We start from the raw sequence: 144,179 nt of genomic DNA, 5'->3' as shown, positions 1-144,179 counted from the left end.
GCATCATTTCTTTCTCTCTTGCTTGTAACACGTAGGGAGGAGCACACTTGGCTTTCAGAAATCATAAATGGTATACAAAATTTATAACATTTTCTCTGGGCCTTAAATGATCAAACAACTAGAGAGGCGTAGAAGGAAGTAATTGAGGTATATGAAACGATGGGTGGGACTGTGTGCAGAACTGGAAATAGGGGAAGTGAAAAATGAGGCTGATAAGAAGACATTGAGCCAGATCTTAAAGGGTGTTTTATACCATATACAAAAAATTGAACTTTATGTATAAGAACCACTATGTCCTAAGAGATGTACAAAAACCATTTTGTAAACAGTTGATTAATTGACCTCATGGTGGTCCCTTTGCATTTCTATTGACTAGTAATTTTCCAGCTTTTACTCTCCCAAGCATGCTTCTTTAAGAGGCATCAATTTCTATGCTTCTATGATTTTTTACGTCTTTCTGTATCTGAATGTGACAGGACTGAAGAATTGCTCATCTTATGCATGCTAAGTAAGTTCTTCCCTCATTCCTGGATAACTGGGAAACTATACACACACACAAAGGAGACACAGAGAGCTCAGTAGAAAGCAAAAGCCAAGGGACACTTGACAACTGGCTAAGCTCTGAATGCACTCGCCAGTTGCCACACAAATGGATCAGCAGAGTGTAGAAGCCTTTCGGGCTCGGAGTGTTTGAAAACAAACACCGTCCAAATCACTGGCTGACTACTAAGTCATGAAGGTACAAAAGTAAACCCTAGGAGGTTAGGCTGAAGGAAATAAAAATTGCAATAAAAATGTCAGCAGACATACTACCAGCTGCATACTGCGGAAAAGACAAAATGTGTAGTTCAAGTCCAGGAGAGATACAAATGAACAAAAACTCTCAAAATCCATGGTTACTACAACATCCTCATATTAGTTAAAATGTCTAGTTTCCAAAAAGAAGAAGAAGAAGAAGGTATGCAAAGAAGCAGAAAAGTAAAAAAGTAATCAGTGGAAACTGACAGGGAGCCCAAATGCTGGATTTATCACAAAAAAGACCAAAGCAACTATTATAAAGAAGTACAAATAATTTTAAAAATATATTGTGACAATGTTATATATGTATATATAATATACACTCTCAGCAATTGAGGCAATCAATATAAATATAAACTATTTTTAAAAATAAGATTCTAGAATTGAAAAATGCCACACTACATTTTTTTTTTAAATTATTAGATGGACTCAACAGCAGATCTCAGATGTCAGAAGGAAGCATCAGTGAGCTCAAAATAGAGCTATAGAAATTGTTCAGTCTGTACTACAGAGTAAAAAAAAAAGAAAAAAAAACAGGAAAAAAGAACAGAATCTCAAAGACCTTTGGATAACATCAAGCATATAAAAGGAACCCAAAAAGAGAGGACAGATTGAATGATTCTGAAAAATATTTGTAGAAATAATGGCCAAAAACTCAAATTTTACGAAAAACAAATATATATAGATTCAAGAAGCACAAATAATCCTAAGTAAGAAAAAGACAAAGGTACCTGTACCTAGGCAAAGGGGAAATCTTAAACAGTAGAAGAAAAAAATGGATAAGACATTCTCTTTCTTTGTCTAGGTATGGATATCTTTGTGACACAGTTTAGATTCAAAGACTCTAAAGTAAACAGTGAAGGATGGAAAAGGGTAATAATGCAAACAGAAACTATATGGCAAATGGACTGTATATACTTTAGAAAAGATTTCTTTAGACCAAGTGGACATGTCATATATTTAACAATTGTAAATGGGTAACAGCTAAAAACAGCCACAAAATAGATAAAGCAAAAACTGACAGAATGAAAGGAAGAATAGACAAACAGTTGTAGAGATTTTAATAATTCTCTCAAAGTAATTGATAAAGCAAGCAGACAGAAAATTAATAAAGATAAAGATGACATGAACAGAACCACCAGCAAATTGATATATAGAGGACTCTCTATTCAAATAGCAGAATAGATGCTTTTTTCAATGACATGGAGCCTTCTCTAGTAGTGACCATATACTGGTATATAAGGCAAGTTTCAATAAATTAAAAATGATTGAAATCAAACAAACTATGTTCACTGATTTCAATGGAATCAAATTGTGAATCATCAAAGGAAAAAAATTTGAAAAATCTCCAACATTTGGAAATTAAGAAACACACTTTTAAGTAACCGTGAGTCAAGGAAGAAATTACAAATAAAACCAGAAAATACACTGAACTGAATATGAAAACATAACATGTCAAAATTTATGGAATGCAGCTAAGGCAATGCTTAGATAGCATTATATGCTTCTATTAAAGAGGAAGAAAGATCTAAAATCTATAATGTAAGTTTTTATTGTAAGACCCTAGAAAAAGTAGAGCAAATCAGATCTATAGTAAATATATAGAAGAAAATAATAAAGATCAGAGCAGAAATAAATGAAATAGATAACAAGGATACAATAGAAAAAACAATAAAACCAAAAGTAGACTTTTTAAAGCAATCCATAAAATCTATAAGCTTTCAGCTAGACTGACAAAGAAAAAAAAAGAGAAGATGAAAATTACCTAAACCAAAAATGAAACTCAACAGAAATTAAAAGGAATAGTACAAACAACTTCATAACAATAAAACTGTCTCAAAAAGAAAAAGAAAATATGAAAATTATCAAATAAATGAAATTTTATTAAGAACTTTCCACAGAGAAAATCCTAGACCCAGAACACTTTACTGTTGGAGTCTATCAAACATTACAATAGAAACAACATTAGTCATATAGGAATTCTTTCATAAAGTAGCAGAGGAGGGACCATTTCCCAAACCATATTGTAAAGCCAGCTTTATCCTAATAGTAAAGCCACATCACAAGAAAACTACAGACTAATATCTCTCATAAACATAGGCATAAAAATTCTTAATAGAACATCAGTAAACAGAATCCAGCAATGAATAGAAAAGATTATGCATCAAACCAAATAGAGTGTCTCAGGCAAGTAAAATTGCTTTAACATTAAAAAAGTCAATTAGTGAAATATGTTATATTAATAGAATAAAGGATAATATTCATGTAATCATTTCAGTAGATACTGAAAAAGCAGTTGACAAAATCCAACACCTTGTCATGAAAGAAACGCCAATAAACTAGGACTAAAATGGAATGAACTTAATTTGATGAACAATATTTACAAAATACCTATAGCTAACATGATACTTAATGGTGAAAGACTAAATATTTTCACCATAAAATCCATAGGTTTATAAAAAGGAAAGAAGGAAGAAAAAAAAAGAAAAATACAAAGGAAAAAAGAAAGAAGTCCTTTAAGTTTAAGCTAATGCTGTTCCTTAAAATAGAGATGGATAAGGAAGTTTGGGAGGGAGAAAAACTATCATCTTTACAACCGAAAGTTCTGTATTGATGCTCTAGGAAAGAGCATGGTAGATCTGAAGGGGAAAAGTGTAAGTGATGGGTAAATGATCCTAAGAAATTCTTATATGCATGTTCATTCTTTTCCATGTGGAGACCTGACTCCATGTTTGTTTGCATGTGTATGGTCAGTATTATAATGAGAAACTATACCAATTCTGTGCTTTCATATTTTGGCTGGTATATTTATACTGGAAAATGTTCAACATTGTTATTGATCCTATTGCATTAGCATCTACTCATACTAAGGAAGTAAACCTTCTCATCTGAGTTTCAGCTTTGATGAAGGATGTATTTGAATTTGTTTTGGAAGAGGCTAAGACCACCTGATCTATCCCATAGGAAGGGTTATTGGGTCTCTTGTAACAGGTATTATTGGAATCTAACCCTGAGAAGGGTTACTGGTGTAAGACCAACCTTTTAATCGGGGTGCTGAGTGATGAAATAGTCCAGCAGCACTCATGCCCCCTGACACTGAATAGGGGACAAGGCCAGCACCATGATAGCTGGAATCTAAATTCACAGTGAGCTGCTTGAACTGGAGAACTAGTCATAAACAGAAATAACTTAGGCGGGTGCTTTGCTGGACAGGTGAATACTAGCACAAATACAAAATGCAGCAGAAATGTTGGAGGGTTCCTGTACCTAAAACTTAAACATGGTTACGCAGCATGTCAAGTAAGGATTCTCTCTCATATTTTTGCTCATTGGAACACTGAAGTTATCCTTAACTCATCTCTAAATTTTAGCTCCAGTCCTATGGCTAAAAACCACTACATCAGCCATTACTTTTTAAAACTTTATCTATTTGAGAGATCTGGGGGACTTCACTGGTGGTCCAGTGGTTAAGAATCTGCCCTCCAATGCAGGGGACACAGATCCCATCTCTGGCTGGGGAACTAAGATCCCATATGCTGTGGAGCATCTAAGCACACCTGCCCCAACCAGAGAGAAGCCCAGGCACCACAGCAAAAGATCCCACGTGCTGCAACTAAAACCCAATGCAGACAAATAAATATTTAGAAAGAGAGAGAGAGACCTGTACAGTGGTAATAATGCAGGCTAACATTTACTGAGTACTTACAATGTACCAGGCCCCGTTCTATGTGCTTCACAGGTATTAATTAACTGTCACAATAGCCATAGAAGTAGTTGCTATTATTTCTCTCCATATTCCAGATGGGAAACTAAGGCACAAAGTGGATTAATAATTTGCCAATAGTTGACTAGCTAGTTAAGTATCAAAGCTAGTATGCAAATCCCATGGCCTGCTTCCAGAGCCTGCGTGCTTGACCCCTGTGTAATCAGCCTCTAGAAGCTCAGTTTGGTGTGAAAACTAGGACTCCCAAACTGCTTATTCAAGGGTTTTACATCTTTGCAGAAAAGAAATTTAGATGTAGGAAAAACTTCTCTTTCCTTGCTGGTGAGCAGGACTCTGTGTGTGTGTGTGTGTGTGTGTGTGTGTGTGTGTCAGATCCAGTAAGCGTACTTGCAGGAAGCGGGCAGGTCTGTGATGAGTTGAGAGTTTGGTAAAAATTGGTGGAAATGGTAGCTGAATTGTAGTGTTTGGGTTCAAAATACATCATTTTATCTGCTTGGCAGCTGAGCTGAAAACAGGAGGCCATCCTCAAATAAGAAATCGGATTGTCCAAAAGAGGGTGTGTATTTTCAAACAGAAATAGAGAAAGGGTCTGCTTCTCACCGTTTGAGGAAGACAAAGCTCTAGGGGGCAGTGGCCACCTAAGCCTTATGAGAGAAGCCCAGATGCTGACTTGGTGTAAAATGAAGAAATTGTGCTGTATCACACCCAAAGGTGAACCCAGTCCTAACTTCCCACTTGAGACAAACCAAGCAGAAAGGACAGGATTAGAGCCAAAGTAGGATTTCCAAGGTCAGAGCCATAAACATGACCTGCAGTGCTAGAGCTAATTCCAAATGAAGGTTAGGGGCAGAATCTTTGCAATTCAGAGAGTTGGGGGGGGGGGGGGATTTCCCGCCCCTGCCGCCACCCCCCCCCCACCCCTGCCTCTGAATTTAACTTAGAAAGACAGAGAAGCAAAGCAAAACTGGGCCTAAAATTCTGGGATTTGTATGAAGGAAAATCAGTTGAGCCCAAGCTGGAACTGACAGTCAGAGAGCTGATCCCAGAGAACAGACACAGAGGCAAGCCAGAGGAACCAGAAATCCTTCCCCAGATTCCACCAGAGATCATTTGTTTCAAAGGAACGTGGGGCCAGAAATCCGAGGAGCTCAGTCTAGCCTCCACCCTATCAGGCCAGATAGTGACGAGGCCAGGAAAAAGAGCTGGAGCTGGGTAAGCTCCACAAACCGTGCCAATCTAACCAGGCTGTAGCTGAACCTTGGTGAGATTAGGATACCAAAAAATCTGGGTTTTGTAAACCTATCCATTTCTCTGCCCTCACACTGGCTTTCCTTTCCTTCAGTTCTTCCCCCTCAAATTCCAACAAAGTCTCAGCTGAGCCCAGAGACAAACTGATCTCTTACACCTGAATCAGGATAAATGAAATACTGCAAAGGCAGCAGAGACTGGGAATCAGAGGCAAAGAGAAAAGTAAGAAAGTAGGATGTGGAAGAGTCCTAAACAGTAGATTCTTACCTCCTCCTTAGGGATTTTTGCCTTATCTTTATGTTTTTCCTTGAAGCTTGTGCTTGCACAATGACCCTGGGTAAGAGGTGAAAGAGGCTTTGTGACTTCTCATTGTCAGGGCCAGAGGAACAAATAAAGGATTGCCTCCATGGAATTGTGGAATGTTTATTATCCTAAAGAAAAGCATTTAACTTCGCTCACAGGGAAATCCTGTCATCTTATCTTAGAACTTCCTCTGAAATAAGTAGTTTTCAGTGCCCTTATTTTATCTTTTCCAGCTTTATTGAGCTCTAACTGACAATGTTGTCAGCTACAATAGGATGATTTGATATAAGTGTAAGAACTGACTCATTGGAAAAGACCCTGATGCTGGGAAAGATTGAAGGCAGGAGGAGAAGGGGACGACAGAGGATGAGATGGTTGGATGGCATCACTGACTCGATGGACATGAGTATGATTAAGCTCTGGGTGTTGGTGATGGACAGGGAAGCCTGGCGTGCTACAGTCCATGGGGTCGCAACGAGTCGGACACAACTGAGCAACTGAACTGAACTGAACTGATGTTGTGACTACAATAAAGTTAGTACCTTAACACAAGAGAAAAGCAGGATAGGAAGGTTTGGTGACCTACCTGTGGGCACCCATCCATGGACAGTGGCTAGGTTTAAAGGAAACCTCCACAGCTGCTCAGGTCAAAAATGATCATGAAACTAAACCCTCTCCCCTGATCCCAGCACATTTCTGCCCTGTCCCTTCTTCCTCCTTCCTCCCCAGAGAGCAAGATCTGGGAGGCCATGGTCTCAAGCAGAGCATGAAGGCTTAACCCCAGAGATGAGAAATGGAACTCACTGACAAATATTGTTGTGATCTCTTGGTATGTTGAAAAACTTCAAGGAAGCCAGGAAAAGGTCAGGCAACCCCAGCTTGCCTTCTAGTTTACCCTGTCTTGCTGACAGAGAGTGCCTATTACCCTTACAGGACACACAGCTGCTTTCATGATTCTGAAATTGCCCAGAATGTGAAAGACTTTTTAAAAAATTTATTTCTAGTTTAAAAAACAAACAAACCTTTTTCTCCTTTGTGTTATAATTTATACATTTTCTTCTTAATCTCGTCTATAAGAGCTAAACAAAGAAAATGTGACATTAACAGAAATCCACTATCATTTTCTGTAACCAATATGTAAATATTTTCCAATCCTACTTCCTTTTTTACTTTTTTTTAGCCATGCCACACAGTATGTAGGATCTTAGTTCCCTGACCCGGGATTGAACTCATGCATGCTATGTGGAAGTTCAGAGTCCTAACCACTGGATCACCAGGGAATTCCCGACTTTTCCCTTTTCACCTTCTATTTCTGATGCTCGCTTTTCAAAAATAGCTTTCCAAAGTGAATTTAGGAACTGAATGCAAGTTTTATGTCTGTCTATTTTCATTGTCCATTGCAGTCTAGTCTGTCACATACTCATAGGGCTTCCCAGGTGGCTCAGTGGTAAAGAATCCACCTGCCAATGCAGGAGACTCAAGTTTGATCCCAGGTCGGGAAGATCCCTTGGAGAAGGAAATGGCAACCCACTCCAGTATTCTTGCCTGGAAAATCCCATGGATGGAGGATTCTAGAGAGCTGCAGTCCATGGGGTCGGAAAAGAGTCAGACATGACTTAAGGACCAAATAACAACAACAAAGCATGTTATATACTCATGCACCCAAACCAAAAGTAAACACATTTATAAGTTTACCTAGAATAATATCTGAGCTAATGTCATCACTGTTTTATAAATGCACAGTTCAGTTCAGTTCAGTCAATCAGTCGTGTCCGACTCTTTGTGACCCCATGAATCACAGCACGCCAGGCCTCCCTGTCCAGCACAAACTCCCAGAGTTTACTCAAACTCATGCCCATCGAGTCGGTGATGCCATCCAGCCACCTCATCCTCTGTCGTCCCCTTCTCCTCCTGCCCCCAATCCCTCCCAGCATCAGGGTCTTTTCCAATGCACAGTTAGAGATTTGTAAAAATGCAGTTTAGCAGGTTCAAGAGTCTAATTTACAAAACATACCCTGTATTTCTCAAAAGGGCAGAACTGTAGGATTTTGTGCTTGAAATAGTAAAAAGAAATTTCAAAAAAGAACTTAATGAAATTGGGTCCCTTTTTGCTTTAAAGTTTTATAATTTTGTAACACTGTCACTAATTCTGTGTGCTGAGTTTGTTATCTTACATTTTACCAAACAGACAATAGAAACAATTTAAACAATAGAAAAGTCTTATTTTAGTGAGATCTAAAATGATCCATTGTCAAATGAAAGAGTGGAAAAAATGTCTCTACCAAAGATAAATGTAGCTGATTTTATAATTTTTCCTAAGGCAATATGGTTTTACACATTTTCTCTGTTTACAGTTTACCAATCACATGTGAACCTTGCAAATACTATTAAATGTATGTTTATTAAACAAATGAATTGTTGTTTCAGACAAGTAGAGAGATTCTAAGCCTCAGACTTTTGATAAATGGCAGAAGCTGTCATAACTGCAGAGGACCAGTCTGTCGGGAACTGGCCACGATAACACAGAGAACAATGAAGGTCCATGATCTCACCATTCCCAGAAGAATGGCTTGGCATCTAGCCAGGTGTATAATAGGTCTATTTTAGTGTTTATCATACAAACCGATGGATTTTTCCAAGGAATATTAAACTTGGTGTGGCTCTTTTCTTTCTTATTTTAAAAAGAGGATTTCCTGTCAATCTGTCTAGAAGTTATGATAATATCTTTGTATATTTTCATAAAATGGTACATCATGCACCTGTGATAAGAAACAATGGGACTTTGGTATCAGCTTTTTGATTCTGAGTGTTTGAGGAATTTTATTTTGAATGCTTCTCTCTAGACTCTTGTTAGAGCCTCTCTTGTTAGTTTCCATCAAGGCTGACTAAATGTACCTGATCTAAATCCCTTAAAATACGTGCTTTGTGATGCCCCATTGCAATAAATAAGGGGAGTCACACTGCCTGTAATGCAGCCAGGTCTGCACTCAGTCAAGAGGAGAGCAAAGCAAAAACAGCACTGCTACTCACACATCACCTGCAGTGTGTAACTCTAGGGACACATGTGTGTTTTTGAAACCAAATATCTGTATTTATCAGCACATTGCAGTAATTGCTGCATAATTAACTTTCCTCATTGTTGCAACATATGGAACTAAAATTTAAATTTAAGATTGTGAAAAGAAAACTTCAGCTTCAAGTCACTTAATGTTCTATTTATTATTGAAGCTGCCATAAAGAAGTCAAAATTTTGGTTTTTAATATTAATGAGAAAATTCCTCATTTTAAAAATTGGATATACTATAAATCCATTAACAATAAACTGTGGAAAATTCTAAAGAGATGGGAATACCAGACCACCTTACCTGCCCCCTGAGAAATCTGTATGCAGCTCAAGAAGCAACAGTTAGAACTGAACATGGCACAACAGACTGGTTCCAAATTGGGGAAGGAGTATTTCAAGGCTGTATATTGTCACCCTGCTTATTCAACTTATATGAAGAGTACATCATGCAAAATGCCGAACTGAATGAAATACGAGCTGGAATCAAGATTGCTGGGAGAAATATCAATAACCTCAGATATGCAGACACCACCCTTATGTCAGAAAGTGAAGAAGAACTAAAGAGCCTCTTGAAGAAAGTGAAAGAGGAGAGTGAAAAAGTTGGCTTAAAGCTCAACATTCAGAAAACTAAGATCATGGCATCTGGTCCCATCACTTCATGGCAAATAGATGGGGAAACAATGGAAATGGTGACAGACTTTAATTTTTGGGGCTCCAAAATCTCTGTGGATGGTGACTGCAGCCATGCAATTAAAAGACGCTTGCTCCTTGGGAGAAAAGCTATGACCAACCTAGACAGCATATTAAAAAGCAGAGACATTACTTTTCCGACAAAGGTCCATATGGTCAAAGCTATGGTTTTTCCGCTAGTCATGTATGGATGTGAGAGTTGGACCATAAAGAAAGTTGAGTGCCAAAAAATTGATGCTTTTGAACTGTGGTGTTGGAGAAGACTCTTGAGAGTCCCTTGGACTGCAAGGAGATCCAACCAGTCCATCCTAAAGGAAATGAGTCCTGAGTATTCATTGGAAGGACTGATTCTGAAGCTGAAACTCCAATACTTTGGCCACCTGATGCGAAGAACTGACTCATTGGAAAAGACCCTGATGCTGGGAAAGATTGAGGGCAGGAGGAGAAGGGGATGACAGAGGATGAGATGATTGGATGGCATCACCGACTTGATGGACATGATTTTGAGTAAGATCCGGGAGTTGGTGATGGACAGGGAAGCCTGGCATGCTGCAGTCCATGGGGTCACAAAAAGTTGGACACGACTGAGTGACTGAACTGAACTGAACTGATAAAGCCATTGCAAATTTTGTAAATAATATTAAAACATTACTCACTCTTATATTTGGTACAAAATTTAAAATTATTTTAAAATAATTGCTAACACTTCAAATAATGCTCACAATGTTTAAAAATCCAACATCCATTAACAAAACTCTCAGCAAAGTATGAATAGGAAGGAACTCCCTCAATCTTATAAAGGGCAACTATGAAAAACCTAGAGTTAACATCATATTTCACGGTAAAGATTGAATGACTTTCCCCTAACATTGGGAGTGAGGCAAAAATTATCTATTCTTGCTACTCCTCTTCAAGATTGTATTGAAGGTCTTAGACTGTGCAATAAACCAAAAACAAGAAATAAAAGGAAAGAAAGAAATAAAGCTGTCTTTATTTGCAGACAACACGACCTCCTATAGGAAATCCTACAGAATTACAAAAAAGCTACTAGAACTAATTATTGAGTTTAATGTTGCAGAATACAAGACCAATATAAAAATCAATTATATTTCTAAATTCTAATGAAGATCTTAACTTGAAATTCAATCTCAACTTGAAATTTGCAAAAGCAATACCATTTATAATAGCATCAAAAAATATTTAGGAATAAATTTGACAATACATGTTAAGATCGATACATCGAAAACCATGAAACATTTTTGAGACTAAAATTAATGGAGACATGCAGTATGTTTCTAAAGTGGAAGACTCAGTATTTTTAAAATATCGATTGTTTCCAAGTTGATCTATAGATTCAGTGAAATTCCAATCAAAGTATTAGAATTATATTTTTATATAGTAATTCAAAACTGATTCTAAAATTTTTAAGAAAACATAACACATCTGAAATAGTTAAAACAATTTTTAAAACAAAGAATAAAGTTCACAGATATATACTACCTGGTTCCAAAATTACTATAAATCTACAGTAATAGAATTTGTGAGGAATTCTCATAAAATAGATATTTAGATTGTAATGATCTAAATGTAATGATACATAGAGTCCATAAATAGATTTGACTGGTTTTCCAGAGAGGTACTAAGGCAATTTAATGAAAAAGGGAAAATCTTTTCAATAAATAGTACTAGAAAAATAACCTCCCAAATGAACTTCTAAACTTTCACATCATATGCAAAAATTAACTCTGAATGTATCATAGACCTAAATATAAAAGTTAAAACTGTAATAGATCTAGAAGAAACCTTAAGAGGAAAATCTTAATGATGTTTAGTTTATTAAAGAGTTCTTAAATATGACACAAAAAGTATGAATGATAAAAGAAAAAAATAGTAAATGTAAAAGTAAAAATTAGTAAATTTCATCAAAATAAAAAGCATTTGCTCTTTAGACATTGCTATGAGATGGCTGGATGGCATCACCGACTCAGTGGACATGGGTTTGGGTAGACTCCAGGAGTTGGTGATGGACAGGGAGGCCTGGCATGCTGCGGTCCATGGGGTCGCAAAGAGTCCGACAAGACTGAGCGACTGAACTGAACTGAACAACTGATGAAAATGAAACAGCAGGCCACAAAGTGGGAGAAAATCTTTGCCAAACTTTTATCATGCAAGGGACTTTATTTAGAATTGTAAAATAGCTCTTATAAACCAATCAGAAGGCAACCTTTGTTAAAAATGGGCAAAATATGGCTCCCCTGGTGGTCCATTGGTTAAGAATCCACTCGACAAGGCAAGGGACACAGGTTCAATTCCAGCTCCGGGAAGATTTCACAACTATGCTCGTGGGGCGCGACTATTGAACCAGGACTCTAGAACCCAGCAGCCAAAACTACTGAGGTCACGCACCACACCTACTGAGGCCCAAGTGCCTAGAGCCTAGGCTCCACAAGAAGAGAAGCCACGGCCGGGAGAAGCCCGCACACTGCAAAGAAGAGTAGTCCCGCTCGCCGTAACTAGAGAAAGCCTTCCGGCAGCAACAAAGACCCACCGCAGCCAAAATTCAATAAATAAATCTTAAAAAAAAAGAAAAAGTTCCAGGTCTGCAGAAAGCACTGTTCAAATAAAACTACCTTGCGTTGTGCGTGCGTGCTAAGTCACTTCAGTCGTGTCTGACTTTGCGACCCTATGGACTGTCGCCCGCCAGGTTCCTCTCTCCATGGGATTTCGCAGGCAAGAATACTGGCGCGAGTTGCCATACCCTTCGTCATGGGATCTTCCAGACCCAGGGATTGAACTTGAACCTGCTGTGGCTCCTGCATTGCACGTGGCTTCTTTACTGCTGAGCCACCAGGGAAGCCCGAAAACTACTTTACCTATCAAAAAAAAAAAGAGCAAAATAATTGAACAAACACTTTAGCAAAGTAGATATATGGGTGACAAGCACATGAAAAGCTCATCATGAATCATTAGAGAAATACGAATTAAAATCATAATGCAATATCACTATACAACCACTAAAAAGCTTAAAATTTAAAAATTAAAAAACTGACTATATCAAGTGTTAGTGAAAATATAGAGCAAGTATAATTTTCACACATTGGGGGTGGAAATATAAAGTGGTACACCACTTTGAAACCAGTTTGGCAATTTCTTAAAAAGTTATACATAAACCTATAATTTGACCCAACCATTCCACTCCTGAGTATTTACTCAAGAGAAAAAACTATATTCCACATAAGACTTATACACAAATGTTTATGGCAGCTTTAGCTGTAATAGCTCCAAACTGGAAATAACTCAAATGTTCATCAACAATTGAAAAACAAATTACAACACATCCATACAATGAAATACTATTCAACAATGAAAAGCAACAAACCATTGATACATGCAATAGCTTAAATAAATCTTAAAATAATTATTCTAAAGTGAAAGAAACATGACCAAAAAGAAAAAAGACACTCTGAATGATTCCATTTATATAAACTTCTAGGAAATGCAAGCTAACCTGTAACAACAAAAATCAGATCCAGCGGTTGCCTGGGCCTGGGTTGGGAAAAGGGAGGAATGGATGAAAAAAGGACACATGAAACTTTTGCAGATGGTGTGCATTCATTACCTGGATGGTGGTGATGGTGATGGATTGTGAGACCAAAAATGTCAAAACTCATCAAATTTAAATTTTAAATGAGTGCAATTTACTGTATGGAAAGTATAGCTCAATAAAGCTGGGAGGGAAACGCTTTTTAAATATTGCTCTTTTTACTCCTTTGTCTGTGACTTATGTAATGTTAGTGATCCAAGCACATGTGCTTGACACAACATTTCAAAATTTATACTTAGAGTATACTTGTTGTGCTTAGATTATTAAGCTAAAGTTATATCTCAGTGTCTAAATGTGGTTTAATAATACATTACTATTAAAAGTTACTTTTAAAATAGAGAAAATAGAGAAAAAATATGAAATATATTTCTGAACACTCAGAAATAACAGCTGGCATTTTTATTTTCAGATTTCTCATGCATAGACAAAAATAATAGTTTTTAAATTGGGGATTATGTGGTATGTAATGTTTTGTATCTTTATTTTAATTTAATATTACATTGAATTTTCCAAAATGCAATTTTTCTATTGTATAATAAATATTATGATGTTACATTATTCATTGTATGGATATGCCATAGTTTATTTAACTTTTCTTGTATAAAGACATAAGGATATTTACATTGTTCTCAAGTTTGCACTAGCATATATAATGCTGTGTTGAATGTCTTTGTATGTGTGTGTATTAAACCATGTCCTTATTTTTTAATATGGATTCTTAGAAATGGATTACTAATCAAATAGTATGAATGTTTTTAGGTCTCCCAATCCATGGTGCCAAACTATTTTTCAGGAATATTGTACCAAGTTACATTCCACTGGAACTATGTAAAAGTATATGAAAGAGCCAATCTTACAATATTCTCCAAAGTACTGAATATTATAGAGCTTTTAAATTTTAACACCATACCTCCCTACCCATTGTCTAAGGAAAAGGAATTTCCTTCAAGGAAATTATTATTTTGATATGACATCCTATTCAAAAGACACAAGTCGGCTTTGCAGAAAAGTAAAAACCAAAGCATTATATTTATATGTTGACACAGTAGTGTCAAATTCATTAATATTGTACTACATTGTAATAAATATATATATACATATATATGTATATATATAAAGCTTCTGATTTTGATATCAGTTCAGTTCAGTTCAGTTGCTCAGTCATGTCCGACTCTTTGCCACCCCATGGACTGCAGGACATCAGGCTTCCTTGGCCATCACCAACTCCTGGAGCTTACTCAAACTCATGTCCATCGAGTTGGTGATGCCATCCAACCATCTCATCCTCTGTCGTCCCCTTCTCCTCCTGCCTTCAATCTTTTCCAGCATCACGGTCTTTTCCAGTGAGTCAGTTCTCCGCATCAGGTGGCCAGAGTATTGGAGTTTCAGCTTCAGAATCAGTTCTTCCAGTGAATATTTAGGACTGATCTCCTTTATGATGGATTGGTTGGATCTCCTTGCAGTCCAAGGGACTCTCAAGAGTCTTCTCCAACACCACAGCTCAAAAGCATCAATTCTTTGGCACTCAACTTTCTTTATGGTCCAACTCTCACATCCATACATGACTGCTGGAAAAACTATAGCTTGACTATACAGACCTTTGCTGGCAAAGTAATGTCTCTGCCTTTTAGTATGCTGTCTAGTTTGGTCGTAGCTTTTCTTCCAAGGAGCAAGCGTCTTTTAATTTCATGGCTGTAGTCACCATCTGCAGTGATTTTGGAGCCCCCCGAAATAAAGTCTGTCACCATTTCCATTGTTTCCCCATCTATTCACCATGAAGTGATGGGACCAGATGCCATGATCTTGGTTTTCTGAATGTTGAGCTTTAAGCCAACTTTTTCACTCTCCTCTTTCACTTTCATCAAGACAATCTTTAGCTCTTCTTTGCTATCTGCCGTGAGGATGGTGTTATCTGCATATCTGAGGTTATTGATATTTCCCCCTGGCAATCTTGATTCCAGCTTGTGCTTCATCCAGCCCAGCATTTCATATGATGTACTCTGCATATAAGTTACATAAGCAGGGTGACAATATATAGCGTTGACGTATTCCTGTCTTGATTTGGAACCAGTCTGTTCCACATCCAGTTCTAACTGTTGCTTCTTGAGCTGCATACAGATTTCTCAGGGGGCAGGTAAGGTGGTCTGATATTCCCATCTCTTGAAGAATTTTCCAGTTTGTTGCGACCCACACAGTCAAAGGCTTTGGTGTAGTCAATTAAGCAGATGTTTTTCTGGAACTCTCTTGCTTTTTTGATGATCCAACAAATGTTGGCAATGATCTCTGGTTCCTCTGCCTTTTCTAAATCCAACTTGAACATCTGGAAGTTCACAGTTCATGTACTGTTGAAGCCTGGCTTGGAGAATTTTGATCATTATTTTGCTAGTGTGTGAGATGAGTGTAATTGTGTGGTAGTTTGAACATTCTTTGGCTTGCCTTTCTTTGGGATTGGAATGAAAACTGACCTTTTCCAGTCCTGTGGCCACTGCTGAGTTTTCCAAATTTGTTGGCATAAAGAGTGCAGCACTTTCACAGCATCATCTTTTAGGATTTGAAATAGCTCAACTGGAATTCCATCACCTCCACTAGCTTTGTTTGTAGTGATGCTTCCTAAGGCCCACTTAACTTCACATTCCAGGATGTCTGGCTCTAGTTGAGTGATCACACCATCAGGGTTATCTGGGCCTTTAAGATCTTTTTTGTACAGTTCTTCCGTGTATTGTCGCCACCTCTTCTTAATATCTTCTGCTTCTGTTAGGTCCATATCATTTCTGTCCTTTATTGTGCCCACCTTTGCATGAAATGTTCCCTTGGTATCTCTAATTGTCTTGAAGAGATCTCTAGTCTTTCCCATTCTATTGTTTTCCTCTATTTCTTTGCGTTGATCACTGAGGAATTCTTTCTTATCTCTCCTTGCTATTCTTTGGAACTCTGCATTCAAATGGGTATATCTTTCCTTTTCTCCTTTGCCTTTAGCTTCTCTTCTATTTTCAGCTCTTTGATTCTGATATACAAACAAGTAAAATTTAAGGCATACTTTGTGAAATTATAAATTTATGTTCCTTTTATGTTTTATTATTTTCCAGCAAAAAATTGTCATTTGGCAAGAAGTGACAATAACTTAGCTACAGATATCAAGTATAAATTTTATAGACTATGAATAGTTAAAAACATGAAAAGTCATCCTAGGGTCTACAATCAAGCTGTATTTCCTAGATCTAGATATATATACTGTAATTTCACAGTTTTTTTACCTGTTAAATCAGGAAAAAATTAAGACACAAATCAAGTGCTAGGCCTTTTTCACTTCTGTGTATTCTATAGAATGCTGAGTCTTTTGGGTCTTTGACAAATCTGACCTTCACCCCAGTGATTGTCCTTGCTGGTCCAGCACTCAAAAAATGGTATAACCTCAGTCTGTGGTGCTACTGGGCCAGGACCCCAAGAGAATCCAGTTTGAGCCGAGGTCCATAGGTTCAATGTCAGTTTTTGGTGGGGTATTCAGAAAGAAAAATGTTAAAGAAGCAGACAAAAAGTTACACTATTTGGGGCCAAAAAATGAATAAAGATACTACGAACGAGGTCTATAGGAACCTGCTTAGATAAATTATCTAAAATGTGATTTGAAAGTAAATAATGTGCACGTTCATTAGAAATTGCAGTATGTTATAAAGAGTGCCAAACTGATGAAGGGTGGTGTTGAAATGATAGGTGTAATTATCTTTCCCTGGCACAATTCATCGTGTTTTGCAGTGCTTTACAAAAGTTTGTGGATGAACAAACGATTGTTATCTTGGAGTCAAGAAAAAAGATAGAGAAGAAAACAACAATACAGAAGATTGATACTGTGCTCAGAACAGCCCTAGATGGTTTTCTGTGTGAAGAAGAGAAGAGATGAATGTGAAGATGAGCAGTCTGAGTTTTCTTTGAAGTTTAAGTAAGTCACACTTGAGCCTTTGTCAACTTCTTCCTCTTGTCAGTATTTCTGTTTTGTTTTTGTTTTTGTTTTTCCATACAGATTTACAGAGAGATTTGGTGGAGTGGAAAAAGTGATGCCTTCCTTAGCAAAGGAAGGAGGTCTCAGAGGCTTCAGTCCTAAGAGTAGATAAGAGATCAAGGAATTGGATGGTCTAGATCCAATTTTTACCAAAATGATGGGTCAGAGAGAAGAAGGTAGTCTTCTTATATAGTCTGATCTAGTTAGTTTACATTCTAAGAAAACACGAGTGAGCAGTATAGCTACCAAGTTTTAAGACTTATAAGTTTGAAATTTCTCTGAGATGCTATTTTAACCACTCCCCCCACCAAATGCCTTTCTTCTTTTGAAAGCTGTAAAACTCCCCAGAAACACTCTTCTGAGTCATTTTCTGGCACAGGGACAAGGAAGGGAGGAAATAAACAATTACATTGTTTTCAGAGGAAGAGGGAAGAAACCTCAGGCTGAGGAATGGGGGGTGATGCCAGAAGAAAGCTAGGGTCAGACTTGGATCATCTGGGAGCAAAGGATGAATAAGGAGCCAGGCTTGACAAGGAGACATGTCTTCAGGATTTATCACTAGCAGGAGAACTTTGCCACCAAAGGCACTGCTCGTTTCTGGGTAGGAATAGATGGGTGTATCCTACAGTGGAAAAGAAAAATCATTAGCTTTTTTTTCCACCAGATAATGACATGGTTTTTAAGATTATGAGGTTTCCTTTCCTGAAAATATCTTCTGTTAATCCCACCCTGATTTTGCAGTTTTCACATTATTTATGCCCTACCTCAGAGTAGTGTGCAAACAAGTCTAAGTGATTTCCTGAGTATATATCCTGGCCTCACTGATTACTAGCTATGTTAATACATCCGTTCATTTCCTCCTATAGAAAATTAAGAGCAAAAAAAAAAAAAAAAGAAGGAAAAAAAAAAAAAAGGATAATACCCATCATCTGGATCTGTTGTGAGAATTCAAAGAAATAGCACATACAAAACTCTGCAGACTACCTGGCTTAGAGCAGGTGGTTGCTCAATGCAACTGCTGCTGCTGCTGCGAAGTCGTTTCAGTCGTGTCCGACTCTGTGCGACCCCATAGATGGCAGCCCACCAGGCTCCTCTGTCCCTGGGATTCTCCAGGCGAGAACACTGGAGTGGGTTGCCATTGCCTTCTCCAATGCATGCATGCATGCTAAGTCACTTCAGTCGTGTCCAACTCTGCGCTACCCTATGGACAGCAGGCTCCTCTGTCCACGGGATTCTCTAGGGAAGAATACTGGTGTGGGTTGCCATTTCCTCCTCTAGCTCAATGCAACTGTTGTTACTAATTCAGTTTTATAAGTATCTCAGTTTGGGGTATATAGTACCAGTGACTCACTGACTTGTAGACCCCAATTTAGAGTGGTGTGGCAGAGAGACCACTGGATGTTTGTTGCATCAGGTGTTCCTTGAGATCTGTCAGCCTCACCCGTCTCCAGGGCTTCAGCCTCTTGTTTGGGCCCAGCTGATGCTGCAGTTCTGACTCTGACTTCATTCAGATGCCGTGTGATGTGATGGTGACGCCCCTCTTGCCCATGCACATGCCGACTGACTCCCTTGCTGAAGCTTCTCTATGGATGCTGATGATGAGACGCCGTGGGACTCACATAGCACTCAAAGCAAACAGCTGGAATTGCAAGGAGTTAATGCCTGATGGGATGAACCTCAACTGACCAGAGATAGGAACCAGTGGTTAAATTTCTCCTCCTTTCTCACTGGGCAGAATGCTCTGAGATACAGTCATTTACACTCCTCTTTGAGGCTCACTCTATAAAATCAAGTGGTTACTTGTGCTTGATACCAAGTGATGCCATTTCAATAAAGACCCTGGCATTGGCTCTGCCTCCTTCCCTGACTCACTCACCTTCTTTTCACTCGTTCTCTCCTGGTTTTCTTCTACATGGTAAATAGGAGCACATTTACTTCTGCCTCAGCTTCTGCTTTCTGGGGACCCACACTAAGACTTTTATTATATCCACTGTTACTTCTTTTATATAAGATGGTATTTTTAATTTGTAGCTAAGGACTTGGTTACCCAGAGTAAACACTATAGTATCCAAATTTTCTTGCAGCTACACTTGGTCGTTTGACTAAGTTCTGACCAATGAATACAATTATGGATATCAGTTCAGTTCAGTAGCTAAGTTGAGTACCATGGACTTGATGGACTGCACCCCATGGACTGCAGCATGCCAGGCTTCCTGTCCAACACCAACTCCAGGAGTTTGCTCAAACTCATGTCCATCGAGTCGCTGATGCCATCCAACCATCTCAACTTCTGTCGTCCCCTTCTCCTCCTGCCTTCAATCTTTCCCAGCATCAGGGTCTTTTCCATTGAGTCACCAGGTGGCCAAACTATTGGTTTCAGCTTCAGCATCAGTCCTTCCGATGAATGTTCAGATCTGATTTCCTTTAGGATTGATGTTATTATTATAATAATATATTGCATTTTAATAATACATGTTATTATGTATTATTACACACACACACACACTTTGGGAAGTGCCTTTAAAATAATGGGACCAGCTTTCTCCTTTACTTTTTCCTCCTGGTTTTAACGTAAAAATGATGGCTGGAGCTGAGGCAGCCATCTTTTGGCATGAGGTGGAAGACGCATATTGAAGGTGGTGGAACATAAAGGTCACAGGGCTGGGGCTGGTGCTCCTGAAGATTGTGCAGGTACCACACCAGCTCTAGAATGCCTACCTGGATATCATTTTTATTTTTTTTAATTAAAAAAATTTTATTTTTATATCTTTTTAAACACCAAAAGCATTTCATATTGGGGTATAGCCAATTAACAACATTGTGATAATTTCAGGTGAACAGTGAAGGGACTCAGCCATACATATATATGCATTTACAACAGAAGTTTTTATGCATATTCCCAGGCTTCTTTACTGCTATTTGTGATAAGATTGCCTGACATGTATTCTTCCTCCGTGGACACCACAGCACCCTGGAAATCCACACAGTTCTTGGGTTCTTTCACTATTTTTTTTTCCATTTATTTTTATTAGTTGGAGGCTAATTACTTTACAATATTGTGGTGGTCTTTGCCATACATTGACATGAATCAGCCATGGATTTACATGTGTTCCCCATCCCGATCCCCCCTCCTGCCTCCCTCCCCACCCGATCCCTCTGGGTCTTCCCAGTGCACCAGCCCTGAACACTTGTCTCATGCAGCCAACCTGGGCTGGCGATCTGTTTCACCCTTGATAGTATACTTGTTTCATTGCTGTTCTCTCAGATCATCCCACCCTTGCCTTCTCCCACAGAATCTAAAAGTCTGTTCTGTACATCTGTGTCTCTTTTTCTGTTTTGCATATAGGGTTATCATTACCATCTTTTTAAATTCCATATATTTGCGTTAGTATACTGTATTGATCTTTATCTTTCTGGCTTACTTCACTCTGTATGATGGGCTCCAGTTTCATCCATCTCATTAGAACTGATTCAAACGAGTTCTTTTTAATGGCTGAGTAATATTCCATGGTGTACATGTACCACAGCTTCCTTATCCATTCGCCTGCTGATGGGCATCTAGGTTGCTTCCGTGTCCTGGCAATTGTACACAGTGCTGCGATGAACATTGGGGTGTATGTTTCTCTCTCAGATCTGGTTTCCTCAGTGTGTATGCCCAGGAGTGGAATTGCTGGGTCATATGGCAGTTCTATTTCCAGTTTTTTAAGGAATCCTGGATATCATTTTTAAGAGAGAAATTTCTGTCTTTCCAAAGTCACTATTATTTTGGGCTTCTGTAAGTTTCTGCTGAGCTTAATTTTAATTGGCCAAGTAAAAAATTGGCTTTCTATGTGGATAAAATGAACAAAAAGGAAGAACAAATAGCATCAAGAACAAATAGCATTTATATGCCTTACATAGCAGCACTTGATCCAAAGGCCAATGTTTCCATCCTTACATTATACTTCCTCTCACAAATTTAGATTATGTAAGCTAGATGTCCAGTGACCTGCTCACCTTTGAGTTACCAGAATGTTGGCAGTCCAGACTAACTTAAAACAAACAAAACACTCCTCCCTCAGAAATCTAGCCTGTCAGTACTTCTCATCAGCATTAATACATGGCATTAATTACAATAGTGTTTACTATGGGTCAGGCCCTGTGCTAAGCTCTCTAGTTAGAAAACCTAAGAAATAGAATTCTATATCAGACAAAATAGACCTTAAAGTAAAGAATATTATAAGAGATAAGGAAGGACACTACATAATGATCAAGGGATCAATCCAAGAGGAAGACATAACAATTGTAAATATATATGCACCCAACACAGGTGCACCTCAATACATAAGACAAACACTAACAGATATAAAAGGAGAAATTGACAGTAACACAATAATAGTAGGAGACTTTAACACCCCACTCACACCAATGGACAGATCATCAAAACAGAAAATTAATAAGGAAACACAAGCCTTAAGTGATACATTAGATGAGATGGATCTCATTGATATCTTCAGGACATTCCATCCAAATGCAGAAGAACACACCTTCTTCTCAGGTGCACATGGAACATTCTCAAGGATAGACCACATCTTGGGTCACAAATCAGACCTCAGTAAATTTAAGAAAATTGAAATTATATCAAGCATCTTTTCCAACCACAATGCTATGAGACTAGATATCAACTACAAGTAAAAAACTGTGAAAACCACACAAACACATGGAGATTAAACAGTACATTTCTAAATAACCAACAGGTTATTGAGGAAATCAAAAGGAAAATCAAAACATTTTTAGAAACAAATGACAATGAAAACACAACTCAAAACCTATGGGATGCAGCAAAAGCAGTTCTAACAGCAATGTTTATAGCAATACAATCCTACCTCGAGAAACAAGAAAAACATCAGATAGATACCCTAACTTCACATCTAAAACAACTGGAAAAAGAAGAACAGAAAAAAACAAAATTAGTAGAAGGAAAGGAATCATACAGATCCGAGCAGAAATAAATGAAAAAGAAATGAAAGAAACAAAGTAAAGGTTAATAAAACCAAAAGCTGTTTCTTTGAGAAGATAAAATTGACAAGCCTTTAGCCAGATTCCTCAAGAGAAAAAGAGAGAAGAATCAAATCAACAAAATTAGAAAGGAAAAAGAAGAGGTTACAACAGACAATTCAGAAATACAAAGGATTATAAGAGACTATCATGAGCTATATGGTGATAAAATGGATAACCTGGACGAAATGGACAGATTCTCAGAAAAGTTCAATCTTCCAAGACTGAACCAGGGAGAAACAGAAATTATGAACAACCTAATTACAACCACTGAAATGAAGCTGTGATCTAAAATCTCCCAAAAAACAAAAGCCCAGGACCAGATGGCTTCACAGGAGAATTCTAGCAAACCTTTAGAGAAAAGCTACTGCCTATCCTTCTAAAACTCTTCCAATGCAGAAGGAACACTTCCAAATTCATTCTATGAGGCCATCATCACCCTGATACCAAAACCAAACAAAGACAAGACAAAAAAAAGAAAACTACAGGCCAATATCACTGATGAACATATGCAAAAATCTTCAACAAAATTTTAGCAAACAGAATTCAACAACATATTAGAAAGATCATACACCATGATCAAGTTGAGTATATTCCAGGGAATATGCAAGGATTCTTCAATATATGCAAATCAATCAATGTGATACACCATATTAACAAATTGAAAGATAAAAACCATTTGATAATTCCAACAGATGCAGAAAAAGCCTTTGATAAAATTCAGCACCCATTTATGATTAAAACTCTTTAAAAAATGGGCATAGAAGGAACCTAACTCAACATAGTAAAGGCCATATATGATAAGCCTACAGCAAACCTTATTCTCAATGGTGAAAAACTGTAAACATTCCCCCTAAGATCAGGAACAAGACAAAGGTGTCCACTCTAAGCACTGTTATTCAACATAGTTTTGGAAGTCCTAAGTATAGCAATCAGAGAAGAAAAAAAAAAAACAAAACAAAAGGAATCCAGATCGGAAAAGAAGAAGTAAAGCTCTCACTGTTTGCAGATGACATGATGCTGTACATAGAAAACCCTAAAGATAGTATCAGAAAATCACTAGAGCTAATCAGTGAATTTAGCAGTCAGTCACAGGATACAAAATCAATACACAGAAATCACTTGCATTCCTATATACTAACAATGAAAATTCACAAAGAGAAATCAAGGAATCAATCCCATTCACCATTGCAACAAAAAGAATAAAATATCTAGAAATAAACTTACCTAAGGAGACAAAATAACTGTATACAGACAAAATAACTGTATACAAAATAACTGTATGCAACAAAAAGAATAAAATATCTAGGAATAAACTTACCTAAGGAGACAAAATAACTGTATACTTATAAAAAAAATCAAAGACAACATAAACAGATAGAGAGATATTCTATGTTCCTAGGTAAGAAGAATCAATTCAGTGCAATCCCTATCAAATTTCCAAAGGCATTTTCCACAGAACTAGAAAAAAAATGTCACAATTCATATGGAAACACAAAGACCTCAAATAGCCAAAGCAGTGTTGAGAAAGGAGAATGGAGCTGGAGGAATCAACCTTCCTGACTTCAGGTTAAACTACAAAACTAAAGTCATCAAGACAGTATGGTCCTGGCACAAAAAAGAGAAATATAGACCAATGGAACAAGATAGACAGGCCAGAAATAAACCCATGCACCTATTGGGTACCTTATTTTTGACAAAGGAGGCAAGAATATACAGTGGGGCAAAGACGGCCTCTTCCATAAATGGTGCTGGGAAAACTGGACAGCTACATATAAAAGAATGAAATTAGAACACTTCCTAACACCATACACAAAGATAAACTCAAAATGGATTAAAGACCTAAATATATGACCAGAAAGTATAAAACTCTTAGAGGAAAACATAGGCAGAACACTTGATGACATAAATCGAAGCAAGATCCTCTATGATCCACCTCCTAGAGTAATGGAAATAGAAACAAAAGTAAACAAGTGGGACCTGATTAAACTTAAAAGCTTTTGCATAGCAGAGGAAACTATAAGCAAGGTGAAAAGACAACCCTCAGAAAGGGAGAAAATAACAGCAAATGAAACAACTGATAACGGATTAATTTCCAAAATATACAAGCAGCTCATACAACTCAATGCCAGAAAAACAAACAACCCAATCTAAAAGTGGGAAAAAGAACTAAACAGACATTTCTCCAAAGAAGACATACAGATGGCTAACAAACACACGAAAAAATGCTCAACATCTCTCATTATTAGAGAAATGCTAATCAAAAACTACAATGAGATATCACCTCACATGGGTCAGAATGGCCATCATCAAAAGTCTACAAACAATAAATGCTGAAGAGGGTGTGGAGAAAAGGGAACACTCTGCACTGTTGGTGGGAATGTAAATTAATACAGGCACTATGGAATATGGTATGGAGATTCCTTAAAAAAATAGGAATAAAATCACCATATGACCCAGCAATCCCACTCCTAGGCATATACCCTGAGGAAACCAAAACTGAAAAAGATACATGTATCCCATTATTCATTGGAGCACTATTTACAGCTAGAACATGGAAGCAACCTAGATGTCCATTGACAGATGAATGGATAAAGAAGTTGTGGTACATATACACAATGGAATATTACTCAGCCATTAAATGGAACACATTTGAGTCAGTTCTAGTGAGGTGTATGAACATAGAGCCTATTACACAGAGTGAAGTAAGTCAGAAATAGAAAAATAAATATCATATACCAATGCACACATATGGAATCTAGAAAAATGGTACTGAAGAATTTATTTTCAGGGCAGCAGTGGAGAAACAGACATAGAGAATAGACTTATGGACATGGGGAGAGGGGAGAAGGTGAGATGTAGGGAAATAGTAACATGGAAACTTACATTACCACGTGTAAAACAGATAGCCAACGGGAATTTTCTGTCTGGCTCAGGAAACTCAAACAGGGGCTCTGTATCAACCTAGAGGGTGGGATGGGGAGGGAGATGGGGGGAGGTTCAACAGGGAGGGGATGTATGTATACCTATGGCTGATTTGTGTTGAGATTTGACAGAAAACAACAACATTCTGTAAAGCAATTATCCTTCAATTTAAAAATGAATAAATTAAAAAAAAAGAATCTACCTAACTACTCAAATAATCCTATTAAAAATAACTTAAAAAAAAAGAAATATCACTCTATGAAAGAGACAGAACACTGTTCTGGGATTTTAGTTGGGAGATTTAGCAGCATCCTAGATTAAGAAAGTGGTAGGTAGCAGAGTTAGAGAGGAAGAGTGGGCTCGAATACTCTCTTAAGAGATACTAGTAGGACTTGATGACTGAGGAAATGTGGGGGTTGAATGAATTCATGATTATTCTCAGGTTTCTATGATGGATGGCTCATCAGAAGATGGTTTCACAGATTGGGGTGAACATATACAGAAGGAAGAAGAGGAGAAGAGAGAGCAGGGGGAAGAGAGAGTTTAATGAAGAAGATGATGGATTCAGCTCTGGACATGTTGAATTTCAGATATTCGTGAGTACCAAGTACAGATGCTAAGTAGGAAATAAATATATCAGCTGGAGCTCAGGGAAGACAGCTTACCTAGAGTACTTATCAAAGTATCTAGAGTACTAGATACTTTTCAAATTACCTAGAGTACTTTTCAAATTATTAATTTTATAATTATCTTCTGTAACATTGCTCCTTCCAGTAGACTGAGTTTCTTAGGGGAAAAGTAGTTTTATTAATCTTGCATTCCCAACATCTAGAACAGAGCTTGCAGCATAGCCAATGCTCAAGAGATGTTTGTTCAGTGGTTGGGCGACATATTAAATGAATGAAAGAATGAATTTCAATCAGTCAAAAAAGGGACATATTTTTTCATCTCAAGTTGAATCCCCAACATACATTCCAGTGGAAACATGATTACAAACCTCAGTTGGTTGCAAAGTACTGTGGGTCCAGGTGCATTATATTTTAATAAACTTTTGAAGACCAGCCTCAGAATTGAAGCCCCTTCCAAACCATTTCCATGGGGATGGGGAGGGGAGCGTCTTTCAAATATCAAATTAGTTTACGCCATAACTTTGAACCGAAAGGTCCTTCACTAGTTGGGAATGTCATTCTTTCATGTTTCCCCTGAAGAACTTACATAAGGCCCTGTACCTGCACTCTGGAAGCCATCGTATTTTCTCTCCACCCGAGGGTCAGCCAGAGCATTGAGTGGTCATTGACTCAACGCTTCAGCTCCACGTTGGGCACCCTCTTCTGGAATCAGGTCACTACAATGTCTGTAGAAAAAGTCTTGAGGGAGGGAACAGAGGCACTAACTCCAGAGACTAATCACTGGACCAGATCAAGGACTCCAGGGGATTTGCAGAGGGTCTAGAGTTTGTCCCCTTTCTTCACACGTAGCTATCAGTAGCAGTTAGATATTTATCAGCAATACCAACTCTGATTCAGGCAGTCCCTCCAATTTTTCTGTAATCATTACCTTATATTGTATATCAGCTGCTTGTGTAAAAAAGTATCCTTACATTCATTTACTAATTTAAATCTCATATTCTCTAAAGCAATTTATAGGACAAGTTGTTTTTTAGTTATTTTGAGTAATGATTGTTGTATCACTCTGTGTTCTCAGGATACAGAACCAACAGGATATACAGAGATATGTATGAGAGATTTTTTTCAAATGGAAATTGGCTCACATGTAATAACAGAGATAAAGAAGACCCGTGGTCTGCCACCTGCAAGCTGGAGAATCAGGAAAGCTAGTGTAACTCAACCTGAAGGCCTGGAGACCAGGGGCCTGCTGGTGAAAGGTCCAGAGTCTAAAGGCCTGAGGACCAGGAGCTCTGATGTCCAAGGGCAAGAGAAGATGCATCTCCCAGTTAAAAAGAAAGTGAGATAGAGAGAAAATTCACCCTTCTTTCACTTTTTTGTTTTCTTTGGACCCCTAGTGGATTGGATGATTCACCAACTTTGATGAGAGTGGATCTCTTCACTTAGTCTATCCAATCAAATGCCAACCTCTTCCAGAAACACTGTCACAGACACACCCAGAAATAATTTTTTACCAGCTATCTAGGCTTCAAGTTAACACATAAAATTAACCATCACAGTTACATTTCAGGAAACAAGTGGCAAAGTCACAAAGTAAACAAGTCTACATGACAGCTTTGTCATAATACAATAACTGTGCCTAGATATTGTATACCACTAGTGTTGCCAAAAACAATATTTGAGGAATGTCAATGATTTTCTTTCCACTTAATAAATGCATTGTATCGTGCTTAGAGTTGAGTACATCAAATTGAGAACAGCAGATGGGTGGTGAATAACATTAAACTCAGAGTCAGGAAACCTAGATTTTAGGCCCACAGTAACTTCGTGGGTAATTTCATTCACTCTTTCAACAAATATTTCTTGGCCACCTTATGATGTTGTGGACACTGTGGTAAGTGCTAGAGCACAAGAATAAAAAGAAGTTGGCATTGTATCTACATTAATAGACTTGTAGTCTAAAGGAGGGGCTTTCCTGGTAGCTCAGCTGGAAAGAATTTGCCTGCAATGCAGGAGACCCCAGTTTGATTCCTGGGTTGGGAAGATCCTGAGGAGAAGGGATAGACTACTCACTCCAGTATTCATGGCCTTCCTTGGTGGATCAGATGGTAAAGACTCTGCCTGCAATGCAGGAGACCTGGGTTTGATACTTGGGTTGGGAAGATCTCCTAGAGTAGGTCATGGCAACCCACCCCAATATTCTTGCCTGGAGAATCCCCCTAGACAGAGGAGCTTGGCAGGCTATGGTCCATGGGTCTCAAAGAGTTAGACATAACTGAGTGACTAAGCACAGCATAGCATAGCACAGTCTAAAGAAGAGGACAGACATCAATTTTGAAAAAATCTATCTGTTAACAATGCACCTGCTACTAAATACTACATGGAGATTTTACCAGGGTGGTAGGGTGGTCAGTACAGGCTTGATTGTGACCGAGATCTAAAAGATGTTGCTGCTGCTGCTAAGTCACATCAGTTGTGTCCGACTCTGTGCAACCCCATAGACAGCAGCCCACCAGGCTCCTCCGTCCCTGGGATTCTCTAGGCAAGAACACTGGAGTGGGTTGCCATTTCCTTCTCCAATTGATTACTTAAGAAGGCATTCTTATCTCTCCTCGCTAGTCTTTGGAACTCTGAATTCAAATGGATATATCTTTGCTTTTTTCCTTTGCCTTTCACTTCTCTTCTTTTCTCAGCTATATGTAAGGTCTCCTCAGACGACCCTTTTGCCTTTTTTGCATTTCTTTTTCTTGAGAATGGTCTTGTTCACTGCCTCCAGTACAATGTCACGAACCTCCATCCATAGTTCTTCAGGCACTCTATCAGATCGAATTCCTTGAATCTATTTGTCACTTCCATTGTAATAATCATAAGGGATTTGATTTAGGTCATACCTGAATGGCCTAATGGTTTTCCCTACTTTCTTTAATTTAAGTCTGAATTTTGCAATAAGGAGTTCATGATCTGAGCCACAGTCAGCTCCCAGTCTTGTTTTTGCTGACTGTATAGAGAGCTTCTCTGTCTTTGGCTGCAAAGAATATAATCAATCTGATTTCAGCATTGGCCATCTGTTGATGTTCCTGTGTAGAGTCGTCTCTTGTGTCCTTGGAAGAAGGTGTTTGCTATGACCAGTGTGTCCTCTTGGCAAAACTCTGTTAGCCTTTGCCCTGCTTCATTTTATACTCCAAGGTGAAACTTGCCTATTACTCCAGATACCTCTTGACTTCCTACTTTTCATCCCGGTCCCCTACGATGAAAAGGACATCTGTTTTTGGTGTTAGTTATAGAAAGTCTTGTAGGTCCTCATAGAACTGTTCAACGTCAGCTTCTTCAGCATTAGTTATTAGACATAACTTGGATTACTGTTATTTTTAATGGTTTGTCTTGGAAACAAACTGGGGTCATTCTGTCATTTTTGAGATTGAGCCCAAGTACTGCATTTTGGACTCTTTTGTTGACTATGTGGGCTACTCCATTTCTTCTAAGGGATTCTTGCCCACAGTAGTAGATATAATGATCATCTGAATTAAATTCACCCATTCCAGGCCATTTTAGTTCATTGATTCCTAAACTGTCAATGTTCACTCTTGCCATCTCCTGTTTGACCACTTCCATTTACCTTGATTCATGGACGTAACATTCCAGGTTCCTATGCAATATTGTTCTTTACAGCATCTGAATTCAGTTTCTCCACCCAACACATCCACAACTGAGCATTGTTTCGCTTTGGCTCAGCCTCTTCATTCTTTCTGGAGCTATTTCTCCACCTTCTCCAGTAGCATATGGACACCTATGAACCTGGGGAGTTCATGTTTCAGTGTCATATCTTTTTGCCTTTTCATACCATGGTGGCTCAGATGGTAAAGATTCTGCTTGCAATACAGGAGACCTGGGTTTGATCCCTGGGTTGGGATGATCTCCTGGAGGAAGGTGTGGCAACCCACTCCAGCATTCTTGCCTGGAGAGTCCCCTTGGACAGAGGAGCCTGATCGGCTATAGTCCATGGGGTTGCAAAAAGTCAGATATGACTGAGCAACTAAGTATGCACTGTTCATGGGGTTCTCAAGGCAAGAATGCTGAAGTACATCATGGGAAATGCCAGGCAGGATGAAGCACAAGCTGGAATTAAGATTGCCAGGAGAGATATCAACAACCTCGGATATGCAGATGATACCATTTTAATGGCATAAAATGAAAAGGAACTAAAGAACATCTTGATGAGGTGAAAGAGAAAAGTGAAAAAGCTGGCTTGAAACTGGACATTCAAAAAATGAAGATTTTAAACAAAAAATTAAAGAAAAAAAGAAGATCATGGCATTTGGTCCCTTCACTTCATGGCAAATAGATGTGAAAACAATGGAAGCAGTGACAGACTTTATTTTCTTGGGCTCCAAAATCACTGCAGATGGTGACTGCAACCATGAAATTAAAAGAGGTTCTCCTTGGATGAGAAGCTATGACAAACCTAGACAGCGTATTAAAAAGCAGAGACATCATTCTGCAGACAAAAGTTTGTACAAAGTTATCGTTTTTCCCCCCAGGAGTCATATATGGTTGTGAGAGTTGGACAATAAAGAAGGCTGAGCTCCAAAGAATTGATGCTTTCAAACTGTGGTGCTGGAGAAGACTTTTGAGAGGTACTTTGACAGCAAGGAGATCAAACCAGTCAGTCCTAAAGGATACCAACCCTGAATATTCATTGGAAGGACTGATGTTGCAGCTGAAACTCAAATACTTTGGCTACCTGATGTGAAGAACTGACTCATTAGAAAATACCCTGATGCTGGGAAAGACTGAAGTCAGGAAGAGAAGTGGACAACAGAGGACAAGATGGTTGGATGGTATCATTGACTTAATGGACATGAGTTCGAGCAAACTCAGAGAGAGAGTGAAGGACAGGGAAGGCTGTTGTGCTGTAGTTCATGGGGTCTCAGAGAGTCAGACACGATTTAGTGTAGCAAGGAAAATCTAACCACGTTTGAAGGTGTAATAGACCATAAACTAATGGATATTTGAGTCAAAAATTATGAAACATAATGTTAAGTGATCCCCTAAGTAAATGCTTTATGTTGTAAAATAGTTAATTCTAGAAATTACACTTTGTTATGTATACATGCATGCATGTTCAGCTGTGTTTGTCTTCTTGCAACCCTACAGACTGTAACCCACGGGAATTTTCAGGCAGGAATACTGGAGTGGGTTGTCATTTCCTCCCCCAGGAGAACTTCCCAACCCAGGGATAGAACCTGAGTCTCCTGATCTCCTGCATAGGCAGGCAGATTCTTTACCACTGTGTCACCTGAGAGTCAAATATTTTATATGTGAATCAGAGTCAAAGGTGAAGAATTTTAAAACTTGAAAACTTACAGATGGTCCATCTAATCCAGCTCCCTTGTTTAGTAGATGAGAAAGCTGAGTCTATTTAAAAAAAAAAAGAAAAAAGATGTTCCTAGAGTCTCACACAGTTAGCAGCAGGAAGCCACTGTTGATGGGATGGATGGCCATCTCACAGTAATACCAGGGAGGGAATTAGTGCTCTTTGAACTCCTCTTCTAGTTCTGAAAAACTGCAATGTCTTAAAACAATCTCTGGGACATGCCCAAAAGGTGTATGCAATGTTCTCCCTCTTTTAACATTGTTTGCAGGTAAATTACAATCTAGTCCATTTGATCTTTCAGGGTTACCTAGCAACTTGTTGGTAAGAACTAGGAATAAAGCCAAGGCTATAGATTTCCTCACTCGAACCCTTTCCACTTCATTTATTACTTACCTTTGAAATGTTATTGTTGTTTATCATGAATTAAATTGGCTTTACTACTTAACCAGAGAGGATTAAGCAATAACTTTTACCTTGTCATTGTTGAAGACTACCTGCTCATATCTCTGAGGACATTATGAAGTGTGTACTTATGTAATTTAATCTCAGATAGAGAGAGAATAAAGATATGAAAATACCTGTGGTTTCTTGACTCTTTACGTACATTGGACATCAACCCTCTATTGACTGTACTGAAATTTTATAGCTTATATCAGCAGTTAAATTTGTATGGCTTACTAGACATACAAAGAAATGATAAGATAGTTTTATTTACCTTGCCTATTTTTACTGAGGTCTATTATATTGGTGAACACATTGTGAATATGTACTTGAATGTATAAGATAGTGTGAATGGCAGGAAATACCACAGTTAAAACAGAAGACTCCCATTCGGTTTTTTTCTAGGTATAGGTTTTAAAAATAGTGACTTTGCTGAAGCTTTTTAAAATTGTGAATAAAAATTTTTGATAGAAAAAATGTTTTGGTTTGTTATGATGCTTCAGATAAACTTAATTCTAATATTGTTAAGCTCAGTTCAGTTCAGTAGTGTCCGACTCTTTGAGACCCCATGGACTGCACCAATCTAGGCCTCCCTGTTCATCACCAAGTCCCAGAGCTCGTTCAAACTCATGTACATCGAGTCTGTGATGCCATCCAACCATCTCATCCTCTGTTGTCCCCTTCTCCTCCTGCCTTCAATCTTTCCCAGCATAAGGGTCTTTTTTAATGGTCAGGTCTTTGTAACAGATGGCCAAAGTATTGGAGCTTCAACTTCAGTATCAGTTCTTCCAATGAATATTCAGGACTGATTTCCTTTAGAATTGACTGGTTTGATCTCCTTGCAGTCCAAGGAACTCTCAAGAGTCTTCTCCAACACCTCAGTTCAAAAGCATCAATTCTTTGGCGCTCAGCTTTCTTTATAGTCCCACTCTCACAGCCATACGTGATTACTGGAAAAACAATAATTTTGACTATATGAAGCTTTGTTGGCAAAGTAATGTTTCTGCTTTTTAATATGCTGTCTAGGTTGGTCATAACTTTCCTTCCAAGGAGCAGGCGTCTTTTAATTTCATGGCTGTAGTCACCATCCACAGTGATTTTGGAGCCCAAGAAAATAAAGTCTTCTTTTCATTTCCATTGTTTCCTCACCTATTTGCCATGAAGTGATGAGACTCGATGCCATGATCTTTGTCTATTGAATGTTCAGTTTAAACCAGCTCTTTCACTCTCCTCTTTCACTAACATCAAGAGGCTCTTTAGTTCCACTTCACATTTGGCCATAAGGGTGGTGTCATCTGGATACATAAGGTTATTAATATTTCTCTCCAGCAACCTGGTCCAGCATTTCGCATAATGTACTCTGCATAGAAGTTATGTAAGCAGGGTGACAATAGACAGCCTTGACGTACTCCTTTCCCAATCTGGAACTAGTCTGTTGTTCCATTGTTCCATGTCTGGTTCTAACTGTTGCTTCTTGACCTGCATACAGATTTCTCAGGAGGCAGGTAAGGTGGTCTGGTATTCCCAACTCCTAAAGAATTTTCCAGTTTGTTGTGATCCACAGTGTCAAAGACTTTAGTGTAGTCAAGGAAGCAGAAGTAGATGATTTTCTGGAATTCTCTTGCTTTTTCTATGACCTAACAGATGTTGGCACTTGGATCTCTGGTTCACTTTGTTTTCTAAATCCAACTTGAACATCTGGAAGTTCTCAGTTCACATACTGTTGAAGCCTCGCTTGGAGAATTTTGAGCATTACTTCGCTAGCGTGTGAGATGAATGTAATTGTGTAGTAGTTCGAACATTGCTTGGCCTTGCCTTTCTTTGGGATTGGAATGAAAACTGACCTTTTCCAGTCCTGTGGCTACTCCTGAGTTTTCCAAATTTGCTGGCATATTGAGGGCAGCATTTTCACAGCATCATCTTTTAGGATTTGAAATAGCTCAGCTTCACTAGCTTTGTTCATAGTGATGGTTCCTAAGGCCCACTTGACTTCACATTCCAGGATGTCTGCCTCTAGGTGAGTGATCACACCATCATGGTTATCTGGGTCATGAAGATCTTTTTTTGTATAGTTCTTCTGTGTATTCTTGCCACCTCTTCTTTTTTTTTTTTTTACATTTCAGTGGGTTTTGTCATACATTGATATGAATCAGCCGCCACCTCTTCTTAATAGCTTCTGCTTCTGTTAGCTCCATACTGTTTCTGTCTTTTATTGTGCCCATCTTTGCATGAAATGTTCCCTTGGTATCTCTAAATTTCTTGAAGAGATCTCTAGTATTTCCCATTCTATTCTTTCCCTCTATTTATTTGCATTGATCATTTAGGAAGGATTTCTATCTCTCCTTACTAGTCTTTGGAAGTCTGCACTCAGATGGATATATCTTTTCTTTTCTTTGCCTTTTGCTTCTTCTTTCTCAGCTATTTGTAAGGCCTCCCCAGACAACCACTTTGCCTTTTTGTGTTTCTTTTTCTTCAGGGTGGTTTTGAAAAAGCCTCCCAAACAACATTACGAACCTCCATCCATAGTTCTTCAGGCACTTGATCAGATCTAATCCCTTGAATCTATTTGTCACTTCCACTGTATAATCGTAAGGGATTTGATTTAGGTCATACTTGAATGGCCTAGTGGTTTTCCCTACTTTCTTCAATTTAAGTCTGAATTTTGCAATAAGGACTGTATGATCTGAACCACAGTTAGCTCCCGGGCTTGTTTTTGCAGACTGTACACAGCTTCTCCATCTTCGGCTGCAAAGAATATAATCCTTCTGATTTCAGTGTTGACCATCTGGTGATGTCCATATGTAGAGTTGTCTTTTGTGTTGTTGGAAGAGGGTGTTTGCTATGACCAGTGCGTCCTCTTGGCAAACCTGTTAGCCTTTGCCCTGCTTCATTTTGTACTCCAAGGTCAAACTTGCCTGTTACTCCAGATATCTCTTGACTTCCTACTTTTGCATTCCAGTCCCCTTTGATGAAAAGTACATCTTTTCTTGTGTTAGTTTTAGAAGGTCTTGTAGGTCTTCATGGAACAGTTCAACTTCAGCTTTTTCGGCATTAGTGGTTGGGGCACAGACTTGGATTATTGTCATATTGCATGGTTTGTCTTGGAAACGAACAGAGATTATTCTGTTGTTTTTGAGACCGAGCCCAAGTACTGCATTTTGGACTCTTTTGTTGACTATGAGGGCTACTCCATTAGCTTTTCCTTTCTTTTTTATATATATACTATGTGCTATATATAAAAGTATTTTTTACAACTATTGATAATATCAGGGTTTTTTTTTGTTTTTAGTTTATCACAAGTGTGAGTTTTCTTTTTAACACTTAAAATCTGCCATGTTGGAATTAAACCGATAAAGAAAATTTTCAATTAAGTCTTAAAAAAATTTTTTTTTCACTGCAAAAGTAGTACAGAATATAATGAAGACTAGAATAAGGGGCAGAGGGAACAGATGCTCATAGAAACACTATCCTGAGACAACTCTGTGTTTCAATTTTTCTTTTTTTCTAACACCTCATAGGCGTCTTTTTTTTAAAAAAGAAAAACATAGATGTGATCATACTGCATGATTAGTTTCATAATTTGTAGGTTTTTTTTTTTTTTACCACTTAATGCTATATATTTTAAGTTGTTACCTAAAATGCTACAAAGTATTTATTGCTACCTTTAAGACATTTAATTACCACAATTTTTATTTTTGCATCTTATAAATTGTGACACACAGTTTATGAATAAAACTTTTGCTCTATTACAGATTATTTCATTCAGCAAGAATCCCAGATATGAGATTATGGGTTACAAGGGTATGACCATTTTTATAGGTTGAATCACAGTGACAAATTTTTTCTAAACAGGTTGTTTCTGTTTACACTCCACTCAAGATGTCTCTCAGCACCTTTTTAATCTCACCAGCATTGAATATTATCCTTCATTTAAATAGTTACTAATATGATAGCTGACTGAAGTGTTACAATTTCTCCTGTTTGCTGTTGTAGGGTATAGGATAAAATCAAGGCTTTGGAATCAAATGATACTGGGTTTGGTCAGATTCCGCAACTTCCTAGCTGTGTTACAGTAAGCAAATTACTTAACTCCTTTGAGGCTCCCTATTTATCGGTTTTTAAAAACGTCAATAATATTTACCTCAAACTCAGGGTTGTTGTAATTATTTTAAAAAGACAGTTTTATAAAGCATTTCACACCAGTGCCTGTCATGTGACAAATGATAATGAATGCTTCATTTTCTGTTGCAAAAGTATGTTTGATTAGTGTACTATCTAGGAATTTACACAATAGTTTGACTATGCATGCACCTTGTTGTAGAAGTCTGAAAAATCACCCGGATAATTGTCCCACCCCAGGGAGAAGGTCAGGGAGTAATCCTACAGTTAAAAAAGGCCCACACCTGGTTCCCATCTTCGAGGACTCTGCACTCTAAAGGCCTTAGAATTAACTCTTGGGACTTTTAATTGTTCCAAGTGGTCTCAATTGTTCCACCTCAGGGAGGTCAGGGCGTAATCCTATAGTTAAAAAAAGGCCCACACCTGGTTTCCATCTTCGAGGACTCTGCACTCTAAAGGCCTTAGAATTAACTCTAGGGACTTTTAATTGTTCCAAGTAGTCTCAAAGGGCAATGGTGGAAATACGCTGAAGCTGCTAATGAAACTGATCAGAGGAGAGTTTCAGGAAAAAGCTATAGTCTCAGGGAAGACAAACAGTAAAGCAAAAAGGATACAAATTATTTGTTCTAGAAAAGTTGAGTACACTAGTGAGGTTGTATTTGAATGGGCTTCAGTGGTGGCTCAGACCCTTAAGAATCTGCCGGCAATGCAGGAGACCTTGGTTCCATCCTGGGATCAGGAAGATCCCCTGGAGGAGGGAATTGTTACCCTCCAGTATTCTTGCTTGGAGAATTCCATGGACAGAGGAGCCTGGCGGGCTATACAGTCCATGGGGTCGCAAAGAATCGGACACGACTGAGCAACTTTTTCACTTTCAAACTTTGTTAATAAAAAGTAAACTATATAAAACAGGGCAAACTAGGCTAATCTGATTTTGTGCACTTGCTATTTCCATACGCAGAGCAAGTTTTGCTCTTTGAATCCTAGAAAATACAAGAGGAATGGGAGTAGATGACGTAACATCGACCGTAAGTCTGTCTAGTCCCGACCACTAAAACGAGTGGGCTAGTCAGACCATGATCAAATGCCTAACTTTCACAAAGTCAAAGATAATCTAGGTTTGGCTGCTCTTTGCGGTCCCACTTCCATCATTTTTCTTTTACTGACTTCTTCCTTGCCTGGATAAAAATTTGCATTCTCGATTGGGTGGGGCCTAAATATTATCCCCGAAAAAGCAAGTTTTTCTGGTTGGGTAAATACTGCCAAAATAAAGTTCTTCATTGCATATATAAATCCTTCTAAGGCAGGCCTTTTTCTCTCTCCCGGTCCAGGATTTTCAAGCTTTCAACAGCCAAGCAACGCGCTCCACTCGGTTGTGTATTCCCTGGGAAAGAATTCCTCCTTGGGGGCGATGGAAACGCCCTCAGTGAATTTTCTGGCACCAGCGGGAGTTTCAAGTTTCCACCGCTCGCGGGGAGGCGGCAGGCCCACTCCCAGCTCTGGGTTTGGGCGGTTCCGCTTCCCCGGGCATCGGGCTTCACTCTAGCCCAGTCCCCCGCACGGAAGGAGTCGTCCACCCCCGTGCTCGGCCCCGTTCCCTCGGGACTGCGGAGCCGCGGCCGGGTCCTGGCGCGTCCCCGCCCCGGACGGAGACCCTCCCTCCCCCGGGCGACGCCCCGGCCGGCGAGTGGCCGCGAGCCCGAGGGGCTGGGCGGGGCTGGGCCGGGGCGGGGCGCGGGCGGCCCGGCGGCGGCCGCCGCAGCGGCGTTGGCGCTCGGGCCGCGGCGCGAGGCCGGCCGGCCGGCAGGGGGAGGCGGGGGGCGCGGGGCGCGGGGCAGCCCCGCCTCTCCCTCGAGGAGCCGCCGGGCAGCCATATTGCGGAGCTGTCTGCGGTGGCGGCGGTGCCTCTCCTCTCTGGCGTCCCGGCGCTCGCTCCACCGCCGCCTCTCTCTGTCTCTCTCCCTCTGCCGCAGCCGCGACGCCCGCCGCCGCCGCGCAGCGCCCCGGCCACTCTCGCGGCGGGAAGGAGCCGCCCGCTCCTGAGGTAAGCCGCCGGCGCGCTCCCTTCCCCCACTGCCGCTCCCGGGCTCCGCCGCAGCCGCTGAGGTGGCGGCGAGAAGTCCGGCGCCCCGTGCTGCCCGGTGGCCTCGCCGCCAGGCCCGCGGCGCCGCTCGTGCTAGCGGTCCGGCCGGCCAGGCCGCTCCCGGGGTCGCGGACGCCGCGAGGCTTGGCCAGCCTCTCGGCCGCGGCCTGAACACGCCGCCGCCAGCTGCTCCCCCCCGGGCGCGGGTCCGCCCTCAGCGTCGGCCCCGGGCTCGGTCGGGCTCCCGCCGCTCGGGCGCCGCCCCGGGCTCGGCCTGGCTCGTCCCTTCTAGGCAGTCTTGAGAATTCAGATTTAAGCTTAGGAAAAATGATATTTTTTTTTTGCTGTGGTAGGGAAGGAATTATTACCACTTCTCCCCGGTCTCCGACTTGAGAGTAAAGGTGTTGAATTACTAGAGAGCGTGAGTTCCGCCGTGGCGGCAGAGGGAGGTTGCGTGACGGGGCTCGGGGCGCGAGCTGCCCCCGGCCCCCCGCACCCGCGCGGCGGCCCTGGCGGCTCCGGCCCCGGCTGTACCTGCTGTTGAAGTTGCAGGCGCCCCCCGAGCCCAGTAACTTTCTCCGATTTTGTGTCTTAGATCCCAGTAGACAAGTTGAGTACATTGCAGTATCCTCTTCCTTTAAAGGGTTGTAAACGTAATTGTAAACGTAATTCTCAGGCTAACTTTGAAAGGGGCGGTCGGGGAAGCACTATATTATTTTAGTTTAAATAGAGCACATCACATCCTCTCCAGATGTAGCATGGTTCTTTATTCACACCGTGTATTGAGCGTTTTTTTCTTTTTTTAAAATACCGTTAAGGAGGGGGTTATTAGCGAGGTTGGAAACGTGTTGAAAGTCAGCTTCTATCAACGATATGTTTTAAAATCTACTTGAGGTTTTTGTCGAAATTTTAATGAGTTCTGTGGCAATAGACAAGCATGGTGCAAATGTAGATACCTAACATAGTAAGCATTTGTTTGATAAACGAGCGCTCGAAAATAGGCATTACAATCTATTGTTACTGAGCATACATTTTTTTTAGAGCACTAAATACTCTTTTATTTGTCGGATGGAGCTCTGAATGAACAATTGCCCCGTTCATTTGCTGGATAAATAATGGCTTAATCCATTTGCCATAACAGCATTATTAGAGTTAAGAAGAGAGACTAATATGCAGGGTTGCATTAAAATTTTTTTCACTATTACATTATTTTCACGTGTGCATTATCTTCCAAAGACTAATAATCCCCTCAAATGTGGTAAAAACGTAAAACATTTCTTTTGAAGTTAGTGGATTGTAATTCATCTGTAAAATGAATTGCACTTTGTTTCTTTTGCTTAATTACTTTTTAAAGATACATAATGGTATTAAACAATTTTTTTTTAGTGAGGGATGAATAGATACACATTGAAATTCTTTACAGTCTATTTAAATGAAACAAAATTTGTGGCTTTTAGGAATGTTGAATTCTTGCCCTTGTGGATTATACATCGTTTTGTTCACTACTGTATTCCCAAGCATGGCAGAGCGTAGGAGAGGCTCAGAACTGAAATTAATTTCAGCATGGGGAAAGTATGTTTAGTCTGTCCTTTGTTTTGGACATTTGCATTAACTGGAAATTAAATTGATATCTTTTTTCTGTGGTGGTGAGAAATGACAGATTGCTGTTCTTTCTCTTTTGCTAACACTCAGTAGTCTCAGAGAACAAGGGTTATTTCTTGATTTTTTGCTTTCTCTATTCCCAGGAGCAGAATTGGATTTTATTATTCATTTTTCTCTTTGGCAGGCGGTTGAAATGAAAGTCTTTGTGTATTTTATCTTAATTTCAGATCTGAATCTTCTAATATAATCTAGTGTAATTTTCTAGTACAGTGAAGTCTGAAATCTTCAGTTAGGATGGGAGTCAAGTTTTTTCATTTATTTTTAACTTAATTCAACTTAACATACATCATTTCAAAATGACAAATTTTAATCAATATTTCCCAAAGACCAAAGCCTAAAAAAGTGTGTCCTGTTAAGACTGTGAGGATGGTTATGTTGGTGAACATACTTGATAAAGAATAGTTAATATAATAGTATGCGATTGGTGTCAATCTGAGAAGTCAGGAAAGTCACCCTTTCTTGGATGGCTTGGACATCCTCCAGACCAGTAGCTCTTCTCAGGACCCTTGGCTTACTGGAGTCAGTGGAACTGGATTGGATTGCTGTAAATTCCACTCTTACAAGGTGATTTTAAACCTCTTGGTGTCAGAAGCCCTTCAGGGAACTTCCCTAACTTCTGAAGCAAGTATATGCTCATCTGTTGAGTGGTAGGTGGCCAGTCTGAACTCAGAGATTTCCTCAATTTCTAGCCTCTTTCAGAGGAATCCTGCTTTACTGTTTATATTAGTTCTTGGTATATTTTTCAATATTCATTTACATTGCACGTATTTTAAACCACTTTACATGATTATAAAATTAATAAATTTTATGACAAAGTTAAAAAAAAACAGATGTTAAAAGTTCTCCCCAACTTCCCAGAACACCCCCAGTCTTGTTTTTCAGAGGTAATTGCTCTTAGCCATTCCTAGTAAATAGAAAATGCCAATATTTATGGAAGGGTAAATATATACTTTATATATATCCCTTATTTGCAATTTTAAAGTCTTTAAAAGTAAGCTTATTTTGTAACAAACAATGAAAGGATGTTTGTTTATTACCATGTTGAGCATTCAGTACTTAATATTTCTTGGATTTTCATCATGTGAAATCAGAATGGAATTTCCTATAAGAAGTGTTTACGTACTGTGTAAATTTTTTTCATGATTGAAGGTGAACTCACTTTGTTTTCTTCCTAGGGTATGGTATATAACTGACACTGGAAAATATCCTTTAAAAAAGGGTTTATGATTTTGGATAGTGAAATGTCCTGATGATAGATACAGGTTTTTACCTGGAAACTGTTTGCAAAGAAAATGTGGTTCATATGATTCCCTTGTTTATTTCTTCTTTCCTTTACATAGTGAATCCAGTCTTTATCTTCTTAGAGGGTTTTTTTCAGGTTAGTATTTGTATAGGTTTTTTTTTCTTTAATATTATTCATTTTTGAGTGCATTGGGCCTTAGTTGCAGCACATGGTGTCTTTGTGCTGCATGAGGGATCTTTCCTTGGTGAGCAGGGGCTTCTGATTGAAGCACTTGGGCTCCAGAGCAAGTGAGCTCTGTAATTGTGACCTGCGGGCCTAGTTGCCCTGTGGCATGTGGGATCCTAGTTCCTTCTCCTTCTTTGGAAGGTGGACTCTTAACTGCTGGACTACCAGGGAAGTCCCTGTATAGGTGTGTTTCTTTGTTTTGTATTTTTGAATAGCCAATATGTATAGAAAATCTTGCACATTCATAGAATTTTAATTTTTTCTCCTATTGCAATATCAGTTACCTTTCAGCAGAATTCTAAAGTACATTTTATAGAGGCTAGTTATATATATCAATAAGGTCATTGGACTTTCTTTTACAATCAGGTGATCTAATATGAACAGAATGATCTAGAAACATTGTTTCTTTTCTGCTTTTCTGCATAATTTACTTATATTTGAAAATAAACAGTTTTAATTCTAGTAAAGTTGATTTATTGCAAAATGACATTCTCTTTACTGTTAAGAAGAGATCAACAAGCTACTTTGTAGACCAAATTCAGCCCACTACCTGTTTTTGTAAATAAAATTTTATTTCAACACATGATAGCTCATTGGTTTACCTGTTGTCTGTGGTTGCTGTTGTGCTACAACAGAGAGTAGTTGCAACAGAGGCTTTGTGGGCCACCAAACCTAAAAGGTTTACTTAACCTGGCCCTTTGCAGAAAAGTTTGCTGACTCCTGCTTTTAGGTATCATTCATACATTTGGACGCTTATAATCACATGCCAGATACTCTTTGCACTTGTTAAGTAAGATAATGAAACCATCATGCTTGAATGGGAATATATTCGTGCCATTTTATATACCATGAAGTGTATTTAAATGCTCTTTGTGTATATAAACTGTAATTCATATTCAGTGTAACAGCATTGTAAGCACAGTTTTTTGTGATGTGAATTCTTTTTGTTTTGTACTAAAAAAAAACTTGTGTTTCTTTAAATTAGCTAATAACCTTTTTATAACCAGAGTAATTTTTTGTAATCAGAAATCCTGGTAGTACTCAGAATGATGTGGGCATGAGTGTAATAGAGGGGACCATTGAAAGGGAGAATGGGGACTTAGGAGATCTCAGCCCCAGTTAATTGAATCCAGTCACGCCTTGACTTTTATCGAGAGTGTGGGATGGACTAAACTTTCATTAGCCATCCTTAGCAGTCTTGATATTTAAGCTGTTTCTAGATTCTAGACTGAAGGAAGCTATAAAATTCTAGTTTGGTTATTAAGCAAAGTTGGCATCCAAATCTGTGCGTTTTGGAACCTTGACTGAAAATATTCCATGGGGGTGGGGAAGAATTCTGAAAGTTCCAAAAAGTAAAACTTGAATTTGCTACATGCTGGCAAGTATTTACATAGCATTTACATTGTATTTACAATGATTTACATAGCACTTAACATTGTATTTACAGTTATTTACATAGTATTTACATTGTATTAGGTATTATAAGTAATGTAGAGATAATTTAAAGTATGTGGGAGGATGTGTATAGGTTATTTGCAGGTATAGTTTACATGTATATGTGTGCATGCGAAGTCTCTTCAGTTCAGTTCATTCACTCAGGTATGTCCATCTCTGCGACCCCATGGACTGCAGCATGCCAGGCCTCCCTGTCCATCACCAGCTCCCAGAGTTTACTCAAACTTATGTCCATTGAGTTGGTGATGCCATCCAACCATCTCATCCTCTGTTGTCCCCTTCTCCTGCGTTCAATCTTTCCCAGCATCAGGGTTTTTTCCAGTGAGTCAGTTCTTCGCAAAAAGTGGCCAAAGTATTGGAGTTTCAGCTTCAGCATCAGTCTTTCCAGGACTGATTTCCTTCAGGATGGACTGGTTGGATCTCCTTGCAGTCCAAGGGATTCTCAAGAGTCTTCTCCAACACCACAGTTCAAAAGCATCAGTTCTTCAGCACTCAGCTTTCTTTATAGTCCAATCTCACATCCATACATGACTGCTGGAAAAACCATAGCTTTGACTAGATGGACCTCTGGTTGGCAAAGAAATGTCTCTGCTTTTTAATATGCTCTCTAGGTTGGTCTTAACTTTTCTTCCAAGGAGCAAGCTTCTTTTAATTTCATTTTTATTTAATTTTTTAATTTAAATTTTAAAGTCTCTTCAGTTGTGTCCAACTCTTTGCGACCCTATGGATTGTAGCCTGCCAGGCTCCTCTGTCCATAGAATTCTCTAGGCAAGAATACTGGAATGGGTTGCCCTGCCCTCCTCCAGGGGATCTTTCCAACTCAGGGATTGAACCCGAGTCTGTTATGTCTCCTACATTGGCAGGTGGGTTCTTTACCACTAGTACCATCTGGGAAGCCCATATATGTATAAAGATGTACATGTACATGTATTTTGTATAAGGGGCTTGAACATTTTTAGATTTTGGTGTCTGCAGGAGGGTCCTGGAACCAATTCCCTGTGGGTACCAAGAGATGACTGTATACCTAAAGTGCTTACCATTTATATCTAATTACTAAGCAGCATGACAATTAACAAAAGTGAAAAAGTGAAAGTGAAGTCGCTCAGTCATGTCTGACTCTCTGCGACCCCATGGACTGTAGCCTACCAGGTTCCTCCATCCATGGGATTTTCCAGACAAGAATACTGGAGTGGGTTGTCATTTCCTTCTCCAGAAGATCTTCCCAACCCAGGGATTGAACCCCGGTCTCCTGCATTGTAGGTAGATGCTTTACTATCTGAGCCACCAGGGAAGTCTATATGACAATTACAGATATTATTAGATGTGTCAAATTAACTGGCCTTTAAATTTGATTGTCAAATGAGATTATTGAAAGAGTCTTAAGTGGGATGATAAAGGCCTGAATTTGGAAGACCTAGTTAGGGGTTTTTATTTTTCCCCCAGCATTCATGGTTGCTGTTTCTTTTTTTTTTTTTTTTTTTCTGTGTCTTTTTTTTTTTATGGTTGCTGTTTCTTGTAGCCTTTTGCTTACTAGTTCACTCATCTGAGAGGAAAATAATTGACCTTGATAATAATCAACAGAAGTTCCAGTGAATATTATGTACTTAATTTCATAACATCTGAGGCCCTACTGTGAGCCAGACACCATTCCAGTTTCTCAGAAGGGAGATCGAATATCTCAAAAGTTAGAAACTCACTAGGACTGCCAGGTAACCTTACTGACTGCATGACAAAGTACTGTCTAATTTTAAAGATATTTCAGAAACATACAGACTTTATTCTGCTTTGAAAATTAAGTTACTGTAATAGCTGGTGTTTCAAAACATGTGGAGAGGATTCCTCAGGTCAGTTTAAGACGTTTCTTTCCTGTACCTAGGAAACTTACACGAACCTGTCTTTGTTTTCACATTTTTAAACATTTACTATATGAATTTTTGATGTTTCCTTAAGTGTAAAGTGAAGAAATTGGACTGGATTTAGCTTTCTTACCTTTTAACATTTAAAATTAGTTTTTGCAAATGGTACTATGTTGTTTTTCTGCCCTCCTAGGGAACAATACAAATATAATATTTTCTCTTTTTTAAGTTTAAAAAATTCATTTAGAAAAGAACTTAAATTCAGTGTAAAACTTAGCTTTCTGCTTTATGTTTGTTTTAGGTTCTAGAAATTTGCTTTGCATTTCCAGTAATGTGTATATTGCTCAAAATGTTGAGTATTTTATTTCCTTGAACAGAAATCACTTCCTACGTAAGCAAGTACTTAATACCTTATTTAGAACTGCCTGTCTTCCTTACAGAAAATTAGTTTACAAAGGTAATTATATCAGTATTAATGTGCACTTACAGCATCTTTAGAAGTAGTCTTTTTGACCTGAAAACAAGAAAAGAGCTTTAACTTCTTGAAATGCTCTGGTCATTGGGATGAGCTTCTCTAGAATGATGTCAGAGGAAGGCAGGATAGGATAGCCAAAAGAGCACAGAGCTTGGACAAAGGACTTCTGACTTTGTCGACTGGCCTTATTACCTTGGGAAGTGACTGATTTGAATCTTCATTCGCTTAGTTAGAAGAACAAGGGATTGTGATTCTTACCTTGGTCAGAAGGAGAAAGGGCAGTTATTAGGAAGATTAGATAATGTAGGTAAAGTGGCTGAAGAGTGAACTTTCTGCAGATGATTCCATTTACTACCTTTGTCCTTGCTTTTGGCCTTATTTCTTTTTGGAGCTAAAATTCTTGTCCTCTGCTTCTCTTGGAAAGTCATGGCATTATGTAGGTAAAGTACATTATTACTGCTATTAGATTCAGTACTTAACAGAGCTAAAAAATTTAATAAACAGTTCTTTGTATATTTGAGGTTTTAATACTGTAGGTCTGTAAACTTGAATAGAGAGAAAACTTAACATCTTTACATGTTTTCTTCCATTATGAATGTGGGCAGCAGTAGCAGAGACTGTTTCCAATAGAAATTGTAGATATTTTCATGATGCATTATTGTCGCAGGTCTCAGAATGATGTTTAATACCCATCATTACTTGAAGTTTAATTATTAGATACACTGGTAGATATTTATTTAAAAATTAATAAAGCACATATATTACTGTATCATAAATTTGTGCGCTTTATATTTTGATAGTTATAGTTCAATATAATTGGCTTTTTATGTGATACTATGTATTTTATGTATCTAAAAGATACTTTTCTAGGAAGGAGTTCATAGACTTTACCAGAGGTCCCATGTTGGGGGGGAAAAGTGATTAAGAACTTTTTTGGTAAATGCCATTATTGGCATTAATTTGACTGGCAGAATTACCTTATTAATTCAGTTTATACTTTGTTATACTGCTTCTCAATCTCCCAGTAAGGTGACAGAGGAATCCTTTTGTAATTTTATGGTCTGTGGAGAGACAACATTTATATTCAGAGATGAGGTCTCAAAAGACAGAAAAAAAAAGTATAGTTATGCTTGGGGAAAAGAATATCTTAAGAATAAAATTAGGCATCCTCGTATAAATTATTGAAGCGTCATTGTAGGCCCAATATGGACAGACGTAACACCTGTTTCACCACCTGACGGGTGGGGAGAGTCCGCTGTTGTGCCATGGATTAGTAGAGCTCGAGGTGTTACGTGTGAGGCTGTTTTTTCCATTGTACAGAAGGAAAGAGGCTGTTTAGGGTCACCCTCAGAGTTAATGGACCGAAGAAGAGAAAGTTTCATGTGAATGTTTTGTCTCTGAAATGTGGCACTGTGTTTGAGTACATGTTCATGCATTTTCTGGAAATGAGATGTATATGTTGGCGGCATCTCTTAATACTGTTCGCCATGACCGCTTCATTGCTTCTGTGGGAGCCTGGGTGGAAAAGAGGTTGGGTGAGACCACTAAGAAGTTTAGAAAGAGCAGGGAAGGAGGAGTAAATTTTTTTTCAATAATTATTTATTATGAGGGTAAGGGGAGAAGTGTTTGTTTTTATTATATATCTTTGATATACAGTGGTTAAGGGATTATATGTTATCATTTTTCTAGAGAAGAAAGAAAGGCAGTGAAACAGAGTTTTCAAGATGAACCAGTTAGAGGTTTAAACCGAGGACATGTATCTAGTTACCTTGGCTTTTCATGTAACATTTTATTAAATTGTTCAGTCTGCTACTAACAGGTGCCATTTTCAAGGGGAAAAAAATGTGCTAATATAATCATAGGAGGACTGGAAATGTACTATTGAGGTTGAATAATATTATGGTAAATATTTTTTAATGATCCCTAAATTGGCTAAAATCTTAGGATTTAACTACATTTATACACAGCTTCATCCTAAAAAATTTAAGGTAGAATTCTTATGTATACCATGATAGGAATAAACTGGTATGTAGTCAAATATATTTTTTAAATTCTTATTTGATTTTTAAAATTAGTAACAGTGAAAAATAAGACTCTGGTTAGTATTAAATGCTCAGTTCTCTATATTCAAAATCCTTTGTAAGTATACCTGTTTTTTTAGTTAGTTACAATAGGTGGCTATGTATTCTGCATTTTTAACTTATCCTTATGTAAATGTTGACACAGTTTGTCCATCTTTATCATGTAATTTGAACGTTACTTTAATTGTGACTTTGATTTTAATCATTGGCTGTTATAATATCGTTGTACTGCTGAGAATATCTTAGTACCGTTTTCTTTGTTTTTGTATATTTATTTATCTGGAGTGTACTCCAAAGTAGATTTCCTGTTCAGAGAAGCTTTGTTGCTTTTGTTATATATTGACAACTTATTTTCCAGAAATATGGAGTCAGTTTATGATGCTACTTGATTTTCAAGAGAGAACACTGGTCTGAAAATATTATTTTAGAAACTTTAGAAGTCAATTATATCCTTATTTGCAGAGGCTTTTTGTTAGGCTAGTCACTTTCCACAGTTCGTACAGATCAGTTAGGCTTGTTGGAGATTTTAAAAGCTTACTTAGCATGTGTGTAAACCTGGTTTTGTATATGTTAGTCTGTGATATATTTGTTCTTTTATGTCACCAGAGTGTTCATACTAAACCTAAAACTTCAGTAGGGTTATTTTGCTTGAAAAGTGCTTTTCTAAAGAGTGTAATTTGAAGTAACTCTACTATGACAAACTTGGATAAATTATTTCTTTAGGGAAAAGGAAGCTTAATTATTTACCTTTAACTTTTTTATTAAATACAAAAATTACATTTTTTATTTACCTTTTTTAATTCCAGTATTTGATTAATATGTAACTTTAAGAAATTCTGCAAAACCTCATGTACATGATGTTTATTTACCTGCCTAGCTGACCCTATGTTTGATGAATACTCTTGCTGTAATTTGAGTGCTTTAACTTAGTTTATAGTCAGGCATGCAAGTAATGCTCACTTCTCCCCTTTGTTCTTTACCAGTGAGACCTGGCACAGGCAGGGCTCAGCAGCCATCTGGTTTAGCAAACAGCAGTGATCAGGACAGGAGCAAGCTCTCTTGAGTATCTGCTAACTTCTCTAGGGTGTGGCCATGCGGTCTGATATGGTAATAGAGTGCTAAATCAAGAGGGTAAAAATTGATCGGTTGTTCATTTTCTAAGTACTGTCTGACTCTTCGGGACCCAGTGAATTGAGTTTGCTCAGACTCACATCCATTCATTCGGTGATGCCATCCAACCATCTCATCCTTTGTTGCCGCCTTATCCTCCTGCTCTCAGTCTTTCCCAGCATCAGGGTCTTTTCCAGTGAGTGGGCTCTTTGTATCAGCTGGCCAGAGATTTCGGAGTGCTTCAGCATCAGCCTCTTCCAATGTATATTCAGGATTGATTTCCTTTAGGATTGACTGGTTTGATCTCCTTGCAGTCCATGGGATTCTCAGGAGTCTTTTCCAGCACCATAATTAGAAAGCATTAATTCTTTGGCACTCAGCCTTTTTAATGGTCCACCTCTCACATCCGTACATGACTACTGGAAAAACCATAGCTTTGACTATATGGACTTTTGTCAGCAAAGTGATGTCTCTGCTTTTTTTTTTTGTATGGATTATTTTTTTTTATTATTGTAACTAGATCTACACAATCAAAGTTGTCTTTTCACCGTCTGTTTTGTTAACATGAAATTGTAGTTATAAGCAAAAGTTGGTTGCCTAGGGAACAATAATTGTATATTCAGTTTAACAGAAATAAATATTTGTCATAAAATGCAAGATTGTTACATAGCCTTGAGCCATGCAATTTATATAAAAAATTTCAAAAGTGAAAATGGATGTTTCTGCTTTTTATTATGCTATCTAGGTTTTTCAGGGGGCTTCCTTTGTGGCTCAGCTGGTAAGGAATCCTCCTGCAGTGTGGGAGATCTGGGTTCAATCCCTGGGTTGGGAACATTCCCTGGAGAAGGGAATGGCTACCCACTCCAGTATTCTGGCCTGAAGGATTCCAAGGGGGTTGCAAAGAGTCAGACACGACTGAGTGACTTTCACTAGGTTTGTCATAGCTTTTCTTCCAAGGAGCAAACGTCTTTTAATTTCATGGCTGCAGTCACCATCCACAGTGATTTTGGAGCCCAGGAAAATAAAATCTGTCACTATTTCCATGTTTTCCCATCCTATTTGCCACGAAGTGATGGGACCAGATGCCCGTGATCTTAGTTTTTTGAATGTTGAATTTTAAGCCGGCGTTTTCACTCTCCTCTTTTACCCTCATCAGGAATTCCTTGAGTTCCTCTTCACTTCCTGTCATTAGAGTGATATCATCGCATATCTGAAGTTGCTGATATTTTTTTCCGGCAGTCTTGATTCCAGCTTGTGAGTCATCCAGCCCAGTATGTTGCATGATGTACTCTGCATAGAAGTTAAATAAGCAGGGTGACAATATACAGCCTTGACTTACTCCTTTCCCAATTTTGAACCAGTCCATTGTTGCATTTCTGGTTCTAACTGTTGCTACGTGTCCTGAATATAAGTTTCTCAGGAGGCAGGTAAGGTGGTCTGGTATTCCCATCTCTTTAAGAATTTTCCACAGTTAGTTGTGATCCATACAGTCAGAGGCTTTAGTGTAGTCAGTGAAGCAGAAGTAGATGTTTTTCTGGAATTCCCTTGCTTTTTCTATGATTCAGCAGATATTGGCAAATGGATCTCTGTTTTCTCTGCCTTTTCTCTGGTTCCTCTGCCTTTTCTAAATCCAGCTTATACATCTGAAAGTTCTTGGTTCATGGACTGTTGAAGCCTAGCTTGATGGATTTTGAGCATTACCTTGCTAGCATGTGAAATGGGCTCAGTTGTATGGTAGTTTGAAATTCTTTGGGATTGGAATGAAAATTGACTTTTTCCAGTCCTGTGGTCACTGCTGAGTTTTCCGAATTGGCTGGCATGTTGAGTGCAGCACTTTAACAGCATCATCTTTTAAGATTTGAAATAGCTCAACTGGAATTGCATCACCTCCACTAGCTTTGTTATTCATGATGCTTTCTAAGGCCCACTTCACCCTCCAGGATATCTGGCTCTAGCTAAGTGACCACTCCACTGTGGTTATCTGGGTCATTAAGATCTTTTTTTGTATAGTTCTTTGTATTCTTGCCACGTTGTCTTAATCCCTTCTGCATCTGTTAGGTCCATGCCGTTTCTGTCCTTTATTGTGCCCATCTTTGCATGAAATGTTCCCTTAGTATCTCTTAATTTTCTTGAAGAAAAGATTGATCTAGGGCAATTAAAATTTCTGGTACTGTACTCTGGTAGGAGCAAACCTGAAATAACCTCTGTAAGGTTACATAGACAGCTCAGGGCTTACAGAAATGCCACACTGAGGAGTGGGTTAGGGACGTGAGCTTTCTGACCAAAATTATAAACTCCATAAAGAAACAAGTCATAATGAATTGGAAACAAAATTTTATAGGGATATAAAATAAACATTGTAGGGATAAAAGGATTCCAAGCAAATTATAAAATAGTATAGCATTGAAAGTGTTTTTAAGAGACTAAAAGTGAATTTTTAGAAGTTTATATAATCACTTAAAATTTAATATAGTGGACAGGTAAAACATTAAGAACACCTGCAGAGAATTAGTGACTGGAGGAGTATTACACAGAAAGGTAAAGAGATGAAAAATATGAATGTGTAGGCATGGATTAGAAAACAAGACAGTCATTATGTATCTAATTAAAGAATTGCTGACTGGGAGAGACAGTGGCTAATAATTTTCCACAGTTTGAGAAAAGCATGAGTCTTCAGAATAAGAAAGCTTACCAAATCCTCAGCAAGAGAAATGGAAGCACATCTGAAGAATGTGCTCACACACACAATCTTAAAGAAAAGCAGAGAGAAAAAGCATACCTGGAATAGGTTAAATTGACAGCAGACTTTTTGTCAGTAATAGAGGCCATGAGAAAACTAGTATTTTCCAAATACTGAGAGAATAACAGTTGATTTAGAATTTTATATGCTATTGAATTATTACTGAATGAAAAAAGGAAGTATTTATTACAAAGATACAATAGTTCTAAACCTTTACTCACCTAATAACATAGTATTACTTGTTTGCTAGGTTGCTCAGTCGTGTCTGACTCTTTGAGAACCCATGGACTATAGCCCACCAGGCTCCTCTATCCGTGGGATTCTCCAGGCAAGAATGCTGGAGTGGGTTGCCATTCCCCTCTCCAGGGGATCTTCACAACCCAGGGATCAAACCCAGGTCTCCTGCATTGCAGATGGATTCATTACATTCTGAGCCACCAGGGAAGCCCAATAACATAGCTTAAAACCATATAAAAAATAAAATTAAAAAACTGGCATTTCATAAGAAGAAATTAACATCCACTATCAGTTGAGAAAATGTAATACATTTTTTCTCAATTTGATCAGCTTAAACTGAAGGGACTTCCTAGGTGGCGCTAGTGGTAAAGAGCCCGCCTGCCAATGCAGGAGACTTAAGAGACGCAGGTTGGATTCCTGGAGAATCCCGTGGACAGCCGGCGTGCTGCAGTCCGCAGGGGGGCACACGGTCGGACACGACTGGAGTGACTTAGCTTACAGACCGAACTGAAAGGAGAGAGACTGGAAACAGAACATGAAATACTTGATTCGGCTTGCTCTAACTCTTCAAATGCAAACATACATTATTTTCATTTATGTCCAGAACAATCAAAAAAGGAAACTAAGCTGACCAAGCACTAGACATAATGGAAATGAATTCTTTGACTGTAGTATATAATAAACATAGAAGTAAATAATAAAAAGACAGCACTCTGCCCCCAGGTCTCTAACCATTCTATTTGAAAATTTAAAACCTAGTAGTGAGTAGAAATTATAATTGGACACTGAAGCACTTAAACAATAATGAAAGTGGTACAGAAAAATAGTAGAGTTTTAAATATAAGATATCAAACCCAGGTCTCTTGCATCTCAGGCAGATTCTTTACTGCCTGAGCCAGGGAAGCCCATATATAGTCTTAGGTTTTTGATTTAAGGGTGTACATATAATAATTTTTTGTTTTATTATTATATAATTTGTGACTGAGGTTTATCTTTTTATGCTAGGATCAGTGTTCCTTTCTTCATCTAACAAATTTTTTTTTCTTTTTTTAATGAACTTTTTCGTCAGTTTTTTTTTTTTTTTTTTGTGAAGAAAATCATTGTTTTTTTTGTTTTTTGAATTTTCTGGCATGACTGTCACTTTTGAATTACTTTTCAAGATTGAGCAGGTAAAAGGTGCATTGTTGGAGGGAGAGAAGAATAAAAAGATAAAGGTATAATCAATAGCAAGGATTACGTTTTTTTCTATTTGCAAATGACATGACTATGTAAATAACCTGGAATTTACAAAACAGCTATTAGAACTAATAACAGAATTTAGCAAGATTGTTGGACGTAAGGTTTTATGTTTTTTAAAATTCAGTTTTATATACAAGCAGCAAAATTCAAAAAATGTAAAAATTCCATTTGTAACAGCATCAAAAACAAAATGTTTAGGAATAAGTTTTCAGAAACTGTTTAGAATCTCTACACTGAAAACCTTTAAGAAATTAAAAAGCCAAGTTAACTAAGCAAGACTAGAGATACAGATTTAGGAGTTACTAGGTTATAAATGGTGTAAAAAGTTGGTTGTGAGGCTGTTTTAAGACCTGAGATGATCTGATAGTAGAGATTAAAAAGAGGATTTAGAAGTGAAAGCTAGGACTGAAGTACAGTAAAGTTATTTAATGAAAGTGGGTGATTGTAGATAACAGAGTATCTATCATTTCCTAGTTAAGAGTTAAGCAGTAAGAGAGAGATGAGATACTTCATGCTTCTCACTGAATTTCGTACCCCATTGTATTAGGTGAGAAATTTCTCATGATGACGTTCCCTCTGTAGGGAGGTTTATTAACATGTGATCAGCTAAAATTTAGAGAAATGACTTTATTTTGATCCTTTGTTTTTATTTTAATATGAAGAATTTTCATTTTTATTAAAGTAGTATCTTAAAAGGGAGTTGATAATACATTTTTTAAATTCAAAATTAATCGTATGTTTATCAGTAGTTCATAGTGTAATGAATAAAAGTTCTTGACAGATACTACTTGTATATAGTGATTTTCAGGTAATTATATACTTCTTACAATAGGTTTTCAAATTGGAATGATAATCAATTTTTTTCCTAGACAGTTAAATGGTTAAGAATTTTAGATCTTTCGGTAGTTTTGTAGGGGGAAAACCCAATTTTGTTAGATGTTTGTAAAGAAATTTACCCTAAAATAGCATGTTTTCCCTGGATTAAGATTTAGTTCTGTTGTCTTAGTGGGTGAAGGTATAATTTAACGTTGGTTTTAAGGATAGTTCTGTACTTCAGGGAAGGCCATTCTCTTGCTGGAGAGTAGCATGCCGGTTGCTAGTGTGCAGACTAAGGCTGTTTATATCCACCTTAGGTGGAAAAGTTACTGTCAACATATGTGTCTCTACTTGGACTTTTAAATTTTCAAGCAGGAAAAATAATTTTCTTTAAAAGTTTATCTTTGTGTAGTTAACATTAATCAGTATTTCCTTTTTTGTCTTTGTCAGTGTAGAAGAAGGGTTGAAAAGTGTTCTGGAGTTGATTTCTTTAGACTCTGAATCAGTTCTCTGCTATCCGTCTCTCTACCAGTCTGGGCACAGGGGAGAACTTGACTCGGAAAGAGAGAATTTGGGCTCTTAGTAATCTTTCCTTTTACCATGTGTTATCTGTAATTAAATAAATTTTTAGTTGATAATCAGGATGCTTTTATATTTTTATATAGTATGTTGTTTGAGATGTGTGCTATTTTAAATCACCAATGTAAGTATTTTTAAAGCATGAGAAATAATAGAAGACATTGAAAATCAGAATAAAATGAGAACTCCGCGTTGTTAACATTTTAAAATGTGAGTTTAAAATTTTATTTAATCTGTACTAATTATATTGTTAAAAACATTATTATATAAAAAATAGATCAATTATGCTTTCTTTTTTTTAACAGACATAAAAGAGAATTCATAAAACTGAAGGATTTTCGAAGAGGGTGACAAAAAGAGAAGAAAAATGCCGAAACCAGTAGGTGTATTTTATTACTTTGACACCGCTTCCTTAATAAAGTATCAATGGCATCAGGTTCCTTTTGGAACAAGGCAAAATATTATGGTAGAGTTTTGGTGGGGGAAAAGGCACTGGTATTACTGTTTGTTTTAAATTTATGTGACTAAAGTAACATGTTATATGGGCCAGTGATAAAGGTTTAAGTATCTTGTATGTATTAAGATTACCATAGGTTGTGGGGTCAGACTTAGTTCTTATCCTCACCCTGCCACTTAATCTGACTGATCTTTGTTAGATTCAGTTCCTCCTGGTCTTAATTTCCTCACATGTAAAATGGAGATGTAATTAGTACGTGAGAGTCTGGTGGGGATTAGAAGATCCTAGTACATACACATTCAGTGCTCAGTAGAAAGTTACTGATTGTTAAACAGGAGAACATGATGAGAGGTCAGAAGGATTCGTGCAGAATTAGTTCTCTCATAATTCTCGCTTTGATCCTAGTGGTAACAGTGCTGACGTTACATACAGTTGTGAAAATGAGAAGTGTGAGCCACTCAGTCGTGTCTGGCTCTTTACGGCTCCAAGGGCTGTAACCTGCCAGGCTCCTCTGTCCATGGGATTCTCCAGGCAAGAACACTAGAGTGGGTAGCTATTTCCTTCTCCAGAGGATCTTCTAGACCCAGGGATCAAACCCAGGTCTCTTGCATCGCAGGCACATTCTTTACTGCCTGAGCCAGGGAAGCCAATATATAGTCTTAGGTTTTTGATTTAAGGGCGTACATATAATAATGTTTTGTTTTATTATTATATAATTTGTGACTGAGGTTTATCTTTTTATCCTAGAATCAGTGTTCCTTTCTTTATCTAACAAAAAAATTTTTTTCCTTTTTTTTAATGAACTTTTTGGCCAGTTTTTGTGTGTGTGTGTGTGTGTGTTTTTTAAGAAAATCATTGTTTTTTAGTTTTTTGAATTTTCTGGCATGAATGTCACTTTTGAATTACTTTTCAAGATTGAGCAGGTAAAAGGTGCATTGTTGGAGGGCGAGAAGAATAAAAAGATAAAAGGCATAATCAATAGAAAGCAAGGGTTACATTTTTTTCTATCTGCAGATGATTATGTAAATAACCTGGAATTTACAAAACAGCTATTGGAACTAATAACAATTTAACAAGATTGTTGGACATAAGGTTTTATGTTTTTTAAAAATCAGTTTTATATACAAGCAGCAAAATTCAAAAAATGTAAAAATTCCATTTGTAACAGCATCAAAAACATAAAATATTTAGGAATGAGTTTTCAGAAACTGTTTAAAAATATCTACACTGAAAACCTTTAAGAAATTAAAAATAACAAAGGATATAGAAGAATATACATTGGTCATAGATATTTCTAGAGAATACTGTTAGACCAGTTCTCCCCAAATGTATTGGTAGGTTGAATGTAATTCCAATCAGTTGAATCCCAGCAGTTGCATCCCTTTGGATAAAATTGAACAGCTGATTATAAAATGTTTATGGAACTACCAAAACTTATGTGGAATATTTAAAGCGATTTGGAAGAAAAACAAGGGTGGAACAGTTAGCACTTCTGGATTTCAACATTTATTTTCAAGAGACAAAAATAAGACAGTGTGGTATTGAGAAATTAGATAATAGGATCAGTGGAACAAAAATGTACCTACACATACATTCTTACTAAATATTTTTAACAAGATGTCAACACAATTCAATGGGGAAATTAAATTCTTTTCAAGAAATGATGCTGTAGCAAAGAGTTATCCATACAGAAGAATATGAATGTTGACCATTATATCACAATTTACACACATCTAATTCTAAATGGATCATAAGCATAAATTAAAAGCCCCAAACTATAAAACTTTTAGAAGAAAATAGAAGACATTTCTACAGTTGTGAGGTAGGCAAAGATTCTTTGATAATACACAGAAAGTTTGAAGCATTTAAAAAAAATGATCAAAATTAAAAAACTGCTATTTGAAAAACAGCAGAAATAAAGTGAAAAGGCAAGGCAGAATGGGAGAAAATAACTGTAGTGTAGTGTTCTTTTAGAACTCTAATAAGACAACCCAGTTTTTAAAAAGTGGGCCAAAACTTTGAGCAGATACTTCACAAAAGAAGATATATTAATAGCCAATAAACACTTGAAAAGATCCTCAGGGAAAAATAAAACTACAGTGAGAAACCACTTTATCCTTACTAGAGGGGCTAAAATTAGACTGTAAAGACCATGTCTGTAAGGATGTCTGGAACTCTTGTTTCTGGTAGGAATGTGAAATTCACAGCTACTTTGGAAAACTGTCTGAATAAGTACAGGAGGATCAAGACCATCCACAAGGAAAAGAAATGCAGAAAGGCAAAATGGTTGTCTGAGGAGGCCTTAACAAATAGCTGTGAATAGAAGAGAAGCAAAAGGCAAAGGAGAAAAGGAAAGATATTCCCATTTGAATGCAGAGTTCCAAAGAATAGCAAGGAGAGATAAGAAAGCCTTCCTCAGTGATCAGTGCAAAGAAATAGAGGGAAAGAATAGAATGGGAAAGACTAGAGAGCTCTTCAAGACAATTAGAGATATCAAGGGAACGTTCCATGCAAAAATGGGCTCAATAAAGGACAGAAATGGTATGGACCTAACAGAAGCAGAAGCTACTAAGGAAGAGGTGGCGAGAATATACAGAAGAACTGTACAAAAAAGATATTCATGACCCAGATAATCACGATGGTGTGATCACTCACCTAGATCCAGACATCCTAGAATGTGAAGTCAAGTGGGCCTTAAGCATCACTACAAATAAAGCTAGTGGAGTTGATGGAATTCTAGTTGAGCTATTTCAAATCCTAAAAGATGCTGCTGTGAAAGTGCTGCACTCAGTATGCCAGCAAATTTGGTAAACTTAGCAGTGGCCACAGGACTGGAAAAGGTCAGTTTCCATTCCAATATCAAAGAAAGGCCATGCCAAAGAATGCTCAAACTACTGCACAATTGCACTCATCTCACACTGTAGCAACGTAATGCTCAAAATTCTCCTAGCCAGGCTTCAGCAATATGTGAACCGTGAACTTCCAGATGTTCAAGCTGGATTTAGAAAAAGCAGAGGAACCGGAGATCAAATTGCCAACATTCGTCGGATCATCGAAAAAGCAAGAGAGTTCCAGAAAAATATCTACTTCTGCTTTATTGACTATGCCAAAGCCTTTGACTGGGTGGACCACAACAAACTGTGGAAAATTCTGAAAGAGATGGAAATACCAGACCACCTGACCTGTCTCTTGAGAAACCTGTATGCAGCTCAAGAAACAACAGTTAGAACTGGACGTGGAACAACAGACTGGTTCCAAATAGGAAAAGGAGTACGTCAAGTTTTTATATTGTCACCCTGCTTATTTAACTTATATGCAGAGTACATCATGAGAAACACTGGGCTGGATGACACACCACCCTTATGGCAGAAAGTGAAAAAGAACTAAGGAGCCTCTTGATGAAAGTGAAAGAGGAGAGTGAAAAAGTTGGCTTAAAACTCAACATTCAGAAAACTAAGATCATGGCATCCGGTCCCATCTCTTCATGCCAAATAGATGGGAGAAAATTGGAAATACTGACAGATTTTATTTTCTTGGGCTCCAAAATCACTGCAAATGGTGACTGCAGCCATGAAATTAAAAGATGCTTGCTCCTTGGAAGGAGTGAAAGTCGCTCATTTATGTCCAACTGTCTGCGACCCCATGGACTTAGTCCATGGAATTCTCCAGGCCAGAATATTGGAATGGGTAGCTATGACAAATCTAGATAATATGTTAAAAATCAAGGATATCACTTTGCCAACAAGAGTCCTTCTAGTCAAAAGCTGTGCTTTTTCCAGTAGTTATGTACAGATGTGAGAGTTGGACCATAAAGACGCCGAGTACTGAAGAATTGATGCTTTTGAATTGTGGTGCTGGAGAAGACTCTCTTGAGAATCCCTTTGACAGCAGGGGGGTCAAACCAGTCAATCCTAAAGGAAATCAACCCTGAGTGTTCACTGGAAGACCTGATGCTAAAGCTCCAGTACTTCAGCCACCTGATGCAAGGAACTGACTCGTTGGAAAAGACCCTGATCCTGGGAGAGATTCAGGGCAGAAGCAGGCGACAAAGGGATGAGATGGATGGATGGCATTACCAACTTAATTGTGATGAGCAAACTCCAGGAGATAGTGCAGGATGGGGAATCCTGGCATGATGCAGCCCATGGTGTTGCTCAGAGTCTGACACAATTTAGTGACTGAACAGCAATGGAATTACTCCTAGAATCAAATGAAATAGCTCTGAAGTTAGCCTTCTGGGCCTTTTTTATACAGACTTATAAGCAGGCTTTTCCGAAAAGCCTACTTGATGTTTTTTATGTTAACATCTGATAGGTTTATTGTTATATTTAAGTTAATATCTTAAAATTTTCTCAGTTTTAATTTCTAATGTGAATATTGATAGAGAACTCACGTAAAAGCTTTTTGGGAAGAGCATGAGGAGATCCTGAGACTACGAAATTGGAGAAATTCTAACCTAGGGCATTATTATTGTCTTTTTAGTTAAAGGTAATTTACTGTTCAGAGAAGCTTGGTGGGCTACAGTCCATGGGGTTGCAGAGTTGGTGAGATTAATTCAGATTCACCCACAATAATTTTCCTATCTTAAGATCAACTGATTAGTAACCTTAAGTACATCTTCAAGATCTCTTGTATCATGTAATGTTAATGTAATCATGGGAGTAAATTGAGGGGTTGGGGAAGTCATGAGGGCTGTCTTATAATTCTGCATATACACATAAGAAAATGTTCCCAGCTTCATTAGGAGTCAAGAATCTGCATATTAATAACATACTGAGATATCAGTTTATACCTACTAGATTGTTAAACATTAGCAAATCTGATAACTACTAGTGAAAATGCAGAGCAGCAGAAATTCTTATTCACTGTTGGTGGGAGTGTAAATTGATACTGTTGTGTTAGACGACAATTCAACATAACGTTGTAAAGTTGAAGGTGTGTAGTTTGTCACCCAGGGGTTCTTCCAAGTTATACTTCTAGAGAAACTCAGACACTTGTACTAGGAGACATGTACAAGAACGTTCACAGCAGTTTTGTTCTTAATAACCAAAAAATTGGAAACAATTCAATGTCAGTTGATAGGAAAATGATAAATGAATTACTCTCTAGTCACATAAAGATGAATGAATTGCAACTACTAACAAAAACATCAATGAGTCTTAGAAATATAACTGAAAAGGCAAATTATAGTTTAGCAAAATTTTTGTTTAAACTTTTTATTGAATTAGAATATACATATGCAAAAGAATATGTGTGCTGATGCATTTTCATAAAGTAAATACATATTGTAATCGTTGCCCACATCAAGGAAGACTTTATTAGCAGGTACTGTACAATTTTAGAAAGATCCCCTGGAGAAGGAACTGACAGCCTGCTCCAGTATTCTTACCTGGAAAATCCCATGGACAGAGAAGCCAGGCAGACTACATCATACAGTCTATGGGGTTGCAAGAGTCAGATATGACTTAGCAACTGAACAATAACAAAACAGCTAAAAATCAAAAACTAAATAATATTTTACCATAGATACCTACATTTGTGATAGCACAATTGTTTTAAAAAAAACTAAGAGGATCACAAACAGAAAATTTAGGTTAGTGCTTACCTATAGAGATTGGGGTCCCAGAAATTCACAAAGGAGAAATATACTGGTGACACTGCTTTGTCATTTCTAGTTTTTAAGTTGAATGGTAGATTTATGGGTGAAGGAAAAGACTTGCGTAATTCAGAGTGTTCTGGTACTGGATGTGTGGGTTTTCCCTACCAATCAGTTCCCAGGTTCTATGTGGACACCAGCTGTGTGTCCTGCAGTTTAGTATATTCTGACACAGCTACCCAGAGTTAACGCAAACCCTAGAGATTAAGGGCCCAGACCACTAGACTGCTGAAGCTAATCACCGGTAATGCATGTGACTCTCTCTTCTGGCTAACTTGGCTAAGGTTTGGAGATCCCTACAGTCCCCTCTTCAGGTTCTGTAATATGCTGTAACAGCTCACAGAACTCTGGGAAACACTTTACTGCTGTTACTGACTGGTTAATGTAAAGGAAACTGTAAAGAGTACGGATTTAGAGGACGAGGTCCAGAAGAGTCCTGAGTAGCTTCTTTCTGTCTTTGTGGAGTTTGTGATGCACCACCCTGTCAGCAAGTGGGTGCATTCTGAACTCCTTTGTTTAGGGTTTTATGGAGCTCCAGTTCATAGGCATGATTGATTAAATCATTGGACCTTGGAGATCAGTTCTCTTTCCTCACTGTTCACCCTCCTGGGTAGTTGGGATGGGTGGCTGAAAGGTTCAGTCCTCTAATGGCATGATTGGTTTCTCTGGGTACTGGCCCCCATTCTAAAGCTGTTAGGGCCCATCTAGAGTCACCCATTAGCATAAACTCTGGTATGATTGAAAGGAGCTTGTTATGAGTAACAGAAAATCCTCTCACATCTATTACTCAGGGAATTTCAAGGATTTTAGGAGCTCTGCTGGGAACCAGGATAAAGACCAAATATGTATTTATTATTATATTACCATTGTTTATTTTATTATACTTCATTGTCTATATATGTTACATATATTTTATGTGTATTAATATTTCCTAAATTATTATAAAGAAGGAGCTCTATAAGATATCTTTGATTGGAGAAAGTATTTCAGATAAAAGTACATGTGTGGAGGTACATGTGGTTTTTTAGAGTTCTAGTGTGAGTTAAAAGATAGGTTTTTACCATGTCATGGTGGATTCTAGGTGAAGATGCTGTTCTGGAATAAAAATTACTTTGGTTAAGCATGTTACATTTGTGGTCAGATATTAACCTAGGAAGGTATTTACATATAAAAATTAGAATTTGAAAAAGTCTAGCAAGTAAAAGGCAATAGATGAATGCTTTTTATAAAGAATACATTTGCAGTATAAATAAAACCTAAATATTTGATTTTTGTGTTGAAAGAAATATGGAATAGTGAATGACATTCAAAGAATTTGGAGTTGTACCTCAGTTAAATACCTGCCCTGCTTTTTAGTATCTGTGTGTTCCTGGGCAAGTGACAAAGAGTTTTTTATATAAATGAACACTTCTGTGGAAATGCACATATCTCCTGCTACTGTTGTAGAAACTAAATAAGAATGTGAAAAGCACCAGGCCTGGCACCTCTTGTATGTTAAGTATTCAATAAATCAAAAATATAAATAAAGTATCAATAAAGAAAATATTAGCTACATTGAGTTGTTTTTTAATTGCTTAAATATTTTCTCATGCCTGACATTATACTTAAGTATTTTCTTTTTTCTACTGATTATACCTTTTGTTTTTATTGCAGATCAATGTAAGAGTAACAACGATGGATGCTGAGCTGGAATTTGCCATTCAGCCCAACACAACTGGCAAACAGCTTTTTGACCAGGTATCATTCACTGCATGAAGTATGCAATTTTGACACCATGGTGTGCATGCTATTGCATACTTCTTTCTGTGTTTTTCTATACCTTTACTTAAAATGCTACAATGTAGCATTTGGAATTTTTCACAGTACTTGTTCAGATGTCTTGAACAACTGTAGGGATAGTCTTTCTTATTCCTAGATTTGAGAATGGGACTTTAAAAAAATAATTATTAGGTATTTATTAAACATCTGATATGAAAATCATTGTAATGAGGACTAAAAGGAATTCAGTGATATTTTCCGTAGTCCATGAGTGGAATAGGTGGAGATCCTAGACAGAGGGGGTAAACGAGCAATGGGCTTGTGTGCCCAGTGCACAGAAAGTCAGACTCAGCAGTGAGAGTTTGCAGTGGAATAAGCGTTTATTGCAAGGCCCCAAGCAAGGGAGTGGGGGACAAGTCTCAGATCCACTCCAACTTGGTCTTTGAGTTTAGAGGCTTTTTTTATAGAAGGGAAAGAACAAAGAAGCTGGGGTTAATCATTATGTGATACTTCTGTGACATTTCTTAATTGTAGTTCTGGTTTGGTTAGTCAGGATGTCTCTGGTTTCGTTATCCGAGGGTCTCTTAGCTTATCTTGCCCTGGAGAAGTAACCTGTGTGTTAATGATGATGTATGATGATACAAGAGCAGTTTTACTACATTATTGGTATCATCAACAATGGCAGCAGTTTTGGCCATCTGACTCTGGTTGATTAGTGTTCAGTTAGCACAGGATTAAGGTCAGAGGGGACAAGAAAGGGAGTAAAGTTGGATAGAGAGATTAATCATAAACTCGGCAGGGGAACTTGGGTTTCAAGGAGATGGCAGGAGCAAAGGCATAAGCTATAAATAGGGCCCTGATAGCAGTTTGATGTCCTAGGCTCATAATATGCTAGCCTGGAGTTAGAACATGGATGTCATGTTAAAGAACTTGAACTATTGATTTTGTCCTTTTTATCACTCTTGAGTGCGCACTTGAGCCACCCTGGGGAGTTTTAAAGAGAAAGATAAAGCAGTGTCTGGAAACCACCTCTAGAGATTCAGTTTGATTGTCTGGGACCTACTCTAAACTATTAGTACTTTTATTGAGGCTCCCCAGGTAAAGCTGTATATAATGATTTAAGTAGTCAAGTTTTATTGAGAAAAGGAGGAAAGAGATTGGTGACTAGGGGGTCAAGTGTTTAAGAAGCGAGTTGATTGCAGAAAGGAGGAGGTAGCTTTTACATGAACTTTTACAAGAACTTGTACATGAACTTATGATCAAGAGAGCAGTAGTCTGTGGTCATGCTAACTATTGACCTTAGGAAATGGGAGAGTTCCTGGTATTACAGCAATAAATAACATACTAATTACCTACTGATCCCAAATATGATGAAATAAAAATTTAAAACTCCTGGGAAGTTGTTTCTTCCCTTGACTAGCTAATAAACTTAATCTACTAATTAGATAATTAATGAGCTTGAACGCCCAGATAAAATCTTTTTGGAGATGAAAGAATTTTTTTGTTGTGAGTGAGCAATTTTTTAAGGCATCATCGTAAGCAATTGCATGCAATTTATGTTACAGGTATTTTACTTTTGTGAACTAATACTTCTGTTGATTCTTCTAGGTCTCATGTTTGTAAGTACATAAGCTATCTTACTTGAATAAAAATGTGGATGGAGTTAGCATTTACTGTACTCATAGCAAATTGAAATGTTATTTATAGTGAGCAAAATGTTTTGTGTTAGTCAAAAACAAATTAGCACATGGGCCTTTTTGGTATTGGTTAGTGAGAAATAAAATATTTGTTTTTTTTCCTAAGCAGAATTGCTTTAGTTTAGATACCAGGGAAAAGGAAACTACATATTTTATGATGCAGTAATGTGTACTAGTTGAAAAACGTGGGCTCTGGAACCACACTGCTAGAGGTAGAGTCCCAGATGTCGCTGTTTGACTTCATACAAATTACTTTCTTTGTCTCATTTTTCTCATTTGTACAGTTAGGATGATGGTAACATTATTCCTTCAGAAGGTTTTTGTCAGAATTAATTGAGACTTCAGAAGTGTAAACTATGTAGAACAGTGTTTGATACACAAACACACACATTTCATATTGTAAATGAAAAGATCTAAGTTAAAGAGTGTTGCTGTCTGTTCCAGCCTGTCTCAGCAGTTAATTCTTGTAGTCCCTGTTCTGTATCTTGGCAACTTGAGCCCAAATTCCAGATCCAAATGTGGTGTTACCTTGGCTGAAGTTGAGTATATGGGTGAGCTAGCTGTCAGGTCAAGGTCAGTAGGTTCAGAGTCAGACCAGCAGACCTAGGGGCAGGAGTTCTCTCAGATGAATTTACCTGTAGCAAAACCTCACTTCTGATTAGGATGTCAGCTTGAAGCCATCTGCCTTGTGGAGGGGCTCTGGTTGAGTTTGTGAGGTCCTTTGGTTTGCTACCTGCTGACTTTTTCTTCACTGGCCGCCTCTTCCAGTTTATGCCTATGAGGTTAGAATAGTACTACCCCTATGGGATTAGAGTAGTACTCAGCGTCATCTGTTACGATGCAAGAAAAAAATAGTAAAAATGTTTGTTTGTATTTTTATCTTTTAATTTTTTAGGATAGGCTTTCTGATGTATTAATGTGATAGCATATGTATAACTTATAAATAAATATGCATATATTGTAGTTACAATATGTTTTTACTTGTAGATGCATGATTTAAAGTTTGCTAGAAGACTTTCAGAAATAGGGAAAGATGGAGCCTGTTAAGGAATTTCACAACTGTGGTCTCTTACTTTTCTGGTGTGTGTTGTGACAGTCTGAAGTTAAGACGCTGTCCCTTGTGCCCCACTGGCAGATCCCTTTTTTACTTAGCAGCATTGTGACTCACAGAAAGCCTGGAGACAAAACTGAGGCTTGCTGCTTTGGTACTGCTCTTGACATTTCTTGTTTCTGCTACTCTGAGCTGAAATATTTTCTGTGGCTCTGTTGGGACAGCCTATCTTTTGCCAAAGTTAAATTTTCTGGGGTCTCCTTTGTCCACGTTCAAGTTTTGGTTGTTTGGCATTGATCAGCTTTTGCTATCACTGTGGGTATTTATATACCATATCATTCAGAGAATTTCTCTCTCTCTCTCTCTCTTTTTTTAATGTGGTAACCTTTCCTGACACAGCTAAATTTTTTTTTCCCACAGCTAAATTTTTTTTCTTATTTTTAATTTTTGTATGTGTCATTTCAGTGAAATTTTTTCAAGAGGGAAAGTAAACTGAAGGGTTCCATTTACCATCTTGAAACCAAAGCCCGGCATGCTTTTAGATTTTTATTTTAGAAGAAATATTTTTTATTATTATTTGTTTTAAACCAAGAATGTTTACTACTTAAGAACTAATATTGAATCTTTTTTTTTTTCCTAATATTGAATCTTTTTGTAAAGCTTTTAAAGTCCTAATAAACTCTCACCTCCCTCATTTTAAATATAGATTTAAAAATATGCTTTTGTTGGCATAATCCTGAGTGTGAGTTAATAATCCTAGCTTACCACTTTAGTTACTCTGTAGTACTCTTGGGTACCTACTACAGGCTAGTCATTCTTGGAAATGACATGAATATTAAGATGAATAAGGCAGTAATCTTTTCCTTAGTTTTAAACAGCCAAGGAGGGTAAATAGACACTCTACTAATAATAATTAATTATGATAAAATAAGTTTAAGCAGCAGCATAAAGTACTGTGGAGTTACTAAGGACCAAGTGATTAATTTTGTCTAGATGATAGGAAAGCTTCATTCACAGAAGCATGTTAGTTGAGCTGGGCCTTGCTGCTGCTGCTGCTGCTAAGTCGCTTCAGTCGTGTCCGACTCTGTGCGACCCCATAGACGGCAGCCCACCAGGCTCCCCCATCCCTGGGATTCTCCAGGCAAGAATACTGGAGTAGGTTGCCATTTCCTTCTCCAGTGCATGAAAGTGAAAAGTGAAAGTGAAGTCGCTCAGTCGTGCCCAACTCTTAGCGACCCGTGGCCTACAGCCCATCAGGCTCCTCCGTTGATGGGATTCTCCAGGCAAGAATACTGGAGTGGGTTGCCATTGCCTTCTCCGGAGTTGGGCCTTAAGGAATACATTATTTAACAGGTGGTAAAAGTACAGAAGAAAAGCAAAGAAAAATAAAAGTACAGAAGAAACATTCTAGGGAGGGGAAGAAGCGTGAGCAGAGGTATAGAAGGGTAAAATTTATGGCATGTTCCAAGAATGGTTTCTCGCTCAGTGAGAGTGGAACATAGAATATATGAGGCTGAGTGAAGGGACGTAGGAATGGAGGTGAAAGCAGCAGCTGGATAGCCTGAGGCATGGCATTTACAGGTCCTCAGAGAGTCTTCGTACCAAAATGATACTGTTTGTTTGCGCTACTTGATAGTATAATTTGGGTTGGGGGAAGGGTAAACTGAAATAGGAAAGTGGGATTAGGACAGCTCTGTGTCTTTTGCCCAGATTCTTCTTTTTATCTGTCAGGGTCATGTTGGCAGATGAGAAGGAAAAGGCACACGGAAGAGTGGATCAGATAAGGTTGAAATGACATTATGGAATTTAATAAACAAAACCTGGACTTAAATTTTTAGGAGTATTCCTTTAATGTTAAATTTAGGAAAGATCTTCACTATAATTTCCATGTGGTTTTGTTCTTCCTTTGAAGTATAGTGCCTTCTGGTTACAATGTGAGTGTTGAACTGAACTTTTTTTTTTTAAGGTGGTGAAAACAGTTGGTTTGCGTGAAGTCTGGTTTTTTGGGCTGCAGTACATGGACAGCAAGGGCTATTCTACATGGCTTAAACTAAATAAAAAGGTAAACTGTGTATGATAACATATTTAGCTAATAATTAAGTTGCTTTGAAGTTAATCTTGATCATGTAAATCAGACTGAGCGAGAAAAACTCAGAGTCTGACTGATTTTAAACCTCTTTTATAGTTATCTCTGTGAATCATTAGAGGAGTCATGTCTTTTAATTTACTAAGGTACCATCACCATAGCATCTTCAAAAACAGAAATGTTCATTTTTTTCCTATTTGAAAACTCAGTAGTAAGAAATACTATAAGGTATTGCTTAGTACTTTGATCTTAATTTAAACATCTTCACGATAAGTTGCTCTGGAGAAATTTCAATTAGGTTATTAATTAGGATCTGTGAGTTATCAGTCACATTCATAAGCATAGAATCTTTTTCTCACATTTATTACAGGTTTAAAATCTTACTTAATAGATTTAGAATCTTATGTTTTATATCCTGTTTTGTACCAGAAGAGAATATTATGTGACTATGGTCAGTTATTGTGAACCTAAGATTTTTATTGAATATACTTGAAATTACTATTACAGGTGACACAGCAAGATGTTAAAAAAGAGAATCCTTTGCAATTCAAATTTAGAGCTAAATTCTTTCCTGAAGATGTTTCTGAGGAATTAATTCAAGAAATAACCCAGAGACTTTTCTTCTTGCAAGTTAAAGAAGCTATATTAAATGATGAGATATATTGTCCACCAGAAACTGCAGTTCTTTTGGCTTCTTATGCTGTCCAAGCCAAGTATGGAGATTATAATAAAGAGATTCATAAACCAGGCTACCTGGCTAATGATAGACTCCTCCCCCAGCGGTAAGTGAAGCATGCTTTTACGCTATAGTCTCTGAAAAATCATATTTTAGAAGTTTGTAAATGGTTGTGTTTTTTGTTGGTTTTTTTTTAAGATTTTTAAGTTGCCAGTTGGGTTAGGGTATACTTTAAAAAGTTAGGACCCAGAAGCTACATAGATTTATGTACTCTGTAATTACTTAAACATTTTGTCTCTCCTCATTCTCACAGATAAGCAGTAAGTGGAGGCAGTCATAATTTGGGCTTGAGGAGGCATGACTTGCTACTTATTAGTAAAAATTCTCATGCAGGTAGACCGTTGCTTAATAAATGTTTTTTTGTTTTTTTTTTTTAATAAATGTTTTTGAAAATAGTAAGTTCCAGGCCACATTTCCTCCATAGAATTAAAATTAAATTTCTAACTTTCCAAAAGACTTTTTAAGTTTGGTTATTGGACTCTTAGTCTAGTGCTCTGTTCCCATCTGCAGTATACTACTGCCTGTTCTGAACTCGGTCTGTTCCCCAGACGCAGGAAAGCTGATCTACTGACACCCGTTTGTGGTGAAGGAAAGTACAGCATTTATTGCAGGGTACCAAACAAGGGAGTGAGAGACAAGTCTCAGATCCACTTCCACCTGATCTTTGAGTTAGGTGCTTATTGAAGGGAAAGAACAAAGAGGCTAGAATTAATCGTTGTTTCGTGACAGCTTGGGAGTCAGAAGTCTGTGGTTTAAGATTCTCTGGCTAGGTGGCCCGTGACTGGGAGGTCTGCTAAATAACCTGAGCTTGTACATCACTGATGATATCTATAATAGCAGTTTTAGTATAGTAGCAGTTAATAGTGTTATTGACAACAGCAGCTTTAGTCATCTGGCTGTTGGCTGATTGAGTGTTCAGTTAGCACAGGACTGAAGTCAGAGGGGGCAAGGAAAGGCAAAGAAGCTTTGCATGTAGAGGTTAATAAAAACTGAGTAGAACTTGCTTTCGGGAGACTCGGTTTCAATACAACAGTTATTTCAAGGTAGCATGCTGCAGGAAAGCATCATTAGCAGGCCTTGGTTTTAAATGCCGATTCTACCCTCTGCCAATTGTGTGGCCTCAGTGTCTCACTCTGCACAATGAGGGTAACAGTTCTGCTCTGTCAGCCTATGTTTATGACTACAGTTCATGAACTGTGTGCTTCACAGTCCTAATTGTAAAGTGTGATGCAACTGTTAGTTGGTAGTATTATTTATAAAATCTAGAAATTACATCAAATATTACTTTTGAACATTTCATTTCTTAATGGTAGTAGTATACACGACCCTGATGTTAGAATGTACATAGGGACTTTTCTCTAGAATCCAGAGAAATTATTACTATTTGCACAGATTCCTGAATTTTAAAATTTCTATTTAAAGGCAGAACTGCATATTATTAACCTAAAATTTAAGTTCTGTATCACTTCCTCATTTAAGCTCTTAAGTGTAATTTCTTTTTTGTAGGTACTAAATATGAAAAAATCAAAACTACTTTATGTCTATTTTTATTATTAAGTTCCTTTGGTTGTAACATTAACAATTAATTTTGGTTAGTAAATTATATTCTGTTGCTGTGTGCTTTATAGGTACCATTAAGTACAGTAGATTTAGTAATTGATCATTAAATGTTATGTACTCTTCTGCTCTTTAATTTTATAACAATAATAGTTTTAATAGTATATATTATATATTATTCACTGAAAGAAACAGGAGTATGAGATACTTGTTAGTCTGTTCATAACTATTGGTCCAACCCAAAATTCAGTGTCTCAGATTTTGTAAGCACTGAATGGAGTAATTGATTACCAGTGTAGTAGAATTGCATTTCAGATGAGTTTTTTTTCTTTTAAATTTTAAAATTACTTGTTTTTTTAAACTTTCTATTTTTGTATCAGAATATAGCTGGTTAACAGCATAGTGATAGTTTCAGGTGAACAAAGAAGGGACTCAGCCATATATATACATACATCCATTCTCTCCCAAACTCCTCTCCCATCCAGGCTGCCACGTTACATTGAGCAGAGTTCCATGTGCTGTATAGTAGGTTCTTGTTGGTTATCCATTTTAAATATAGCAGTGTATACATGTCCATCCCAAACTCCCTAATTATCCCTTCCTCCCAGCAGCCATAAGTTTGTTCTCTAGTCTGTGAGACCTAGAGAAACCCAATCTATTTAGGAAGAAGAAAGATAGCACCTGCTGCTCAAGATTTGGTTTTTAACTTTGAAGGTCCAGTCAGGTGTCCTTCAAGTTGTTAGTCTCAGGAGGATTCATTCAAGTTATCTAAGTTTAAAAGAAATCCATAGTGTCAGAATACTTAGTTTTTAGTTTAGAATGGAGGAGATACTTTCAGTCATTGATTTTATTCCATGTATGAAAGTGAAAGTTGCTCAGTCGCGTCCGACTCTTTGTGACCCCATGGACTGTCCGTGTGATTCTCCAGGCCAGAATGCTGGAGTGGGTAGCTTATCCCTTCTGCAGCGAATCTTCCTGACCCAGGAATCAAACTGGGATCTCCTGCATTTTAGGTGGATTTTTACCAACTGAACTATGAGGGAAGCCAGATTCCATGTATAGCATATAACAAACTTTTATCACTTAAGTGCCTGGGGGAAAATTAGTAATCATGTTATTTGGTGAACCTAAGTCAAACACATAAATTTAATGATTTGGATGGATGTTTATAATCCTTGTATTGAAAAACCCAGATAAGCAATCTGATCTCCCACAGTAGAGTTTAGCAGTCTGCTGGTAGGAACAGTCAGCCCCACAGATACTATCCCTCTCTCTTGAAAAGAGCTAGATATGCATGTTTTTCTGTACCAGGTTTCTGACTTGGGTATCTGGGTGGTTTGCAATAGCTTTTCAAGGTGAGAAGGAACCCATTTCAGAGAATGAAGATGTCAGTTTTGAACCTACTGACATCTCCAGTGTAAGAGCAGTTTTAGTAGAGCGTTGGGGGTTGAACCCAGATTGTGGTAGACTGGGGGCAGTGATGTGAGGTATAGAAATAAAGGACAGTAAATACAAACAGTTCCCGAAAGGAATTTGGCTGTGATAAAGAAAAAAAACTTAAGAGGAGGGGAGCATAGGTTTAAAGTGTTCTTTAAAAGATGGAAAATAATTAATTCCTTTATTCACTCTACACATTTTTGCCTCTTCTGTTTTGGCACTGGCCATAATTGGCGAGCAACATGGATGTGAGCGTTGTGTGCTTCACGCAAATGAGTATACTATCATACCTCCTTTTTCTGTGCTTTGTTTTACTGTGCACTGTAGGTACTGTGTTGTTTTTTTTTTTTTACAAATTGAAGGTTGTGGTAGCCAGCATCAAGCAAGTCTGTTAGCACTATTTTTTTTCCAGCATCTTTAGCTCACTTCATGTATCTCTATCAGGTTGGGGCTTCCTGCAATATTTCAAACCCTCCACTAGCAAAATGATTATGACATTCTGAAGGCTCAGATGGTGGTTACTTTTTTTTTTCAACAATAAAGTACTTTTAAATTTTAGTATGTACATTGTTTCTATGGACAGAATGCTGTTGCATACTTAATACAGTATAGTATAACCATAACCTCTATATGCACTAGAGAACTGAAAATTTTGTGTAACTTGCTTTGTTGAGGTGATCTGAAAATGAACCAAAAATATCTCTGAGATGTGCATGTATCTGGTAATATAGATAGGCAGGGATGGTAAATGATGAAGTGAGAAATATTTCCTGAGAAAATAGAGGAAAAAGTCATTTAAAAGGATTTCCAGGAGGCACAGTGGTAAAAAATATTCGCCTGCCAATGCAGAAGACACAAGAGACGCCGGTTCCACCCCTGGGTCAGGAAGATCCCCTGGAGAACGAAATGGCAACCCACTTGTGTTTTCTTGCCTGGGAAATCCCATGGACAGGGGAGCCTGGGGGGCTACAGTCATGGGATCGCACAGTGGGACGTGACTTAGCGTGTGCACGCACACACACTCACAAGTCGTTTAAAGGCCCAAATAGACTTAAAGCCAAGGTGAAACAGATTAGTCTTATCATGAAGAAAAGACTCCTTTTTTTTTTGGACAGAAGATTTAGCTTCCCCACCCACCTCTCAGTAATTGTTTTTTTTTTTTTTTTCTTTTTAAAATTTTTTCAAGTTTTTTATTTTTGGCTGTGCTGAGTCTTCCTTACTGTACACAGGCTTTCTGTAGTTGTGGCAAGTGGGGGCTACTCTCTAGTCGTGCATGGGTTTCTTATTGAAGTGGCTTCTCTTGTTGCAGAGGACGGGCTCTAGGGCACATGGACTCAGTAGTTGCAGGCTCTAGAGTCATTTAGAGTCAGTTTTTTTGGCAGGGGTGAGATTTAATAACCACTTTATTCCATGGAGAAGGAAATAGCAACCCACTCCAGTATTCTTGCCTGGAGAATCCCATGGACGGTGGAGCCTGGTGGGCTACAGTCTACGGGATTGCAGAGAGTCAGACACGACTGAGCAACTTCACTTTCACTTTATTCCATGAACTAGGGACTCTGGAAGGGGTTGGGGCTGGGCTGAGAGCAGAGAAGGTACAATCCTAGAGCAAGGAGGGCAGGGAGAAGGACAGAAGCCAGGAAAATATAGATGCTCTAATTTATAGACCGCATCTCACCCACATGCTACCAGTGCCCTCCCCAGCACCTTCTCACCCGATGCTGGGTGCCTCTGCTGCCCTTGGGCTAGAATTTCCCCAGCCCCCTCCCACCCCCAAAGCTCAGGGCCAAGGTCTCCAGAAAGCTCATGGCGGGGCCCTGGGGCCCTGTCTCGTCTTGGAGGCCTGAGGCGGCGGTGGCAGTCTGGTGAGGGGACCCGCGCTCCGGAATGCCTGGCTCTGGGGGCAGGGGTCCAGCCCCCGCGCAGTATGGGCTGGGCTGGGGAGGCCCTAGGGCACCGGGCATGGTGGTGAGCGCTGGACCAGGCGCTGGGGTGGCGGAGTCCAGCGGGAGGCGTGGTGCTCGGGGCCTTGGCCGACGAGTTCCGGCCAGGGCAGCCTGGGGCTCAGAGAACCGTGCAGCGCAGGGGAGAGCTGGGTGCTGGTGGCCGGCGGCCAGGCTGGCAGTGTGCGCGGAGGCCCCCAGGTGAAGCAGGCACTTGTGGGATTCGGACAAATGGCCCCTGGCTAGAGCCTCCGCATCCTGCACTGGGGACAGGGAACCCTGGGGGCTCTACCCAGCTTCCACTGTCTCAAATAGCCCACAATGACCTCCACTAGGGCTCGGTAGTTGTGGCCCACCAGCTTAATTGTCCCACAGCATGTGGATCTTCTCGTCGCAAGAATCAAACCTGCGTCCCCTGCGTTGACAGGTGGATTCTTAACCACTGGACAATGAGGGAAGTTCTCTTTTTTTTTAGTTTAATTTTTATTTTATATTGGGATATTATATTTGATTTACAGTGTGTTACTTTCAGTGTACAGCAAAGTGGTTCAGTTATACATAACGTATGTCTATTCTTTCCCATATTCATTTCCAAGTGGGAATTTTTAGATCCCTGCAAACCAGTCATGCAGATTAATAATGCAAGTACATTATGTAAAATGGAAACGAGGGAGATTTGAGATGCTTAATATAAAAAGCCAGAACATAAATCTTAGTGGCATTCAATTTAATTAACCTGTACATTCAGATTTCCTTAACATTGTCATTTCTGCAGTTGGCTGCATTGCATTACATTACATTGCCCTCAAGGCTTGCCTCTTGATGAGCACAGAGGGCAGATGGCAAGAGAGTATTAAGACAAGAAAAATGTGCAAATTTAAGTGCTGTAAAGGTGTTCGATTTAAGTGTTGAAAATAAGAATGTTTGTTCATGTTTGCTTACATTTGTAGAAGAAACACTTAAATGATACAAAAGAAACTAGTAAGTTACTTGAAGCTTGGGGGGTGGTGAAAAAAATGCTTTTTCACTTGTAAACTTACATAAAAGTATACCTGTAGAAAACAAAAATTAAATTTAGCATAAAAGCAAGTAAATACATAGAGGCAAAGAAGAATTCTGTTTTTGATTTGTTCCTCTCAAATCTTATTATTCATGAGAAAGTTACTTTCCCTGTTTTTGGTACAATATTTTATTCATTGCAAACATTTGAATTCCCATAAACTACCCATGTAACTATTTCTGAAACTTAATGTAAAATAATTTTAGGGTCATAGAGTCTTTATATTTTGAGTTAATTGTAGGTTCACACACAGCTGTAATAAAATATGGTAGTGAGGTCTGGGTCCTGTTTATCCTTCCCCAAGCCTTCCCTGATGGTAACATCTTGCATGACTTCAGTACAATATCACAACTAGGATGTTGGCGTTGATGCCATCCACTGACCCCATCAAGTTTCATCAGTGTTACTGCAGTCATTTGTGTGTATGTATGTATGTATTGGTGCAGTTTTATCATGTGTATAGCTTTGTATGACTACCACAGTTAAGGTACTGAACAATTCTAGACTTTTTAAAAGCATGTTGATTTTGAATCTGAGGGGTATTTTTATAGATTTTTTTTTTCCTTACAGTGTTTTGGAGCAACACAAACTGACAAAAGAACAGTGGGAAGAAAGAATACAGAATTGGCATGAAGAACATAGAGGAATGCTAAGGTATTGAGTGGTTATTTTCTTAAGTGTTTTTCCTCAAATTAAGGTTTTTTTTTATAACACTTTTTATTATATCAGAGTATCCCTCAAAGATTATTAGACTTATATGAATACATGTAAAGCACTAAACTTTAATCCTAAATGTTTTGTAATTTGTTTGATCTTATTTTTATATATGTTAAAATTAGCTTTATTTCAACAGGGAGGATTCTATGATGGAGTACTTGAAGATTGCACAGGATCTAGAAATGTATGGAGTCAACTATTTTGAAATAAAAAATAAGAAAGGAACTGAATTGTGGCTAGGTGTTGATGCTTTGGGTTTGAATATTTATGAACGTGATGACAAGTAAGTAAATTAGGTGCATAGTGAACTAGTCTTTATTCAGCAGTCTGTATGGCTTTAATCTTACGTGTAAAGTTCTCTTGGGGATTGATAACTCTTAACTGCTTCTCCCTTGTCCCCAAATTAAAAGATTAATTAATGTTGGATAGGTTCTCAGATAACATACCTGTTTTCTCAACATCTTGTAGTTTCAGAGTTCTACTTCTCAAGAAGTGTATTTATCAAATAGAGTGATTTCACTTCTCTTTGAAGTGTGCTTCCTGATGTCTTGTGAGTTATGTCTGGTAACTTAAAATTTGTTCTCTCATAGATGAAAAGTGATTGCTTAAATGTTTTCCTGGCCTGTAGGTTGAAATTGAAATTAACATGCATAAACAGCAACAGTGAGACAATGAATTATAGGTGTATGCATGCTCAGTCACTTCAGTCATGTCCGACTCTCTGCGACCCCATGGACCATGGCCCGCCAGGGTCCTCTGTCCATGGGGTTCTCCAGGCAAGAATACTGGAGTGGGTTGCCATTTCCTTCTCCAGTGATAAAGTATGAAGTGAGTGAAGTGAAGTCGTAATTTACTGTATTTTGTAACACTTTTTGTTTGAACATTTATGAGAATTATTTTGAATATTTTTAGACATCAATAAAGTAGAATATTGCTGTATCATGCATAGTGAACAGTGACATTTTATTTTGAAATCGACCCAGAATGTATAATATGTCAGGCTCTTAGAGAACTTTTAAATAATGATAACTGCAGTTATTTTACACCTTTCTTTTATTTACCATGTCACATGAACATCTAAGTCTATGCCAGTAATGCTTTTTTCCAAGATGTTTCTTTTTATTCTGGTCTCAGAAGTTTATTTTCATTATTTGTAGGTATCTAATAAAGTATACATTCCTAAGCAAATACAATAATTCCAAAAGAGAGTGTTTTACTGATTATACTCTCATATTTTTTCATATATTACAAAGCAAATTAAAATGCTATGTGATTCAGAAGAGAAAATTTGGAAAGTTTTGAATGAAAAGCAAAAATGACCTGAAGAGTAAATCTTGTGGATGAAATCTTTTCTTCCTTTAAAAATTTTGAAAGAGTTTCCGTTAGAGTACCTGTTAGAGGTGTGACTTCAAATAAAGATGGGGAATGTGAAAGAGGGGTGAGCTCAAGATGGGAAGGATTGGGATTGGGGATTATGGACAGTGGGGACTTTGGACTTAACTGGAACGTGTCAGTTTCTTTTTATAATGAGAATATATTCATCTTAAAGCATGCTTTTATTCTTTAAGGTTAACACCTAAAATTGGTTTTCCTTGGAGTGAAATCAGAAATATTTCATTTAATGACAAAAAATTTGTTATAAAGCCGATTGACAAAAAAGCACCTGTAAGTAAAATTCCTTTAGTTTATGTATTAACTCTTTAAATTTCTGCCACTTTGCTATGCTAGCACTTGAAGAACGACATTGTCTATTTATTGAATTGCTTCTGAGAAGTAACCCTTTTCACAGTTTTATTTTAACTGAGATTTAACTATAGGGTAGGCAGTTTTTATTAGGAGATAGTTGGAAACAATCACCATTCCTATTTTAAAAAAGCATGTTGGTGGCTAGAATTAGTGGAGGTAACCGTTCTCTAAATTAACTTGCTTAGAGAGTATTACATAATGAACTTTGGATTTTTGTAACTCAGAGCCTTGAACATAAGAAATCTTTATATTTAAATAGTTTTTTTTATTGCTCTAGTGTCAGGTATACTCTAGTATTTTAGCTCAATTATTGAAAACACAAAGATATGGAGAAAATTTCTAGGTTAAAAAGTTTAACAGAGTTGAACAAAGATCCAATTTTGAGATTAATGGCAAAGGCAAAACAAACAAAAAATCCTCCTCTGAGGTTGAAGGAATTGATGTTCATAGTTTCTTTGGAGAAGAAAAGAGAATAAATGTCATTTAATACATTGATAAGATAAGAATGTTAGCTTCTCCACAAAACCAGTAGGGAATGAAAGGGTGAGGGAACCAGTTTTGTGAAAGTATGGCATAAGGAGTGAAGAAATTCTGTGATTTCTAAACTATATGGAGTATGACATTAGAATTCATAGGAGAGGTTAAAATTTTTTTTTTTTTTTAAACATTTATTTTTATTCATTTGGCTGCATAGAGTCTTAGTTGTGGCATGTGGGATCTAGTTCCCTGACCAGGGATCGAACCCAGCCCCCCTGTATCAGGAGCGCAGAGTCTTAGCCACTGGACCACCAGGGAATTCCCGAGAGGTTAAAATTTTGTAGAGATTATTGTGGGAAGGACTATCCTTCATGAAGATTTTAAATTCAGGCTCCTTTATGTTTAGGATTTTGTTTTTTATGCACCTCGTTTGAGAATCAATAAGCGGATTTTGGCCTTATGCATGGGAAACCATGAGCTCTACATGCGAAGAAGGAAGCCTGACACTATTGAAGTACAGCAGATGAAGGCCCAGGCTAGAGAAGAGAAACATCAGAAGCAGTTGGAAAGGTACGGAGTTTATGACCTTTCTTTTTCTTAATCTTTGACTGTGCTGGGTCTTCACTGCAGCACATGGGCACGTCTCTTCTTTTGTTGTGGAACATGGGCTCAGAGCACATGGGCTCAGTAGTTGGGGCGCATGGGCTTCTTAGTTGCATCATGTGGGCCTGGCTGTCCCAAGGTACGTGGAACCCCAGTTCCCCAACCAAGTGTCAAACCTGCATCCTCTGCTTTGGAAGGTGGATTCTTAACCACTGGACCACCAGGCAAGTCCCTAGCCTTTCATTTTTAATTGATAGCAGAAGGTTATCTAAAATTTAAGAATCCTCATCAGTTTCTATAAAATACTCTAAATTTACATTTTTACATTATATTCATTTAATACCATGATACGGTTGGCCAAAAAGTTTGTCCAGGTTTTTCCATAAGGTGTTATAGAAAATGTTATTAAAATTGAACGACAGCATAAGTTATCACTATCCTCTTTTAAAGTGAGTATGTATAATTTTCAAGTTAGAAATCTTTTTGATATTTCTGAGAAAATAGCTTTTTGAGACTTCACAGATGTGCTTTTCTTGAATTGTGCTTGCTTTTTACTGACAGACTTTGGTGTGGACATAGTATGAAATTTTCAAGTTTGTTTTGTTTGTGACTTGTGTGTCTTCATTTTTCAGGGTAGGATTATGCTGAATATTTTGATTGGAAACAATGTCAGTGACGTGAAGTGAACAGTCACTATTCAGAGTTTAATAACACTAGCACTCCCTGTCAGTGACACTGATCTTTTTAACCAGGGTTCACTTAGACTTTCGAAAAAGATGTTAAATATATTAAATTAAGACTTCTGAAACATAAAAATACTGAATAAAATCCTTGTTTACCTTGGAACCACATTACTGGCTCTAGCAGTCATAATGCCCAAATCTGATTCTATATTAATTTAGACTTAATGCTTTATTTGAAAAAATTTAGAGACCAAATTAAAGTTAACATCTGTTGAGGAAATCATTGTATAATAACACAATAATCTTAAGAATAGAGTAAGTCTAAAGAAAACAAAATTGAGGACCCCTAACAGAATACATAAAAACATTTATTGTGTTGGAAATAACGTGATTTGAATCCAGTAATTAAATCAGCCCTCTACCAGAAATAGTTTTGCTACCTATATTTTTAATCATTGTATTAGATACATTTTTTTCTCTTAAATGTTTTGTGTAATTCAGATATTTTATTAATTCACATTGTTTCAGTCAAGTTGTCTGCCTTTGAGAAGTCAGATCAGTTTAGTTCAGTTGCTCAGTCATTCGGACTCTCTGCGACACCTGGGACTGCAGCATGCCAGGCCTCCCTGTCCATCACCAACATCCGGAGTTTACTCAAACTCATGTCCATTGAGTTGGTGATGTCATCCAATCATCTCGTCCTCTTGTTATCCCCTTCTCCTCATGCCTTCAGTCTTTCCCAGCATCAGGGTCTTTTCAAATGAGTCAGTTCTTCACATCAGGTGGCCAAAGTATTGGAGTTTCAGCTTCAGCATCAGCCCTTCCGATGAATATTCAGGACTGATTTCCTTTAGGATGGACTGGTTGGATCTCCTTGCAGTCCAAAGGACTCTGAAGAGTCTTTTCCAACACCACAGTTCAAAAGCATCAATTCTTTGGCACTCAGCTTTCTTTATAGTCCAACTCTCATATTCTTAGTTGACTACTGGAAAAACCATAGCCTTGACTAGATGGACCTTTGTTGACAAAGTAATGTCTCTGCTTTTTAATATGCTATCTAGGTTGATCATAGCTTTTCTTCCAAGGAGCAAGCTTCTTTTAATTTCATGGTTGCAGTCACCACCTGCAGTGATTTTGGAGCCCCCAAAAATAAAGTCTGACACTCTTTCCCCATCTATTTTGCCATGAAGTGGTGGGACCAGATGCCATGATCTTAGTTTTCTGAATGTTTAGTTTTAAGCCAACTTTTTCACTCTCCTCTTTCACTTTCATCAAGAGGCTCTTTAGTTTTTCTGCCATAAGGGTGGTGTCATCTGCATATCTGAGGTTATTTGTTTCTCTGGCAATCTTGATTCCAGCTTGTGCTTAATCCAGCCCAGTGTTTCTCATGATGTACTCTGCATTTAAAAGTTAAATAAGCAGGGTGACAATATACAGCATTGATGTACCCCTTTCCCTATGTGGAGTTAGTCTGTTGTTCCATGTCTGATTCTAACTGTTGCTTCCTGACCTGCATACACATTTTTCAAGAGAACTTAACTGCTTCATAAAATATGTTTTAAACAGACATGAAACTGTCCTGTAGTTCCTGACCCCATCATTAAAGATGCTAAGTTGAAATGTTACTTTGAGCTCTGTCATCTTTTACTGCTCTCACGTGGCTTAGGATTACATTGTAGTTTTTGATTTACTTTTAATTGAAGGATAATTACAGTATTGTGTTGGTTTCTGCTATACATCAACATGGATCAGCCATAGATATACATATGTTCCCTCCCTCTTGAACCTCCTTCCCGCCTCCCACTCCATCCCAGCCCTCTAGCTTGCAACTGGCCCCAGTGTGAGCTCCCTGAGTTACACAGCAAATTCCCCAACTGGCTGGCTGTCTTGCATATGTTAATATGTATGTTTCTGTTAATATGTATGTTTCTCTCTATTCATCCCACCCTCTCCTTCTTATGTTCATCTCACCCTCTTATATTCATCTCATTCATCTTCTTATATTCATCTCACCCTCTCCTGCTTCCACCCCCTGTGTCCATAAGTCTGTCTGTGTTTGCATCTCCATTGCTACCAGGCAAGTAGGTTCATCAGTACCATCTTTCTAGGTTCCATATATGCCTTAATATAGGATATTTGTTCTTCTCTTCTGACTTACTTCACTCTGTGTAATAGGCTTTAGATTTATTCACCTCATTAGCACTGACTCAAATGCATCCCTTTTTATGGCTGAGTAATATTCCACTGTGTACATGTACCACAGCTTCTTTATCCATTCATAGACATCTAGCTTGCTTCCATGTCTTAGCTATTATAAATAGTGCTGCAGTGTACACCAGGGTACATGTGTCTTTTTCAGTTATGGTTTTCTCAGGGTATATGCCTAGTGGTGGGATTGTTTGGTCACATGGTAGTTTTAGCCCTAGATTTTTAGGGAATCTCCTTACTACTTCCCATAGTGGCTGCATCAGTTTACATTCCACCTAACAGTGCACCAACATGTCATGTCCGTTTTCTCCACACCTCCTTCAGCTCTTACCATTTGAAGATTTTTTTGATGATGGTCATTCTGATGGGTGTAAGGTGATATTGTAGTTTTGATTTGCATTTCTCTAATAATGAGTGATCTTGAGCATCTTTTGGTGTGTTTATTAGCTAGCTGTATGTCTTCTTTAGAGAAATGTCTGTTTAGGTCTTTTGCCCACTAAGTCCAACGACTTAGTTGTTTGCTTTCCTATTATTGAGTTGCGTAAGCTGTTTATATATTTTGGAAATTAATCCTTTGTCAGTGGTTTAATTTGCTATTATTTTCTCCCATTTTGAAGGTTGTCTTTTCACCTTGTTTATAGTTTCTTTTGCTGTGCAAAAGCTTTTAAGTTTAATTAGGTCTTACTTGTTCATATTTGTTTTCCTTTCTATTATTCTAGGAGGAGACTCAGAGGATCTTCCTGTAATTTATATAATAAAGTGTTCTGCCTATGTTTTCCACTTAAGAGTTTTACAGTTTCTGGTCTTACATTTAGGTCTTTAGTCCAGTTTGAGCTAATCTTTGTCTATCATGTTAGGAAGTGTTCTGGTTTCATTCTTTCACATGTAGCTGTCCAGTTTTCCTAGCACCACTTACTGGAGAGACTTCCCTTGCCTCAGTGTATTCTTGCTCCTGTGTCAAAGATAAGGGTTTATCGCTGGCCTTTCTGTCTTGTTTCACTGGTGTATATTTCTGTTTTTGTGCCAGTACCATACTTCCTTGATGATTGTAGCTTTGTAGTATACTCTGAAGTCAGGAACGTTAATTCCTCCAGCTCCATTTTTCTTTCTTGAAATTGCTTTGGCTGTTTGGGGTCTTTTGTGTTTCCATACAAATTGTGAGGTTTTTTTGGTTCTAGTTGTGTGAAAAATGCCATTGGTGATTTGATAGGGTTCATATTGAATCTGTAGATTGCATTTGCTGGTTTAGTCATTTTCACAGTATTGATTCTTCCAGTTCCCGGGGGGCGGGGAATGGAATATCTCTCCATCCGTTTATGTTGTCTTTGTTTTCTTCTTCATCAGTGTCTTATGTTTTCTACATGTAGCTCTTTGTTTCCTTAAGTTGATTTATTCCTATGTATTGCATTCTTTTTGTTGCAGTGATAAATGGGATTCATTCTTTAATTTCTCTTTCTGACTTTTTGTTGTTAGTGTATAGAAATGCAAGTAGTTTTTGTGTATTGATTTGGTATCCTGTGATTAGCTGTAGTAATTTTCTGATGGTATTTTTAGGGTTTTCTATGTATAGTATCATGTCATCTGCAAACAGTGAGAGTTTTACTACTTCTTTCCAGTCTGGATTCTTTTTGTTTTGTTTAACTCTGATTGTCATAGCTAGGAATTCCAAAATTATGTTGAATAATAGTGGCGAGAATGGGCACTCTTATCTTGTTTCTGATATTAGAGGGGATGCTTTCAGGTTTTCACCATTGAGAATAATATTTGCTGTGGGTTTATCGTTTTTGGCCTTTATTATGTTAAAGTAGGTTCCTTCTATGCCTATTTTTTTTTTTTAAGAGTTTTATCATAAATGGGTACTGAATTTTTTTCAAAAGCTTTTTCTCCATCTGTTAAGATGATCTTACGGTTTTTATCTCTCAGTTTGTTAATGTGGTATATATCACATTGATAGATTTGCATATATTGAAGAGTCCTTGCATCCCTGGGGTCATGGTGTGTGATCTTTTTTTCTTTTTCCCCAAATAAGTTTCGCATATTCATTACTGAGCCTCATAGACTGCTAGTGAGGAAACAAGAAACATAGGAGCCAAGCATTCCATCTCTCCCATAAGTTTAGACAGTTGTGATGTTCCGGCGGTGATTTGGCTGGTTAATAGGCAGATAGTCTTAACACACAGCATGTATTCCACTTTATATGTGACACTTCTTATAGACCCAGCTTGGTTTTTCTCCAATGTCTTCTCTTGGAATTGTCCCTGATCTTACTACTTTTCATTCAAATCCATTGAGGAATGGGACGATTCTGCTTTTGTTTTGGCCAGGAATCGCTTGACCCTGAAAGTTTTGTGAGAAGACATCATGAGAAGCAAACTCAACCACACATAGGATGGCGGAGAAAAGAAAACAGCATGTGTGATCTTTTTAATGTGTTGTTTAATTCTGTTTGCTAGAATTTTCTTGAGGATTTCTCTGTCTCTGTTCATCAGTGATATTGGCCTGTAATTTTCTTTTTGGTGATGTCTTTTTCTGATTTTGGTATCAGGGTGATGGTGGCCTCGTAAAATGAGTTTGGAAGTATTCTTTCCTCTGCAATTTTTTGAAAAAGTTTCAGAAGGATAGGCCCTAGCTCTTCTCCAAATGTTTAATAGATTTCACCTGTGAAGCCATCTGGCCCTGAACTTTTGTTTGTAGGAGATTTTTGATCAGTTTTGATTTTAGTGCTTATAATTGCCTTGTTCATAGTTTCTATTTTTTCCTGGTTCAGTCTTGGAAGATTGAACTTTTCTAAGAATCTGTCCATTTCTTCCAGGTTGTTCATTTTATTGGCATATAGTTTCTTATAGTAGTCTTGTATGATTCTTTGTATTTCTGCATTGTCTGTTGTAACCTGTCCTTTTTCATTTCTAATTTAGTTAATTTTTCTCCCTTTTTTCTTGAGTCTGGCTAATGGTGTGTGTTTGTTTATCTCCTTGAAGAATCAGCTTTTAGTTTTATTACTCTTTACTATTATTTCCTTAATTTCTTTTTCATTTATTTCTGCTCTGATCTTGATGATTTCTTTCCTTCTACTCATTTTGGGGTTTTATTCTCCTTTTTCAGTTGTTTTGGGTGTAAAGTTAGTTGCTGAGTTGATGTTTTTGTTTCTTGAGATAGGACTGTATTGCTATAAACTTCCCTCTTAGCATCACATAGGTTTTTGGTTGTTGTGTTTTCATTGTCATTTGTTTCCAGGAATGGTTGATTTCTCATCATCAGTAACCTGTTCATTTTTAAGACATGTATTGTTTAGTCTCCGTGTATGTGTGTTTTACAGTTGTTTTTTTTTTTTCCCCTGTAATTGATATCTAGTCTCATATTCTTGTGGTCAGAAAAGATGCTTGATATGATTTCCATTTTTTTTTAATTTACTGAGAATTGATTTGTGACCTGAGATGTGGTCTATCCTGGAAAATGTTCCATCTGCACTTGAGAGGAAAGCGTATTCCTTTGCATTTGGATTGAATGTCCTAAAGATATCAACTAGGTTCATATGGCCTAATGTGGCATTTAAGGCTTGTGTTTCTTTAATTTTCTGTTTTGATGAACTGTTCATTGGTGTAAATGGGGTATTAAAACCTGTACTGTTGTGTTACTGTCAGTTTCTCCTTTTATGTCTGCTTTTTTTTGCCTTACGTATTGAGGGGCTCCTATGTTGGGTGCATAAATGTTTGTCATTGTTATGTCTTCTTGGATTGATCATTATGTAGTGTGTTTCCTTATCTCTCATATATTTTTTTTAAGGTCTCTTTTGTCTGACAGGATTGCTACTCTGACTTTCTTTTGATTTCCACTTTGCATGGAATGTCTTTTTCCATCTTTTCACTTTCAGTCTATGTGTGTCTCTGGGTCTGAAGTGGGTCTCTTGTAGATAGCATATGTATGGGTCATGTTTTTGTATCCAGTTAGTCAGTCTGTGTCTTTTGGTTGGAGCATTTAATCCATTTACATTTAAGGTAATTATTGATATGTATGTTCCTGTTGGAATTTTCTTTATTGCTTTGGGCTTCTTTTCGTGGGTCTTTTCTTTGTCTTTGTTTCCTTCCCGTGGACGTCACTTTAACTTTGTCTGTAATGCTGGTTTTGTGCTAAATTCTCTTAACTTTTGCTTCTCTGAAAGGTGTTAATTTTTCCGTCAAATATGAATGAGATTCTTGCCAGGTAGAGTAATCTTGGTTGTAGATTTTTCCCTTTTAGTACTTTAAATATATCCTGCCATTCTCTTCTGGCCTACAAGTTTCCTCCTGAAAGATCGTTAATTGAATGGAGTTTCCCTTGTATGTTGCTTGTTGCTTTTCCCTTGCTGCTTTTAATAAATAGTCTTTCTTTGTGTTTAATCTTGATTAGTTTGACTAGTACGTGTCTCAGTGTGTATCTCCTTGGGTGTATACTATATGGGACTCTGCGCTTCTTGGACTTCATTGTTTTCTTTCTCATGTTGGGGAAATTTTCAGATATAGTACCTTCAAATATTTTCTCAGACCCTTTCTTTTTCTTTTCTAGTACTGGGACACCTATAATCCAAATGTTGGTGTGTTTGATATTGCCTGAGAAGTTTATGAGACTATCCTCAATTCTTTTCATTCTTTTCATCCTTTAGTCTGCTCTTCAGAAGTTATTTCCACCATTCCATTCTTCTGCTTCAGTTATTCTGGTATTGATTGCTTCTAGAGTATTTTTGCTTCCCTAGTGGCTCAGGTGGTAAAGAGCTTGCCTGCAATGTGGGAGAGATCTGGGTTCAATCCCTGGGTTGGGAAGATCCCCTGGAGAAGGGAATAATAACCCACTTCCGTATTCATGCCTACAGAATTCCATGGACAGAAGAGTTTGGCGGGCCACAGTCTGTGGGGTCACAAAGAATCAGACATGACTGAGCTACTAACACAGAATATGTTAAATTTCATTATGTGTTGTATGTCTCTGTTTATTCTTTATTTCTTCTAGGTCCCTGTTAAATGTGTTAATTGATCCTTGCATTTTGTTCATTCTGTTTTTGAGTTTTTGGATCATCTCTGTTATCATTACTCTGAATTCTTTTTCAGATGGTTTGCCTATTTCCTCTTCGTTTATTTGGTCTTGTGAGTTTCTGTCTTGTTCCTTCATTTGTGCAGTATTTCTCTGTCTTCATTTTTATTTTAACTAACTGTGTTTGAGGCCGCCTTTTCCCAGGCTTTCAGGTTGTATTCCTTCTCCCTTTTGGTTTCTGCCCTCAGTGGGTAAGATTTGTCCAGTGGTTTGTGTAGGCTTTGTGTTCTGGTGAAAGGAGGTGAGGGTTTTTTCCCTTCTGATGGGCTTGGCTGTGTGAGGTGGTATATTTTGGGGTGTCTGGTAATCCTGTCTGCTGATTGGTTGGGTTTATGGTTTAGTCTTGTTTGTTGTTTGGGTGAGGGGTCCTGCATGGGTTTATGATTTTGTCTTGTTCGTTGTTTGGGTGACGTGTCCTGCACTGAGGTGCTGCCGGCCGTTGGGTGATGCTGGATCTTTTAACACAGTTAACAACCCCGTGATTCCTTATTGGATTCCATGAAAGGCTGCAACCTTTCATTAGTGAGTATGTATTGCCTGCTTTCTATACAGGAGAAATTCATTGACTCTTTATTTCATTTGAACACCTGAAGGTTGTTTTATGTTAGTCCAGCCACATGGGGATTGATGGTCTTTCAGAAGTGGCATGCCAAGTCTTTGTTTATTCCCTGCTTTATAGGTCAGGGAGAGAGAAGTGACAACTGTGTATGTGGAAACAATTTTGGTCAACCCCAATGTAGACATACTTGGGGGAGTGCCCAGAGGTGTGCTGCTGGAGTCTCTTGGGCAGGAACAGTAGTTGGGAAGAGGCAGCAGGACGCCTCTTTCCCTGCAATACTTTGGCATATGTAGCTATATCCTCCTGCATAACTCTCATAACTTTTCTTTAATAGTGAAAATGATGTTCTTTTCCATGGGTTATTGGTCCTTGTAGTCTGTGTTCTTAAGTTACTTGCATCCAAATCAAACTGAGTTTACAATTTAGAGTCAGATACCTACATACCACTTGTAGGTTAGCTGTGGGATAGTCTGTGTCACAGCTGACTGCCTGTATGACTGGGACTGAGCTGATGTCATACCAAAGAATACAGGCTTTGGAATTAGATAAATCTGGGTTTGAGTTCTAGTACTTGTTGAACAAGTTAACTTCTTACCCACTATTCTCTTACCTTACTGTGAAAATAATACTCCTTTCAAGAGTTTTTGTGAGAAATAATAATGTCAGTATAGAAACTTTTAGCAGAGTACCTAATACCTAATTAAGTAGTAGCAATAAAGAATTTTTAATATTACTAGTACATAGTTTGAATAGAAGTTGAATATAGGTTGCTTTTTAGTCTTCATTTTAAGAAAAATGTAATTGGTGCCATCTGATACTCTTTAAAAAGCAATATATTCTAATATGGAGCTTCTCAGGTGGCTCAGTGGTAAGGAATCTTGACCTGCATACAGGTTTCTCAGGAGGCAGGTGAGGTAGTCTGGTATTTTTTTTTTTCTGTCTCTTTAAGAATTTTCCACAGTTTGTTGTGATCCACACAATCAAAGGCTTTAGTGTAGTCAATGAAGTGTAAATAGATGTTTTTCTGGAATTCTCTTGCTTTTTCTATGATCCAGCTAATGTTGGCAATTTGATATCTGGTTCCTCTGCCTTTTCTAAATCCAGCTTCAACATCTGAAAGTTCTCAGTTCACATAGTGTTGAAGCCTAGCTTGAAGAATTTTGAGCATTACTTTGCTAATGTGTGAAATGAGTGCAATTGTGTCGCAGTTTGAACATTCTTTGACACTGCCTCTCTTTTGGATTGGAAAAGACTGACCTTTTTCAGTCCTGTGACTGCTGAGTTTTCCAAATTTGCTGGCATACTTAGTGCAGCACTTTAAGAGCATTATTTTTTAGGATTTGAAAAGGCTCAACTGGAATTCTATCACCTCCACTAGCTTTGGTCATAGTGATGCTTCCTAAGGCCCACTTGACTTCACACTCCAGGGGAATTCTGGCTCTAGGTGAATGATAACTCCGTCGTAGTTATCTGGGTTGTGAAGATCTTTTTTGTATAGTTCTTCTGTGTATTCTTGTCACCTCTTCTTAAAATCTTCTGCTTCGGTTAGGTTCACACTGTTCCTGTCCTTTATTGTGCCCATCTTTGCATGAAATGTTCCCTTGATATATCTAATTTTCTTGAAAAGATCTCTCTAGTCTTTCTCATTCTATTGTTTTCTTTTGTTTCTTTGCATTGATTACTTAGCAAGTCTCTCTTATCTTTCCTTGATATTTTTTGGAACTCTGCATTCAGATGGGTATCTCTTTCCTTTTCTCCTTTGCCTTTCACTTCTTTTCTCAGGTACTTGTAAGGCCGCCTCAGACAACCATTTTGCCTTTTGTATTTCTTTTTCTTGCAGATGGTTTTGATGACCACCCCCTATACCACGTTATGAACCTCTGTCTATAGTTCTTCAGGCATTCTGTCTCTCAGATCTAATCCTTTGAATCTATTTGTCACTTGCACTATGTAATCATAGGGGATTTGTTTAGGTCATACCTGAATGGCCTAGTGGTTTTCCCTACAAAAAGAAACTGGGTATCACTACGAAACGTGGAGAGCCAGAGTCATTTGTATTAATTGAACGGGGTATTAGTTGATGATGGCTGTAGGCAGGTCAGAATTCTTGTGAGATGAGAAATACAAGCCTTGTAAGAGTGCAGCATAGTAAACTTTACAAAACACTTTAAATATCATAATCAAGTTAAATATTGGCTATACATTTATTTCATTTTTCAGTATAAAGACTAAAATTCCTCCCCCCAACTTGCTTGTTGTTATCTTCAGTCTTTTTTTCTAGCTTCCATGTCTCCTTTACCTCCATCCTTGAGGAAGAACAAATGAAACATCAATAGGGAAAAGGTAAACAGCACCAGTGCCTACCTCCAGGAGGGGCCATCTATGTTCCAGAGCAGGACTGGAAAGGTTCTGAGTTTGTAGAATATTATTGTAGCCTTTGGTCTGGAGATCTGGTGAGATGTAAATAGTCATGAAATGTCTCAGGGCCTCAGTGTCTCAAGGCAGAAGCTAACTGTCTTGGAGACTCTGGCAACGCTGGATTTGACTCAGCAGGGACTGAGGAGTGATGTGGGCAGCCTATTCAACATCTTAGAGTAGCAGGCAGCCTGGCATGGAAAAAGTAGCTAACGCATATATATGGAATTTAGAAAGATGGTATCGATAACCCTATATGCAAAACAGAAAAAGAGACACAGATGTACAGAACAGACTTTTGGACTCTGTGGGAGAAGGCGAGGGTGGGATGTTTTGATAGAACAGCATTGAAGCATGTATATTATCAAGGGTGAAACAGATCACCAGCCCAGGTTGGATGCATGAGACAAGTGTTCAGGGCTGGTGCACTGGGAAGACCCAGAGGGATCGGGTTGAGAGGGAGGCGGGAGGGGGGATCGGTATGGGGAACACATGTAAATCCATGGCTGATTCATGTCAATGTATGGCAAAAACCACTACAATATTGTAAAGTAATTAGCCTCCAACTAATAAAAATAAATGGAAAAAAAAATAAGAGTGGGAAAAAAAAGTAGCTCTTGACCATACTAGCAATTACTTGAGAAGTACTGTGCTCTTGATGTCACAGACAAGCCTGCTTTTTCAGCTTTCTAAAGAATACAGGAAGGGCAGCAGTATCTGTGGGGCCCCTAGGCCCTTGTTTTTCTCAAGGAAATTGGGATGCTCAAACTTTCCTAAACCTGTGTGACCCCTGACTCCCAGAGCAGTGCGGGCTGTTTACCTGTATATACTCTGTTGATTGAGATAGGATGAAAGGTGAATGTGCTAAAAGTGAGTCCAAGTCTTGGCGGAAGAGGGCCGCTTAGTTATTCAATCTTTTCTTCTGGCTGTTGAGAAAGTACCTTGTAGGGAAGTTTAGAACAATTGGGAGTTCCCCTCTCATGAATGAACCGTAGGCCATAGATTATTAAATGCTGTGAGGATCCATTAAAACCAGTTGGGAAGATATGGCCACCCTTAAACTTAATGCATAGGCCTCCTTTTCTTGCTGATTTATTATAACTCTCCCTGTTTGCCCCAGAGCTGGAGTCTCTCTTCATATTGAAAGGAGATAGGTACTAGGAGCTGCAGGAAGAAATAGGTAATAAAACTTTGCTGATAAGCTTATCAGAGATTGCAAGTTGAGAAACTACATGGTTTGGGCTTGAAATTCAGAATTGACATCAAATGGCAGCTATGTCTTTTATAAATATTTAGGTATATTTAGATAAGTTTTAGATGAAAGCATAATTGATGTTTTTTTAACTAAAAAGAGAAAGTTATTCCCATTGAAGTAGACAATATCTGATAATTAAATCTTATTCATCATTGTATTTCTGGCCCTCACCATAGAGTCTTATCCACAGTAAGCCCTTGGTAGATGTTTGATAAATGAATTTGGCTATATTTAGGCCCATGGCAGATACATCTAAATGACAAAAGCGCCCATTCCCACCAAACTCTCAGGAGGATCTTTGTAGATAGCATTAGATGCATATTATCATTTTAAGGGATTTGTCAAAGGAGATAAAACTGAGTTGTCATCTTGTACCCAAGTTTCAGTTGATACTACCTTAGAAATTAAACTTGTATTAATTGTTAATGGTTGAAATTTTTTGCCCTTCCATGTTAATTTGCTGTTTAAAGTGAAACAGTCTTTTGCACTCCCTTCAAACCTTTGCTGTTTCTGCCAGTGGGTGGTTCTTGCTAATCTAAAGAAGGCATGTTCTTGGGTATGCAACTGTGCAGTTACCCTGGTTTTGTGCTCACATATAATTTATCGTCGAGTTCATTTTAAATGGTCGCTGACATTAGTTTTTCTGACCTCACAATAAAAGATATATTTTAATCCAGTGTGTATATATGTAACAGTGTTGTAGTCCTATATTCTTAACTATATGATTTTTTAATACATCTAAATTTAATGATACTTAAAATATTGATATGCTGTCATTTCTTCTTAGTTGATTCACAGTTACTACTTAGGTTTCATGTATATATTTTCATATATTAATTTGTAACAACACAATGTAATTCCTTTTAAGGGCTCAATTAGAGAATGAAAAGAAGAAAAGAGAAATAGCAGAAAAGGAAAAGGAAAGAATAGAACGTGAAAAGGAAGAGCTAATGGAACGTCTGAGACAAATTGAAGAACAGACAATGAAAGCCCAGAAAGGTAGAAGTTTCTTTTTGATATTGGATTCAAAATTGTTGCTCTGTCATCAGTAATATAGTATTTCTTAATACTATTAAATCTTTTTTTAAATTTTTTAATTGGAGGAAAATTGCTTTACAGTGCTGTACAACTACATGAGTCAGCCATAATTGTACGTGTGTCCCCTCCCCTTCCGTCACCCCACCCCTCCAGGTCATCACAGAGCGCCAGGCTGAGCTCCCTGTCTTATCTCGCAGCCTCCCGCAAGCTATGTATTTGACTCATGATGGTGTATATATGCTGACGCTACTTTCTCTGTCTGCCCCACCCTCTCTTTCCCCCAGTGTGTCCACAAGTCCATTCTCTACATCCGTTGTCTCCATTCCTTCCCTGCAGATAGGTTCGTCTGTGCCGTTCTAGATTCTACATACAGTGCAAATTATTATGCCATGTTTGGTTTCCTCTTTCTGACCTGATTAATTCTGTATAACAGACTTTAGGCTCATCCACATCACTACAACTGGTTCAAATTTGTTCCTTTTTATGGATGACTGATATTCTTTTGTTTTTATGTACCACAGCTTGTTTATCCATTTATCTGTTGATGAACATCTGGGTTACTTCCATTTCTTATATAGACCTAATTCCATTTAATTGCCAATTTAATACTTAGTGGAATTAAATCATAAACCTTTTTAAGGTACATTCATGTATACAACCCTTATATATTTGTTTTTCATTTGAGCACTCAAATAGTTTTACGTGTACTTTTATTATACATTACAAATGACTGTATGTGTTAATTTTTTCCTTTGGACTGTCCAGGGTTACATACACAAAAATACATTTTCAATGCTTTCTGGCATTTAAACAAAATCACTTTATGGATATTTAAGTACTTTAAGGCATCTAGGTAATTTAAGGCATTTTAAGCTATTCTGACTGTTTAAACTCTTCTAGATCTCAGTCTCTAGGTTCAGTATATTAAAAAATACACAACACATAGCCATGTTTTGTTTGCTTTTGATAACACATTTGGAAGAACTTACTTCCTAGACAGTAGGTAACCAAAATGTTACATTAATGCTTTATTATTTTAATGTCGTCATTATTTGGCTGTGGCAGGTCTTAGCTGTGACGATGCAGGATCTTCACTGTGTTATGTGGAATCCTTTTTCTGTGGTGCATAGACTCTCTAGTTGTGTTACATGGCATGTGGGATCTTAGTTCCCCGACCAGGGATTAAACTGGCATTCCCTGAGTTGCAATTCAGACTCTTAATCACTGGACCACCTGGGAAGTCCCAACTACAATGTATATTTAGAAAGGCTACATTTATATTTAGCAAGTGTGGTTTATATAAAGTAACTCTTCAGTCAGTTCAGTCGCTCAGTCATGTCTGACTCTTTGCGACCCTGTGAACCGCAGCATGCCAGGCCTCCCTGTCCATCACCAGCTCCCGGAGTTTACTCAAACTTACCTCCATTGAGTTGGTGATGCCATCCAACCATCTCATCCTCTGTCGTCCCCTTCTCCTCCTGCCTTCAATCTTTCCCAGCATCACGGTCTTTTCAAATAAGTCAGCTCCTCGTATCAGGTGGCCAGAGTATTGGAGTTTCAGCTTCAACATCAGTCCTTCCAATGAACACCCAGGACTGATCTCCCTTAGGATGGACTGGTTGGATCTCCTTGTAGTCCAAGGGACTCCCAAGAGTCTTCTCCAACACCACAGTTCAAAAGCATCAATTCTTCTGTGCTCAGCTTTCTTTATAGTCCAATTCTCACATCCATACATGACTATTGGAAAAACCATAGCCTTGGCTAGACGGACATTTGTTGAAAAAGTAATGTCTCTGCTTTTTAATATGCTGTCTAGGTTGGTCATAACTTTCCTTCCAAGGAGTAAGCGTCTTTAATTTCATGGCTGCAGTCACCATCTGCAGTGATTTTGGAGCCCCCAAAATAAAGTCGGCCACTGTTCCCACTATTTCCCCGTCTATTTGCCATGAAATGATGGGACCGGATGCCTTGATCTTAGTTTTCTGAATGTTGAGCTTTAAGCCAACTTTTTCACTCTCCTCTTTCACTTTCATTAAGAGACTCTCTAGTTCTTCACTTTCTGCTGTAAGGGTAGTGTCATCTGCATATCTGAGGTTATTGATATTTCTCCCGACAACCTTGATTCCAGCTTGTGCTTCTTCCAGCCTGGCGTTTCTCATGATGTACTCTGCATATAAGTTAAATAAGCAGGGTGACAATATATAGCCTTGACGTACTAGAATAGACAAGATACTGAGCAAAATAAAATGCTGTTCTCCTTCTTAAGAATTAGTACCTGCTTTCCTGATGACCAGTAGAATCAGACATTCAGTTCTGTTGAAAATTGCTGTTAGTCTTATTTAAGGCTTTATTTTTGCTCCTTGCTGGTGGTAGGCCGATGCTCTTGAGCAGTGGGTAGAATAATTTGCCAGATGGGTAGCTGGAGGAGGAAGTCACAAAGATTGTTGTAAATGCACAAATTGATGATCCCAATTGTAAGATGATTGGAAATAATATTTCTAAGAGAAGAAATAGATTTTAAAAAGCCCTGGGTTTTTCTCTGACTCATGAGGAACCTTACTTCTCAGAGCTGTAGGAGACCTAGCAACTGTTTAGTTTGAAATCCTGAGATAGTAAAGAGACTTGTTTGCAGTCCATAGCCCAAGGGTAAAACTTGTTTCCTGAATTCCGACTTGATGCTGCTTCTACCACTCTGGGCTTCCCTGGTGGCTCAGCTGGTAAAGAATCCTCCTGCACTGTGGGAGACCTGGCTTCCATCTCTGGGTTGGGAAGATCCCTTGGAGAAGGGAATGGCTACCCACTCCAGTATTCTGGCCTGAAGAAGTCCATCGGGTCACAAAGAGCTGGACACGACTGCACGAGTTTCACACACACTACCACTCTAGGTGGTTTTTCATCAGTTAAAGCAGATATTCAGGAAGTGCCAACTGTGTGCAGGATTGTAGACAGACAGATATGCAGCGTTCATGGGAGTGAAGCCTGTGTGCTTGACAGAAGTGAGATGGATACATACAAATTTTGTTAAAGTTAGATAACATGTGCTAAGTGGTATGTGAAGAGTATAAGCAATATTTATATTAGAGGAAGAATCTTGAAGAAAAAAAGCTAGAATGTACTAAAGTGTTTTTTATAAAAGGAAAATTTAAAGAAATTTATGATACTGCTTTGATTTTAAAGAGAAGACTGAAGGATAGCAGCTTTTCATTTATAATACCTTTTCTGAGAGAATAGCTATTTACTAAATCTTTCAATCTCATTTATTTAGATGTGTGATAAAAATATTACTGATTTACATACAGACAGCTACTTAAATAAGTGAGCACTAAAGAATATAAGGAAGATAGAATGCAAGAAAAAATATAGAGCATTCTTGTCAAGACAGTTTCAAATCAGTCATCCCAAGGTGAAGGACATCCAGTTTTGCTTGTTTTTTTTTTTTCCCCCTAATCATAAAGCTTTTCCAGGCTGTCTAAAACTCTCCATCAGTTGTCTTGTAATTTATGCTAAATTCTCATTTGAATGATAAATAGCTCTAACCATTTCTAAATCATAGTATTTAGTAGATAAACCAGTAATTTTTGTTTGAAAAGAAACATATTTTATTACTCTCATTTTCTTAAAAATTTGATATTGATGGTATTATTTGAAATTTGAAATGTCACAAATAATTAAACAGAACCGTGCTAACAGTTTGCATTGCCATATTCATTATTGTTAAATTACTTAGCTTCCTTTGTCATTCTTTTAACTATTTTTCAGATACATTGGTGACTGTATTTGAGATATAAGACAGTCAAACTTGAATTTAGTTTCTGTTCTAAAAAAATACCAAATATCAAAATGAATTTCCATCTTCACAAAAACAAAGCACAGGAAAGAGTTAGGGGTATAGTAATTTCATTCTGGATACTTCTTGTCATAATGACCCATATAACCATGATGGTGTCATCAGTCACCTGGAGCCAGCGTGTGAAGTCCACTCATCCTTGAGTGCGAAGTCAAGTGGGCCTTAAGAAACATCACTATGAACAAAGCTAGTGGAGGTGATGGAATTCCAGCTGAGCTATTTCAGATCCTAAAAGATGATGCTGTACTGAATAGGCCAGCAAATTTGGAAAACTCAGCAGTGGCCACAGGACTGGAAAAGGTCAGTTTTCATTCCATTGCAAAAGAAAGGCAGTGCCAAAGAATGTTCATACTACCACACAATTGCACCACTCATTTCACATGCTAGCAAAGTAAGGCTCAAAATTCTTCAAGCTAGGCTTCAACAGTATGTGAACTGAGGACTTCCAGATGTTTGAGCTAGATTTTGAAAAGGCAGAGGAACCAGAGATCAAATTGCCAACATCCATTGGATCATTGAAAAAGCAAGAGAATTCCAGAAAAGCATCTACTTCATTGACGACACTAAAGCCTTTGACTGTGTGGATCACAATAAACTGTGGAAAATACTTCAAGAGATGGGAATACCAGACCACCTTACCTGCCTTCTGAGAAACCTATATGCAGATCAAGAAGCAACAGTTAGAACCAAACATAGAACCATGGACTAGTTCCAAATTGGGAAAGGAGTACATCAGGGCTGTATATTGTCACCCTGCTTATTTAACTTCTGTGCAGAGTACATCACGAGAAACGCTGGGCTGGATGAAGCACAAGCTGGAATCAAGATTGCCGGGAGAAATACCAATAACCTCAGATATGCAGATGACACTACCCTTATGGCAGACAGCGAAGTGGAACTAGAGTTTCTTGATGAAGGTGAAAGAGGAGAGTGAAAAAGGTGGCTGAAAACTCAGTGTTCAAAAAACAAAGATCATGGCATCTGGTCCCATCACTTCATGTCAAATAGATGGGAAAACAATGGAAATAGTGACAGACTCTTTTATTTTTGGGCTCCAAAGTCACTGCAGATGGTGACTGCAGCCGTGAAATTAAAAGATGCTTGCTCCTTGGAAGAAAAGTTTTGACCAACCTAGATGGCATATTAAAAAAACAGACATTACTTTGCAGACAAAGGTCAGTCTAGTCAAAGCTGTGGTTTTTCCAGTAGTCATATATGGATGTGAGAGTTAGACACTAAAGAAGGCTGAGTGCCAAAGAATTGATGTTTTTGAACTATGATGTTGGAGAAGACTCTTGAGAGTCCTTTGGACTACACCGAGATCCAACCAGTCCATCCTAAAGGAAATCAGCCCTGGGTGTTCATTGGAAGGACTGATGGTGAAGCTGATGCTCTAATACTTGGCCACCTGATGCAAAGGGCTGACTCCTAGAGAAGACCCTGATGCTGGGAGAGATTGACGGCAGGAGGAGTAGGGGACAACAGAGAGATGGTTGGCTGACATCATTGACTCAATGGACATGAGTTTGAGCAAGCTCCAGGAGTTGGTGATGGACAGAGAAGCCTGGAGGGGTACAGTTCATGGGGTCACAAAGACCTGGACACGACGGAGCCACTGAACAGCAACGACAACTTGTTAAGCACCAGTGCTGTTCTAGGCCGCTTCCTAGCTGTTGGGGATGTAGTATTGAACATGTAGGATCCCTACACTCATGTAGCTTACTATTGAGGAAAGACAGAGTAATGAATGTAACAGATAATAAAAACCGTTTTATACAGTTCTAAGTACTGTGAAGGAGATAAGCAGGGTAAGTGATAAAAGTAATAATTCTGAGTAGGAGGGGGTTTATGTATGCATTGTTTACAAATAGAAGTCAAGCTTTAATTCAGATATTAATTTACAGTATGACCATAAGCAAGTCACTTTTAACTTCTAAATTTCCTTAGGTTCCTAACTTCTAAAATGGAAGTAAATAATCTAATTTTGTTTACTGAGGTTTTTTGAAATGTAGCTATAGTAAAAATTTTTTGTTGAAATTTTTTCATAAGTGTAGTAATGTGCATACCTCTTATTAGATGTAAGGCTCAGTAAATTTTTATAAAATGAATTTATTTTTGTAACTACTCAAAACAAGATAGAGAACATTACCTGCCCTCAGGGAACCCCATCTTGTGTCTCTTGCCAGTCAGTTTTTCATCCCAAATGTGAGATATCTTTCCGATTTATATCATCATATAGTTTAGTCTTATTTTTTTTCTAGCTGTGTTGAGATACAATCTACATACCACACAACCATTTGAAGTGTATGATGTGATAGATTTTGGTATTATTCACAAGAGTTACGCAGCTGTCACCAAGATTTTGGAACAGTTTCATCCCTCCTAAAAGAAGTCCCATACCTGTTAGCAGTCACTCCCATTTATTCCCAGTTCTCCGTGCTTCCCCACCCCTCATACCTGGGCAGTTACTAATTTTTTATCTCTATAGACTTCTGTTGTGGGCATTTCACATAAATGTAGTCATGCAAAACATGGTCTGTTGTGACTTGCGCTGAACATAATGTTTCCAAGTTTCATCCTGTCTTAGCATCTTTGAGGGACTTTATTGCTAAATAATATTCTATGCACATGATGCCACATTTTACTTTTTCATCAGTTGTTGAACTTTTGGGTTGTTGCTACCCTTTGACTGTTCTGAATATGCTGCTGTGAACATTTGTGTTACAAGTTACTGTGTATTCATACGTGTTCACTTCTTTTTGCTGTAAGCCTGAGAGTGGAATTGCTGGGCCATATGTTTAACTTTTTGAGGATCTGCCCATCTGATTTCTGAAACAACTGTTTGCCGTTTAACATTCCTGCCAGCGAGACATGTTTTCTCCACATCCTCACCAGCACTTGACAGTGTTTGTCTTTCGAATTATAGTCATTATAAATGGCAATGAAGTGGTGTCTCATTGTGGTTTTGACTTGTGTTTTCCTGATGGCTAATGAGAGGGATTGGGGGCAGGAGGATGAGATGGCTGGATGGCATCACCACTCGATGGACATGAGTTTGAGTAAACTCCAGTAGTTGGTGATGGACAGGGAGGCCTGGCATGCTGTGATTCATGGGGTTGCAAGGAGTCGGACACGACTGAGTGACTGAACTGAACTGAACTGAATGGCTAATGATGTTGAGCATCTTTCCATATCCTTATTGGCCCTTTGTATCTCTTTGGAGAAATGTATTTTCAAATTTTCTCTGCATTTTTCAGTCAAGTCTTTTTGTTGTTGAGGTATAAGACCTTTTTTTTTAAAACATTAATTAGTTTATTTATTTTACTTCACAACATTGTATTGATTTTGCCATACATTGACTTGAATCCACTGTGGGTGTTCATGTGTTCCCCATCCTGAACCCCCTCCCACATCCCTCCCCATCCCATCCCTTGGGTCATAATATAGCAGTGGTACATACACACAATGGAATATTACTCAGCTGTTAAAAAGGATACATTTGAATCCGTTCTAATGAGGTGGATGAAACTGGAGCCTATTATACAGAGTGAAGTAAGCCAGAAAGAAAAACACCAATACAGTATACTAACTAACGCATATATATGGAATTTAGAAAGATGGTAATGATAACCCTGTGTGCAAGACAGCAAGAGACACAGATGTATTGAACAGTCTTTGGGACTCTGTGGGAGAGGGCGAGGGCAGGATGATTTGGGAGAATGGCATTGATTGAATCATGTAAATTATCATATGTGAAACGAATCGCCAGTCCAGGTTCGATGCATGATACAGGGTGCTCAGGGCTGGTGCGCTGGTATAAGACTTTTTAAAAATTTGTGTATAAATCTCGTATCATATATCACATATATAATATGCAAATATTTTCTCCTGTGGGTGATCTTTTCACTTTGTTGGTGGTATTCCTTGATTTTAAATTTGGATGAAGTCCAATTTATTATTTTTTTGGGGCTTTTGTTACTTGTGTTTTTGTCATAATCCCTTAGAATCATCTTGCCTGTGTTTGAACTACATAGAAGTTCATGTGTACTTATTTTTGGCTTCTTTTTGCTCAGACTTATGCAGATAGCTGTATTTTTTTTTTAGTTTTTTTTTTTTTTTTACATAATTGTGTAATATTCTACTGCACGTATTTACATGTTTACCCATTCTCCTGGTGATAGACATTGGGCATATTTCCTGTTTGGAGCTATTATAAAATCAGGCTGCTATGAGCATTCTTGAAAATAGTAGTTGGTGTACTTATCTACTGACTTGTTGAATGTACACACCTGGAGCTGTGAGTGGAATTGCAGGATCACAGCTGTATAGAGCTATTGGAGATATTGCCATCAGTTTCCCTAAAGTGGTTGTATCAATTTTCATTCCTCCCAGTGCTCTACATCTTCATCATTACATCTACCACTCATTATTGTCGGGATTTCTTTTTTGTTTGTTTAGCCATTCTGTGAATACAGTTAGTACAATGCATTTCTTTGATGACTGATGACTTTGAGCACCTTAGCAAATCCTTATAGCTCTCTCTCTGAAGTGCCTTTTCACTTGTTTTGCCCATTCAAAAAAAATACTGGATTTTCTTCTTTTTCCTGTTGATCCTATTGATCATGTAAAGGAAATCTTTACATGTATTTTTAAAAAAAATCTCTCCATGGTTTACCTTTTTACTCTCTTAATGGTTGGTGTCTTTTAATGAAAAGATAGCCAACTTTAAGCTCCATTTATCACTCTTTTTCCTTATGAATGTATTATTCTTTACTACCTTCTAGAAACTTTGTTTTATCTTTCACATTTTGGTCCATAGTCCATATATGTGACTTTTGTAAGGATCAAGGTTTATTTTTTACCCATATGTATTTCTTACTGACCCAGATCCATTTATTGCTAAGACTTTGTACCATACATAGCATTACCTTTGTCACAAATCCAGAAGTCTGTATGTATGAATCTATTTCTAGACTTTGTTCCACCTACTAGTTTGCCTGTTGTATTGCCAGTGCCACAGAGTTAATTTACTAGGTGTATCTGAAAAGATTTTTAACTGATGGGTCTCATAAATATGTCATAAGTATACAATAAAATGGTAGGAGGCATGTTTCAAAGACAAGGTGACTCTTGGGCTGCCGTGTTACTTTATTTATTTTTTTTACTTTAATACTGATTTTATTCAATTCTCTTGTAAAATAATATAAAGTACAATTTAAGTAAAATTTTTTTTATTCCCAATTGGGTACATTTCTTTTTTTTTTTTTTCATTAATTTTTATTAGTTTGAGGCTAATTACTTTACAGTATTGTAGTGGTTTTTGTCATACATTGACATGAATCAGCCATGGTTTTACATATATTCCCCATCCCGATCCCCCCTCCCACCTCCTTCTCAACCCGATCCCTCTGGGTCTTCCCAGTGCACCAGGCCCGAGCACTTGTCTCATGCATCCAACCTGGGCTGGTGATCTGTTTCACCCTAGATAATATACATGTTTCGATGCTGATCTCTCGAAACATCCCACCCTCGCCTTCTCCCACAGAGTCCAAAAGTCTGTTCTGTACATCTGTGTCTCTTTTTCTGTTTTGCATATAGGGTTATCATTACCATCTTTCTAAATTCCATATATATGTGTTAGTATACTGTAATGGTCTTTATCTTTCTGGCTTCCTTCACTCTGTATAATGGGCTCCAGTTTCATCCATCTCATTAGAACTGATTCAAATGAATTCTTTTTTTTTTTTTAATGGCTGAGTAATATTCCATGGTTTATATGTACCACAGCTTCCTTATCCATTCGTCTGTGGATGGGCATCTGGGTTGCTTCCATGTCCTGGAATATTCCATGGTGTATATGTACCACAGCTTCCTTATCCATTCGTCTCTGGATGGGCATCTAGGTTGCTTCCATGTCCTGGCTATTATCTTTTATCTTTAATCTTTTATGGTATTAGTTGTTAATGGTTATATGTTATATACTTTTAAAATACTGAAGTTGAGAAATGGAACATATTAATTACTTGAAAAACTTAGTAGAGAGCCATTTAGTTTATAAGAAGACATCTGATGTCTACAGAAGAGTTTAATATCTGCTAAGACTAGGCTCTTCCGTTTAAATCTGAATATGCTGCTGTTTCACAGAGTAAACCCTCTCCTCCCACAGTATTGTGAGGTGATGCACTTCCTGGTTCATTCCTGGATTGGAAGTTTTCTCTTTGTTTGGTATATAACTATTCCTTTCCTGCAGTCTTTTGTGGCTTCATATTCTAGTTATTCACAATACTTTTTGAATAGAGAGCTCCTGGAGAAGATACTCTGGAAATGGAAAATCCAGGAGAGGAAGTTCAGCTTCTTTTTTCTCCTTTAATGCATGATTCTAGTGTGTGGCTCACTGTTTTGCTAAAATAAAATTAGCAGTGTGTTTAGTCTCTGTCAAAGAGCTAAGCGTTTTAGCTGGTTGTCTTTGTGAAGTGATTGTAGATGGTGAGCCTAAAGGTAAAGGTGGTGTGGAGTTTCTAGAAGGTAGTAAAGGAAAGACTGTGTTCATAGCCATAAGAAAAAGATTGATAAATTGAACTTTTATAGTTACAAATGGGACTCTAGCCCTTGGTGTCTTTGCAGAGGGTTTTTTGGACTTCTGAAAATCCATTTCTGCATTATTGCCAGTGTTCGTCTGGCTTTTGATTCTTTCCTCATGCTTTGCTTTTTTTCCAGTTCTCCTAGATGAGCAGTATCAGTCATAGTTCTTTTAATAACCTTGCTTGTTAACTCCAGTGTCTGGCTAATTTATGGGCCTGTTCTGTAGTCTGTTTTCCCTTTTTGGGGTGGAAGAGGGGATTTTAAAGGGCCTTATTTGGTCCTCTCTGGTATGCCTGGTAGTTTTGATTAGATGCACGGCACTGTATGTAAAAAAGCTATAGAGACTTTATTTTATTTTATTTTTCATTTATTTTTATTAGGCTATAGAGACTTTAGATGGTGTTATTTTCCTTCAGGGCTGGTGGGGGTGGGGGGCGAGTGTAACTCAGTTGTGTCTGACTCTTTGCAACCCCATGGACCATAGCCCATCAGGCTCCTCCATGGGATTCTCCAGGCAAGAATACTGGAGTGGGTTGCCATTCCCTTCTCCAGAGGATCTTCTCAATCCATGGATTGAACCCGGGTTTCCTGCACTGCTGGCAAATTCTTTACCATCTGAGCCACCAGGAAAGGCTTACATTTTCTTTTAGAGAGGATTTAATTTTTTAGAGAGGATTTTTATTTTGACAGGCAGAGTATGTGCAGATCACCTTGATGGAGTTGTGCTGGGTTTCAGGCTTTGCTAAGGTTGGTCTCTTTCTGGTTTTCCCTTACTGCTAGTCTGTAGCCACTTGGGAGCGTCATCTGAAAGACTTGAGTATTTATTGGGACAGTTCTATCATCTTGAAAGGGCCTCGAATCCAGCCTTTGATTCGCAAACTGCAAGAGGTTGTTAATCTCTCGGATGAGCTCTTTGCGCTCTGACAGCTACTTTTTGCTTGTTTCTGTAGCATCTGAGCTCATTTGTGTACATTTTAGGAGTTGGCAAATATCCTGAGGGGAAATAACGCATAGATTTTGAGACTTTTCTATTTATTTCTTTTCAGGATCTTGTCCTTTCAAATCTTGGATGCTTTGGCAGTTCCAGAGTCTAGATCTCTGTTTTCTTAGCTTGATAGAATATTGCAGGCTCTGCCTTTATTCCGCTCTGCTAGGACTATTATATACCATTTTTTGTATATAAAATAAGCAAGTACATGATATACACACAAAGATATGATTTTCTCTCCACTTCTTTCTTAAACTAATTGCACCTTGCTGTTTTCAATTAACATAACATTGAAAGTCCATACGTATTCAAAGGTATCTTCCTTATTTTTTACAATAACACAGTACTCCATTGCTTAGATGTAGTACAGATACTTTAAAGTTGCTTTTTCATCAGGTAATTTATGATCATATTCTTTTTCTGTGATTTCTAAGAATTTTAATAATAGGACTTTTATTTGCTTTTGTTTTATAATATCTATTAGTTCTTTCTCCACTGTAAAAATGAACTATTGCCCTAGACTGGAAAGAGGAAGAGAAAAAATCTATAATTATTCTGAGGTTTTTTTTTTATTAATATATTTTTTACTTATAACTGTTCCAATTTTATAGTTTCCAATCTTTGCCCTTGGGAGTAACATTAGAGATCATTTGGCTTGTAAAGTCTTAGACTTGTCAAAATCAAGTGGTACTTGTACTCAAACCTGATTGAGAAGGAGAAACTTTCACAAATTTTATTAGCTTGAACTTAGAATAACTTTCCTGGTCTACTCCTGATTTAGCTTCCATAACCATCTACATCAGTATGCTGTGTACTGTTAGTGAGAGTAGATTTGAAGTTTTCAGTGTATTTCTCAACATTTAAAAAATTAGACTTATGTACGTATTTCTTAATATACCACAAAGCAATCATTGCTTTATCTACTGTTCCTCAAATTAATACTTACTACAAAAAAAAAAAAAACACTGATAGACAATAAAGAATACTGGGAAATCTTTATTTTGAAATTTAACTTTGTAACTCAGACTTATTTTTCTTTATTGTATCATAGTACAGAAAGAATTTTTATTATGAGAGAAAGCTTTGTTTTCATTTGTAAACTTTTCTTATTAGTTGTTTGCTTTTTTAGAAGAAGGATAAAGCCATGAACTTTGTGAGCTTTATTTTATATGTCAGTAAACCAGATAGAATATTCTAAGAAGAGTTAGATGGGTTAGCTAGCTCTGATGTCTAAGTTTTAGAAGACAAATAGTAAAATGAATTAATTGTAGAATTTAGCTTCAGTAACATCCTTTGTTACATACATTTCATCTTTATAGCCAAATAGCCACATAGAATTTTTCACTTTATCTAGAGTTTAAAGTCATTTTTCTTCCCAATCTTCTCAAACCCTCCCAAGTCGTAACTGTAGTTACTTTACTTAGTTCTGACCAAAAACAGCAAACTTAAGAACAGTAAGGTGATTTGTATGTGACAGTTAGATTTCAAATCTTTTGACACATAGATTTTTAGGTTTTCCCCTTCTCTGAAGTATACAGAATGGGAGAGTCATCCTTTGTAGGACATTGCACCCACCTTCATAGACGACATTCTCTTGTCTTCTGTCGCAGATGTCTTTGCTACTTAACACAGATTGTCAGAATTAATATTTAAAAGTAGTACTTTCAAACTGATTTAAACTGTTTTGGCTTTATGCTAGTAATATTTTCCTTTCTCACTCAGCTCATAAGAATAAGAGAATTAACTTTATGATCTGTATACTTAAGGATTAAAATTCATCTCATTCATCACCAAATACTATTTTCTTCCTGCTTGAGGAATGGATGTGTACTAATAATTCAGATTTTTCAGTAATTCATAAAATCCACATCAAAATTTCTGTTTGAGTCAGTATTGTTTTCAGTCTTAATTTCTTGGGTTTACTTATCTAATACTTAGTTTAGATAAGTAAAAATTTCCACAAGTTTTAAAGTGTGGTATTTTATAGATTTTTGAAATAGATGGCAGCTTGTTTGGTCAAAACTCTGGAGAGGGAACTTCCTTGTTGGTCCAGTGGTAAAGAATCTGCCTTCCAGTGTAGGGGACATGGGTTCGATCCCTGGTCAGGGAACTAAGATCCCACATGCCACGAGGCAGCTGAACCTGGACGCCCCAACTAGAGAGCCTGAGCACCGCGACTCCTGAGCCCAAGTCCTGTAGCGCTCCTGTGCTGCAACTCAAGTAAGCCCACACGCCACAACGAGCACCCAGCATGAACGAAGTAAAAACTTTAAAAAGAGCAGTATATCTCTTCTCAAAGTGTGGAGAGAGCATTTGTTTTTTTGAATTTTCATTGAAGTGTAATTGATTTACAATGTTGTGTTAATTTTAGGTGTACTGCAAAGTGAGTCAGTTAGACATATATCCCCTCCTTTTTTTTTTAAGACCCTTAACGTATGGTCCATTACACAGTATTGAATCGAGTACCCTGTGCTATACACACAGCAAGTTCTTATTATCTGTTTTACATATAGTAGTGTGTATATGTCAGTCCAAATACCGCCCCCAGCCCTTAGCCCCTAGTAACCGTAAGTTTGTTTTCTCCATCTGTGACTTGACTTCTGTTTTGTAAATATGTTCATTTGTACCCTTTTGTTTAGATTCCACATATAAGCAATATCATATGATATGTTTTTCTCTGACTTACTTCACTCAGTCTGACAATCTCTGGTCCATCTATATTGCTGCAAATGGCATCATTTTGTTCTTTTTATGGCTGAGTAATACTTCATTGTATATATGTACCACATCTTCTCTATCCATTCCTTTGTCTGTGGACATTTAGGTTTCTTCCATGTCTTGGCTGTTGTAAATAGTGCTGCAGCGAACATTGGGGTGCATATATATTTTTAAATTATGGTTTTCTCTGGGTATATGCCCAGGAGTGGGATTTCTGGGTCATATGATAGTTGTAATTTTGGTTTTTTGAGGAACTTCCATACTGTTCTCCATAGGAGCTGTACCAGTTTTTACATTCCCACAAACAGTGTAGGAGGGTTCTCTTTTGGAGAGAGTATTTTTTAAAAATAAAGGATATGTTTCTAGAGTTATAACTTGAGTTATAAAGAATTTTCATTTCTTTGCATTTTTGGAGTGTAAATAGAGTTTTAAAATGTATTAGGCCTTTTTCAAGTTAACATACGGGTGTATGTTCATTTAATGATGTGCTGTTTTTAAAAAACTGTACAGATTATATTCCTTGCTACTGTTTTAGCTTCTTTTCATAATGAGAAAATTAGAATTAATCATTGTTTTGGGGAATACATATATTTGACAGAATTGGAAGAACAGACTCGAAAAGCTCTAGAATTGGACCAGGAACGAAGACGAGCAAAAGAAGAAGCAGAAAGGCTTGAAAAGGAGCGTCGAGCTGCTGAAGAGGCCAAGTCTGCTCTAGCGAAACAGGCTGCCGACCAGATGAAGAATCAGGAGCAGCTGGTAAGGGAACCTGGATTCTATTAGGGAAAAAGAAAAATTGAGACAAAAGCATGGATAAAATCAGTCCCACAGTTTCAGACTATATATTCTCTGAACACAAATGCATCCTTCCATGCTTAGTGGCTCAGTCGTGTCCAGCTCTTTGTGACCCTTTGGACGATAACCTGCCAGGCTCCTCTGTCCATGGGATTCTCCAGGCAGGAATACTGGAGTGGGTTGCCATCTCCTCCTCCAGGGGATCTTCCCGACCCAGGGATCAAACTGGCGCATCCCCTGTGTCTCCTGCATAGGTGGACTCCTTCACCACTGAGCCACCTGGGAAGCCCTCTGAACACAAAGGTGTTGGTTAAATGTGTTTTCAGCTCTCCTCACTATGGTATGTCTGCACTCACTGCAAAAACATACCTTTGTGAAAGTCATTCAGTCGTGTCCGACTCTTTGTGACCTCGTGGACTATCCAGGCCATGGAATTCTCCAGGCCAGAATACTGGAGTTGGTAGCCGTTCCTTTCTCCAGGGAATCTTCCCAGCCCCAGGATTGAACCCAGGTCTCCTTCATTGCAGGTAGATTCTTTACCAGCTGAGCCACCAGGGAAGCTGAAACGAGAACTCCTAAAATACATGCAAATAACTTTTTATTTGCATGTATTTTAAAAGCAGTAAGTAGAATAACAAAGAAACATGAAAACCGTTTTCTGTATTCAGACAGAGGAATACCTGTCATCATAAAGGTAGTACCAGTGTAAAAATAGACAGTTTGGAGGTTTCAGTATTTATTTACTGTAATAAATAAATGATCAATATTGTGTAGCCACTGCCAGAAGTGTGTTGTACCCAAAATCAGCAGTAAAAATTTTGTTTGCCAGTGAGGACTAGTAAAATAAGAAAACAAGTTCAGATAATGGAAACTGAAAAAAAAAACAAAAAAACTTCTGTAAAATTAGGCATATTATACTTTCTTTAAAGCAAACCAGAGATACAAGTAACTTAATGACAAAGTTTGGAAATGAGCCTAAAATGTTTATTTCTTCTTTTAAAAAGAAACCTAGAAATAAAACCATAAAAGCTACATAGAGCCTGTAGCTAACAAAGGATACTGATCCACTTAGATTTTGTATAAGCTACTGGTGTGTTTTGCTTTAGACAAATTGCCATTATATATATTCTAAATTTTATAAGATGATCATAGGCTGACTATAAGATGGGTCATGATTGGATTTTTTTGTGTGTATTTAGTGGACCTGCAAATGATGGGTATGCATGACACCTAGAAGAATTGGGATTTAAATATTGGTTTAGGTGTTTCCTTGCTCTATGTCTTTGGGTCTTTCTGAGTCTCAGATCCCTCCCTTTGAAAAAATGGAGTAAAATCACCTAATTAAGGAGTCAAATGAGATTATTTGACAAAGTGCTGTAAAAAGCATTATGTAAACAATTTTTTTTTTCCTTGTTAGCAAATATTTTATTGATGAAAGTTAAAAAGTAGCTCCTAGGTTCTTGCTATAAAAACAGGAGTAACTTTGTGTACATAGAATAATAAAAAAAAGCTCACTTTGTTTCCTTATGAGCTTATAATACAAATAAGATATTTATGATCTTAAAGAAATAGTTCCTTTTTTTTTTTTTTTTTTTTTTAAACAGAAGGCTCTATGAGAAACATATAAAAAGAGTCCATGTGGGAATTCCCTGGCAATCCAGTGGTTAGGACTTTACACTTCCCCTGCAGGGGCCATGGGTTCTGTCTTTGGTGGGGAAACTAAAATCTGAAAAGCCACATGACGTGTCCAAAAAAGGAAAAACAGTTCATGTATATTAAAGCTTTTTTAACTTAAATTATCGAAACTCTATTATGTTTCTTAATATTGGTAATTGTCTCATTTTTTTAGGCAGCAGAACTTGCCGAATTCACTGCCAAGATTGCACTTCTCGAGGAAGCCAAGAAGAAAAAGGAAGAGGAAGCTACTGAGTGGCAACACAAAGTAATCATTTGTTCATCACTATCGTTTACCGAACACTTATTTTGTACCCAGCATTTGCTGAATTTATAGAGATTAAGATACAGTCATGATTTAGAGGGGAAGAGATACCACTGTATGAATGTGTACGTACTGTATTTTAATATTAATCTAGTGATTAAAGCTAACAACTACTTTGGGAACACAGAAGTGTTAGATTCTGTAGGAATGAGGCAGGTGTTGGGGACACCCACCCTTAAAAGTTTAAGCTGGCTCTTGAATGACATTCAGTTTGGGGGTAGAAAAGATGGGAACTGAGGAGGTAGTCACTCCAGATTGTAGGAATTGAATGAGCATAGGAAAAGTCTGATTTTAGAAACTTTGAGAGTCGAGGCTAGAAAGTTTGAGAGGTCATTAAGCTGTGAAAGGCTTTAAGTAAAGGCCCTGCTCAAAGGAAAGATGTTGGGAAGTATCTGTAGACTTTGGACTCTAAGATTTCAAAACAGCAATCAGAATGATGGATGGATTAGGATAGTAGGCAGGATTGCTTATGAGCTAATGACTCACTAAGGATGTGACATTGACAAAAGAGGGACAGGAATTGTTGAAGGACAGTTTTTGACAGATTCAAAGGGGCGTGGCAACCAAGTGATTGGCTGTAAAGTTGAATTAGAAGAATGTAATCAAATGATACTGAGATTTCTAGTTCCAGTACGTGAAACCACTGTTGTCTGAAATGGCAAAAAAGTGAGAAATTAGGCTTTACTTGGAAGGGTGGGGAATATAGGATAGGAGAATTTAATTCAGACTTTAAACTTTTAAATGAAACTATAATAATAATTTTTACACTCAAAGGTATATAATTCTGTGACTTTTCTACAACAACATGTACTTATTAGCTAAAATGGTTTTCTTTCACTCTTAAATTTTCTTTGTAGCACTTTGGATTTCATAGGGGAGTTTTTTATATTGAGAGTTACGTATATATGTACATGTTGTTGTTTAGTCGCTAAGTCGTGTCGGACTCTTCTGTGACCCCATGGACGGTAGCCCTCCAGGCTCCTCTGTCTGTGGGATTTCCCAGGCCAGAATACTGGAGTGGGTTGCTGTTTCCTTCTTTAGGGGATCTTCCAGACTCAGGGATCAAACTCGCGTCTCCTGCATTGGCAGGCGACATGGGAAGCCCATATATGTACGTAGAACTCCACAAGAGTGAAAGCATTGTTAACTTATTTGTTAACACTTCCTTTGTTAGAATTGTATAGATTCCTCTTAGGAATGATTTATGAACTTCAGGGACACATAAACTTATAGAAATAATGTATCACAGAAACACATCTTGTGAATTACAGAATTTAGAAAATGCACGTAAAAGAAAAACCACATTCCCACAAACTAGGATCAGTACTTTAACATCGCAGTGCATATCCTTCCAGGATCTTCTCCTATGTGCACATGGGTGTTGCTGTTATTCAGTCACCGAGTTGTGCCCCGATGCTTTGTGACCCCATTGACTGCAGCATGCCAGGCTCCTCTGCTCCCCTGTCTCCAGGAATTTGCTTCAGTTCATGTTCATTGAGTCAGTGATGCTATCTAACCCTCTCATCCTGTGCTGCCCCCTTCTCCTTCTGCCCTTGGTCTTTCCCAGCATCATGGTCTTTCCAGTGAGTTGGCTATTCCCATCAGGTGCCCAGAATATTGTAGTTTCAGCATCAGTCCTTACAGTGAATATTTAGGTTTGATCTCCTTGCTGGACTTTGAAGAGTCTTCTCCAGCACCACAATTCAAAAGCATCAGTTCTAAAGCTCTCAACCTTCTTTATGGTTCAACTCTCACATCCGTATATGACTACTGGAAAAACCATAACTGACTACACAGACCTTTGTTGGCGGAGTGATATCTCTGTTTTTTAATACGCTGTCTAGGTTTCTCATAGCTCTCCTTCCAAGAAGCTAAGCGTCTTAATTTCATGGCTGCAGTCACCATCCCCAGGGATTTTGGAGCCCAAGAAAATAAAATCTGTCTCTGCTTCCACTTTTTCACCTTCTATTTGTCATGAACTGATGGAACTGGATGCCATGATCTTAAGTTTTTTGAATGTTGAGTTTTAAGCCAGCTTTTTCACTCTCCTCTTTCACCCTCATTATGAGGCTCTTTAGTTCCTCTTCACTTTCTGCCATTAGACTGGTGTCATCTGCATATCTGAGGTTGTTGATATTTCTCTGGCAATCTTGATTCCGGCTTGTGATTCATCCAGCCTGGCATTTCACATGATATGCGCTGCATACAAGCTAAAATAAGCAGGGTGACAGTATATGGCCTTGTACTCCTTTCCCAATTTTGAACCAATCTTTTGTTCCATGTCTGGTTCTAACTGTTGCTTCTTGTCCTGTATACAGGTTTCTCAGACAGGTAAGGTGATCTGGTATTCCCATCTCTAAGAATTTTTCACAGTTTGTTATGATCCACACAATCAAAGGCTTTAGTGTAGTCGGTGAAACAGAAGTAGATATTTTTCTGGAATTCTCTTGCTTTCTCCATGATCCAATTAATGTTGGCAATTTGATCTCTAGTCCCTCTGCCTTTTTGAAACCCAGCTTGTACATCTGGAAGTTCTTGGTTCATGTACTACTGAAGCCTCGCTTGAAGGATTTTGAGCATTACTTTGCTAGCATGTGTAATGAGTGCAGTTGTGTGGTAGTTCGTACATTCTTTGGCATTGCCTTTCTTTGGGATTGTAATGAAGACTGACCTTTTCCAGTCCTGTGGCCACTGCTGAATTTTCCAAATTTGCTGACATATTGAGTGCATGTATATGTATACATGTACATTGGTATCACTGAAGAATTGATGCTTTTGAACTCTGATGCTTTTGAACTGTCATGCTGGAGAAGACTCTTGAGAGTCCATTGGACAGCAAGGATATCAAGCCAGTCAATCTTAGAGGAAGTCAACCCTGAATATTCACTGGAAGGACTGATGCTGAAGCTGAAGCTCCAGTACTTTGGCCACCTGATGTGAAGAGCCAGTTCATTGGAAAAGACCCAGAATGCATGGAAAGATTGGAGGCAGGAGAAAAGGGTGACAGAGGATGAGATGGTTGGATGGTATCACCAATGCAATGGACATGAACTTGGGCAAACTGCGGGAGATAGTGAGGGACAGGGAAACCTGGCGTGCTGCAGCCCATGGAGTTGCAAAGAGTCGGACATGACTTGGTGACTGAACAGCAACAATACATTTGTATGTCCAGAGTGAGCTCATTCTGTACATACTGTTTCATTTTAGTCAGTTTTCATCTCATCTTAGACTATATTCAAAAGTTTTTCATTTAGATATAATTGACATATAATGTATTTTCAGGTGTATAATATGGTTCGGTATTTGTATCTGTTGTGAAATGATCATCATGGTAAGTCTTGTTAACATCCATCATCATATAGCTACAGAAATTTTCATCTTGTAATGTAAACTTTTAAGATTTGCTTTCTTAGCAACCTTGAAATATATATATTATTAACTATAGTGCATATTAGTCCATGTAATACTGTATATTATATCCCCATGACTCATTTATTTTTTACATGGGAGTTTGTACTTTTTAATTCCCTTTTCCCATTCCTCTTCCACTTTTGTTTCTGGTAACCATTGGTCTGTTCTCTGTATCCATAAGCTCAGTTTTTTTGTTTGTTCTTTGATTTTTTAGATTCCACATTTAAGTGAGATCATGTGGTAATTTGATTTTTTCTGTCTGACTTGTATTACTTGGCATAATACCCTCAAGGTCCATCTGTGTTGTTGCAAATGGCAATATTTTCTTTTTTTATAGCTGAATAATATTCCACTGTATATGTGTACTGGATGGAAATCCAAAATCTTAATATTTGAACATATTGTATTTATATTTATACTTCCATTGTATGGGGACTTCCCTGGTGGCTCAGCAATAAACAGTCTGCCCACAATGCAGGAGACCTGGGTTCAGTCCTTGGGTCAGGAATTTCCCCTGGAGAAGGAAATGGCAACCCACTCCAGTAATTCTTGCATGGACACTCCTACAGACAGAGGAGTCTCGCAAGCTACAGTCCATGGGGTTGCAAAGAGCCAGACACAACTTAGTGATGAAAGAACAACAATACAATATACATATACTGCCTTTTCTTTATCTGTTCATCTACTGATGGACACTTAGGTTTCTTCCATATCTTGGCTGTTGTGTAAATAATGCTGCAGTGAACATATTGGGGGGATGTATATTTCTTCTCGAGTTAGCATTTTGTTCCTGTGGATAAATACTGAGAAGTAGAATAGCTGGATTATATATAGTAGTCTGTTTTTAAATTTTTTAAGGGATCTTCATACTCTTTTCCACAGTGGCTACACCAGTTTACATTCCCAGTGAAGGTGATCAAGTGTTCCCTTTTTTCCACATCCTTACCAACACTTGTTATTTTTTGTCTTTTTGATAATAGCCATTCTTACAGGTATGATGTGTTATCTCATTGTGGTTTTGATTTGCATTTCCCTGATGATTAATGATGTTGAGTATCTTTCCATGGGCCTGTTGGCCATCTCTGTCTTCTTTATAAAAAATGTCTATTCATATCATTTGCTTGTTTTTAAAAAATACTATTGGGGTTGGTTTTTTTTTTTTTTTTTTCTGTTGAGCTGTATGAATTCTTCACATATTTTGGGTATTAACACCTTATCAGACCTATCATTCACATATATTTTCTCCCATTTTGTATCATGCCTCTTCATATTCTTGATATATATATGTACATATATATATATATTTTGCTTTGCAAAAAAGCCTTTTGGTTTAAAGTCGTCTCACTTGTTTGTTTTTGTTTGTATTGCTTTAGCTTTTCGTGTCAAATCTAAAAATTTACTACAAAGACCTATATCAAGGCACTTACTGTCTATATTTTCTTGAAAAGTTTTATGGTTTCAGGTCCTATGTTCAAATCTTTTGATCCATGTTGGGTTGATTTTTCTCTGTGGTGTGTACCATAGGTGTCCAGTTTCATCCTTCTGCATGTGTCTGTCTAGTTTGCCTTCTCCAATCTGTATTCTTAACTGCTTTGTTGTAAGTTAATTAACCATATATGCGTGGGTATATTTCTGAGCACACAGTATTCAGAATTGACCCAAAAAAGTCTATTATAGCTAGTTTGCCAAGCCAGTGTCCAAAGTAGGACTTTGCCTTGCATTTGTTTGCTCTGTCTCTTTTAGTAGGACAGTTCTTCTTTTTGTGATACTGATTTATTAAAAGGATCCACAGATTATCCCTCCTTCTGTATTTTTCTAGTTTCCTTATGGTGTCATTCAGCTTTTCTTTTTTCCTTCAGTATTCTTGTAAGCTGAAAGATAAATCTAAAACCTTGAAGGATTCAAGTTAAAAGTTTCTGGCTATGATGTCTCATAAGTGAAACTTTCATATAATTTATTATCCAAACTGGAACACTTTTTGAGAGTGAAAGGGAGTGTTAATAATTACATCAGGACTTTTCCAGGCAACTCAGCATGATATAATCACTCAGATAATTGGTGATGTTTGATATTTCCTGTTGTATTATATCAGAGGACACTTAATATCTGATTAGCCCCCCATTAGTTATTTTAATTGATTTTGGGATTAGAATAATAACAGTCTTATTCTTTCCATGTCTGATTATATTTTATCATTGCTAAAATGTAATCTATCACATGTGGATTTCTTTGTCATTATATCTATATCCGTTTCTCATCAACCATTTGTACAACAATTTTAGCAGCAATTGATAATCCTTGCTAGAATTAATAGTTTTATTAGGGTTTGCACAGTGGTGTCTTTAATTCTGAAAATAAACTTCTGTCAGTGGGGCTTGTTTTTATTATCTTGACATACAGAAAGAAAGGATGACTTTTAATTACTGGTTTTCAAAGTAAGTTGCTGATAAGCTTATTTTTATGTTTAGGCTTTTGCAGCCCAGGAAGACTTGGAAAAGACCAAAGAAGAGTTAAAGACTGTGATGTCTGCCCCGCCTCCGCCTCCACCACCACCAGTCATTCCTCCAACTGAAAATGAACATGACGAGCATGATGAGAATAACGCCGAGGCTAGCGCTGAATTATCAAATGATGGGGTAATGAACCATAGAAGTGAGGAGGAACGTGTGACAGAAACACAGAAAAATGAACGTGTTAAAAAGCAACTTCAGGTATTTAAATTTGCAGTTTGTATGCACATTTAAATATAGTTTGCATTTCCCCCATTTGTTAAGACAAACTTACTAAAAAGGAATACTTGATCTTTGGAAACCTTTAGCTCTAGCTGGCCTTGTGATTGGTTTGTAAGTACTTGGCCTACAGGCATATTATTTTTTCCGTTGTATGTCCTTGTTACCAGATGTTTGTTAGCCTTGTGTAGAGATCTTAATTAGTAAGTTATTATTTAATTATAGCTTTTAACTATAGTTAATTATAGTTAAAAAGTAGAACATAATGTTAATACTGTGTTTAAGAAACAAATTTTGTTTTTAAACAGTATACATATAAAGCAATGATAATTTAATAGACTACCTGTAAGACATTACAGAATCTAAATTTTTTGTTCGGATTTTGTAATGGCAAAAGATCAGCTTATTAAATGTACATAATTAGGTCAAAATAGTAAATTTTAGTAGTATTATACCTGTTGGAGAACTTACTAAAATAAGTTCTCTAATTTTTAAATTGTGAAATCTTTAAATATTAATAAGGAAAATGAGGTGATAGTAGTACTAATATCCTTTTGGAGAAAGTTTCTCTCGTGGTATAGATTTTAGATCTTATGGTAATACCAACCATAATGGCTACATTGAACCTTTCTAAGTCATTTCAAGTATTAGATGATAAGGTTAAGGAAATTTAAAATAACACACAAATCATCATAGTTGCAGAGTATAGAAATGAAAGGTCATGGGTATTCCTCTCTAAGCACTACCTCTCACCATTACTAAAAGTACAACAAACTTAAACAATTTAAAGAAAAAGATTTCACAGTGGAAATTTTAATGTAGTACGAAGTCAAAGATGTGTTATACATGTATTTTTGTCTTTAAACCTTTTCCATAGATTTTTTTTTTTAATCTAAGAAAATAATAGTAGTCATACTCTTTATTTTTTAAACAGGCATTAAGTTCAGAATTAGCCCAAGCCAGAGATGAAACCAAGAAAACACAAAATGATGTTCTTCATGCTGAGAATGTTAAAGCAGGCCGTGATAAGTACAAGACTCTGCGACAGATTCGGCAAGGCAATACAAAGCAACGTATTGATGAGTTTGAAGCAATGTGAGAGCTGTTATTTTGCATACATGTTCTTCATAAGCTGAACCACCAACAGAGAAAAGCAGGCCTTTGTGGATGTGATGGAATGCATCCCACCTTGCCAAAGCACTTACACCAGTCTGACTGTGGTGGCTAAAAGACATTTAAGGGGAGCTTTTCAACATTAAGGCAGTGTGATACCATGCTTGATTTTCTTTTTCTTTTGGGCCAGGGAATGAAGAACAGTGCTCCATCACCTCCTTTTTCACATTTTTCATTTTCCGTTTTTTTTTTTTTCTGTTGAAGATTAACACTAATTATCATGTCTGACAAATGTGTGTGTATGATTTAAGCACTTTGTTCATTTTACAGGATGATGGTGACTTAATGAGTGTTTAGGTAGAGCGCTCTTTCCTTCTCCTTCCGTATTTTAGCTGCATGTATTTCCACATTCTCTCTCATTCACGTTTTCTCAGTGTGTACTTTTCATACCTTAATATGCCCTCTAACCATAGCACTGCATGTTTTAATCATTGGCAGTGATTAAAATAAGCATAGGTGAAAAGTCTTTGATTATTGTGTAGAAGATGGCTATGAATCATGAAAAGGATTAGAGAGTTTAATAGTGTAGTGTACAGCTTGTGGTTAATTTTTTAAATCTCAATTTAAAATATTATTGGATTTTTTAAAATTACAGTCCTCTTTGACAGAGCTGGATTGATTAGTGTTTCATCTCCTGTCATCCTTTGGTTTTCTTTGCCCACTGATTTCACAAAGGTATAGACAGCAGGTAGTAAGTGGTTCCCTAGGAAAGTTTATTGATGAAACACTACTGCAAATAACAGTTGTCTTTGAAAGATTTCATAGATTGATTTAGAAAAACAGATATTTAATAAAAGAAATTATGCATTTGTTGGTAATTGATTGTCATCATTAAAAAAAAAACCCTGGACCTTTCTGGAAGGGCAGTGTATGAAAACATCAGTCCCAAGGAGGGGACAGTAATACTACCTCACTACTATACCTGCAGTGACTGGTCATTCAAACATAGTGAAATGTGTAAGCTATATGTTTTATAATACATAGAGATACTTTCCATCATAAAGGAATATTTTTGAGATTTCTTTTCCTTCGGAATATCTTAAGAGTGCTAAATTTTAACTGCCTTTTTGTTGAACTGAACTGTGGGACTCTGATTTGTATTAACATTGTAAGCTCTCACTGGTATACTATCTTCTGGAAGGGTGTTGTATATCTGAGGAAGTGTGTATGTGTGTGTGAATGTGTGAGAGAGAGGTTGCTTTTGTAGCATACGACGAATGTCTGTACCTTCATTCTTGATGTAATTATTACATAATCATTTTAGCATATTTGGTTTCTAAATCATTGTGCTTATTTTTTTCAGTCTCTAAAGATACTTAAATTTGGTTAGTTAATTGTATTTTAGAAATTATAATTTTAGGTTATATTAATTTCATTTATGTTTTACGAAGAAATCTTTCCAGTTTAAAAGATGTTGAATATTCACATGTTCTAACATTTTCTTTACTGTAAAACACCTAGATTTGGAGATAAGGAAAGCCTTGTTTTCTCTGTGTGGTTCAGCTACTTTCCATCTGGTATTATGCGTTCAAATTTACATTTAGCTATTAAAATTGCCATTTTGTTAGACATTTTTCATGCACAATAGATTTAAGTTGTGTCTGAAAGTATCTCTTGTGCTTTTTTGATTTTGCTGACTTTAAAAGGATTAATCTGGGCAGACATTATGAAGAGGAAAGGTTGCATTTAATATATTTTTTGGATTGAGTAGGACAAAAGATAACTGGTTAACCTTGAAGTGACTGTTATACAGTGGTTGTGCACATCCTTCAAAACACTGTGGAAGAGGATGCTTCTTGCAGCACATGAGAGGAATAGATGGTGAGCCCTGCTATTCATGGTTTAAAGCATGTGTTCACTTCAAAGCATTAAACAGTTGCCATAATAGGTGAAAATTTGGATTTCTATTGGATTTTTATTAATTTGCTTCATTTTGAATTGTGTGCACTACCATTCCTACTTCAGTTTGATATCAGTGTTGAAAAATTACCAGTTATATTTGCTGTTTATAATCTATTTGTAGATTAGGATTAAAATGGATTTAATCCATTTTTAAAGCTGTGTGAATTTTTCTAAACAGGAACAACTATTTGCAGTATGGGTTTTCATTAAACCAATTATAACTTTTATTATTAGCAGTTGAGAAGCACATGTTCATATAGCAATGTAAAAATATATTAATGAGTATTTGGTAAATTCCAACAGGCTTTTCCCATGAGCATAATTTTGTGTTGTACAATTAAGTTACATTACATCTATAATTTTGGATAACATTCATTGATTAACAATAAAGTGACAAAAGCTCATGCCTTCACAGTTCACTGTTGTTATTTAACATGGATTTCTTATATACATTTCCTGAAAATTATAATCTCTAATAGATCTGTAAATTATTATATTTTTAAAATGAGAAGTGAATAGGAAAAAGTTTAAAATCCTCATACATTTACTCTTTCCCCAAAATTATATATCTCTTTTGGTATGGAAGTAATAGTGATTGTTAATTTTCTGGAGAAGTTAAATTATTAAAAATCAGCCCTCTTCCTAATAGAATATCATATAAGATTTCTAGTCATTGCTCTTATTGTATAGTGGATGTTTAGTTTTCCTAAGGAAGAAATAATTTCATTGTCATTGATTAATCTCACTGTTAAAATGTTAATTTTTTTTAAAGAGCTATATACTAAGTGCTTCTTAAAAATCATAAAGATTATTCCTAAAGAAACAAGTGATAAATCTATTCTAAGAAAAATAAAAGCCAGGTGTCTTCTCAGTTTGTAATAATATTTGTCACTTTATTATTTCTACTCTCAAAAACAGGTAGTGATCTCTTTATTCTGATCCTGTTAGAAAAGAAAAGAAAGGGGAATTTTGTGTTACAGGATTTTGCTTTTTAACTGAGTAGAGTTTTTCTCTTAGAACTAGAATTAGCACTTAGGAAGTTATCTTAGACTGATTAGAACTCACTCCTGGTTATCATTAGAAAAGAGTTCCAATGTTATGATTAAAAATACCATTACTTTCTGTCTCAGCTCTTGTAACCTGTTGATTGGTGATATTTTAGAATTGAAGATAAAAAGATTTTTTAGGTCCCAAAGCATCCCATTTTAAGTATGCATGCATAATGAAAGTAATTAGTCTTTTTGAAATCTAAAACTTGAAAGTATAGGGATTATTGCCTTTAGCATTAATTTACTGATTAGTAAACCAGGGCTCAGATATCTGTCTGTCATAACGGGAAACATTAAATATGGAACTACACTGCTAGTTCTCTCTTGTTTGTTTGTTCTAAATAAATAGAACTTTAGCTGTTCTTATTCTGTACTTTATTCTTTTTTTTTTTTTAACTAGAAGATAATCTGTTAAATATTCCAGTGTGTTTAACATGTAGAATGACAGATACTCCACTACATTTTAAAAGCACTGTGGATTCAGCAGATAGCATAACTTCATAAACCATCAAGGCAATATGACTCCTCACGTAATTACACTGTTAGCAAGGAAAAATTGGCCTACCATATATTAAAGCCTGTCACCTTCTCATCCCTGGCTTTTCCAATTAATTTTAACTCCCCTTGTTTCCTAGTGGACCTATTTCTTAATGTCTCCATCTTAAGAGATTTTAAAAGCTGCCATTTTCCCTCTGGAAAGATGATGACTTCTTTCTTTGCTGCCTCAATATTTCAACCTCCCTTAAACTGTGATAACAAAAGTTTTCTGATTTGAGGTTACATATGCTGCTTTAGGGGATTCCCTGATAGCTCAGTTGGTAAGGAATCTGCCTGCAATTCAGGAGACCCCAGTTCGATCCCTGGGTCAGGAAGATCTGCTGGAGAAGGGATAGGTTACCCACTTTAGTATTCTTGGGCTTGCCTTGTGGCTCAGCTGGTAAAGAATCCGCTGGCAATGCGGGAGACCTGCGTTCGATACCTGGGTTGGGAAGATCCCCTGGAGAAGGGAATAGCTACCCACTCCAGTATTCTGATCTGGAGAATTCCATGGACTATATAGTTCATGGGGTTGCAAAGAGTCAGACAGAACTGAGTGACTTTCACTTTCATGCTGCCTTAGGAGTTGAAATATTCTTTATTTTTTCTTACAGAATTTTAGGGTTAAAGATTATGACTAGGATAATTACCCTATGGCATGTCTTTCAATTCAAGCTTATGTTTGGCTATGGAGTTCCCTAGCTACTAAACAGTTCCAGGTTCTTAAATGCCCTTCATCTAGCGATGAACTGAGGCAACTTCGCACACATACACATTTAGCCAATACACTTTTATTCAGTATGTTGTTATATTCTAGGATATAGAAGTATGATTAGAATGACTGTGACACATTGTTTTGGACTATCTTGAAGTGTGAAACCTCAAATATTTATCTTATCTCTTGGATCATTTGCAATAATCTGTTATAATACTAAATTTCTTTTAAGATGGCAACACCATTTTATTGATTCATGGTATTTGTATGCCCAGATTCCTCCATGCTTATATCTAGTCAGTTGCTTCCATTCTTGTAGTTTATTACTGTTTTAATTGTTCAGTTTTATTTAATGAACATTTTTAAAATTTAGGTTTGCTTTGATAATCATGCATGTCATTGAGTTTGCTTCTAAAAGTAGTTGACTGGTGGTGTTTATCTTTAATTAAGTCTATATAGCCAAATGTCCATTTTCTTAGTGGTAACATGGGATCAGAATTTCTGAGATTTATGTAATAATCCTTGGGGAAATTCCTTTTGATAAAATATGGATTTATTGTATCAAAGCCTTCTAGTACTGTATTATAATGTATGCCATTACATCTCATTTGTGACTTAAAAAGATGTTTTATATTATAGACCTAAAAATGCATGAATGTCTTAGACTCATAGGGCAACACTGCCTCCTTCCTCTCTTTCCTTTTGTTTATACTTTAAAATGTATGTAATTCAGATGTAGCATTTTAGTTTTATATGCCATCATTCTATTTATGTAATTATTTGCTTTTAAATTTTAGCTAATTTGGATAAAGAGATACACTGTGTGATGAAGGAGACTCCTGCAACATAAAGAAGAGCAATAGAGGAAAATAAGCAGCTGGTAGAGAATAATAATATACAGTACAGTTTAAGTATGGTTGTTCTCGGATAAATGACTTAATTTTCATTTTATAGGTCAAATTTTAAACACTGATCAATATTTAAAGATACTCTAAAAAAAATAAAGTGCTTAATTTAAAAAGTTTTTCTAACTTTATAAAAAGACTCATTTTATACCCAATTGACAACCAGTCAGTACATAGCAATTAGTAATCTGTGTTCAATACTGAGAAGGTTAGTAGAGTTAGATTTCAGCTGAATCTTCATTACTTTATTGTATTAAAATATAAGATTTACCATTTTAACCATTTTCAAGTGTTTGGTGACACTAAGGGTATTCACATTGTTGTGTAACCACACATCACCACTATCCCATCTCCAGAGCTTTTCATCAGCCCTACCAGACTCTCTGTACCCATTAAATACTAACTGCCCATTCCTCCCTTTTCCCAGTGTCTGGTGATCATTATCCTAATTTCTGTGTTTCTTAATTTGACAGTTCTAGGTACCTCATATACGTGAACTGAATCCTGTATTTATCCTTTTGTATCTAAATTATTTCACCTAGCATATTTTTAAGGTTCATCTGTTAGACATATCAAAGTTTTACTCTTTTTCAAGGCTAAGTAATATTCCATTGTACACATATACCACATTTCCCTTATCCATTCATTAGTTAATGGACATTTGGATTATTTCTGCATTTTGACTACTGTGAACAGTGCTGCTTTGTACATTAGTGTACAAATATCCGTTTGAGTTCCTGCTTTCAGTTCTTGAGTATATACCCAGGAATGTAATTGCTGAATCATGTGGTAATTCTGTGTTTCATTTCTTGCCAATACTGTCTTTCTCAGCAGCTACACTATTTTCTATTCCCACTGGCAATGCGTAAGAGTTCCAGTTTCTCCACATCCTCAACCAGCAATTGTTATTTTATTTTATTTGGCCACTCTGTTTGCAGAATCTTAGTTTCCCAACCAGGGATTGAATCCCAGGCCACAGCAGTGAAAGTGCTGAGTTCTAACCACTGGACAGCCAGGGAAATCCCTTTCATGTTGCTTTTGCTAATAGCAATCCAAGTGGATGAAGTGGTGTCTCATTTTGATTTTGATTTTAATTTCCTTATGATGCATCTCTCTCTGGTGTTGAACATCTTTTCTTATGCTTATGGACTATTTGTATCTTGTTTGCTGAAATGTATATTCATGTTTTTACCATTTTATACTTGTTGAATTGTAGAAGTTCTTCATATGTTGTGGATGTTAGCCTATTACCAGATATATGAGTGCAGATATTTTCCCATTCTGTGAGTTGCCTTTTTATTCTATCAGTAGTGTTCTTTGATGCACAAGCATTTTTAATTTTGATGAAATTTAATTTGTTTATTTTTCTTTTGTTGTCTGTGCTTTAGTCTTGTGTTTTTTTTTTTAAGAGGAAAAAACACATTTTCATGAAGGAACTATTAATGAGACAGAAGAGAGATTACGTAGAGTGGTCAAAGTCTAGAGAGATTGAAAAGTAGACTGTTTCAACTGGAATAGAAAACGTAATTTCCTGTGTACTGACTTCAGGATGGTAAAGCCTAGGGAAGGTTGAGTCAGGAATTAAAGGGCGCTTTAATCCTCTGCTGAGGTGGTTTAGTTTGATTTGAAGACATCTGGTGCCTTTGGGAATGCAGTGACAGAAGGGAATAATAACTGAACTTTGCTCCAAAGGAAATTCATGCTGCTCTATACAATGGACTAGAAAGGGCTGTAGTGTAATTAGCCTGCAGAAAGGCTGTGGTCATGGAAATGGTATTACTACCTTCTGAGTGTTTAAAGGAAACATTTAGATGTAATTTGCTCTCATGTTTGCTATATGTGGTAATGTTTTTCCTTCTGCTTGTTTTCCAAATAACGTCTTTTGAAGACAGTTAAGACCTCCATTTTATCCATGAGCTTTTAAGAATGGGTTCTTTAGTGGGACGAAAAGAGAGCTGGAAATTAAGAACACCCAAGAACAAATAGACTAGATTCTGAGTTCTTATTACAGGTTGTTGTACTCTATTACGCTCTAGTTTTATAAGCGGTTTCATGGTTCCGAATCAGAATGCCTGTTTTGGAGCATGTCACTGGGATCAGATACAGACGTTTAGATTCCAGACTCATTGTTTCATTGGAATGTATTGACCAAATGTTAATATCTGTGTACTTTTGAATTATTAAGAATTGTTTATAGTTGAAAAACACTGCAAAGTGTGCTTAGAGCAGTTCTATCAGTATCCTTCCTGCTTGCTGATGACTCTTAATAATGTAGTGACTGGAAGAAACTTGAAGGTTTTTTCAAATAGGTTTTAAGGGGTCGGGGAAAAAGTTCTTTCAGATAATGATGAAGGGAGTATATATATCAAAACAACTCAATGAAGATTATCTCAATATACATACATAATTTTCACTGTGACAACTTTGAACAAATTAATTTGGAAATTTCTGAAGGTTTTTTAAAGTTGAGAATCATTTGATTATGCTCATCAACTTTTTTTTTTTTGATTCATGTGCTTAAGCCCAAATGATATGTTTTTTTCCCCTTATTTTTGCTTATTTCCCCCAGACAATTTTAATATACTTCTCAATTTTTAGGCCATAAAATTTTGAATGTAAGTGTATGATCTTTTGGTAATCTGAGTTATAGATGGATGGTTCCCCCCCACTAACTTTAAAATATGTTGATTTATCATTGGTATATAGATTAAATGTAGAAGTTTGCAGCTTTTTAATTTGTTTTAAGAGTACTATCAAGACAAAATATATGTAAAAAGAAATCAATCTGATGAATATGTTTGCTTTCTTTTAAATTATTTCATTAATAATTTGCAAGTGTACTACATGATCACACATTTTAGTTTCTTAGGACTTTCACTTTGATTAATTTTCTAAAAAATTTAAAAATTAAAAAAAATAGTTGAAAAATATTTCTGTTGATGGGGGCAAAATCAAACAAATCACTTTTATTTAGCAGTTTATTTGTATTCTTAAAATACATTGAGAATATCTTCATTGTGTAAAAACCAGTACCAAACAGTATAAAACCTGAATTAGAACCCAGAATCTCACCATGTGTATCATTTACAGTTTAATGTGCTGGGCCACATTATATTTCAGTATACTTGATGTTTTAAGAATATAATGAATTGAGGGGGGCCATAGGCTATATCAAAGGCTTTTCATCAAAATGTATAGAAGATACATCCAGTGGAAAAGTAATTTCATTTTTAGCGCAGATTGTTGACATTAACGTTTTGGGAATATTCTCAAGCATTAGGAAGACTGGAAGCCAGTATGTCTTCTATAGATTACTGATGTGATGTACAGAAGTAGGAAAATGTTCTCCACTACCTATTTTTGAGCCATTATGTGTTAGTTCTTAGGCATTAGAAATTTTAAGAGGTTTTCAGTTTAATGGTATTATGAAAGGAAAGGTGAATGGGAAACTAGGAGGCATAGATTTTCTTCCATTAAGTAATGAGATTAATACATACATGCATATGCATTCACAGAGGCAGTCATTCTTCCAGTGATTTACAGAGCAGTTGCTATTTCTGCAAAGCCCTGGTAGAGTTATGAGACATAGATTTGACCCTGTGAATGTGTCAAGGAAATTGTAGTTAGGCACTTGAGACACAAACTCAAATTAAGGTATAGAAATTAAAGTAGTAAAAAATCAGAAGAAAAATTGAGATAAAATGTTCAGGAGTTAAAATGAGAGGTTATTATGATTAGTATACAAAGAAGCGTGATATTGACTTGATTAATGAGACTGGGAAAATTTTCCTTCATTTGTAAAATTCAAGCTACTGGGGAGCATCAGAGTTACAAATTAATCACTGAGTAGGCTTCCTAATAACTTGATTCTCTGCCACTAAGTAATTTCATTTTCTTTAATATCAATGTATCTGGTTTTCTTATAATAGAGTTTACTGAATAATAATGGTTTTATGTTAGAATAGCCAGTATTGAAATATAATGTTCAAGTTTTCTTATAGCCCTTTTGCTAATTACTTGTTTAACTTTACACTAAGTTTACCATTTTTTTTACTATAAATTATTTTTTTACTTTAAGTAAATATCAGGATATCCATTATCCCAAACAGTACAGGTAGAATTTCCTTCTCAGACAGTGGTTAATTGTTTGTGTTGATTTTTGTAAATATCCATATATGTCAACAGTTTGTATCACAGCTAAGCTTCAGAAAACTGGAGGTATTGAAGGATTTTTTTTTCTTTTGGTTACTTTTTTTGGAGATTATTTTAACCATTAAAATAATTATTGCCATATTCCCTCTCATTTTTATTAAAAGAATTTTGAGCTATATATAAAGAAATTTTCAAAAACTAGAAAAGTAGCTATTAAGTTATAGCTATTAAAGGCATACATTTTTCATTGTCTTTATTATCACGTGTTGAAGTTGCCTTTTTAAAGGTGCTGTAGGTCATATTTAACTACTTTATGACTAAGTCTCATTTTTTTAAGAACTTGGTTAAATCATTAAAATTTAAAAAAATATGTAACCATGAAACTGAAGTCAGTAGGTAGAAATAAAGTAATACAGAAAAGTTAAGCTTACTTCCCTCTGTCCTATAATCTTGCCGCTCTCCCCAAAGTTAGCTGTTGGGTTGGCCAGAAAGTTCAGATTTTTCCATGAGATGTTACGGAAAAACCCGAATGAACTTTCCGCCAACCCAGTATCTTTTTCCAGCTCATGCCTCCTGGAAATTACCTATACATACAGAAGCTTGCATATGTTGTATACTTCTTGTTGTTTACATAAGGTATAGCATTCTGTATACATAGTTTGCACTTCTTTCACTGAATGGTGTATTTTTTAAAACATTACATAGAAGTACAAAAATACCACAGTATTTAATTATGTGGATGCCCCTTAACTTATGAACATTTATATTTTTACTAATACTTTGCTTTATAAACAGTATTGCCATGTATCCTTGTACAAATACTGCTTGCATTTTATCCTGTTTAAGATACTGTGTCATAGTGTGAATAAGGTAAGTTTGTATAAGATTTAGATATTCCTAAAATACAGGAAGTTTTTTTGGTTTTCTCAAATGATGTAAGTGCACTTTTTACATTTAAAAAATGTAAATAGTAATATGTGCTTATAGAAGCACCTTTGTAATAAAAGTAGACACTTCATAAATTGGATTTCTGTATTTCAGGTTTAAAAGGTGAGATGGCTGTAATGGTGTTTTCACTATTGAGGGCCAAAGGGTAAAAGATCTGCCAGTATATAAAACTCCTCTGACTTCTTCAAATTTTGTAATCAGAAAATGTTATTTAAAGAAAAAAGCAAATCAGTAGGGTAGGATTTTCTAAAGGTACTTTGGTAGCTTTTTGGTTTTTAATTTCCTTTGAGTGCCACCATTTCCTCAGTGTAGAGTTTTCATTTGCTTACTTTTATTAAAATGAAAAAATGGCAAGGTCAGATAATTGCAAACTCTTAATGACACAAAGCTTCCCTGTTGGTTCAGATGGTAAAGCGTCTGCCTGCTGTGCGGGAGACCTGGGTTCGATCCCTGGGTTGGGAAGATCCACTGGAGAAGGAGATGGTAACCCACTGCAGTACTCTTGCCTGGAAAATTCCATGGACTGAGAAGCCTGGTGGGCTACAGTCCATGGGGTCGCAAAGAGTCGGACATGACTGAGCGACTTCACTCACACTCACTCTCACTCAATGATACAAAGCACTTGACCTTGACACCAAGCAGAGGCAAAAGTATTTCATAGAATATCAAAGTTTTCTTTGGTTTTTAAGGAGGTAGATCAACTTAATTCATCCTATTATTTATGTGATCTTCCTTTCTGACTTTAGGAGAATGTCCTTTGATTTCAGACTTTACTTTTCAGGTTAAATATTGCTCTTGTACCTATAGACTTTTGGTTAAGTGATTTTCTTGGACCCCAAATATTTTGGGGGGATACAGCCTAGATTAGTTTCAACGTGCAAATGATGTTTCATGTTAATTAGAAGAAACAGTGATGTTAGTGGTTTGCAGTCTGCCTCTCTTCCTACTCGCTTAGAGTCACAGTAAATACTAAGCTAATGTACCAGAGAGGATCATAAAGTCTAGGTCCTCAATCTGTAGTAGTTGACATCTTTCTATTGCTCTTCCAGGTGCTGAGTTCTGTTTTTGGGTAGGTTTCAGGCATGCTCAGAAATGCTCAGTCAAGTCAACGTATAGGACTTCATAGCCCATGGTTATCTCCTTTCTAGGGGTGCAGGATCCTTTCCCAGATTCTCTGTGACTTTTTCAGGAGCGGTTTTGTTTTTTACAATAGATACATAGATCCAGATGTTATCAGTCCAGATCAGGTTAGATAAACAGGCAGTCTGCTTGGCACTTAAAGAGTGTCTGAGATAGATAGATTGAAGCAGCACGGTGTAGTGAATTTTGTCAGGGTTTGTATTATGGCCTGGCCACTTTCTAGATAGGTGACGTTCAGAAGCCACTCAGCCATTTTGGGCCTCAGTTTCTCCATCTGGTAAATGGGAGTACCATTGACTATGAGCATTGACTGTAATAATACACATGGAATATTTTGTTTACAGACTGGCGTATTATAGGCATTTATTATGTCATTTTTGTTTTTCATAATATTTTTTGTTCGTCTGTCAGTGTTGTATTAGTATTTGTACCTCCCTCAGTCCTATGGGTTCTATTTTTTCTGTCTTCTGTTTGCCTTTTAAGGACTTTGTGATTCTCTTTAGAAGGTATTGCTCGGCATATGTTTATTGAAGTCTGTAGAGATAAAATAGGTTGTCCTGAACATGAAGAGTTTGTGGTCTGCTGCTAGAAAATAATGTGCGTGTTTGAGTAAGTGAGGTTTAGGGAACCTCAACCTCTAAGTGTTGGAGTGTACCAGGGCCCAGACGTGCCCTGTCTACAGTACTTGGCTGTCTTAGTGACCTCATCCAGTGTTGTTGCTTGAGATACCATCTGTATGCTAAAAACAAATCTCTAGCCAAAACCCTCTCCCTTGTACTCCAGATGTGCATGTCTGTTTACCTGATAGTTCCACTTTGATATCTAATAGGCATCTCAAACTTGTTACATCAAACTAAATTCGAGGTCTTCCTCCTCCTCCCACCCACTCATTTCTGCCTCAGCCTTCCGCTTCTCCCACCCTCCTTTCGATGGATCTGGCCCAAACCTTGACTGTAATGTGATTCTTCTTTTCCTCTCTCAATCCACACCTAATCCAATCACCAACCTGTTGGCCCAACATTCAAAAATACATTAAAAAAATAACCATTCATACACCCTCCACAGCTGTCACCCCATCCCACAGACGGATTGCTTGTAGTGTTGTTGCCTTCTGATGGGTTTTCTGGCGTCCTCTCTTGCTCTTGTACAGTCTGTGAAGATGGTAGCCTTAGAAAGGTAAGTCAGATATTGTCACTTATGCCCAAATAACCCCCAGACCTTTTCCACCTTCAGTAAAAGCTATATCCGTCTCAGTGGCCATTCAGAGCCCAAGATCCGATCGCTTGTCACTCTCCCCTGTTCTCACTGAGTTGAGGTCAGCTGGCTTCGTTGTTACCCTCTAAGCTAGCCAGTGCTGCTGTTGACCTCAGTCCAGAATGGCCTTTTCCCCAGATATTTTTACGATGTGCTTCCTCACCACTTCCAGGATTTTGCTTCAGTGTCACCTCAGTGTGGCCTTCCCTTTACCACCTTATTTAAAACTGCACTTTGCCCCAGTATTCCCTACCTATGTCTTTTAACTGCTTTTCTATGTAGCACTTCCTACCCAATGTACTATACATATATTTTTATATTTCAATGTATATGTGTATTTTTATTAAATGAATGGGGTGGGTGAATTCTGGGAGCTTAGAAGGAAGGCATCTAATCTTGGTGGAAGGCTCGCTGGAGGAGATGATTCCTAAGCCAAGTCTTTCAGGATGAGTCAGTCGGTGGTTGGGGGTGAGAGGCAAAGCTAGGAGGGCCATCCAGATAGCAGGAACTTATGTGTGCAAAAACCTCTAGACAAGGGGTATGCTGGAACTACCTATTCAGTCGCTAGTTTCTGTCCGACTGTGACCCCATGGACTGTGGATGTCCAGTGGTATTCTCAAGGCTGGTTCACACATGGGTTAAGGGAAAAAGTGTACCTTAAGAGTAATTTCCAATGCTAAAACCAGGGACATCAGCTATGTAAGCAGAGGCTGATGAAGTCTGAGACTAAAGCCAGCTCTAGAGTTGAGCAGGGGCTAGACAGTAGAGCTGCCTTGGGCTGTGGGTTAGGAAAGTCCACTTGGGTTACTTCTAGGGACCTGAGGACAGGTTAAGATGGCTTTTATGTATGTTCTGGAGCTACTAAGGAACTTGTGTGGAGGAGCCCTTGCATTTATTCACCCGAATATTTTAGCACCTGGTACCTTCCAGGTACTATGTACTAATCACTGGGAATATAATAGTGAAAAAGACTAGATCCTTATCAATGGACTTACTTTCTGTGGTAAAACATGAAACACACATGCAGAATAATTTAAAAGTTTTAAATTGTATTAGATTGAATCATGTAAAATTGACGATGTTCAACCATCTTTCACCTTTAAAAGCAACAAATCTATATTAATATTTTGAACAAGGGAGTGAGTTGGGGAAAAAATGATAATTAGGGTAGGAAGGTCGGAAAAAGTCTCTGAGAGGAAGTGGCATATAAAAAAAAGATTTTAAAGTAAATCAGGACAGCAAAGGTAAATGCCCAGAAGGATCAAATGAGCACACTGGGCCTGATGGGGAATCCATGCCTGTCCAGAGAGGGCTCAGCTCCTCAAAGCAGTACCCTCAGTGCTGCTGTCCCTTCTGATTCTCCAGGATAAGCCTGCAAACACCTTTTTTAAAAAGTGTCCAAAGAATAATGCTTTAAACATATAAGTAGAAATGTAATGTTATGTGAAATCTCCCAAAGTTTGCATGTCATTTATTTCAAAACATTTAGAAAACATTTTGCAAGCCAAACAATGCGTCTGTTCTCCAGAAGTGGCCCACTGCACACTGCTTTATAAGCTTTGCTTTAAAGTATTACAAGGGCGGGGTGGGGGGGGGGGGGAGAAAAGCACGTGCAAAGAACTTGAGGCAAGAAAGGGCGTCAACTGGTTCAAGGAACAGGAAAGAGGGCAGTATGTCCAGAGCTAAGTGAGCCTGAGGGAGGTTATCTGTGCGATGAAGTTGGAAAGGAGCCAGATCGCAAGGAGCCCACAGAAGCACAGGGCAGAAGTGGAGGGACAGACGTGCAAATTTAGTGTGTGCCAGACAAGTGTGCACCTTGGGACCATGTGCCTGGAGGGAGGGACACCCTTTTCTAATCTGTACAAGGATGCCATAAATGCTGCAGGCGTCCTTGAAGGTAGGTGCGTGATCCCATTTCAGACTTCAGTAACCTGCTCCCCTGGTGGCTCAGACAGTAAAGAACCCACAGGAAACCCAGGTTTGATCCCTGGGTTGGGAAGATCCCCTGGAGAAGGGAATGGCAACCCACTCCAGTATTCCTGGAGAATTACAGGGACAGGGGAGCCTGGCGGGCTACAGTCCATGGGGTCCCAGAGAGTCGGACGAGATTGAGCGACTAACACAAAGCTTGCCCAAAGGCCACTGTAATGGCAGAGTGTGCCTTGGGTTTGGGTTTCTTTGAATTGAAAGTCGCCCTCCCGCTGTTGTTTAAAACTATGAAAGGTTAAGTTTCCAATCGAGACATTTTCACATGACTGTCCTTTGGAGGATTTTCCTGTCTGCATAACTTAAAGGTAAAGAAGAATGCTCTAAATATTATACTGAATACAGAGTAACACTGACCTGGAGACCAAACCCCATCAAATTAGAGACCAGACTTATTCCACTTCTCATGTGGGCTAGTAACGCCAACCTGTGAAGAGCTTAGTGCTCTTGTTTTCAAGAAAAGGTGAGTATGGCTTAAGGATTTTAAGTTTAAATACGTGATTTGTTCTTGTGAGGGTAAGAAAACATCCTTTTATTGAGTGTTAAAACCCTCAAAATCAAATGGGTCTACGCTCAAGGGATCTTAGAAATCTGGTGGAAAATAAAATTTGAGATGAAGGTGGTTATGGCTAGAAACAGGCCATTTCAGCTAGTTGACAGATGTTAAATAAAATATATTTCTGGAATTTGGTGAGCAGGACTTCAGTAACAAGTGAACTTGGTCTAAAAAAACTTCAAGAGACTGAGGATCAGATTGCCTAGAGAGTTTCAGCCAAAGAGGAGCCGTGGAGGAGGGCGGCTGCAGTGTGAGGCCCGAGAAACAAGTCTCTGCAGCCTTGAGAGGAGTTCACACTTTAAGTGAGCCACCTGAGGAAATGCCTGCGGAGATTTCTAAACTAATTTCCAGAGCTAAAGGTGATGGAATATTTCATTAAAATTCACCAGTCGTTTTTTTTGGTCACTTAGAATATTTGAAGACAGAGAAAGCATAATTAAAAACATTCTTCAGATGCTGTGTGTGGGTTATTTGCTTTACCTTGTCGATAAAAAATGGATCTGATTTAACTTTCCTAAGAATTCTTTCAAACTATTAGATTTTTTGCCTGTGGAATTAAAAGGGAAATTGCACTTTTCGGAGAAAAATCACTAGAATTGTATTTCGCTTTGAGGTTAGTAGACTGTAATTACTAAAAAAAGTAGGAGTTAAACTTTCTGTAAAGATATTAAATATTTTCAGGTCCAGATGTTAAATATTTTCTTTCTTTCTTTTTTTTTTTTTTTTAATATTTTCAGCTTCTTGTGCCAGATAGTTTCTGTCGCATCTCACAGCCCCACTGTTCTGGCAGGAGAGCAGCCATAGGTATATGTGAGTGAAGGAGCCTGGCTGCTTTCCAGTAAAACTTCATTCACAGACACTGAAATCCAACCTTCTTATAATTTTATGTGTTATGAAATCATCTTCTTTTGGCTTTTAAATCATGGTCTCAACAAAAAAAATTGATGAGCTGGACGGTCCTTGAGCCATAGTTTGCTGACCCCGTATTAAAGGATTTAAAAAACCATTCCATTCTTCTAAGGGCCAGTGATGTGGCTTTTGCAGCTGTCTAGATTGTTTATTTCATGGTAGAGGGGTTTTATTTTGTAATAAGAGCTTTCCTTATAAATTTGAAAAATTTTCAGCAAGGATTCTCAAACTGGGCACATCAGAATCAGCTGCAGACTTTGTTAAGATGCCAATTTGCAGGGCTCCTCCCTCCCAAAGTTTCTGATTCAGCAGGTTTATGTGGGGCCCAGGAACTTGGATCTTTAACCAGGAGGCTGATGCTGCTGTTCTGGGACCGTACTTTGAGAATCACTTCTTTAGAATGAGGGTGTGCGACCCTGTGGGAATAACACGGTTACTGCTTTTCTCAGTGTCCTCAGAGTAGCTGTTGACTTCTTTACCTAGAGGGTTTGAGACCTTCGAGTTCTAACGATTAAAAGACCAAAGATAATTGGAACCAAATTTATAACTCCCTATTATTGTATTTTCTTTCATAGATTTCTGAAAGTTTTAAACATATACAAACAAGAGAGTGCTTTTCAACAGGTTTAAGAAAAGGAATGTGCCTAGGAGAAATATGAACAAAGAAATATATTATTTATATATAGTATATTTTCTTACATAGTATTATACTATTAGTATAATACTACTATACATAGTAAATATATATATATATAATACTCAGGCATCAGGTTTTAAAATAGTATATTGCCAGTCACTTTGGCATTCTGTATTCCTCCCCTATCACATCACCCTTTTCTTCGATTTTAACTGTTTGTATCTACAAGTAATATCTTCTTTTGCATGCATAGGAACTTTACCTAATTTTGATTGCACACACACATCTGTTTTGATGAACATAGCTGTGTTCATTCATTTTCACTGCTCTGAAGGTGTCTGTCTCATGACTGCGCTACAATTTTTCCACTCCCCTGAGGATGCCCACTTGGATTGTTTCTAGTATTTTTTATTTTACAAAAAATATAGCCTGAAATCTTCTTGAACACATTTCCTAGTAATGTGAGCAACAATATCTGCACCTAGGGAGGGGAATTGATCAGTTACAGGGGCATCTTCAACTTTTCTATGTAAGCATCAACTTGTGATCCAAAGGAAGAATATATCCACATTGACTTGAGCACACTTGATATCACCAGATTTTTAACTTTTTGCCTGTTTGAAAGGTTTAAAATGTGCATTTAGTTTGCATTTTCTTGATTACTAATATAGTTCAGAATTTTTCTTAAATTTATGGACCTTTCATGTCTCCTTTGAAATGACTTTTTTTGCCTGTTTTCTTTTAAAGTTTCTCCACCTTGTTTTGATAATAAAATTCTGACTAGTTTTGACTCTTTCTTATTATTCTACATAAATTTTAGAATTAGTTTAAATACTATGGGGGAAAAAAACCTTTTGATGGAAACATACTAATAGATTAATTTGGAAAAAAATTGCATCTGTATAATAGTTAAGTATTCTTAGTCATGAATATGTAATATCTCAGCATTTATGTCTTCCTTAATACTTTTCAGTAAAGTTTAAATTTTCCATTAAGATCATCTGTTTCTTTTGTTAGACTTATTATTAAGCATCTTATTTTTACTATCTTTTTAGTAGTTACATTTTAAAACTATTTGTGGCTGGTATATAAAAATGAAGTTGAGTTTTGTTTGCTGATCTTATATTTAAGAATCTTGCTCAGTTATTACTATTTCTCATAATTTGTGAAGCCTTTTGGGCTTTCTGCATAAATAGGCATCTTCTGCAGTTAATACCATTCTCAGTCTGTCTTCTCAATCCATAAAACTTCTTTTGCTTACCTAGCAGCTTGATTTGACTAAAGCTTTTGGTACAATGTAGAACATGCATGCACCTCATTTCTGATTTAAAAAGATCCTTCTAAAAAAAAAAAAAAAAGATCCTTCTTACATTTGCCGTGACATATGTTTGCTGTTTTGGTAGATGACCTTTATCAGGTTAATGACACTTCTTTATATATATATGCCTATTTTGCCAAGAGTTTTTCTTAAATAAAAATATACTTAAAATTTGTCAAGTGCAATTTCTGTGTATTTTGAGATAATGTGTGTGTGTGCTTTTTTGTTAGCATATTGGTAGATTATTAGAATGTTAAACCAAATTTCATTCTCGGGATAACTTAGTATGATTTACATCCTAACCTATGGCTTGGCACTCCATGAACAGAGTCACCTGTATTGTGAATGTCCTGCCTCTCTGATTTGTGTGTACCTCTCACAGCTCCCATCCCCATCAAGGTTGCTGTTTTTCTTAGAGGGCTTTTAATTTTATGGTGCCACCTGGTGGCGAGCTTTCAACATTTCTGGTACTCTTCACCTTTTCGGCAACTGCATGCATGGTTTTCTCTGTTATAACTGTAACCCCTCATTTATTTTTATTTTTATTTTTCTTATACCATAATATTTATTCACTTTACTCCCCATTCCTCCTTTTTCTTGCTCTTAGGAAAATTTTTTTTCAGTATACTCATGCAAATCATGCTCTTTTCCTTCCTTTTCCTTCTCTCCCATTTTGTTACTTTATGGGTACTGTAAATCTGCCTCATGGTTAGGAATGATGAGAACAGTGCTGGTTACTAGGGGAAAATAGACAACAGTACATTGTAGCATGGCATTTCATACAATGAAGTGCCAGCTCTGCTAACCTTCAAAGTCCTTGAAAATACTTAAAATTTTCTGTAAAGTGTTCTTAAATTTCAAATACTACTTAATCACCCTCTAATTAATTCTGCCCATTTAACATCAAAATTCACTATAAAGAATAAATTGTGAAACTCCTTTGTTTCATTGTTTCTGTGTTCCTTTATCCAAGTTTGAGAGTTCTACTGTATTTTACTACAAAGGCTCATGCATTAAACTGCTTGGAGACCAAACTAGTCATCCGTAACATGGTTTCCATGGGAAACAGCCCACCACAGCTGCCCTTTTGATAAATAACCCGCTTATAAGATAGAGTTATCAGTAACTGCGTTTCCGATTGCTTAACCCTCAAGCATAGAAGATATGATAAACAATATTTTCCATTCTCCCTGGTCATAAGACTAAGACTAATTTGTGCAGAATGGCTGCAACTATGAGAATTTTAGCATCTCTTTATTTTTTTTCTAGCATCTCTTTAAAAAGGAGATTGAACGTTATTCTTATTTTCACATTGTAATAATTGTGGAGATTCAGAAGTGATGGAAAAAGATTGCTTTGGCAATTTGGTTACCTAGACGGCTCTACAGAATGCAGGGGACAAGGGTGCTTCTGGCTTCTGTACTATAGCGCTGGCTTCCTTCTGTGTTCTTTTGCTGAAATGCTTTCTAACTTTTCTATGTCTCTTTTAAAAGGTGGGGACCCAAACTGTATGCATTGTTCCAGATGCGTTCTTGCCAAAGCAGTATAAAGCAAATGTAACAGTTAGGAAGAAGGCTTTCTCACTGGGTAAGTACAACAGGTAACAGCTTCCCAGTAGACCTGCCACACCCTCGCCACTTCAGAAATGCTGGCAGGACCCCATAAAACCTGAATCTGTGCATCCACAGCCCCGAGCCTTTCGTCTAGTGAAATGCCAGTCAAAAGAGTTGACCCAGATCCAGCCCTCCCTGTGCAGCTCCTAATCTCACCCACTCTAGATTCTTTCTCAGGTGTTTGCCTCTCTTTGGCTCTTTGCCAGTCACAAACGTTGAGGTCAGATAGAGTTTACTACAGTGAGATTTTAGCTGTAATCTTCGTGAGGTGATTACACATGCTACCTTAGGCTGTTCTCTTACTTTGTGAAAGAACCTTCTTGATGTAGAGTATCACTGTGCCAGCTCACACATATGATACTTGTGTGCTGCTGGTAGGACTTTTTTCCTTCTTATTTGAAAAAATGTTCAGATGTATTTAAAAATGAAGTGTCATATCTATATATTAAATAAAAGAATTCCAGAATTGGTTTGTAAACCAGATTAGTACTGTGCATTGATCACAATTTGGAAATATTTGAAAATCATTGATCAACGTGATTACCATAAGAAATTGTTTCAAAGTTATGTTTCGACTCATCCCATTTCTAAATAAAACCACAGCAGTACAGTTTATCTTATAGATCTTGAATGGTACATTTGAGTCCCCCCAACTTGCTGTTTAAACCTCCCCAAATTCTACACACAAAACTCAGTGTGAATATATTGGAGACAATACTTTAAGATGTGGAATAACTGTCTGTTATTTTTTAGATTCTTTTCATGTGACATTAAACACATGGTGATATATTTTCACTTAGCCTGGATAATTTTTGGAAATGATTTGCTTGTTTGGCCTTGATATTTATTTATTTTCTAATCCCAAACTCCCAGTACTTCCCTTCCCAACTCTTACTCCCCTCTGGCAATCACAAGTCTGTTCTGTCTGTCTGTGAGTCTGTTTCTGTTTTATAGATTTGTGTCATATTTAGATTTCAGATGTAAGTGACATCATACGGTATTTGTCTTTCTAACCTATTTTGCTTGGTACAATATCTCTAGTTCCATCCGTGTTGCTGCAAATGGCATTATTTCATTCTTTTTAATTACCTTGACTTCTGGATTGCTATGAATTGAGTTTAAGGTCATTCACGAATCTCTGACATCCCCAAAATATTTTGTTTTCAAATCCACTTGAAGGGCTTGTTTTGAAAGGCATGTAGCTGTTTGTGACTCCATAGAATCTAGTTAATCTTATTCCTGATATTTGAGCTAAAATCCTTGGTTAAAACATGTTCTGAACAATCCATAGATTGCTACAAATAATGCTGTTCTTAGCTATTCATCTTTAAACCATTTCTTCCAGTGCCTGAATTTATGTAACTCTTTTCCATTTTGGAAAGTAAGAAGTCAAGAGATACCTGGAATAACAGGCAGGTGTGGCCTTGGAGTACAAAATGAAGCAAGGAAAAAGCTAACAGAGTTTTTCCTAGAGAACACACTGCTCATAGCAAACACCGTCTTCCAACAACACAAGAGATGACTCTACACATGGACATCACCAGATGTTCAATAATGAAATCAGGTTGATTATATTCTTTGCAGAAGAATGGAGAAGCTCTATACAGTCAGCAAAAACAAGACAGAGCTGACTGTGGCTCAGATCATGAATTCCTTATTGCAAAATTCAGACTTAAATTGAAGAAAGTAGGGAAAACCACCAGGCCATTCAGGTATGACCTAAATCAAACCCATTACAGTTATCCAGTGGAAGTGACAAATAGATTCAAAGGATTAGATCTGATAGAGAGTGCCTGAAGAACTATGGACAGAGGTTCGTAACACTGTATAAGAGGCAGTGATCAAAACCATCCCCAAGAAAAAGAAATGTGAAAAGGCAAAATGGCTGTCTGAGGAGGCCTTACACACAGCTGAAAAATAAGAGAAGTGAAAGGCAAAGGAGAAAAGGAAAGATATACCCATTTGAATGCAGAGTTCCAAAGAATAGCAAGGAGAGATAAGAAAGCCTTCCTAAGTGAACAATGCAGTTCCTAAGTGAACAATGCAGAGAAATAGAGGAAAACAACGGAATGGGAAAGACTAGAGATCTCTTCAAGAAAATCAGAGATACCAAGGGAATATTTCATGCAAAGATGGACACAATAAAGGACAGAAGCTATGTGGACCTAACAGAAGCAGAAGATATTAAGAAGAGATGGCAAGAATACACAGAAGAACTATACAAAAAAGATATTAATGACCTGGATAACCACGATGGTGTGATCACTCACCTAGAGCCAAAAATCATGGAGTGCAAACTCAAGTGGGCTTTAGGAAGCATTACTACAAACAAAGCTAGCAGAGGTGATGGAAATCCAGCTGAGCTATTTCAAATCCTGAAAGCTGATGCTGTGAAAGTGCTGCACTCATTGTGCCAGCAAATTTGGAAAACAGCAGTGGCCACAGGACCGGAAAAGGTCAGTGTTCATTCCAATCCCAAAGAAGGCCAATGCCAAAAAATATTCAAACTACCACACAATTGCAGTCATATCACATGCTAGCAAAGTAATGCTCAAATTCTCCAAGCCAGGCTTCAACAGTACGTGAACCAAGAACTTCCAGATGTTCAATCTGGATTCAGAAAAGGCAGAGGAACCCAAGATCAAATTAACAACATTCATTGGATCATAGAAAAAGCAAACGAATTCCAGAAAAACATCTACTTCTGCTTCATTGACTAAGCTAAAGCCTTTGACTGTGGATCACAACAAACTGGAAAATTCTTAAAGAGTTGGGTATACCAGACCACCTTACTTGCCTCCTGCAAAACCTGAATGCAGGTCAAGAAGCAATAGTTAACGGGACATGGAACACTGGACTGGTTCAAAATTGGAAAGGAGTATGTCAAGGCTGTATATTGTCACCCTGCTTATTTAACTTCTATGCAGAATACATCATGAGAAACGCTGGGCTGGAAGAAGCACAAGCTAGAATCAAGATTGCTGGGAGAAATATCAATAACCTCAGATAAGCAGGTGACACCACCCTTACGGTAAAAAGTGAAGAGGAACTAAAGAGCTTCTTAATGAAGGTGAAAGAGGAGAGTGAAAAAGCTTGCTTAAAAATCAACATTAAAAAAACTAAGATCAGGCATCTGGTCCATCACTTCATGGCAAATAGATGGGGAAACAATGGAAACAGTGAGAGACTTTATTTTCTTGGGTTCCAAAATCACTGGGGATAGTGATTGCAGCCATGAAATTACAAGACGCTTGCTTTTTGGGAAAAAAAAGCTACGACAGACCTAGACAGCATGTTAAAAAGCAGAGACATTACTTTGCTGACAAAGGTCTGTCTAGTCAAAGCTATGGTTTTTCCAGTAGTCATGTATGGATGTGAGAGTTGGACCATAAAGAAGGCTGAGTGCCAAAGAATTGATGCTTTTGAACTGTGGTGTTGGAGAAGACTCTTGAGGGTCCGTTGGACTGTAAGGAGATCAAACTAGTCAATCCTAAAGGAGATCAACCCTGAATATTCATTGGAAGGACTGATGCTAAAACTGAAGCTTCAATACTTTGACCACCTGATGCAAAAAAGCCAACTCATTAGAAAAGACCGTGATGCTGGGGAAGATTGAAGGCAGGAGGAGAAGGGGACGACAGAGGATGAGATGGTTAGATGGCATCATCTACTCAATGGACATGAGTTTGAGCAAGCTCCAGGAGATGGTGAAGGACAAGGAAGCCTGCCATGCTGCAGTCCATGGAGTCGCAAAGAGTCTGAGACACGACCGAGTGACTGAACACCACCACCAACAAAATCCTTCCAATTGAAATTTGCCTGATGTTTTGCAATTTTTCCTCATTGGTTTTCACACATCAACATTTTTGCTTTTTAGAGTGAATCCTTTGAGTGAGTTTAACTCTGCTATTGCCATCGGACATAGGAAAAGAAAGTTTCTGCATGACTCACACAAAAAGTCAGATCAAATGACCGACACTTTGAATTGTCCAAAGACAGATTTATTAAAAGATCAAGGGAGTTGGCGATTACCACATCCTTCAGCTTGAAAAGTCACACAGTTGTCTGCCTCAGAAGAATAGCTGGGCCCCTCCTTAGCTGATTATAGTGTTATTGACCCAAGGAAAAAACAGGGACTTCTGACAGGTTTCTGGTCCTGCGGATTTCTCTGTCAGAATCCTCACCCTCTTCCTTGTGATTGAGTGGTCCTGAGGGATTATGATGGCGAGGAATTAGAGGTGATATGGATAGCCATGGACCAACAAACTATAGCTGGCAGGTGTCTTCAGGGATAGAACACCGACAGCTTCGGGTGACAGGCTGTATCTGAGTCATGAATCAGCCCCAGAGGCCTCTGGTTGTCTGGTGCATTCAGACCCACAGGCTTCTTGTTCTCAACCTTTAGGCCTTGTCATTTCTCTGAGGTGCTAGGCTGATTTTGGCTTAGGAGGCTGTGTTAGACCTGACCTGATGACCTTTCCTGGACCCCTGGTGGTGGGGGAGGGGGAGTGGCCCGAGGTGGGTAAGACAGAACTGGTGAAAATAAAGTGACTGATCCTTTGGGCACACATGTCTCACGGGCTGCTCGGCTACTTCTCTTGTGATTCACATACAAAGGCTTATCAGAATGTGACGTGAAGGGGAGTTTGTTTATACCATGATCTCATATCTGCGTCAGGATTCTGGATCTGAACACTGCAAGATCTATCGTGTTAGATTCCTTCTGAGAAATGGAAGTAATTCTAGCAAGACTGGGATCAGAGTGTAGAGTCTGGGGAACCACCTTTGTTTGGTTGCAGTGTGTACATCATTGTGTTTCCTTTGTGGCATTCCATCCCCCTTCATAATTCAGTAGTAAACTCAGTCTTGGCCATGTGTCACTGGAAAGGTGTTCAGGGTGGTGCCCTTTTCTCCCGTATTATGGTGATATATAAAAGTTTCATTTTCTTCTCTCTTGCCTAATTTTCCTGTTCACTTTCTGTGTCTTCATGCAGGTCCCTGGCATCTGACACATGGCGAGCTTTAGGATAAGGTCATACCAAGACATGCCTGATGATTTGAACGTCTCTCTCCCCCAAAGTCCAGAATCTCAGCTGGAGCCCGAGGGACGAATGTTCCCCCAGTCAGGGCTCTTGTTGATGGTTCTTTCCACACCTCAGTCGACTGTTGGCTTCCCTTTTCTTGCTATTCTGTCTCTCTCCCCACCCTTCTCGATTGTCTTTCCTAAGGACAGAGCTTAGAGAGCTGGGCCAGGACAGGGGAGCTCTGCACTGCACCCGAAAGTCCTAAGCCAGCATCCTGTCTTCAAGGCTCCATCTTCACAACAGATGCCTGAAGGCATAGGCTTCTGAGAACCCACTTTTTTCTGCATGACTAGCTTGTAAGGAGGGATAAACTGAGAGGATTTCCAAGAACCTTCCATTAAAAAAAAATTATGTGACATTTTTGGCTTTGAACTCAGTGGTATACAGCTCTGTTTCCTGGCACACATCTGTGGAATCTGGAACAATTGTTGCAACACTCTCTTTCATTCCTGGCTGTTTGTATAACTGTACATAAATGTAGCAATAAATATATTCTAACATCAGCCTGGGGCACTAGTTTCTGCTTGGTTCTGCACACTGCCGGTAGGCAGTGACTACCACATTCTCGAGGAACTGCCCTACTGACCAGCGGGCTTGCCTACCCTGTCTCAGCTTCTCGTCTTCTCTGATTTCACAGAGTGTTAGCTTGGAGTTGGCCAGTGTTTGAGAAAGAAGGCTGAGGGGTGTGGTGGCAGAGCTGGGACGTGAAGCCACATTATTAATTCACTAGGTGGCACTATTCCCGACACTGCGGGTGGCTTGAATGTCTGAGGACTGAAGCGCAGAGGATTGGGTGACAGGTTGCAACTGGAGTCGGCTTTTTCAATAGCCGCTCTTACATCCTTCAAGAATGTATTGTGCTTCAATTATATGACAGGTGCTCGCCGGCCAGGCCCAAAATCACCGCTTAAAGACTTTCAGAAAAACCACACAAAATATGCCAGCATAACATTGAATCTGTCCCTGATGCTTTTCAAGGGCACTAAGTAAGTCTGGTTGTTTCAGAAACAGTGCCCTTCCAAAGGGGACACATAGGAAACAACTTTTTTGTTATGCCGTTTGTCAACTTTCAAGAAATATCTGTTGCCAGACTGTTCTCATAGTTTATTTGAAGTCTTTGCTTTATCAGGCATTTTTTATAACTTGAAAGATAACCACATACTTTGTGTGGTTTCTTATCACTGCGGTTTCCCAGGCTGCTCCTTGATTACAAGGGGCAGGTGGTGTAGCAGCATTGGGCCTTAAGGCCGGGGGTGCGGTGGAGCCCGAAGCTGGGATCCTGTGGCCAGGGTTCTCAGGCAGCACTTGAGAGACTGCTGTTATGTGTTAAAACAATGCAGACAGAAACACTTGAGGAAATCACCTGGTTGGGGCCTTTGAACCACTGATCAGGTAACAATCCAAACAGTCATGCCAGGTATGTCCTTACTTTCACCTTTTAATAGATCCATCGCAGACCCCGAGGCTTCAGGCCAGCAGGGAAGGAGGCAACAGCGTGGGCCGCTGCTCCCACAGCAAATTCCCACGTGCTGCCATCAGACAGATCCTTCCACACAGAGATCTGTCTGGCTGTGACTGCTGATACAGGGGGAAATACCAGAAAAGAGACAGGATGAATGATCAGTCGCCTCTGATACAGTGCAATAAGAGATAAACACAATTATAGATAATGCCATCTAACCAGCTGCTCACAAGCTTGTTCGTGGAGATGGGGAGGGTTGCAGATTTTCAGCCTGTGGGTGTCAAACCTAGGCATGGGTCATGGTGAAGACCCTGGACGGGCCCCTACAGTGCCCTGGGCCTCAGATGTGTCTGCCAGAAAATGAGACATTTGGACTAAATGTCTAAGACCCTTTCTGTTCTTTGGGTTAGGAAGGGAGTTAGCCTCCTTTGATCATGGGGGAGGCACAGGTGGGCAGCTGGGAGTTGAGGAGAGTTTGAAGCTCACTCATTTTCAGGTTATAAGAAATGCATGAAGATAACAAGCTAAAGCACCACCTCTGTCAAACCCCTTCTGAGGAAACAACATAGTCAGCTCCCACTTCCTGTGGGAGAGGAAACTGGCCGGACTTTGTTGTGAGCTCTCTTCTGCAGGGGCAGAGGGGCTGCGGTCTACACTGGGCCCTGGGACTGACGGGTGGGGAGTTGAAGCCTCAGCACAAGCCCCTTTTCTTCAGGAACTGCCCACACCAACAGAGGGGGTGATGCTGTGAAGCGCGCCAAGGCCCTTGTGAACGGCTGGACTTCAGTCCTGGTCAAGCCAAGCTGTCAGGGGCATAGCAGCCAAAGGGAGCAACGCTGATCACTCCCAGTCACTTAGGAATGCACCGGCGGGCAGCGCGACCTTCGCCCAGCACAGACACGGCTGTCTCCAGCACGGCCTCTGCCCCCTTGGCCTCCGCGGGCCCCCTCCTTCCTTTCCACGCAGGTGGGACAGGTCGCCTGAGTGGTGAGTTTGCAGAGGGGTGATGTCCCCATTCATGTTCTCTGTCCCCAGAAAGCACACCTCATCTTGGCTCCTCCATGCCCTGGTTCCAATGAGGCAGGCCTGGGCTCCCGCACGAGATGGGTGTCTGTCAAATTTGGGATTCAGTATTAGAATCTGCCTGCAATGCAGGAGGCCTGGATTCAATCTGGATTCAATCTGGATTCTGGGGTGGAGAAGATTCCCACTCCAGTATTCTTGCCTGGAGAATTCCATAGACAGAGGAGCCTGGCGGGCTATGGTCCATGAGGTCGCAAAGAGTCGGACATGACTGAGTCACCGACACACACATAGGGAGCCCAGTTGCCTTAGGCACAAGCCCAGATTCTCTAGCACTAGCTTTATCAGTGATGGAGGTGATCTTGTGAGTTTCACCTGCTTACTATTTTGCTTTAATTCTCAGTTTCACTTAGTGGTTTTACTTTCAACTTGATGAGCATCAGTATCATCTAGAGGGTTTGTGAAACCACAGATATCCCCCACCCTACTCCACCAGCCAAGAGTGTCTGATTCTTGGGTCAGGGGTGGGGCCCAGGACTGGGGACCACACTTACAGGCCCCGGGGGGCACTGAACAGAGAGGAGTTCTGTTTACTGGTTTTGTCAAACTCCAGAACCAAATGTTCTCAAGGCTGTCTGAGTCAGCTGGGTGCCCTTCACTCAGCTGGGGCCAGAAAACATTCTCGGTCTGTATGAGTAATTCTCGCAGATCAATGTCCTCTTCTAGCACACAGCCTTGGGCAGGAACAAATAGTTGTAGATTATGCTCATTTCTGTTCTGAGTAAAACATGAGAGGAATCAATTCCAGCCATAAAGCAGCCTGAAGTACTGATTTAAAAAAACAGAATCCAAGACATGTATGGTTCTCCTTTGATAAAAGGAGAAAAAAAAAAGTTGTTGCTGTGCCCGCCACCCCAGCATCACACCGTCTCCCACACGACTGAGCGGCTGTCTGTTCCCGGGGCCAGAGAGAGGCTGGACCCCCCACTCCCTTGGCCGCTGGTTCCTTCCACCCAGCTCTCCTTGCTGTTGGGTCTCTGCTTTGCCCCGGGCCCTTGGCAGAGTATTACTGCGAACGACAAGGTTTTGCTTTACAACCTGAAAGAGCCCATGCCTCTCAAAACCATTTCTTTTCCCCTGGGATGATACAGTTGGCCCCCGAAATGTCGGATCTATCAGAGGGGAAGGTTGTGCGGGCAGAGCCTGCGGTGGTTGCAGGGGGAGGCGGTGCACTGTGAACCCACGCAGAGAGGGGAGACTGGGCTTGTGCCTCCCATTCAGCAAAGACGGCTCGGGAAGGCAGTCTGGGGACACGGCTACCTGTTTCAGAGGACCCAGAGGCCTGCAAGGTGGGCCGCCAGCTCGGAGCCACGCCCCGCCCCGCCTCCCCGAGCGCAGGCCACTGGAGCTGGTCGATCCTGGAGCGGCTGTGCATCTTAACCACAGAACGAGGGCCTGTGGCCGGATTCAGAGGTTCCCCGCACCTCCGCTTTAACCGCTTGGCCTTTCCCACGCCCAAACTGCGAAGCGGATTCAAAAGGCTGTAAACTGTTAGAAAGATGGAGGAGGATCTCTGGAAGCCTGTGGCTGCCTTCTTACCCGCGGCCTCCTGACGGTCTCAGCCGCAGGCGGACTCCGGCTGGGGCGGCTGGGGCGCGGGAAGGGGCAGAGCTGAGGAAGCTCCCCCGCGGGGAGACTCAGAAGCAGGAAGAAAGGCTGCGGGGTGCGAAGCTCTGCGCCCCGACGGGGAGGAACCTGGGCCTGGCGGCCTGGTCGCCGAGCTGCCCCCGGGCCAGCGGCCTCCTCGGGGCCCCCTCGGGCCCTGCTGCCGCTCCCCACCTCCCGCGCTCCGCTCAGCGCATGCCGCGGAGCGTGGACTGGGACCTTCCCTTCCCTCCGCTCGCCTCCCAGCCCATACTTGGCAGCATTTTACCCTGCGCCGCCTTCACAGCTGCGAGAGGCGCCTCGTCCTGAATTAGTTAATCTGGGAACAGACACGGCGAACCGATACATCTCCTCTGGAGTTTACTCAATAGCGTTTCGTGTAGTCATAAATTGTATTTGCCGTCTCCCTTAATCTTTTCGCAGGCTTGTTTGAAATAACTATTCAAGTGAATGAGGATTACATCTTTAGAGAGTGGAGGCGGAGAGGAGAGCTTTGAAGGCTGAGGTGGTGACGAGGCCCGCGGCCTGGACCCCGCTGTCCGGGTGCCCGTGGCCCGAGGGCGGAGCCGCCCCGAGGCCGCGGGATGGGTGGGCCGGAAGCCCATCGCAACGTTTTATTCACCTTTCAGCACCGTATTCTGCCCCTCATCCGGCTCTCCTGGGAATTTGTTCGACAACGAATCTAACTTTTCTATTTCTAATCTCATGCTGAATTTGTGCAAATGGAAAACGCAAATGGCAGAAAGCATGGGAAATGCCAATGGCAGCTGCCTCGCACAGAAGCTGCTGTGTGCTCAGAAGGCCTCGTCAGGAATCTGAAAGCTAAATGGGGCTTTGGAAAAGACACCTGAGGGCGACTCTGTGCCTGACGGAAACGTTAGACATGAGTGTACTGCCTTTTCCTCTCGAGGCCCACAAAGAGCGCCAAGGAGTGGAGACGGGGGTCCAGGCCGTAAAAACCACCTCCATCCACCACAGAACCGTTTTGCTCGTCAGAGAGGCTGTGGCCTGGGCCCTGGGCCTAGCAGCTGGGCCAGGGCCGGTCCTCACAGGCCTCCCCACCCGCAGCTCTCTGGGAAAACTTCCCTCCCCTACAAGAGACAGGCTCTTCGTGACTCCACAGGAACC

At 38.2% G+C, this 144,179-nt stretch overlaps 1 protein-coding gene and 2 pseudogenes across 2 annotated transcripts; 1 reads left to right on the top strand and 2 right to left on the bottom strand.

Annotated features, from left to right (window-relative positions):
* Positions 1-37,857: 37,857 nt before the first annotated feature.
* RDX (radixin) lies at positions 37,858-133,764 on the top strand. 2 transcript variants are annotated; one of them, XM_043898754.1, is made up of 15 exons: positions 37,858-37,994; positions 54,057-54,130; positions 61,518-61,601; positions 66,337-66,432; positions 66,964-67,238; positions 73,760-73,843; positions 74,043-74,189; positions 75,475-75,571; positions 76,536-76,699; positions 89,785-89,915; positions 104,688-104,848; positions 106,734-106,826; positions 112,763-113,005; positions 113,958-114,118; positions 133,698-133,764. In XM_043898754.1, the coding sequence occupies exons 2-15, from the start codon at positions 54,119-54,121 to the stop codon at positions 133,762-133,764; spliced, it is 1,815 nt and encodes a 604-aa protein (XP_043754689.1). In that variant the 5' UTR covers positions 37,858-37,994; positions 54,057-54,118. The 2 variants fall into 2 exon arrangements, with proteins under 2 accessions (XP_043754689.1, XP_043754678.1); XM_043898743.1 differs by lacking the exon at positions 133,698-133,764 and having other exon boundaries at positions 113,958-116,502.
* LOC122680810 lies at positions 71,991-73,519 on the bottom strand (annotated as a pseudogene).
* On the bottom strand, positions 81,833-82,019 carry LOC122691824 (annotated as a pseudogene).
* Positions 133,765-144,179: the final 10,415 nt, after the last annotated feature.

This window comes from Cervus elaphus, chromosome 1 (assembly GCF_910594005.1).
Source record: "Cervus elaphus chromosome 1, mCerEla1.1, whole genome shotgun sequence".
In the NCBI taxonomy this organism is placed as follows: Eukaryota; Metazoa; Chordata; class Mammalia; order Artiodactyla; family Cervidae; genus Cervus; species Cervus elaphus.
The sequence above is the reverse complement of the archived record's forward strand: the minus strand, read 5'-3'. Positions and strand labels throughout refer to the sequence as shown.

Bases quoted from the DNA above. Each gene is read 5' to 3' on its own strand.
- RDX (XM_043898754.1), top strand. The intron at 66,433-66,963 runs GTAAACTGTGTA...TTACTATTACAG, and splicing joins GGCTTAAACTAAATAAAAAG to GTGACACAGCAAGATGTTAA. The intron at 113,006-113,957 runs GTATTTAAATTT...TTTTTTAAACAG, and splicing joins GTGTTAAAAAGCAACTTCAG to GCATTAAGTTCAGAATTAGC.